We start from the raw sequence: 144,179 nt of genomic DNA, 5'->3' as shown, positions 1-144,179 counted from the left end.
GGTATAATAGCTTCTACCATCTTCTTCATATATCTTTTCTTTGTTATGAGGACATCTAGCAGCATAGTGACCAACTCTACCACATAGAAAACATTTGAAAGGTAGCTTATCTTTGAACCGTCCAGATCCCCGTTCAAGATTCTTGACAAAATTTACCTCATCTTCTTCCTCTGACACTTCAAATGCGGCCTCTGGTGGTACCTCTTGTCGCATTTCAAAAGCAGTTAAGATCCCGTGAAGCTGTGACATGGTAATTTTCCGCACATTCTCCTTTTCTTCTATGGCAGATACTTTAGAATCAAATTTAGTAGACAGAGATCTCAAAACCTTTTGAACTAAGACAACTTCCTCAAATTCTTCACCCAGATCCCTCATACAATTCACAATCTCATCCATACGCAGGAAATAATTAGCTACGCTTTCATTACTTCGCATCTTAAGAGTTTCATATCGGATTCTGAGAGTTTGAAGCTTTGCTATTTTTACCTGATCATCTCCTTCGTAGCTTGTAACGATTTTGTCCCATATTTCCTTAGCTGATTTGAGATGCATGATCTTCATAAATTCTGATTGAGTCAAAGTACTCAATAGGACAGTAACTACTTTGGCATTGAGCTCATATTGCTTTTTCTCTGCTGGATCTGTAGGAGTTGCTGATGGGAATTTGTATCCTCCTTCTACGATTCCCCAAACTTCTGCTCCAAGCGACTGTAGATATGCAGTGGTTCTTATCTTCCAGTAAGTAAAATTGTTCCCGTCAAAGACTGGTGGCCTGATGTGTGCCTCTCTTTCTGTATTAGCCATTTGATGGATCTTTTCCTTCAAGCGATCAAGCTTTCTCTGAAGGACCTGCTCCGATACCAATTGTTGGAAATAATACTGAGAGGGGGGGGTGAATCAGTATTATCAGATCAGATAAAACTTTTCAATTTCATACTCAGAAACATATACGCGACTTCAGTTAAGTGAACCCGCGTGTACACGCGACTATGTCTAAAGCAACTAGCGTATATGCAGAGATCTTATGATTCAGTTAATCTTATCTTCAGTAAATGCATCAGGATATTATTAAGCATATTAACAGTAAACAGGTGCAGTATAACAGAATAGATCATCACACAAAAGCCACACACATGAACACCATGATATAAGGTGGAAACCCAATGTGGGTGAAAACCACCTGCTGCAATTTGTCTCTTTCTTCTTTAATGAGAAACTTCTTTTACAATGTACTGGTGCAGTCCTTTACCAGCACGCAGGCTACAACCTGCAGAGGGCTACAACCCTCTCTCGTTTTCCAACTACTTTTGGAAGGGAGCTACAACCCCCTCAGCTCTTGTACTAGCTGATCCATTTACTAGTACGTAGGTGCTGACCCTACAACCTTCAGGGACCACGTTTCATACATTTTCATACTGGATCCAAGAGTACAAAGCAAACATTACCGCAATACAATCATCAACTTATACTTGCATCATAATTCATTAAACAACCCAATACCGAATCACTGAAACCCTGTCATCAAGAACACAGAACCCAAACCAGAATCTAGAACTCTGCAACAACCACCAGAATCAGCAGCAACCTGAAATATTAACACTTATCATGCATACGCTACTTCACTGTACCAAAACCGCGTGTATACGCGCTTTCTCCAAAGGCAACCCGCGTGCAGATCTAGAAATGATTACTTCTGCCTTTGCTGTCAGATCCGACCCTTGCCAAGCGTCCCGAACAGATAACCAGCAATACCAGATCTTCTCACTGCGTCAGACACCCACAATCCATACACCTTTGCCTAGTGATCTTCTCCTTATATAGCCTTAGGCCTTGTTCAATACCAAGAGCCAAAACCATAGAAACACAATACCATCAACCTCGAAACTAGGGATCAACACGTCCGTCGAGACATAATGGTCCGAAACCATAGGCACAACTTCCAAGGACTAACCGCCATGGACCAAAGGTACTTTTCCACATACACGCGCTTTTTCTGAAGCCAACCTGCGTGTACACGCGACTTGGTCTTAACAAACCTGCGTGTATGAACTTCCTTGGCAAGCTGTACTAGGATCTGTCTTCTGATTAAGTTGCCATCTCCTGTACCAACTTCTGAGCATCTGTACCAACCTCTGAGTGAGTTGCCATCAAGGACAACACTTGAATCATAATGCCAACAGAAGGAATGCGAGATTCCTAGAAGACAAGATAGAGGATGAAGCCCTAGAGAGAATGTGAAGGTCTGAAATATTGTTATATGTTACTCTCATGTGTGAATACCCTAAGAAGTCTAGGGTTACCTTAGGTCTGAAATTACAGCAAGTGCTACATGTTGTCTTGGAAAGGACAAAAGTCTAGAAGAGCCTTAATTCGCTTGGAGATATTATCTTGGAAGATTGTTTGGATGGCCTGGTTCTTGGTGGCAGCCCATGTCTTGGAAGCCTCCTTTGAAGTTGATTCTATAAGAAGAAAATTTATTTTTGGGTTTTCCCCTTAGAGGGGTTTTGCCCTGGCTTGGAACCTATATCTTGTGTTCATTGTGTATGGTTGTGATCTTCTTGTTTTGGCATTTTTTTTGTGATAAGAACATAAGAATATTAAAGAAGAAGAATAACTTAACATCACAAGTAAATCTCATGTATGGAAAAATTAATTAAATGTTGCCCTAATATAATTTTCCAACGTCCCCATGGGTCTAGTCTACAAAAAAAAAAATTGTGCTTTACTCTCATTTTCATCTCACTTTACATGAAAACACATATTTCACTAATCATCCCTTCATAAATTAACTTTACATAATGAAAATGGGAAATTAAATTAAATGCAAGGATAAAATGAAATTTCATTGAAGAGTACATGTTGCAATCAAATAAGGAATTACGTGACATTGTTTAGTGAACATGTAGTAATCTGAAGAATGAATGATTTTATGTGATGGTGTTTTCTCTATTCTTTCTTGTAAGATATCCTTTTTTATGCTTGATTAACATGAATTCATCTAAACCATATTTAATGCATCAAATATAATTTGCAGTTAGTTTAATGTTTTGTATATGACACTTCTTATAATTGATTTTATGATTTGGACAGTTTTAGATGAGATTTTTCAATACAAATAACAAATTACAATAGTAACAAAGGAGGAAGAGACATAGCGCCCAGTATGAATTGACAAGAAGACCATAACATGAGAATCAGATTCTCTATACATTTTGGTGCAAACTCAAAGAATTTAAACAAATTGGTCAATTTGGTTAGATTAATCTCATAAACCAAGTTGCCTTGCCTCCCCCACAAGCGTAACCCAACAATGAAGTGTAGTTCCATCCAAAAATTATTGATATCCATGCCTCTCCTAGGCCACCTACAAATGATGTTTAGAACTTAGAGCCTATCAACTTGCTTATAATATTATTCATTACCTTGTCGTACTTGTTCATGTTTGATCTTCCCCTATTCTAAATCAAGCAATCCCATCAATTGTTTCATTTTCCAAGTCTCTCCCAAAAAAACACATCCCTATAGTCACATAAGACAAAGGAAAGAAACACATGGCCAAGCTTGACTCAGGTTCCACTATCTCCACCTTTGTCACTAGGCCTTTCACAACTAAAGAAAAGGCAAAGGGAAAAATAGATATGTCATTCAAGGATTTGCATCCAAAGATATGGTGACTTTTATTTGTTTTATTTTCAAACATTTGATGTACATTATTTTGGACATGATGACACTTATTGACATAATTTTGGTAACATGGATATTATTATATATATTTTTGGAAGGCACGAGGTTTTGTGATGATGATAATACGAATTAATGTGATATATTTACTTGTTCATTATTTTATTTTTAAATGGGAGTTACAAGGTAAAAAGTAATATTTGATAGATAAAAGAAGTATAGTGAGACCCCAACTACTTATAATTATATCAAACTAAAACATTCATAATATATCATTTTTCTAAGAATACTTTGATAAATTACTAGATAAAATCAGTTAGAGGGAGTTCAACTAATAAACTGATTTATATTGGAAAGAAGGCATAGGGGAATTACAAATGGAGGAGCTATTTTTTTTGTTGTTGTAAAGGTACGCTACAACTTAAAAGATTATTTTGTTTCTCTATTTGTCCCTTCTTATTTTTCTAGGACCAAGTCTATCTTGTTGATAGTAGGGGACAACTTGAAAGGTAGTTAATAAAGATAGTTTGGTCAATCATTTTTTTATCATTCAAATTTTATTGTTTTGATTTAAATTTATGTTCATTCTATTCAAAAGTTTTGAATCATTTCAATGTTGATTAGTCAAATTTCTTGCAAAATTTAATAGTATTTAGTGATTACTTGAAGTGATGCAACAAATATTTTGTTATTTATTTCTTTGCAGCACCTAGTTTCTAATGTATGATTTGACGCATTGGCTTCTAAACCATTCTTCTTATCATAACCCTCATAGGGATTTGTAAGGACACATTTCAATTGAGACTCCGATTGGATTTTAATAATAAGATTGTTGGCTTCTTTAAAACTTGACACATTTTTCCATGAATTTATTATTGGTTTGCTCATTCATTTATGTGTATATATTTTTTTCCTTGTGCATTTTTCTTTTCTTTTTTAACCGCAAAAAGTATTTGTATTGTATAATTCTGTGTCTGGTTCACAACGAATCCATTAGGCATTACAGAGTTATTTCATCAAAATGTTCTAGTTTTTTTCTCCTTTCCAATAGGAATACATGATTTTCCTGAGGATAATGATTTAAGCAACAAAAAGAGGGGTTTTGTAGATGAATACCTTACAAAACTGCCCCAACAAAACACAAAATTCACAACACATAATGCTACTAATCGATTATGAAATCTTTCATGACATCTTGTCTGCATGCATGCATTTCCTCGAGGTTGCCACAAAGTCACTTGGGCCCCCCAATTTTCCATTTTTACATTTTTTTGTATCAATCAATTTAACTATTTTTTTTAATAAACTTCATCTGTCAATAGGGAATTATAAAAAGCCTAATTTGGTCATTAATCTTTAATTTGGCTATATTAAATTTACGCCTCATTAGCATGCTTGCTTGCTTCTCTATTGAAGTCTCTTAGGACATGGAAATATGCTTTGGATGGAATATCTTCCACAATTTTCTTGATTATTTTCATGATGTTTTCCATATATTTCTCCTTTGGGAGGGATCCTTCGACCAAATGATGCAGGATTAGGAGAGAATCTCCAATAACCGTGTTGAGAAAAACTAGGGAAAACAAAATTAAGGTTTCTTATAATGTTTTCTCTTGTTATATTGAAAATTATTGTGATATAATGTTAGTTCATCAACATCATTATTATTTTGTTTCCATCATCAAGACAATGCTAATAAAGAAGATCACAATTGTAAGAAGAACACCAGAAATAGGCTCCACCCTAGGGAAAACCCCTCCATAGGGGAAAACCCATAAACTTATCTTCTTATAGAAATTCAAGGAATACTTCCAAGACCTTTGATCAAGACAACTCACCAAGTGATATGCCAACCCCCCAAAGAACAATGCTTCTCTCTATAACTCGATGTGTTGCTCTTATTTAGCTTGAAATCTGAACAAAGATAAATTTCTTCCCATGTGTGCGACCTTGCCAACAAAGAATTGATGCCTAAGCCAAAGATAATAATCCTTCCTCTCCTCACTATCCTTCTTCTCTTTCTCACTCTGAATTGCCTCAGACTTCTTGAAGAGTCTAAGCTACTTGTTTGTCCCAAATGAGGTCGAATACCTCTCCTTTATATAGACTTTTGGTGGGGTTCAAGTGCCTCTTGTGGGGCCGACTTGATGGGTTGGCCGACCCATCACTTGGTAGCTTCTAGATCACATTTTACATTTTAAAATATTTCTTTTATATTGATTCAAAAGCCCTCCAAGGGAATTTACATCATGACCTGACTTTGGCCCTGTCAAAACCCTAGAGCACGTAATGGGTGCTAAACCTAAGACAAAATAATCAATGGGCAAGAAACCCATTCTTGAATAAATAATTTTCTTTTGCAAAAATACAATTTTCTTTTCTTTTTCTTTTGACAAGTATGTTGAATACATCAAGTAATGGTACATAGAAAATTATGAATACCAAAGCTAGTTACCATTTTCAACACTCCCTCTTAACTAGGGGGGTATTCATAATTGACAACAATAAGTACATAGACAGTAAAAACTTGAGGAGTTGTCATAAGAAGAGTCAGATTGGTAAGCTATATTAAGCATCAACATCATTGTAACTAACATTTTCATATGTCACATATGCAAGGCCTTTACTGACAAGCTCTATCGCTCTATAGATCATAGAACAATGCTAGGAGGCTTTGCGTGGGATGCCACACTACCTCTCAATGAACATACCCCACTTGGGTGCTCATAAGGTATGTCCCTTCATGACTATTCTTATCTTGGATTCCCAATCCTCAAAGAATATATTTCCTCTTCGCCCACTCTTGTCTTGGATAACCTGCCAGATCCTCAAAGAGTGTCGGTCATGAGACTACTACCTCCCTTGGAATCTCAATCCTCAAGAAGTATCGGTCTCATATGCTTACCCAATCCTCTGGATGCCATTCTCCCTTCATGGCCTTCACTAAGACTTACAATTGTTAGTCCTGTTCTAGTGCATGACACATGAAGTAGAGAACCATGTCCTCAACTCCCTCTTAACTAGGGAGGGGTGACCTACATGATCACTTTCACTAAAATAGAGAGGATATACCTATTACCTTCACATAGGGAATGCAACCAGAGATCCCTTTCAACTACTAGATACATCCATCAACAACAACTATATTTCCAAGATCATTATAGTAGCTACTCATAGCTCATCATCAATATATGTGAGGACTTCAATTTTCAAACATTGAGGAGATCTCTGCATCAACAACTTTATTGTTGGGACAAAGTCTACCATCACTTTCCATATCATCAATATACATCAACTGCAATCAATCATTATGGGGCTTGAACACGGCTCCCTCTGAACATCGGGAAAGTGATCTATCAAGACATGATTATTGAACCATTTGTAACATGTTACCATGAATGTCATTATGTACTATGCCAACTTCTTTGTACTAAGTGCCAAAATCACTTATCCAAGTCATCATCATCCTGAAACAAGTTTTCTTTTGGTATGCAGGGTCATATCATGTCTTTGTCATCATCATCATGGTATTTCTCCACTCATCATCAAAGTCTTCTTTAGTGGAACGTCATCACCATGTCTCAACCAGTCATCTAGCCTTTTACCAACTTCTTCTCATCTCCCATATGAGATATTTCATGTTGTAATTGAATTAATCAAGCTTCTAAGAAGCTCGCTACAAGATAGAAAACACACAATAGTGATGATACCATCATGGCCATTCTTCCTAAAAGAAATAACTCCATGTCATCACATAAGGGATCCTTAAATGATCCTATTACATCAATTTGCAACATGAATTTTATTCTTGCTAGATAATTGTTGTGACATGTGAACAACATATATACCATAAAATCTTTAAATACAATATGAAAACCATGATGTTGTGCATTCTACCAATGCAACTACATGTCCTACTCTAACTATACAAAATCATCATGATGAAGTCATTTTAGAAGAAGAAATCCCTATGATCTTCTTCTTTTTCCTTCTTATTCTTAGGTTCATTGACTTCTTGGACTACATGTGGTCCATCCTTCCTTTTTGTATCCTTCCTTTGATTGGGTTCCTTCACAAGTTTCAGGCAGTCCCTTACAAAGTGACCCAGCTCATTATACTCGAAGCATCTTACATTTGAGACATGAACCTTTTTCCTTGGATGATGAGATCTTTCAAACTTTCCTTTACCCAATGTTTTCATCCCTTTTGCATAAGCTTGAGAATTTACAAGAGGATTAGTTTCTTCTTTTTCCTTCCTTCGGGATTCTTCCATCACATAATGGGACCAAAGTTCATCGAAACCGGTTGTTTCCTTTCTTGAGTATATGCTAGTCACAAAGGAGTTTCATTCCGAAGGAAGTGCATTGAGAACACATGTTGTCATATTTGTATTAGTAATTGTTTCACCAAGAGCATGCAACTAATCTCTTAGTTAAGACATCTTCATAAGATGAGATGCAATGTATTCTTCAAAAGGAATTATTGCTTTATACAACCTTCTCCTTAGTGCAATCTTTTGACCTGAGATGATCACTAAATACATCTTATTCTATCTATCATAGATGTCCTTTGCCTTATTTAATCCTACCACAAAAGGGATAATGCTATCTTTAATTGACTCCACCAATATCCTTTGAGTCCTAATCCCACCTTTGAAATATAATTTCCATGCATCTATATTCTTCTTGTGTGGTACTATAACATTGCCTAGAACATCATCCATAACATCATTCTCAATGAGGATGAGATCTATCCTCTACCTCCACCCTTGGTAGTTAGAAGTCCCTTCAAGCTTGTTGCTTTCCTTGCAAAATGAAGACATCTTAGTTGGAAAAGTTTCAACACTTGAATGATGGCTAGGATGAACCAAATTTCCTTCCTCAAGTTATTCCAAATTCATTTCTTGATATGCCTCCGAGGTTATTGTAGATTCAAAGATAGTCTTTGTGGGAGATTATTTCTTCTCAAATTTTCTTTTGATTACTTCCAAACAACCCTTTTTAAGTAGGACTTTTCAAATGCAAGTATGCTCAAAACTTGTCTTTTGAATCTCTCTTGAATTGACAGGGATGATGAATATATACTCATAATTTGTCAGAACAACCTTTTTCCCAAACACTAGAGAATATGTATGAATCAAACAGTGAATAAATTTCTTACTTATATACTCAAAAATTTGATTCTTCTATTAGACCACTTGAAGGTCGGCTCTCTTGATTGATTGTTCGTGTTTTAGAGAACAAGTATATATATGTTTGGCGACTGCACTCTTGTGTCATAGTGTCTTGACTTCATAAAATCAAACTTGTAAGGAGTGTAGGGTAACTATGCAAGTTTGCAAGAATTACCTTGAATGTATATGAGATATACCCTTACAAAATGCTTTCAAAAATTGATCTAGGTTTTTACTGAGATAGAGAGGAATCTCGGTCTTCTTCTAGGTGACTATGATCAAGATTTTGGTCCTCGAATACATGTAGTAAGTCCAGAATGTGGAGTACTAAAAAGGTATGTTTTTGATGATCATTTTAGTGGCTTTTCAATAGAACTTGTAAACCTTTTTGCATCATGAACTTGGAAAACGATAAAGAATTATAACAAAACATGTGAGATTAATATGCAAGACTTAACCGCTGACAATTGTCATTCCCTCGTGCAAGAAGGGGTGAAAACGAGGAGTTGTTGTTCCAAAGGAAAGGACAAGGACGAGGTAACCGCTGTCCATTTGACGGGAGACCGAATGCAAACAAGGCTAAGCAGATCAAAGCAAATCGGCCCTGAAAAGGAGTTGAAGACACCAGCTCGGCGCAGGAGGGAAAAGAGATGATTAAGGATTAACGGTTCGACGAATTCTTCAGGATCCTTGATCTTGAGGGATCGTTGTTTTATCTATTTTTATACTTAGACATCTCCGCCGTCACCCATATAAAAGGGACAACATTGTTAGCTCGGAGGGAGTTCGACATGATTATTCTTTTATATAATTTCTGTTAAGATCAAAACTTTGATCATCGAGTCTCGATAAGAACTGGTTTATTGTAATTTTGTTTCATGCATTAATACAAACTTGGTGATTATTTCATCTCTGCGTCTCGATTAACCTCAAGCGGTGTACCCCTGGAGGCTAAGGGCCCGGCCCTGGAGGACACTTCCTCCTGTATTATTACGATTTGATTTCTGCGTGGTTTGCTTATCGTCATCATTTGGTAATCTGATATGCTTTATAAGTTTACATCACATGCTCTGTTAAGTTTAATTCATTAATATTTCTACGAACGAAACTATTGTATTGACTCTGCATCATATTACTGTTCCTTTCAGAGTTGATTGAATATTATTAGTCTTAACTGAATACTGTTACTATCTTATCACAGAGCTTTTGTGTTGTACATTCATGTTACAGGATTCATCTTGAAAGTTGTGTTCTTTACGATTGTTGGATTCAGAAGCAATGTTGTTCCATTTTGAAATGCAGTCGTATTCCTTTTAATTGGGACTGATGCTTAGATCAGATTACTAGCTACGTGTGTTGTGTGTATATGGTTTCCAAGCATTGTTCCATAACTTATCAGTAATCAGTGTTGTTCCATTAGTGTGTGCTGTTTGATCTGCCTTAAGAGTGAAAGATTGTTGTTTGATTACGATTAATGCATTTGAGTTAGTAGATTAAGTTTGATTACTACTTGTGAGACTTAGTTGTTTAGTTGTTGTTCCATTTAAGAATTGTTGTTCCATTACAGACTTGTTGTTCGATTTCTTATTTGTCGTTCCATTTTCTTATCTGTCGTTCCATTTACTAGCATTTGTTGTTTTGGTGTGGGAGACGATCTAAGGTTGTAGTGAGCCTCGGCATTTACTGTCTGGTTCCCAGATCCGTGGTCTGTTCTCTAATTTCCTTTCCATCAGTTTCCAAAGGGATGGGTTATCGCTACCGAACCCTTGACTGATAAGTTGCCTAGTTTTCTGAGTGTGTGATTTATTCTTCTGAAGTAGCTTAGTTGTAGACAAGCATCCATTTACTCTTGTATTTCTGAACGATGTACTACTAGCATTACTCTGACAAATGATAGCCTCAAACTGAGACACTCTTTGAAATAACAAAACGCTCCCGGATTGACATATTAATGTGAGGTAATTAGAGGTGAAAGAGACCCTTTTTATAGCTCTACATTTTGGCGCCGTTGTCGGGGAAAGAGTGTAGCCATTTGTCCTTTTTTGCATAGTAGTGTACGAACCTGCTAGGGAAGAGTTGGATTTTAAAAACGGAAGGTAAGAACCTACGTACGGAGCATGTAAAAGCCCTGCTCCTCTGTCTGCTTTCCTAACAGATTTGTTGTTGCTTTGTTTGAATAGAATTTAGTAGTTCATTTGAGTGCATGACTAAGCAGAAAAAACCAGAAAAAATATCAAACCTCCACCCAAGCCTGAAAAAGCTAAGGGGCCGGTGACCCTTGGCCGAACGACCTTCATAGACGAAATCTACAAGAAAGCAGAATCTCAGCCATCAGTAGGACCCAGGAAAATCATTTCTAAGCAGCCTACTAGTTCCCTTGAGGCCAAAGGATCACCATCTGTAGCCTTTGCTGAGGTGCATAGTCAAACTGAAGAGCAGGACTGATCCAGGTGGATATTGGTGGCCACCTACCAGGTCCACCTGGACCCCCACCATTGTCTTTCTCAGCATTTTCAGTTTCCTTAATTGTAGCACAGTTTACTATTTTTAGCAGTTTTTCGGGTCCTGAACTTCCGGAGCCTTTTTGAGGCCCTAAACGACGTTTTTTTGGAATTCTGGGGCGATCGAGCCCTGTGTTGCCCCCCAAAGTGGTAGTACTCGGATAGATCTTTCTAACGAGCTATCGTACGCATCAAACGAAGATTGTATGCCAAAGTTACGACCCCGGGAAATTGATGTACCAATTTACCCAAACGGGGCCCACAATTTGGCGTTTCATCTTCTAGGGTTAGGTTTCGGTATGTGAAGGGTTTTCCATTGTTTCTCAACAATAAATAGGCCTTCGAGCCTCATTGTAATACAGCTCAGAGGCATGTAGCCATCACATCTCTTCTCAGAGATAAGCTACCATCGCCCTAGCTAGTTTATTGCCATTTCTGTTTGTAAGCATATTTCAGTATTTTCCATTAATGAAATGAAGTATTATTTCCGCTGCATCTTTGTGTATATGGTTATCTCTGTAATTTGTTGCGTTCCTGTTTAAATCCGGATCAGTGGTATCAGAGCGGTCTGCTTTTTTCTCTGTTTTTCTTTGCATGTCCCCAACAAGGTCGGGATATAAGGAGTTAGGGCTTGAACTGGTTGAACCTTTGCAAGACCAGCCTCGCAAATCCCGACGGCCTCCCATGGCGGACGAGAAGAAAGACGAGGGGGCAGGAGATCCCATCAAAATCTTGCTCGAAGAAGCGCTCGAGCGACAACGGAACGCGATGATGGACAGCTTTGCGCAGATCCTTCAGCGGCTACCCAGAAGCGGCGCATCGGCTTCCAGTAGCTCCTCTGGAAATGCCACACCCTTTAAGGTACAAGTTAATTTTGAAATCCCCATATTCGAGGGTCAAATAGACGCCGATGCCGTAGATAAATGGTTAAATCTGCTAGAGGGTTATTTTTCTGTTCATGAATTTTCGAGTCGGGAAAAGATTGTTTTTGCTCTTCTCAAAGCAGCCCCCCACGTCAAGGACTGGTGGGAAACCTACTGCGAGCAGAAGGATGAAAGTACTGGCTCACTATTTTCAGCCGCCCCCACCTGGGATTCGTTCCGGGATGCCATCAAGGAGCAGTACTACCCTGTCGGAAGCTATGAGGATGAATACATAAAGTGGACCACGCTGCGGCAGGGAAGGGACCAAGACGTGCCGGAGTTCACCAATCTTTTCCATACCCTTCGCACAAAGTTGGGTATCAAGGATTCGGAGCAACATTTGATACTCAAATACCATGGCTGCCTGCACAAGTACATCCAGGAAGAAATACAGTTCTTAAACATCCCCTCGCTCGGCGCAGCATACCGGTATGCTGTCAAGGTCGAGCAAAAGTTTAAACAAAAGAAGCGAGACTTTGGATCTGCGAATCCAAAGCAGGGGAAAGGTGCCCCTAAACCACAGAACAAAGGACAAAGCCAAGGCGGGACAGCCCAAGACAACCAGCCGAAGCTGCAAGCAAAGAGCAACGCCGCGAAGCCGAGAAAGGACACTGGAAAATGGTGCGAGTTCCATAAGAGCTCCACTCACAACACAAGTGAGTGTCGGGCCAAGCAGTCACTGGTGGCTGAGCTAAAGGTTTCAGAATCAGATGCATGTTCCGACTCTGAGTCAGAACCCGATAAGGGGTATGAAAAAGGGAAGCAGATCATTGATGCGGATCCCAGCGCCACTGTTGCTACCGCAAAGATCCAGAAAAATGAACCCGAAGATCCAGAGGAGGAGGAGCGTCTCTTCCACTCCCAGATGTGGGTAAAGGGCTCCCCGATACAGTTCATTGTTGATAGCGGGAGTCAAAAGAACCTCATTTCGGCAGAGGTCGTGAAGCGGTTGGGCTTACCGACCACAGCACATCCACAACCATACACCATTGGGTGGCTTCACCAAGGGCGAGATCTTCGCGTGAGCCAGCAGTGTCGCCTTCCATACAACATCAAGCCCTTCACGGATGAGGTATTGTGTGACATTGCTCCCCTTGAAGTTTGTGATGTATTACTAGGACAACCATACTTGTGGAAGCGACATGCTGTGTATGAATCAAGGCCCCGTGCTGTTATTATTACATTGGGAAATAAGTTGTTCAGGATACCAGAGGTAGCACCACCTGCCGCCATCTCTTTGATTACTGCAAAACAATGCAGTAAGATCATTTCCAAAACCAGGAAATTTGTTTTCCTGATGATACGCCCTCAAGGGAAGAAGAAGACAGTGGCCGCGGCCTCCAAACGGGGTTCCTCTGCACGGCAGCTACAGATGGACAAGATTGTGGAGGAGTACGAAGACATCTTCACCTCCCCGGCAGGGGTTCCTCTGCACTGTCAAGTCAAGCACTCCATCGATCTGACCCCAGGTGCGCCGCTACCCAATGGACCAATTTATCGGCGCTCCGTTCTGGAGAACAATGAAATCAAGAGACAGATTCAGGAGCTCCTGCAGAAAGGTCACATCCGTCCGAGTTCTTCGCCCTGTGGGAGCCCGATAGTGTTGGTACAGAAGAAGGATGGGACGTGGAGACTCTGTATTGACTATCGGGCGCTGAACAAGATCACTGTCCGTAATAGGTACCCGATCCCGCGGATTGATGACCTCCTAGACCAACTAAAGGGGGCGAAATATTTCAGCAAGATCGATCTGAAGTCAGGATACCACCAGGTACCAATTGAACCCTCAGATGTGTGGAAGACTGCCTTCAAATCCAAGGAGGGCCTCTTCGAATGGTTGGTCATGCCTTTCGGATTGACGAATGCTCCTGCAACCTTTATGAGGCTAATGGATGACATCTTGCGGCCATTCACCAACTCCTTTGTAGTAGTATACTTGGATGACATTCTGATCTTCAGCCAGAGTTGGGAAGAGCACCTCCACCACATCCGACAGGTTCTCCAAACACTGCGGCAACACAAGCTATGTGCCAATTTGGAGAAATGCACTTTTGGCATGACCGAGGTTCAGTATCTGGGATACATCATTGATGAACAGGGGGTGCATGTCGATCCAGCCAAGGTCCAAGTCATTCGGGATTGGCCCTCTCCAACCACTCTAACAGAGCTCCGCAGCTTTCTAGGTCTTGCCAACTTCTACCGCAGGTTTGTGTTGGGATTTTCTCATATTTCTTGGCCCTTGAGTCAAGTCACCAAGGGCGGGGCGAAAGCAAAATTCTTTTGGTCTGAATCTCAACAGAAGTCATTCAGGGAGTTGAAGGATCGCCTCTGCACGGCACCAGTGCTCGCGTTACCAGATTTACAACAACCATTTGAGGTCGAGACAGATGCCTCTGACTATGCTATTGGGGCAGTCCTTACTCAACATGGACATCCAGTGGCATATCACAGTGAAACACTTTCAGACACAGTCCGGAAGTACCCCACTTATGATAAAGAGATGTATTCCATTGTACAGGCCTGCCGACAATGGAAGCATTACATTTTGGGGAAGGAAACGGTCATCCACACAGACCACCGACCTCTGCAGTTCATACAGACCCAAGGGAAATTGCAGAATGATCGCCATCAGAAGTGGTCTACATACCTGCAACAGTTTCACTTGAATATCAAGTATAAAAAGGGCAGCACCAATAATGTTGCAGATTGCCTCAGTCGACCACCGATCATGGCGCTAACCACCGTGCTCAACTCTTGCGGGCACGAGACTTCTAATTGGCCACTTCTCTCCAAAAGCGACCCAGAATTCGGCCACACATACCAGACACTCTTGGAGGGTCGGCAGGTTGCAGATTTTCACCTCCAGGATGCCCTATTATGCCACCTCGGTCACCTCTGTGTTCCTTCAAGCGAGCGTGCCAAGATGATTTGGGAAGCACACTACAGTCGGGCTGCTGGGCATTTCGGGGTCGAGAAAACAGTGGCAGTACTGCAAAACTATTTCTATTGGCCGAATCTTCAACAGGATGTTGGGAAGTACATCCGATCATGTACTGCCTGTGCCATTGCCAAACCGACCATTAAGAAGCAAGGCCTCTATACCCCGTTGCCTACCCCTAGTCGACCTTGGGAATCCATCTCCATGGATTACATGTCAGGCCTTCCTTCCACTAAGCATGGAAATGACTGTGTTTTTGTGGTCGTCGACAGGTTCTCAAAGATGGCCATTATGATGGCCTGCAAGAAGAATATCACAGCAGAAGCCACTGCTAAACTCTTCTTTGAACGAGTGTGGGTGCACTTTGGGATCCCACAGTCTGTCATCTCAGATCGGGACAGTCGGTTTCTCAGCACATTTTGGTCCAGTCTCTGGTCAATGCTGGACACCAAACTCACGAAGTCCACAGCCTTCCATCCTCAAACTGATGGCCAGACAGAGGTTGTCAATAGAATGATTGTGCACATTCTGCGCATGTATAACTCAAAGCATCCACGCACATGGGACGAGAGCCTCCCCTATGTTCAGCACAGCTACAACCGAGCTCTTCACAGCTCCACTGGCCATAGCCCTTTTCAGGTGGGTTTAGGATTCCAGCCACTATGCCCCATTGATGTGGCCATGCCACTTGCAGCTACTCACATGAATTCAGCTCATGTCCAGTCCGAAACAGATAAGGCCACCAGCTTCATTGAGCGCATCCAACATATTCGCCAGCAGGTCCATGACATTCTTGAGAAATCAAATGCCAAGTACAAGCAGCGACATGATCAACACCGGGTGCCACACAAGTTTCAGGTGGGCGACAAAGTCTGGTTGCATTTGCAAAAGGAACGCCTTACTGGAGCTTATCGGAAATTGAGACCACTTCGATATGGTCCTTACACCATTACTAAGGCTATGGGAGACAATGCATTTGAGCTCAGCATTCCCCCATTCCTTGGCCTGCACCCAGTGTTCAATGTGGACCGCCTTCGGCCATACTTTCCACCATTGCTAGACACATCCGACATTGCAGAACAGCTCAAACCCACAGAATTAAATCCAGATTGCATGGAACAAGCTGCAACTGATCGGATCATGGACACACAAATCAAGAACACTCGCCAACAGCATATCCAACTGTATCGAGTTGTCAAAGCAGGCCAACTCCTTCAGCAGGGCAAGTGGCTCACCAGGGAACAAGTTCAGCAGAGGTTTCCTCATCTCATGGAGGAGCTCAACGCAATGGGGACCATTGCTTCCTAAGGGGGGAGGAATGATCCAGGTGGATATTGGTGGCCACCTGCCAGGTCCACCTGGACCCCCACCATTGTCTTTCTCAGCATTTTCAGTTTCCTTAATTGTAGCACAGTTTACTATTTTTAGCAGTTTTTCGGGTCCTGAACTTCCGGAGCCATTTTGAGGCCCTAAACGACGTTTTTTTGGAATTCTGGGGCGACCGAGCCCTGTGTTGCCCCCCAAAGTGGTAGTACTCGGATAGATCTTTCTAACGAGCTATCGTACGCATCAAACGGAGATTGTATGCCAAAGTTACGACCCCGGGAAATTGATGTACCAATTTACCCAAACGGGGCCCACAATTTGGCGTTTCATCTTCTAGGGTTAGGTTTCGGTATGTGAAGGGTTTTCCATTGTTTCTCAACAATAAATAGGCCTTCGAGCCTCATTGTAATACAGCTCAGAGGCATGTAGCCATCACATCTCTTCTCAGAGATAAGCTACCATCGCCCTAGCTAGTTTATTGCCATTTCTGTTTGTAAGCATATTTCAGTATTTTCCATTAATGAAATGAAGTATTATTTCCGCTGCATCTTTGTGTATATGGTTATCTCTGTAATTTGTTGCGTTCCTGTTTAAATCCGGATCAAGGACTTTCAAGAAATTCAAAATTCTACTCCATAACTATTGCAGGAAGGGAATTTCAGCAATCTTTGTGAAGGAGAAGGAGAAACAGGGGAAACCGAGGAACCAAGATCTCCTATTGGAACAAATCAGCCATTAAATACCCCAGACAAGGGGAGTGCTGCAAAAATCATTGTTGAAGGAACCCAATCTCCTCAGACATCAGGCATTCTCAATATCCCAGATAGAGGAAGTGCTATTAAAACTATTCCTGTCAAAGCCATTCCCTCTCAACCTAGGAATACCCTCCTAGATATCCTAGAAGGTTATTGGCATATATTTGACCCCATGGCTCAAAATCAGCCAAACACTCAAACCTCTACATTACAATACCCTATAGTGGATTCTGCAACAAATGCGCCTATGAAAGCAATCCCTCTTCAACATATCCCTACATTTCATGGTCTCACATCGGAAGACCCGGATGCATTTTTATTTGAATTTGATGTGTTGTGCAGGGGATATGATTACACCACCGACCCCCAGAAACTGAAATTATTTCCCTATACATTAAAAGGGGCTGCTTTAAGATGGTTCATGGGATTAGGTGGTGGGGTTATAAATAACTAGGATCAAATGAAAGAATCTTTCCTAAAAAAATATCAGGATTATTGCAAGTATAGAGAACTAAAGGACAAAATATTCCAAATGACAGCTAGACCGAATGAAACATTAGAGGAGTATGTGGAACGTTTCCAGTACAATCTACAAAGATCTCCTTATGCATCACTACCTTTACCTGATAATGTGTTAAAAACTACATTGATGAGGGGCATGAAGGAACAATGGATCGAAACATTAAACATCATGGGAAAAGGGGATATTTATCAAGAGAATTTTGCTGACATTATTGATTTATGTATCAGGAGCTCGAGAGGTAGCACAAGAGTAAAAGCGGCAAAACATGATCGGTTTGTAAGAGATAATAAAATTTCAACAGAAGGAGTAACACGGGTAGAAATTGGAAATTTATTGGAAAATTTTAAAACTGATATCCTGGGGACACAAACTACACAACTTGATATTATGCAGGCTAAAGAGAATCAAATGGAGGCAGAACAGAATTTGGCGATCTTCTATCCCCGGTGCAGGAAAAAGCATAGTCACAAGGAATTTCCACTGGATACAGTCCAAACATGCGCCATTTGTACAAAAGATCACATTACGGAGAGTTGCCCCTCACTTCCTGGATTGAAAGCGGTATATAAGGAAGCGGAAGAAGAACCAAAATCGGTGTACTTGATCAACCAGCGCCGTCAGTGGCAGCCGAGACAATCTGGTATGTTTTCAGACCCAACTTCTTCTTTTCAGCTCCCACAATATAATGCTCAACAATATAATATGTGGCAAAGTCAATCCCAACCTCCATTTCCAAACTGGTCACCACAATCGTTTCCTTCTTCAAACTCGTGGCTGAATCAGGCAAGCCAATCTGGTTGGCCGAATTTCCCTTACCCTCCACCATATTGGCAAAGTAGCCCGTACCCTCCACAATGGACTCCCCCTACTTCACAAAGTTCAACCTGGCAGACAAACTGGCAGAGGCCGATGCATCAGCCAGTAGGAACTATTCCGCTCCCTCAACCTACACTGCTAGCCTTACAACAAAATCCCCAGTCTAATCTGAGACCACAACTCCCAGCCCAACCCAACCCCAATCCAAATAACAGACTGGTCCAATCTCTCCAAATTATAGAATCACCAGAAATAGGACCCGACCTGAGGGAGTGTATTGATCTTCAGTTAAGATCTGGACGTATTATTGAAACTGAGGGAGATAAAACAGTTCATATTGAAGATGAGCTACCAAGAGAACATTTGTTGCAACAAGAGGATGTGAATAAGCAGCAGATTCATAATCAAGCAACCACATCCTCTCCTCCGTTCCCAGAATGATTAGTCATACCTCGACCTTTACAATATCCTGATTTTGACATTCTGGGAGAATTACAAAATCTGTACATAAAAATTCTATTCCTCCAAGCCATTCAAGACATAGATCCTCTGAAAGATACACATGATCAAACAATAACTGTTACTTCTGTTGCAAATAGTAAAATTGTGGAAATTGAACCGGGAAAAACCTTAAACATTAATGCCAACCTCACACCTGAACAAGAAATGAAGCTCATCCAGTTGCTAACAAAATATAAAGAAGCATTTGCATGGGATTACCCTGATATGAAAGGAATTGACCCCCAGTTATGTACACACCACATTTATATAGAAAAGGATGCCAGACCTGTTCGTCAACCTCAAAGAAGACTTAATCCTCATCTAAAAGATGTGGTAAAAGCTAAACTTCAAAAACTTTTAGATGTCAATTTTATTTATCCTATCTCTGATAGTAAATGGGTCTCTCTGCTTGTGGTGGTACCAAAAAAGAATGGGAAATGGAGAATCTGTGTGGATTACAGGGAGTTAAATAAAGCAACACAAAAAGACCACTTTCCTCTCCCATTCATAGACCAAGTATTAGATACTCTAGCAGGAAAGAAATTCTTTTCTTTCCTGGATGGCTTCAGTGGATACAATCAGATTCAGATTGCCCCTAAAGACCAAGACAAAACTACTTTTACTTGTCCTTGGGGAACATTTGCCTATCGAGTTCTACCTTTTGGCTTATGTAATGCTCCTGCCACATTCCAAAGGGCTATCCTTAGTATTTTTGCAGATTTAATAAATGATGGACTTGAAGTATACATGGATGACTTTACACCATATGGAGATTATTTTGATCCAGCATTAGACACCCTAGAAAAAGTCCTACAACGCTGCATTGCTACCAGGCTTTGCTTAAGCCACGAAAAATGCTATATGATGATGACGGAAGGACTTATCCTAGGACACTATGTTTCAGCAGCTGGCATTTAGGTAGACCCGACCAAAATCCAAATACTTTTGCTTATTCCCACTCCTACTACTCAAACAGAGGTACGCAGTTTTCTTGGATTTTCTGCTTATTATAGGCGATTTATAGAACATTATTCGCACATTGCTACACCTCTGTATGCACTAACTGGTAACATTGATTTTCTTTGGACAAAAAAATGTGAACGTGTTTTCAAAGATCTGAAGAAGCTCGTATCCACAGCCCCAGTCCTTCGAGGACCAAATTGGGATTTGCCATTCCAGATATCATCTGATGCCTCAGACACAGCCATTGGAGCAGTCCTCGGGCAAGAAGAGGATAAAAAACCATATGCTATTTATTATATCAGCAAAAATTTATCCCCTGCTGAATTAAATTACACTGTTACTGAAAAAGAATTCCTAGCTATAATACATGCTATCAATAAGTTTAGACATTACATTACTGGATATCCTGTTATCTTGTATACAGATCATTCTGCCATAAAATATTTATCAAATAAGCCTGTCACAAACGACATAATAACTAGATGGCTGATTCTATTGCAGGAATTTGATATCACAATCAAGGATTGACCTGGCAAAGAAAACTCGGTAGCTGATTTTCTCTCAAGAATGCCAAAGCCAATCGATGCAACAACAGTTGAAGATCAATTTCCGGATGAGCATCTGTTTGTTGTTGTTGTTCAAACACCCTGGTATGCTAATGTTGCCAATTACCTTGTAGTAGGTAAATTACCAAAACACCTAACCCCTAATGAGCGCAAACAGATTGTTCAGAAGAGTGCTCGATTCTCGTGGATTGGGGGCTATTTGTTTCACACAGGGGCAGACATGCATATTAGGAGATGTGTTCGCGAAGATGAAATATTTGACATTTTAAAAGCCTGTCATGATGGACCATGTGGTGGACATTTCGCTGAGCGCAGAACTGGACATAAAGTGCTGCAGACAGGGTATTATTGGCCCACGATTTTCAAAGATGCAAAGAAATTTGTCCAAGCCTGTGACAGCTGCCAGCGAGCAGGACGTCCTGGTCAATCTGACGAGATGCCTCTGAAACCACAGTTAGTCATTGAACCATTCGAGCGATGGGCTCTTGATTTCGTTGGACCTATCAACCCATCATCAAATCAGAAAACATATATTTTGGTGGCAACAGAATATGTCACCAAATGGGTTGAAGCAGAAGCATTGCCTAGAGCTACAGAGGACTCTGTCATACAGTTCCTGTTCCATCTATTTGTACGTTATGGTCTTCCAAGAGAAATAATTACAGACAGTGGACCACAATTTGCTGGGAATAGATTAGCTGCAACACTCAACAATTATCACGTCCAACATAAAATCACTACTCCATACCACCCACAGGCGAATGGACAGGTAGAAAGCAACAATAAAATAATAGAAGCAATTTTAACAAAAACTATTGCATCCCATAGACGTGATTGGGCTGCCAGATTACCTGAAGCACTCTGGGCTTACAGAACAACATGGAGAAGCACCACTGGTTACTCACCTTATCAATTAGTGTTTGGAAAACAACCCATTTTCCCTATAGAATTCAAAATCCAAACATTACGGACAACACAAGAAGTTGGCTTAGATTTAAGCGAGGCACAGATTAATCGATTGCAACAGATCAATGAGTTGGACGAAATTAGGCTCTATGCACTTCAAAATACTGCCCTGATCCAACAGCAACGAGCTAAATGGCATGATGCTCTCATTAAAAACAAAGTCTTCCACGAGGGAGACTAGACTCTATTGTACGATTCCAGGTTTCAGGACTTCCCTGGGAAACTCCAGACTCGTTGGTTGGGACCATACGAAATCCAGAAGGTACATGATAATGGGACCCTTACTCTAATCACTATTGACGGTTCTGGATATGCCTTCAAGGTAAATGGCCACCGAGTTCGTCTCTATCGCAAACCACTCACTCGGGAGTCCTTCTGCCAGCAGCTACGCCGAGACACTGATATGGAGATTCTGGGAGAGGAAGAGAAGTCTTCCTCACTTATAATTCATTAAGGAATTCATTTCTTTTTACAATTTGTACATAAGTTCTTTTCTTTGAGTCGTTTTTTGTACATATGTTTGAACTAATGTTTTCCTGTCATTTTTGTTGTTCCTTTTTTTCAAAAGAACAACATTTTCGATTTTTGCCATTCCTTTTCCAAAGGAATGGCATTTGTGTGTTTCTGTTGTTCCTTTTCCAAAGGAACAACATTCTTGATTTTTTGTTGTTCCTTTTCCAAAGGAACAACATCCTTGATTTTCTGTTGTTCCTTTTCCAAAGGAACAACATCCTTGATTTTCTGTTGTTCCTTTTCCAAAGGAACGACATTTGCCTGTTCTGTTGTTCCTTTTCTAAAGGAACAACATTTCGATTTTTGTTGTTCCTTTTTTTCAAAAGGAACGGCATTTTCTGTGTGTTTGCTGTTCCTTTTCCAAAGCAACAACATATTTTTTATTTTGATGTTCCTTTTCCAAAGGAACCGCATATTTTGATTTTGTTGTTCCTTTTTCAAAAGGAACGGCATCTCCGTGTGTTTTTTGTGTTTGTTGTTCCTTCTCCAAAGGAACAGCATATTTTTTGATTTTGTTGTTCCTTTTTCAAAGGAACGGCATTGGAATGTTCTGCTGTTCCTTTTTCAAAGGAACGGCATTTGCACTTTCTGCTATTTTGAGGTCTCCTGTTGGACCTTTCTCCAAAGAACATCACTTGCATGTTTTTGCTCTCCTTATGAAGCAGCTTGTCCCTTTTGCTGATCTAAATTAAGGATGCTTATTGCTCCTGTTCTTTCAAGTCTTTTAGAATACAGCTATGCATTTATGCAATGGATACAAAATCTCAACATACTGAAATCTGCTAATCATAAATCGCTATCTTTATAAGGCTCTGCATTGGTAAGAGGACAAAAGGAAGGACACACTTATTTATCATCTTTTGTTGTCACTGTTCTACTAATTCTGCTATGGTTGTTCATCTTCATCATGACGACCCTTTTTCCTCTTTGATTGTTATTCAGGAATAAGAACAAAGGGTTTATATCTTCCTATTGAGATGTTAAGACTTCTTCCACCATTCCTACTCTTAAGGAGTGCTGAACCACCCCTTGTGTATAAAAAGGGAAGGTACTTGAAAAAAAAAAAAAAAGTAAAATATGACTTATAAAGTTGTCAAATGCAGGATATGGGGTCTCATCAAGAGCCAACTTACCATGATCATGAGGACGAACGCGAAGTGGCATTCCCACTATGGCCACCACACCAGGGATATGGTCCAAAAGGTATATCAAATAAACAAACCTTGGAACAGGAGGTCTCATCATGAGCCGGCCTGCCCACTTTTCGCTCCTTCCTCGTGAATGGCATTATGGTTAACTGGTTACCAAGCCAGCATAATGGCCTACATTTTGACATTACACTCCCTAACATATACACAAAGGATCATGGTTCCATGGGTGAAATAAACAACTCTGCCAAGGTTATGGACACCTGTCGGCAACAGAGCACTGTTAATGGTATCGAAGTCACATTATTTACACCAATAGGTGAGTTATGAATACCCTTTTGTTTCTTACACCTTGGTAATTGATCATATATCATTTCCCGAATTGTATATAGCGCATGCAAATCTATTATCACCAATCATGGCAGAAGTAATTGACAATGACCGCAGGAGATTTAGAAAGTACGACAAATGTCCTCTCCTCTCAGCCTCACATCATATCACAGCAGCCTCTTACGTAATACGCTATCCAAATTTACGCCTCGATTTCGGTAATTTGTTGTTTTTCTAAACATGGCATATTTTCATACGCTGTTCCTTTATGACTCTGTTTCCGATCGGGTGCTGCTCCTTTATTTGACGGCTGGGACATCCTATCACATTGCGGGGGGGAGGTTAACCTCATTATTCCCTGGATTACATGTCAACTCACTATTCGGGAAAGTTGTGTACTAGGGTATGGCACGGCTTAACGGCATGCTATTTTTATTTTTGTTACACGAATTGCTGTTCATAATCCATTTCTATTGTATACTCTGTTTTTTCCAAACAAGTCTTGCGTCTATTACCCTCTCTGTGTTTCAAACAGCACAAACAGTTGCTGTTCCATTGATTATCCACAGTGAAACCATGGGAGGAAGAGCGATCCGAAGGGAACCGCAGGTGTTGACAGTCTCTGCTACTGCCTGGGAAATCCTGGCAAGAGCAGGGTGGCTGACTTATCTCAACCGCTTGCAGGAGTCTAATGAGATAGCGGCAATTGAATTCCTACAGAATTTACAGGATGATTACTCCACAGTAAGGGGGAGACGGATAACAGTCACCGATGACATAATTGCAGAAGTCTCGGGACTACCAGCCACTGGACCTGTATGGACGTTAAAAAAGAGAGATTACAGAAGATTATAGAAATCTTCCAGGACGAGGGCCAGAGCTTGGCAATTAAAGGAAAGGGAATTCTGCCAGCAACGCTAGGAGAGCCCTGGGCAGAATTGGCAAGGACCGTGCAAAGCTACATCACTTGTGAGGGTAGAAAAGACGTGGTAAGACCACGACATCTTAAACTCTTAGCTGTTCTAAAACAGAAATGCCCTGTAAATTTACCTGCACTTTTGAATTCGTTACTTCATGACGTTGCACAGAGCTTAAAAAAGGCACAACATGTAGAGCCAGTTAGGGTTCCTACCCCAGAACAGCCAGAGCAGAACAATGAAGAAACACCCCAGAAGAAAGATCTAGGGACTAGTCATGGCCCAGGCCGCAGCAAACAGCCTGCTGTTCCTTCTAATGAAATTTTGGAAATTAAAGAATTGTGAAAGGAACAACAGAGATTATTGAGCATAATAGCCCAACTCCACCAGCGGATTAGGATCCTGAAAGCAAGGCAGAGGGTAAAAAAGACTGCAGGAAAGAAAAAGGTGACCACTCCAGCAAAACCCCGCAAGGCAAAAAGGCGGAGGATCAGAATTCGTCCTGCTGTTCAAAACCCTGTTGAAAATCCAGCTGTTGTTCCAAATGATGCTGAAGAACAGATTGTTGTTCCATTTGAAAAGGAATAGCAACAAACTGATATCCACGTTAAAATAGAAATGGATGATATGATGACCTGTGACAAGGAAATTCAGACGGAGGCACCACCCTCGGGGGTGATAAGGGTTCTGAACTCAAAGCAACGCAATAAGAAAGTTCAGGTAAAACTCCCGGCCTCCACTGCTGCATGGAGAAGAGATCCAAAAACAGTAGCCTTGCGCAAGTGGTTGAAGCAAGCTCAACAAGAAGCAGAAAAGCTTAGAGAGCAAACGGTCCCTCGCGAAAAGTATGAAGAGCTACAGCAGCAACTTAGGAACATCAATCAATCCGAAAGCCAGGCCTTTGAAGGTTGGCGGAATGAACAAGAGAAAGTTGCAAAGGTAACTCGTAGGCTAGATATTGTTATCAAGCAGATGGATACCTTGTGTTCTTTATACAATGACGTCTTAGCATGTAGGGCCCCTGCCAAAGATTATGCCCTGTTTTTACTGGAACGGTATTTGCAATTAAAAATAAAAGTTGTTAAAGCAGGTGCTCCCATACAAATTAACATTGTCAATGACTTTATAGACTGCTATAAACACTATGGGGTGAAAGTCCAGAGACTGCTGTGCGAATTTTATTTGCATAACCTTGTACTAGACCAGGAGACTGAACTGAACCCTGGCCCCTTTGTCGGAGACATCCAATTGCAGGCATTCATCTCATTCGGGGTTAATCAGATTAAATGGATCAAAGCCTATAATACTTTCCAGAGGAAAGAAAACGGCCTATATTTGTGGGTAAGGGCTGAGCCTAGGAACCCAATACAGTTGTGGAAAGCACATAGAAACCTCATGAAGACTCCGGGAGTCATTGAAACATTAGGACCCATGCATGAGGCACTCATTCAACAACGATTAGAATACTTTATTTCTATCAAAGACCTTGCCATTGATGCAGCTAAATTTCGGTATCAAATTTATAATCCGAATATCCAGCTCAGGGAACCGTTTAAGTATGAGAATTTTAAATTAGCTGCCAATCGTTTGCACCTTTATGGCGAAAGCATTCTGAGAGCAGGGCCATCCTGGTTAGGATATAGGTTCTGGAGTCCAATTATTTGGCACCCTGCACCCGGATACCAAGCCCTGTATGAGATGCCTGAGGGTCAAACAGGCCATTTCTTTGACTACCTAGTTACTCATCATGGTTGTAGGCCTCCGCATGAGATTCCTTCTCCAACCTATTCTCTCACTGCCTTGCATGTCAGCTACAACGTTTTCATGAGGGCATGAAACAGGGTAAGCAGGGGGGTGTGTGGAGTACTAAAAAGGTATGTTTTTTATTATCATTTCAGTGGCTTTTCAGTAGAACTTGTAAACCTTTTTGCATCATGAACTTCGAAAACGATAAAGAATTATAACAAAACATGTGAGATTAATATGCAATACTTAACCACTGACAATTGTCATTCCCTCGTGCAGGAAGGGGTGAAAACGAGGAGTTGTTGTTCCAAAGGAAAGGACAAGGACGAGGTAACCGCTGTCCCTTTGACGGGAGACCGAATGCAAACAAGGCTAAGCAGATCAAAGAAAATCGGCCTTGAAAAGGAGGTGAAGGCACCAGCTCGGCGCAAGAGGGAAAAGAGATGATTAAGGATTAACGGTTCGGTGAATCCCTCAGGATCCTTGATCCTGAGGGATCATTGCTTTATCTATTTTTATACTTAGACATCTCCGCCGTCACCCATATAAAAGGGACAGCATTGTTAGCTCGGAGGGAGTTCGACATGATTATGCTTTTATGTAATTTCTGTTAAGATCAAAACTTTGATCATCGAGTCTCGATAAGAACTGGTTTATTATAATTTTGTTTCATGCATTAATACAAACTTGGTGATTATTTCATCTCTGCGTCTAGATTAACCTCAAGCGGTGTACCCCTGGAGACTAAGGGCCCGGCCCTGGAGGACACTTGCTCCTGTATTATTACGATTTGATTTCTGCGTGGTTTGCTTATCGTCGTCATTTGGTAATCTGATATGCTTTATAAGTTTACATCACATGCTTTGTTAAGTTTAATTCATTAAGATTTCTACGAATGAAACTATTGTATTGACTCTGCATCATATTACTGTTCCTTTCAGAGTTGATTGAATATTATTAGTCTTAACTGAATATTGTTACTATCTTATCACAGAGCCTTTGTGCTGTACATTCATGTTATAGGATTCATCTTGAAAGTTGTGTTCTTTACGATTGTTGGATTCAGAAGCAATGCTGTTCCATTTTGAAATGCAGTCGTATTCTTTTTAATTGGGACTGATGCTTAGATCATATTACTAGCTACGTGTGATGTGTGTGTATATGGTTTTCAAGCGCTGTTCCATAACTTATCAGTAATCAGTGCTGTTCCATTAGTGTGTGCTGTTTGATCTGCCTTAAGAGTGAAATATTGTTGTTTGATTACAATTAATGCATTTGAGTTAGTAGATTAAGTTTGATTACTGCTTGTGAGACTTAGTTGTTTAGCTGTTGTTCCATTTAAGAATTGTTGTTCCATTACAGACTTGTTGTTCGATTTCTTATTTGCCGTTCCATTTTCTTATCTGTCGTTCCATTTACTAGCATTTGTTGTTTTGGTGTGGGAGACGATCTAAAGTTGTAGTGAGCCTCGGCATTTACTGTCTGGTTCCCAGATCCGTGGTCTGTTCTCTAATTTCCTTTCCATCAGTTTCCAAAGGGATGGGTTATCGCTACCGAACCCTTGACTGATAAGTTGCCTAGTTTTCTGAGTGTGTGATTTATTCTTCTGAAGTAGCTTAGTTGTAGACAAGCATCCGTTTACTCTTGTATTTCTGAACACTGTACTACTAGCATTACTCTGACAAATGATAGCCTCAAACCGAGACACTCTTTGAAATAACAAAACGCTCCCGGATTGACATACTAATGTGAGGTAATTAGAGGTGAAAGAGACCCTTTTTATAGCTCTACACAGAACTTTTTAGATTCTTCTCTGAGTGCCACAAGATTTTGAATCAATCCTTTTAGGGATTCTTCTATCATTTCTTTACAAGACGCTTGGTTCCTTTACAAAGTGACTTGATGGAGAGACTTGATACAATCTTTAATAATAAAAAATCACTTATCAATGAAAAATGCCCAGAATTTCTTAGGCTCGAAATTGAGAATACTTCAGAGAATTCAGCTTCATGTGATGGATAGAACAAATCTTTTGATTGATGCCAAGAACCTCACTTCTTTGTCCAAAGACTTCAGCCTTCTTAGGATTTGAGAGTAGGCTATTCGGACCCTTGCAAACAGTGGTATTGTTCTCCTCCAAACTTCAATGATTTTTGAATGCAAGTTTGTGGTTCTGAACTTGAGAATAGGGCTACATATAGTGCCCATAACTTTGATCCAATTAGCAATGAGTTTGATCTTGAGAAGATGGATTTCTTGACTATTCAGTCTCTTGAAAATAGGCTTAAGACACCTCTGCTTACTTTTGTATAGGATTGCTCTCTTATTACAGTGATAAGGTCTTGAATTTATGCCCAAAACTTGGATTTTACCTTATCTAGAATCTTGGCCTAGGAGAAAGTACTTCTTTACCAAACTTGAGACATCTTGTGACCTTCAATCTTTCCCTTATACAAATGACCTTAGCTTTGATACCATGTTGAGAAAAACTGGGGCCAACAAAATTAGGGTTTATTATAATGTTTTCTCTTGTTATATTGATAATTATTGTGATATAATGTTAGTTCATCATCATCATTATTATTTTGTTTTCATCATCAAGACAATGCCAATAAAGAAGATCACAATGAAAACAAGAAAACCAGAAATAGGCTCCATGCTAGGGAAAAACCCTTCCACAAGGGAAAAGCCAAAAACTTCTCTTCTTATAGAAATTCAAGGAAGACTTCCAAGACCTTTGATCAAGACAATTCAACAAATGATAGGCCAGCCACCCAAACAACAATGTTTCTCTCTATAAATCAGTCGGCTACTCTTCTCTAGCTTAAAATATGAACAAAGATAAATTTCTTCGCATATGTGCGAGCTTGTAAAACAAATAATTGATGCCCAAGCCAAACAAATAGACCTTCTTCCTTTCCTCGCTATCCTTCTCATCTTTCTCGCTCTAAATTTGCCTCAGATTTCTTGAAGAGTGTGAATTACTTGTTTTACCTCAGACTTCTAGAAGAGTACGAATTATTTGTGTGTCCTAAATGAGGTCAAATACCTCTCCTTTATATAGACTTTTGGCGGGGTTCAAGTGCTTCTTATGGGGCCGACCCATCACTTGGTAGCTTCTAAAATATATTTTACGTTGATTTAAGAGCCCTCTAAGGGACTTTACATCATGACCTTGAATTTGACCTTATCAAAACCTAGAGCACACAATGGGTGCTAAACCTAAGACAAAATAATCAATGGGCAATAAACCCATTATTGAATAAATAATTTTCTTTTGCAAAAATACAATTTTATTTTCTTTTTCTTTTAACAAGTACATTGAATACATCAAGTAATGGTGCATAGACAATTATGAAGACCGAAGCTAGTTACCATTTTCAACAAACCATAAGTGTATGCACCTAATGTTCTTTAGCTAACAAAAGTCCCTGGAAGAGACCGTATATCTCTGCTTAATTATTTGTCATATGACTAAGACCCCGTGAGTACCTGAACAATTTGTCCTCCTCAGAGCCATAGAGTACTCCTCCCCCTCCTGCCACCCCTCATACACATTTTTTTCTTTAATATATGTAAAAAAATTTAAAAATTTACATAACAAAAAATAGATTTCTAGATAAAGAAATCAAAATCGTTGTCTAGTTGTAGATTATTAAAGTTATAAGCCGAGGGTTACATTCCCACTTATCTCATCTAGCCTTGAGATATTTGAAAGTGTTACATGAGAAGTTTAGACCTTCTCATTGTTAACAGGCTATTATTTCATTTATATTTTATTGCCCTAGCAAGAGCACTTAAGGTCTGTAAGGACCTGATATATTTCCACACTTCCGTGTGACTCTTAACTTGGTTTAAAGATGTAGCTTTCTATGTTCTTACTCATTTATCATATTTAAAAGTGTAGGACAACAACTAATCTATCCCTACTCATGCATATACTAAATGGGTAACTCAAGAATAAATCTTTCCTTTGGTCTATGCAATTAATATCAGTTGTATGCACTAAAAGAACACTGTTATTTGAGTGATTAAGTAAAATATATCTTGTTAGTCTATGGTTTTTGAAGTATGTATTCTTGTATCAGATTTGGCTCTTCATCATTTATCTTCTAACCCTCTTCATGCATTGGTAATTCAAGCCTCGACTTGCTCCATCAATCATTTTCTCTTTAATAGGCATTGGTCTATCTAACATGTGTGTGTTGAGTTCCTTCTTAGATACGTCATTGGGATAGCCCCAATGGCTTTCTAGGAGCTGACCTAAAGTGTGGGAGGAATATATCGAGATGACATTGGGTACATCTCCTGTTTGTGCTTTCTATCCTAGCATCTTGATTAGGACCTCATCAAATCTACTAATTTGGGTGGTAACATTCTTTGGCACCGTTGTTGGGGATAGGTCAATTAGCATATCATTTTAATGACATTATATTGGTGAATTATTTTGTATTATACTTTGGTGAGATTTTTTGTTATTACTAACTTGGACAATCTCATTTGGAGCCTACATCAAATCAAAATACAACAAAAATGTACACTACAAGAGGTAATTCTCCTAAAAGAAGAAGAAGATATATTGGCAAATCCACATATTTGGAATTTGTATAATTGGTAAGTATTTCTTTGATTTGAAGAAATCATCATCATGTGTTTTTAAGGTATGGCTTCTAACAAGAAAGGGTTGTATGCTTAAGTATTTGTTCCTCTTAATATGCTTCAAGATATCCATATTTGCACTCTTTTTATTATGTTTGCCTTTGTTCCAAAATTTGGTGGAAATCCTTGGTTAGCTCCAAGTTACTTTGAATATTTTATGAATTATGTGGTGGATACTAGCATTTTCTATAAAGATAACTTGATGAAGCTATTTGCATTATCAATACTAGGGAAAGATGAGTGTGATTGGTATTGTAGTTTTAAGCCTAAAGAGATCAATTCATTCCTATATCTTATGAAGAAAGTTTAAAAAACGTTGGATCTATGACCATGATAAATTTAAATATGTATGTGTCTTTCTTGGTGTGTTGAGCAGAATTAGGGAAAGAATTAATGACGTAACGATGGAATATGATGAATATCCCTCAAACGATCTTCTTGTGGAAATAAATGAAAGAAAATGGGAATGCATTTTATTGTATGATTATATTGATGAAAAATATGGTGAGCCTCCCATGTTAAATATGAAGATTATCTACAGCAAGAAGCTCATCCCTCTTCTCCCTCCCTTGAGCCATTATTGCAAAATATTTTATATTTAGAGAATGAGGAAGAAAGGATGTCCCATGTTGAGGATGTCAAGGAAACTTATGATATGAATAATAAAGAAAATCTTATAGTGTTGTCTTAGGAATAAAACAATGATGAAAAGACTTCTCATGCTTTCATTGGAAATAAAGAGACATTCAAGAATGTGAAGATAACTTTGATGACAAGAGCACCCAATCAACCATCCTTTCCTCTCTACATGAAAGCAAGGGTTTGATATGCTACACTCCTTCCAAGCATTTGAGTTTTATGATACACCTTTTAGTGACTTAGAATAGGAGAATATAATGAATAAATCCTCACTTCATGAAGAGCATGGTGATGCTCTGCTCCATATTAAAAGACGAAAATGGAATATAAGTTGTTTTCACTTTCATGGGCATCCCATTTATGACATAGATAATGATGATATTTCCAAAGATAGAATTGTAGATTTTTGTTCATGTGGATAGAGAAACATTGATAAGGAATATGAAAACTACTCTATGGTACAGGAATAACCATATCAAACTACTAATGAACTCAATTTACAAGTGCAAGAAAAGTATTTCATGGCCAAATGATAACATAGTTTTTTTAGCCTTGGACATTCCTAATTCATGAGTCTCTTGTTGGTTTTAACCCTCTACAGTTAATTGTTGCAGATAGTTTCTTAAAAAAATTAGAAAAGATGCAATGGTGTGCATGCATGTGCACACAAAAACCAAAACCACGAAAATCATAATGATTTTTCAATATATACTCTCTTTATAGTGTTACAATACAATATGCATATCCTGTGGCACAATAAACCTCCAATCCATTGACTTTAGATTAGAATAAAATCATAGTTCATTCATTGAAATTACGAAACCACAAGTTAAACCTCCATGCACCACAAAATTGAAAACCATGTATTAAAAGCTACCAAAGATGGGCACAAAAAACCACCCGTTTTCTTCCAAGGTTGTTACGTGTGATCCCCTAGGTAAGGGGGAAATTACCCTATTTCTATGCCCAATGCAAAAAATGATGTGTGGGGTCAGTCGTGCAAAAAATATAGCACATACCCAACATCTCTTACATATAAAACATCTAATGCACTAGCCATTTCAATGTCAACTCTTTAGCTTGGTGAAGATCTAGAGAAAAAATGAAAAATTTGAAGTCATCTTCCAACCTTCGACCCTGAGTAGTTATGTTAATTGCCATGTTTTTTTATGATGGTTCATAGATTGTGAGCAACTTCAAGAATTTTCCAAGAATGGCATTGATTGGAGAGGAGAAAGATTGGGGGAATAGTTGAGAGACAACAAGGTTCTAAGTGGAATTACATCATTTGAAAAACACGTCAATAGGCATGATGTGTAGAAGGAGGAGAAACAATCCTCTTGTGGTTTTCTTTTGGAGTTGCCATCAAAGCCCCTGTTGTTTGACAATTTTATAAATGGCATTATTGAATTATCCTATGCTTGTGTTGAGAAACATGATGACTACATCAACCCCATCCATTGTGTGATTGAAGAAGATTGCAACAGTACAAGTAAATCTTGGTATGCCAATGGGATTTCCTCGCTCAATCATGATCCTACTTTGAATTTTGACCAAATGGTGAATAAAAGTCAAGCATATGTCTTCTCAAGGTTCAATATTCATTATTTTGGTTTGTGAGCAAGCACAAAAGTAAAATCTATGGTATGATTGTTAGTTTTTGTAGCATCAGATGTGTTCTAGCCACAAAATTTTGTGGAGAGGTTAGAATACATGAGATCTCCAAAACCCATAAATACTTTCTGGAAATTCTACCTAGAAATGACTTAATTAGATTATTGACCATTTTTTAAATATTTCCTAAATCTAAAATTAGGGAATATGGTTAATTGATAAACATTAATTAAGTCAAGGCGTCAATGATCTAAAAACTCACATGGATCAACTTGAAGATGATCCTAGCAATCAATTATGTTTTAATCTTTGTCGTTGGTGCTCCAACATAGGATTATAAGAGGAGGTCGATGTGGCGATGGAGAACACACTTGATCAATTCGATTTCTTGGCAGATCGATTTCTAGCGTAGCTGCAGTCAGTTGCCGGAGCGAGAGATAGAGATCGAAGCAGTGAGAGGGGCATAGACAGTGAAGTCAAAGGAAGGATTCCATATCATGTGAATACATTTGCAAAGAGGCTGACGTTGGGGCAGCGCAATAGTCTCTAGAGGCAGTTTCAATTATGTTGGGGAAAGACGAGTTTCAGTGCCAGAAGTTGGACAGGGGTTCTGGAGGACAAGAGAGACATTTTCCCATACAATAACAGTCCATATGACTTGAGGAGAGGCTGATTCAAACAGAGTGCAGAATGGATTGCGCTAGGGTGACACAATAGCTGGGTAGAACAAGTTTACTTGGAGCTGAGGTCAGAGCCCAGATTTTCCTGTGGGGTGAGGGAATTTCCTCACTAGTTTTTTTTCCAATATTTTCTCTGCAAGATTTCCAATATTCGACATCCATATTGTACTCAAATTTCTTCACTGCTGCTTAATAATAAAACCCTCAACTGTTGCACCAGTTTTCCCAAGTTAGGTTTTTCGGAGGACTTTTGTCCAAAAATAACTGTGTTATTTTATGTGTGTGTGCTAGTATTTATTCCGGCATTTATTCTTCTGCAATTTTATTTGTGTAGATTGCAGTGTGATTTATTCAGTATTTGTTGTAGAAAACAATAAATAAATTATTAAATAAAATTTAAAATTAGGAGAATAATTTCTAGTTGCTGGAATAGGATTCTGGTATTGGAATTTTCACATGGTATAAGAGCGTAATTGATTAATCAGAGAGCTTAGAGGCAAAGAGAGAAGGAATTTTGCTGCTCATTATGGGCAGCAGACCGAAATTCCCAAGGGCAACGTAGTTATTCTGCTAGGAGGCTGAATTACTTGTGGAGGTTCGAGTTTTCTGAGTGAGGGGCAAAAAAGTTCGATCTTTCCAGATTGAGAGATTCTAGAGGTAGAGGGAGCAACTCAAATTTTTTGTTGAGAATATCTCTAACTGGACGCAGTGGTTTTTGTATCAGTTTGCTAAAGTAGAGCTAGCATTGGGTGGAAGGAAGAAGAGTACACACATAGGGAAAAATTTCCTAAGGGAATCTCTAGTCTCAAGAAGTTTGATTTTTCCTTGCAGATCGACAATCGTTGTGAATAGACATTCTCACTCCATAAGGGAGTGTGAATAGTAGAGCAGCAATTGAGCAGAAGGAAAGAGGAAGTTTTCGACATTTTGTTGAGATGGCCACTGATGGGCTTCGTGATCAAGACATGTTGGACGGAGCTTCCAACTACGTCATCTGGAAGGCAAGGATGTCCTTCCTTCTAGATGAGTTTGGCCTGAAAACATATATTGATGCAGTGGTAGCAGTTCCCATGGATGCAGATCAGCTAAAGGAGTACAAGAAGGAGATGGCACAGGCAAAGAGGTTGATCCTAAATGGAGTGCAGGATCATGTTGTTTCACATATAGCTGGAAAAGGTACTGTCAAGTAGATGTGGGATTCTCTCACCACATTGTATCAGGGTACTTCCGAGCAGCAGAAGATGTACCTCGAGGAGAAGCTGAGGCTGATCCAGATGTAGAAGGGGGAAGGCATAGGCCCCTTCCTTACTAGGATTTAGAAGGCCTGAGACCAACTGTCAGTTGTTGGGGAAATGCCTCAACCTATAGAGCTTGTGAGGTTGGCACTCAAAAATGCCTCCGAGGAATGATAAGTCTTTATCCAAAGCATATTAGGTAGAGACAAGCTACCAAATTGGGACATGATGTGGGCTGACTTGTAGAGGAGGAATTGAAGCAAGCTCTTCTAAAGAGCTCCATCAGTGGAAACATCAGTAGTAGCGAACAAGAAGGAGGAGGAGAATGTGGCCCTCGCATATAAGGGTCCCAGTTAGGGACAAGGGGAGCAGAGGAAGAAGAAGAAGGACCTGTCAAAGGTCAAGTGCTTCAAGTGTGGTGAATTTGGTCACTACAATACCTAATGTCCTCTCAGAAAGAAGGAAAAAGAGGAGAAGCATGACCACGATGCAACACATACTGAGATTGATAGGATATCCTCTAGGTTGGAAGAAGAATTCACTATGATCATCGACATACCTCCAGGAGTGAGGTGGGGTGATTTGGAGTTGTAGCCTCAAAGCTCTATAGATGGGCAGGATCCTTGTGGATTCCACCCCATGGATCAATACTTGGCTACAAGGGCCCATAATATACAATAACAGGATGGATAAATGACAATTGATGCAGTTAGACGACAAAGTGATAGTTACAGAGACTAGTAGCAGTCAGATGCCGGGGAGCGCAGTGCAGAGTTGGAAGTAGTGCAGAGTCAGCAAGAACACAGATTCTTCAGTGACAATGAATATACTAGCAGCAGTCAGAGATTTGGGTGACAAATGCATTATACTGATCACAGTTGATTCAATATTTCAAATGTTTTTCAGTTGCAGATGTTGTAGAAGCAACAAAAACGGATGAAAGGGAGTTACAATGCAGATGTAGTGTTGGCAATAGTTCAACACAATCATCAATAGCACAAATGTAGTGTATATCAGAGTTGCACACTGGTTGGTGGGAAGTATGGCCAGACATCAACAACGTGACATGAGATGACGCTGAGACAGGGTGTTTCTACATGGTATGCAGTAGCACTAGAGCACATTCCTCGCTAAGAGGGAGTGTTAGTTTTTGTAGCATCAGACATGTTCTAGCCACAAAATTTTGTGGAGAGGCTAGAATACACGAGATATCCAAAACCCATAAATCATTTCTTGAAATTCCGCCTAGAAATGACTTAATTAGATTATTAAGCTTTTTTTTTTAATATTTCGTAGGTCTAAACTTAAGGAATATGCTTAATTAATCAATATTAATTAAATCAAGGAACTCACACAAATTGACTGCAAGATGATCATAGCCATCGATTATGTTTTAATCTTGCCTGTTGGTGCTCCAACATAGGATTATAAGAGAAGGTCGATGTGGTGATGGAGAACACACTTAAGCAGTTCGATTTCTTAGCAGATTGATTTCCAGAGTAGCAGCAGTTAGTTGCCGGAGTGAGAGCTAGAGATCTAAGTAGTGAAAAAGGGGCTAAGACAGTGAATCTGGAGGAAGGATTCCAGATTCAGTGAGTACATTTGCAGAGAGGCTGACGCTAGGGTAGTGCAATAGTCTCTAGAGGCAGTTTCGATTATGCTTGGGAAAGACGAGTTTCAGTGCTAGAAGTTGGATAGAGGTTCTGGAGGCCAGGGGAGACATTTTCCCAGACAGTAGCAGACCAGATGGCTTGATGAGAGGCTAATTCGAACTGAGTGTAGAAGGGACTCCGGTAGGGTGACACAGTAGCTGCATAGAGCCAGTTTGGACAACTCACTTGGAGCTGAGGCTAGAGCCAAGATTTGCCTGTGGGGTGAGGGAATTTCCTCACTATATTTTTGCCAGTATTTTCTCTGTAAGATTGCCAATATTCGACATCCAGATTTTAATCAAATTACTTCATTGTTGCTTAATAATAAAACCCTTAGATGTTGCACCAGTTTTCCCAAGTTGGGGTTTTTCGGGGACTTTTGTCCAGAAACAACTAGGTTATTTTATGTGTGTGTGCTAGCATTTCTTCCAGCGTTTATTCTTACGCAGTTTTATTTGTGTAGATTGCAGCGTGATTTATTCAGTATTTGTTGTAGCAAATAGTAAATAAAGTGTTAAATTAAATTAACAATTAGGAGAATAATTTTCAGTTACTAAAATAGGATTCTGGTATTGGAATTTTCACAATGATTAAACTTATCAAATGGTTAGATTGGAGTTATGATTTTACTTAACATGTCATGTATCCCTCGTTAGAGTATGGTAGGATGAATAATGTTTTTACGGTGAGCATTAGATCTACTTGTGCGCTTCATTTTAATCCACTTCAATTCATTTTATTTGAATAAAAAAACGATACTTGCATTGTTTGAATTTCCTAAAGTAGAGTTTATATTTCATTTCACACATGGATTTATTTTCCTTAGGACGATTGAAGGTATTTGTGTCTTTATCCCCTGCTTGTCTTTGATGTCTATCGTGAGAGATTTTTTTAGGTTATAGGTCTACGAATATTTTGGGACGATTGAAGGTATCTATGTCTTTATCCCCTGCTTGTATTTGATATCTATTTTGATAGATTGTTTTAGGTTACGGGTCTACAAATCTTTTGGGGTTCTCATGCATTCTAGGGAAGAACATGTGTCACACATTTGGAGCTACATGTTCTACCTTAGTGTGCCCTATATTTTTCACTTGAAAACAACACCATTGTAAGTCCAAATTGTGTCTATATGATGATATTGTTGTAATGTATTAGCCATAATGGGATGAATTATGTACAAGTGTTGGCTAGATGGTATCCTAGGTTCCCGTAGGTCGATGGTCATGGCTAGTCCTTTTAGTCCCATTATCATTTCCTTTAGGTCTATGGTACTTATGTACTGAAAACCCCTTGATAGCTGGTAATTCCCTATTTCACTGAGCATTTAACGTCCTAAGTAGGCTTGCAAAGGTATTGGGATGGATCTATTTGGACACATGATTTGTGGGAGCCCCTAGTTACTCACTTATTGTAGTTTCCATGTAAAAGGTGATTGCGTTTTGTAAGGTTTGTCATGCCCATGTTTAGCACACATATTTGTTCCATTGTGGACCACTTTTCCATATGTACCTAGCACACTTTGGACATGGTCCGATGGAGACGATTATTTACATATTCACCTTCTTTCAAAGTTTCCCAATGTAATGTCGTAGTCCACAAGGTGATTCACATTTCCTAATGCACTTGGCACCCTCTCCAGGGAAAGGAAGGCTCATTGCACTCATTAATGCCTCCTCTATGCATTCCATTTTGAAGTTTGTGGAACACCTTCTCCAGAATGTTATTTAAAATTCTATTTCATCATTAAATGAGGTTGACTTCTCTCCATTATACCCATGGGGGTTTATTGATGGCGTGGAAAGTTGTTTGAGTGACTTAAGGGTGGAATCACATGAAAGAGTGATGTGGCAAGGCTTATGGACCAAACTTAATGATGTGGAACATTGAGTATACAAACCTATATCAAGGAGTTGTCCACATTCCAAGGGGACATTAAGGTCCAAAAGGTGAATATTGGAGTCTAAGAGGTGAGCAATGGGGGAAATAAGGTGAATGTTAGAGCCTATTTTGCATAGGAATGCATCCAAGCTACGTTTCAAGAATTTTCAAGCCATTTTTCAAGGTGAATCTTGGACTAAACTCCAACAAATTGAGCTTCCTAATGCAGATGTCACCCTACTCTATGGGTTTCAAGCAATTTAAAAGGCCATTTTCAAAGGTGTTGACTTAGTCCCCATGGATTTTATGGATGATAAGTCACTTTTTTTTCCTCAATTTTTTTAGGGAGTCAAAGAAGGAGAGATGTTGAAGGCCTCTTTTAAAAATGCATGCCTCGTTCTCCTCCAAAGAGAAGTGTTATGTAGGTGAATTGGAGATCTTTTGATGCTAATAATTGGATATTTTTCGAAGCTAATAATTTCTTTTTTCGTGAACCATTAGTGTTGAACTTTGGAGCCTCTTATTTCTTGGTTGTATCTTTTATTTTGAAAGGCATTGTTGTGTTCATTCAAGACTACTACAAAAACTAGAAGATCAATCCATTGAAGGGCGTCTTTACCACTTGGAAGGAGGACATCCATGGTATTTTTCCTCACATGCTCCTTTGTTGGTTTGAGGTAGGTATCTAAAATTTTGTTATGCCATACCTTCAAGGTTCCTTCGCAAGGTTTTAGTTATATTTCAAACCATCATTGATCTTGTCAGTTGAAGGATTTCCCCTTAAGGGATCCCTTATAGCAGGGCTTGGTTTCATAATTTGGCTTGATTATCCAAGAGATTACTATGCCTTTAGGTTCTAGTCTCTTTACCTAATCCTCAAGCATTGAGCAACCAACTTCGATAGGGTCATTCATCTTGACCGAAAATTGCCTTAGTGGAGATGAGGAGCTTAAGCCCTAATCCTAAATACCATCTAAGTTACTCAAAAAAATATTTGTTTTATTGTTTTATAAAAGTAAAAAAACAAGAAAAAAACATAAACTAAAAATCCAAAAAGTATTTTTGTTTAAGCTCAAGCTTTAATTAATGTTTTAAGCTAAACATCCCAAAATTTGTGTTTAAATCCTTATCTAAAAATCCTTTCAAAAAAATCAACCTCATTTATTCTTAAAAGTCATGATTAACTTATTATTGAGGGTGATTAGAGGTTTTTCATTAGATTTGAAATCTATTACAACAATTTTTTCTCAAGTTTGACGAAACCATAATCTAGGGTTTGAAGGAAATGGTGATATCTAACTCGCTCTAATATCTTAATAATTTCTAAAGTGTTTTCATTGCAAATTTGTTTATTCGGGAGTGAATTTAACGTCTTAAATTGTTGCAATTGTTTATTATCGATTTAGAGATTTTTTGGGCAAGACCTAGGAGGATTGGCCTTTATTTTTGCAACTACAATTGTAGTGAGTCATTATAACTTATTTTGCTTGCTAATTTTATTGTGGCATTTTATTTCTTATGTGTTTTTATTGCCATAGCAAGACAAGTCAAGGTCTATAAGGTCCTAGTGTGTTTCCACACTTTGGGTGGCTCTTAAATTGGTTTAAATCTATAGTTCTTTTTTTTATGTTCCAACTCATTTATCAGATTTAAAAGTTGACGACATCAACTAGTTTGTCCCATTCCAAGAACGTAGTCAAAGCATAACTTAAGAACATGTCTTTTACTTAGTTTATGCAATTACTAATTAATCTTATGCACTAAAAGAGCATTATCATTTGAGTTATTAAGTGAAATTCTTCCTGCTAGTTCGTGCTTTCTAAAGTATTTATTCATATATCAGATTTAACTCTTCATCATTTATCTCCTAACCCTCTTCATACATTGGGAATTCAAGCTATAACTTGCACCATAAAACATTTTTATCTTAATAAGGAATTGGTCTATCTAACAAGTGCGTGTCAAGATTCTTCTAAGATACATCATCAAGATACCAATCATGGTTTCCTAGGGGTTGGATTGAAGCGTGGGGAGACTGTATTGAGGTAACAATGGGTACATCTCCTATTTGTGGTTACCATTTGAGCACCTTGATAAATATCTTATCAAGGTTTCTAATTTGGGCAATAATAAGACCTATAAAGAACATGGATACAGTGGTGGCAAAGCCTAAATCTAAGAAGATATCCTCAACAACCCTTGCAAGATCCTTAAAATTCTCCTTCTCATTACTTTCAAAAGAAACCTCCTTTGAGATGTTGAAGCCTATGCAATTAGGTGACAAGCACAAGTAGGTCATGGAATATGGAGATGAAGTAAAGTTGGAATTCCTATACAAGTTTGATCCCAATAGTGAATCCACTACGAAGACGCTAAAAGACATCCTCAAGCTAGATGGATGAATCCAAGCTACAATTTGAGCTTGAGGTAAAGGTCACATGGATTGAACTCTAGGAAAATTATGACCTAAATATCAATAGATACCATTGTGTTTCAAATTCCGTGGAAATTGAGTACAATGGAAAAATCAATGGAAATGTATTTATAGAAAAGTTTGAGCAACAAATTGTGAAAGAAACCATGGAGAAATGGTCAGAGGAGGGTTCTTTGAATGCTTATGATTAGTTGCTTATGGAGGAATTTGGGGTTGCTTTGTTGAGACTAATAAGGTGGAATGAAGGGAAGAAGATAGGTTATAAGAAGGGGATAGACTATGGAGCCCTAGGATATTGGGAGGAAAGAATTGGTGGCATAGTTAGGGTCTAATAAGTGGGTAAAGTATGTGTTCAGAGTAGGGGAAAAGCTTACCGAGAGGAAGAGGAAAGGGGTTGATGTGGGTAAAATTGTTCATGTTTCCATGTTAGGCAAGCGGGTTTGAAGGGTGAAATGATTGAGGTTTTGGATAATGGGGATAAGGATTTTGCTGAAATGGTAACTAAGATTTTCTAGGTGTGAATAGAAAGTCTTTGTGGTTTTCAAGGAGGTTGCTAATTTGGGGTCTATTGAAGAGGAAGATTGTTTGAATAACTTTAAAGATATAACAATTTGAAGCGGCTATTGAAATATAAAGGGAGACGGTAGATACAAAAAGGTTGTAAAGGAGGTAGAATTTACAAATATGGAGGAGAACTCTGAATACAAGACTTTAAAATGCTAATACCATAAAGCACTAAAGAGGATGTTGGGTTTGTCTCTAAGCAAAGAAAATGCTAACATCACAAAAAAAAAATATTGTATTTGTTTCCAAGCAAAGAATTTAGACCATTTATTATATTTGACATGTAAGGTAGGTGTATTATAAGATTTCCATCGAATTGAAATAACTCAACAACATAATAATATGTGGAAATTTTATTTTTAAATTTTTGAAAAATAACCTCTAAACCAAATTTATTTAATCATATCAATACATTCAACCAATCATAAAATGATAATGCCATATTTTAATATGTTTATTTTTAAAATATTTAATTCAATATATATATAGAATGATAATGGATGGTTGATATATGTACTAGATTTTGATTTTGGCAAGGTAATACAATCTTAGCTTATATATATATATATATATGTATATATATATATATATATATATACATATATATATATATAAGCTAAGATTGTATTACCTTGCCAAAATCAAAATCTAGTACATATATCAACCATCCATTATCATTCTACTTTACAACATATGACCTCAACCGACCCAATGGGAAACCAGGTGTTTTTGACTATTTGTCTATAGAGTAACTAGTCCAAAATTGTAGGAACTTTTACAATCCTCAATCTAACATAAGAGTCTACAAAAACATCAAACCATACTATAGAAACATCAAGCCATAAGAAACAAATAATAAACATGTGACAGCTAAGAATTAGAGAATGTCACTTGATCCAGGTCTCTTGCACTAGAGCTAGGCAAAGCAGAAGGGGTAGCAATGCATGAAATGTGGCGCTCAATCTAAGGCAGATGATTGTCCATCCCTCCCATATGGAACCTCATGTTCCTCTATTCTCTCTCCACGTCCTCAAGGTTAGTAAATATATTATACTGGTCTATCTATTTTTCCATAAGAATTCTTCCAATTAGGGTTTTCATCATAAAGAAATAGGCCTTGGAGATATTGCTTTTTTAGCCTCTGGTATTTTTTTTTTTTTCCTCTGGAAAAATCCGTAAAGTTTTCATTAATATATGAAAAGATTACATATGTAGATGCTATAGCATATGCCATAATCGCTGTGGATCTGTACAAAGTTACAAAAATTACATATATTCCTGTCTGATATAAACATTTTGAGCTCTGTTTATCTATCAAAAGTTTTGTTGCTTGTCAGCAACCTTCAGTCTGTTCAATATTAGAAAGAGTAATCTATGCATAAAGCAGTGTTCAGTGATGTTGCTGCCGAGTCAAAAATATTAGGAGTGTGGTAGACCCGCTGTAGGATAACCCGGGTCTATATATGGCCTATGATAAAATTTCTGTTCTTGCTGATCCAAAAATTTTGTGATCTCCCATGTTCCACGTTCCATCAGCGCGGCCTCCTTTGACAGCTTGTCAGCTGCCATATTATGCTCCCTGTAAATGTGAGCAACAGAGATATGGTTAAATGCCTCTTTGAGTTGCCGAACTTCATCAAATATGGCTCTGAGTGTGTGCAAGTGGCATATTGAGATCTCATTGAACCAGTTAATGATAATCTGTGAGTCCCCAAAAATGTTAATACTAGTGCATTGATGACTAATAGCAAAGTGAAGGAGATGGCGTAATGTGATTAGTTCCGCAAAATTGTTGGTGCCAGCCCCCAGACCCGCTTTGATATGATATGAGAGAATTGTGGATTTGTGCAGAATGAATCCACCCCCGCAGCTTTGGGCATTTGCAGCACCATCGAAAAAAGCCCAAGGAGTACTCTGGTCAATGATGGGAGGGGGATTTGGTCGACGAGTCTTTGGGGGAGGCGGCTCAGGCAGTTCTCTATAAGCAGAAATGATGCTGGCTTCAATGAGCGGTCAGACAGGTGGCTTATCGTCAAAGATCACATGGTTCCTCACTTTCCATATGATCCAGTTAACAACTATAGGGAGATTTGCTTCTTTCTTTCCCTTGTGCCGATTACCCCAGTCAATCCAAGCACTGATAGCATCGGGCCCGTTCCATTCTCCGGTATGATTGGTGTATGGTTTTATATTGCTCCAAACCTGCTGTACAGAATTGCAGGTTAGAAATAGATGCACAGTAGATTCGGACTCAGCCTTACAAAGCGCGCATCTGGTCGGACCATAATGAGATCGTCGCATGAGGAAGTCACCTGTAGGTACCTTGTTCCAGAGGACACACCATGTAAATAATTTTGAGCGAGGGGAGGCCGAGAGTTTCCATATATAATGCCACCATTTGTCAAGTACCTTAGGCTTCTTATGAATGATAAGATGCAGGTAACCTTCCTTCGGGGAGTACATTCCGCTGTCCGCCCGATACCAGATCAGTTCGTCTGGGCCCTCAGTGATCCTAATGTGAGATTCTGTCAATGCCGCACAGTAATCTTGCCACATTATGTGCCATCGCAGGGGAATATTTAATTGAAATGCAGACTGCTAGGCCTGGTGAAATATATCTGATCGATTCTGGTCTGCTATCTGCGCAATAGTCATAGTGCCCTGAGAAGATAGGTAGTCCACCAAATCCTGTGGGAGCAGGTGTCTACCTCCACAACCGCTCCAGGGGTCAAGTCCAATTCGAGCCCTGTCTCCACTTTTGATTCTCCAAACTATGTTATCCCTGATGAGTGGAAGGGCATGGAGAAGAGCTTTCCAGATAGATGAGATTCCAACTTTGTTCCAGCTGGGCTGTCTGAGCCAATCCATGGTGTTTCGGGGCCAGATATATTTGTGATATACAATAGAAGTCTAAAGGCTATGTGTAGTCATCAGGGCCCATCCCATCTTGGCCGCCAAAGTACATGCGAAGGTGGGTAGGTCCTTTAGCCCCCACCCACCCCATTTCTTTGGGAGGGCAATCGAATTCCATCCTACCCAGGCAAATGTGCGCTTTTCTTGTTTTCCAGCCCAAAGATATCTGTTGCAGAGCCTCTGTAGTTTAGATAAAATATTGCGGGGTATCCAGGCAAGCGCCATCCAAAATACTGGTGTAGCCTCCAGAACAGATTTGATCAATGTTAGTCTGCCTGCCCTGGACAGATAACGAAAGCTCCAGCATGTGATCCTTTTCTCAATCTTTGCAACCAGCCAAACCCAGTCCACGATCTTTTGAGAGGTGGGTTTAATCCAGTATCCCAGGTATTTGAGCCCTCTATCCAGGGGTTGGGTAGAGAAAGGAAAGGCTTGACAAGCAGCAAAAGATTCATTAACTGTGGTGCCAACCAGAGTGATGGAAGATTTTGCCTGATTTATCTCCATTCCTGTAGCATGTGCAAATAATTTTAAAATTCTGTTGAACGTGGAGGTATCTTGTATGCTGCCATCTAGCATAATAAGCACATCATCAACGAATAACAGATGGGTAAGATAACAATCCTCGGATATTTTGAGTCCCTTGATGGCTCCCTCCCTTTTTGCAGAGATAATCAGACGGCTCAGAGCTTCCATTACCAGAATGAAGAGAAGAGGTGACAGAGGGCAGCCTTGTCGAAGACCTCTTTCGGAATGAAAGAAATGAGAGGCAGCCCCATTGATAAGGATGCTGAAGGTAGGGGAAGTAACACAAGCCATAATCCAGTTGATAAAGGGGAGGGGGAAACCCAGATGTATGAGGATCATTTTAATGTAGAGCCAACTTACACGATCAAAGGCCTTTGAGAGATCAATCTTGAGGAGAATACTTTTAAGCCGCTTTGTCCAGATGGAGTGAATTGCTTCCTGGGCAGATCCAATTGCTTCATGGATTTGTCTATCTTCAAGGAAAGCAAACTGCTGAGGGGCGATATGATTTGACAGAATGGGCCGAATCCTATTGGCGATGATTTTTGATATGATTTTGTAGAGGACATTACAGAGAGATATGGGCCTGAAATCATCGAAAGATGAAGGGGAATCAGCTTTAGGGATGAGGGCAATGAAGGTGGAATTTATAGCATGGTATATCTGACCTGTAGTTCGGCTTTCCTCCACTACCTTCAGAATGTCTTCCCCAATGATCTCAAAGAAAGCAGAATAAAATTCAATGGTCCATCCGTCAGGTCCAGGGCTCTTCTCCTTCTGAAACCATTTGATGGTATGTTCCAGCTCTTCCATTGTGACAGGGTCAGTGAGCGGGTCACTATCCTCCTCATTTACAAATCTAGGGAAATGTGAAGCCACCCTGATGATTTCCGCCAGATTTGTGCCCGCTGGACTTTTGTATATGCCTCTAAAGTGAGAGGTACCTAAGTGTGAGAGCTTATTGAAGGTGTCCGCCAATCCTCCATCAGGTTGGGGGATATTCCATATAGTATTTGCCAACTTCCTTCCCTTTGCATAATTGTGGAAGAATCTAGAATTCTCATCCCCAGCTTTGAGCCAGATTGCCCTGCTTCGAAGTCTAAGCGATTCCTCCCTGAGCTTTAGAATGTGATTCTTTTGGTTTCCTAATTCGATGAATCGAGCCTTGTCCTCCATAGATCCGAATGCCAGATTCCTGTCATCCTAGAGAGCTTTGAGTTCTTCTTCCATTCTAATAAGATGTTCATCCTCTCTCTTCTTCTTCTCTTTTGCCCACTCTATAACAAGGTGCTTGAGTTCTGTCAAATTTTTAACAAAACCCCTTGCCATCGATGCTTCCCGATTTATAGGGTGGGATTTCCAAAAGTCCGACACTAAATTAGTGAAGCTTTGGTCCTGAAGCCATAAGTGATTGAATTTGAATGGTGCTTTTGGCTTGGGTAGGGGTCCCATAATTTCCAATATGATAGGAGAGTGATCGGAGATCCCTCCTTGTCCTACCCATTGCTTGTATTTGTGGAGATGGTGGATCAGGGGTTCCTTCATCAGAAAACGATCAAGCCTACGGGCAAGTGCTGCAGGTCCAATCCTTCTATTTCTCCAAGTTGGGAGAACCTTCATCATAGGGATGTCAATAAAGTCTTTTTGCTCCAGGAGGGTTTTCATGAATTCCGAGATGGGATCAATCTGTGCCCGAGTTCCCCAAGATTCTCTGTATCCCATTGAAAAATTTAGGTCACCTCCCAAGATAATGCGATCATGAGCCATCAGTCTTCTGCTGAGGAGCTGTCTCCAAAAGGTTTCCCTCTGCTGGCAAGGCCCGTATACATTGACAATGCGCAGGTGTTGCCCCAGCTCAGCGGAAAAGATATCAACTCCCATGAAACCTGGACCCCCCCAAGATGAGTCCAATCTGATGGTTTTTGGGTTGATGCCAATAGCCAAGCCCCCTGATCTGCCATTTGCATCCAAGGCAATGTAGATCCAACGAGACGAGATGTGGTTGAGAATGAGAGAGATGTTCTCGGCTGATCCCAGGGTTTCTTGCAGGAGGATGATATCAGGATTTTTGACCTCAAAAAGTCGTTTAATGGCAAGTTTTTTGGGGGAACTAGCCAAACCCCTGCAATTGAAAGAGAGACACTTCATGAGGGACCCCGCTTTGGGGGTTTTGTAGCTCTAAGGACCCCGTCGATGGTGGATTGTCGCCCAGAGGCAACTTCCGCGCCTGCTCGTTTGATGGCTTTGTTGAGATCTGATTTTCTGCCTCGAGTGGAGATGGATCCCATACCCGGAGCGATAATACCCAGCCCAATCTGAGAATCGGAGTGTTCCACATGAGATGTCCGAGGGCGAAGGGAGTAGGGGTGGGGGGGAAAATTTCGGGGGGATGAATCGGATGGAGGGGAGGGGGATCGGATCAATGAGGGCGAGACAGTGGAAGTAACCAGGGGAGGGGGAGGAGGGATAGGGCAATGCACCATAGAACATGTTACAGAGATTTGGGGCTCAGATGATTGCACATAAGAGGAGGGGGTGCAGGGCGGAGATTTGCTATGCATCCTAGGACCAGCTACTGAGTTTAAAAATTCAATAGACTGATCAAAAGAGATAGGAATAGAGATAGGATTAGTACCCGATGCCAGTGCTGCTGCCGCTGCCGCTCGAGCCCGAGTCATGGGAGGAGAGGGCACGTCCATCATGCTCTGCACCGGATCCACGCGATCTTTTGAAGGTTCAGCTTGCTTCAGATCCGATTGGGGGGTGAGAGGAGAGTTCCTTCTGGATGGGATAGGCGAGACCTTTGGAGAGCTGTCCTGACTGTTATTCAGTGGGCATTCCTTGTATAGGTGTCCCACTTGATGGCATCGGTTGCAGCGGAAAGGGACGCCCTCATAATCCAGAATCTGGGAGCGCCTATACTTTCCCAATTTGAGAGTAATTTTCTCTTCCAATCCTTCTCTGGTGTCCAGATGCACCAGAATCCGCGCCATCGACTTCTTTCCAGAGTCCTTATAGGATCGATCGTGATCCAGGTATGTACCCAAGGCATTACCAATTTTGGTAAATGCTTCATCTCTCCAATATTGCAGTGGTAAACCAGGTAACCTAACCCATAGAGGCCCTGCAGCAATTTGTTCTCGCTTGGGATCAAAGAGCGGGGTCCAACGCTTCAATAGAACAGGAGCAGATTCTATATGCCAAAATTTCTCAAGGACAACATCCGTGTGTCCCTCGAGTGCGAAGTGTAGGGAGAACCATCCCCTTTGCAGAACCTCGACTTCTGGCATCGGAGAGAAACAGCCTTCCCATATTTCCTTCACCCATCGTTTCAATCGCTCCACCGTGTATGTGCGCCCTCGCACATGACCCACCAACACCGTGCGAGCAATCATCAAGGTTTCTTCGAAATCCATCGGGCTGCCGAAATCGACCGTGATGTCTTTTGTGGTTGCCCTAACACACTTGGACTTCCGTTTCTTTGAGCGGGGAGCAGATGGGTGGTCGACCAACGGATTTGTAACCTTATTCTGGGGAGGAGGGTTTGGTGGATTTACATTTGCTGAGGGGGTACTGAAGAATCCAGATGTTTTTACCCCAGAGATCGGATTAGGGATTTGTACAAACACGCCTTGATTCTTATGGGTTTTGGTCGATACAGGCTGCTGGGGTGCGGAAGGGCTGACCTTAGTCGATTCAGGCTGCAGGGGAGAGATAGGGCCCAAAAGCAGAGAATCAGATGAAAGGGTGGAAAGAATGTGTGCAGTACCAGGGGAGAGTGGCGGAGCTTCCAAGCCGAAGTCAGATGATGAGGGAGCCGGTAGTGAAACTACCGGAAAAAAGTCCAGAGCTCGAGACCCATCCGCGGGAGGTGGAGCGAAACCCGGCGCAGATAGACTAGGGTTTTGAAAAATTTGCTGTTCCTCCAACGGGTCCTCGGTGTAGTCCACGAGGTCCGTTATCCATTGACCCTCCTTGTCGGAAGATTCCAGTTCGTCTGTCGATTTCCGCGGCTGATCTGTCGTCATGTCGCTGTCCTGATTCCCAGACCGTTAACCAACTGCGATCCTGTGGCTGCGTTCCTGCGGCTTAACCCAATCCTCGCCGAAAGGCCGTTTGCGCCATCAGAGCCATTCAGCCTCTGGTATGCCCAAGATCTGAAATCAATTGACAAAATTACTTAATTCAGAGTAGGAGAAAGAGTGTCTATCTTGGATTACCATATTTTCCAGTTATGAATTTCACTACAAATATCATTAGTGACAGCCGAATGAAAGGATTCAACAACCACTTGGGCCTTAAGGTGGCCAAGGCTATGACCTTGGGCCCCTCGACCACCCTCGATCCTCTCCTACTCCTCATTTGTTGTCTCTGCATGAGGAAAAACAAACACAGGACAGTCCAATAGTGACCAAACAACAACACACGACAGGTGAGGCGTTGGTGTTCAACACCCAACCAGGTTTAAGACACAAAGTGTCTAAGCAAACTAACCCAATTATAGTCAATAGTATAGAACCAACTCCAAACCACAGAACAAGCAAGAAAGCAGTAACCAACCTCCACTACCAATAATTTTTCCAAGAGCACAAGACCAATCCTAGAGCACCTACCAATGACCCAAGAAATTGAATTAAGCCAAACCGCCCGCGGAATACCACTATTGAAGCTAGGAAACAAAATCAGAATAACAAACTTGTCATTGTATAGAAAAGTAACTACAATATAAAGAGGCCTAAGAGGTTTACAAATTACCAGGATGGCGCATGGCACCAAATGTTGTGTGCAAGGTAGAATTTGTTGGAAATACTGAGAGGGGGGCGAATCAATATTTCTTACGATGTTAAAATTTGCTAGTTAAAAATTCGTTTACAAGTGAGAAGCACTGGCCATGCCACGATACAAGAATTAAAAAACAAAAGGAACTTGAATAATTTTGCTCAAAATATAATAATGAGGACATCAATCCTCCTTTAAAAATTTAGGTTGCAACTTGTCAAATAAGGACACCTGTCCATTTTATAAACCAAGGCACCAACCTGGCAATGAGGACACTAATCCTCTTTAATAAGTCTAAGCACCAACTTGGTGAAAATTGAGGACACCAATCCCCTTTAGGCTCCAACCTGTTCAATCAGATCAATTGGACTTCAAAGGCTCTCAAAAGTTTATTCTAATATGAGCTCCAAAACAAATTTAAAATAAGTATTAAAGATTGCTCCAAAATTTCTACAAGTCATGCATCAAATTCTACTCCACAACTTCTTTAAGATAGGCATCAAAGTATGCTCCAGTAGTGGTTGTCACAAGGTCGAATACATGTCTGTTATATGGATGAAAAAATGGGTTGAACTAAGTCTTAAACAAGGGCCAAATCGAGTCTTACATAGAGGCCAAGCTTGAGGCCAATACAAGGCTGAGATTCCTGAGGCAGAGGCCAAACCTGAGGCCATTATAAGGCCCAAAATTCTTGAGATAGAGACAAGGCCAAGTTTTTAGGGCTACCACAGAGTTGTCTTATATCCAAAAACTTGCTTCAAAAACTAGAAAATACCCTTCAATTTAGTTGCTATACTCCTTGCTCCTTGTTCCATATGTTCATGAGGTATGAACCTCTTTTCTTTTCTTCTCCACGGATCCAAATTACTTCTTAATGCTTGACTAAATTCCTTGGCCGAGTGAGAGAGAGGATGACCTATTTATAGGCCGCGTTGTACCTCAAATAAGGCTCACTTAACACAAGTAGGGCTGACTTGTCTATGGGACGGTTGATTTGTCAGGGGTCAATGAATTCGATTTTTCCCTTGAAAAAACCATATATCCTCAATGGAGAGGAGTTTTGGGGCGGACCACACCTCGTTGGAAAGGTTTTGAGACGATCTTTAAGCCTGTAAGATTATCTTCTTCAGTTAGCTAACCTTTGACATCAATAACAACCATTTTTTCAGTAAGATTTATGTTATCCAAGGACCTAGATGATAATATTTTTAAAAACTTTTAAACATAAGAAAAAAAATTTATTTAAAGGGGAAAAAATAATTAATAATATAAAATTAAATATATAATGGTGAAATGTCTAAGAATTTGCTTTCATACTTACAATATTAATAATGAAATTAATTATTTTTATTTAATTAATAAAATATAAAGAGACGCGACTATGTCTAAATCAAATTTATGTCAAATTTCCAAATTATTTCAATTTTGTTTTTGTTAGAAAATTATATATTATAGAGCAATGGAACACATAATTTATTTCAGAAATATAAACACATAAAACAAGAGAGACACAAATATATGTGGTTCACCCAGTTTGTGCTATGTCCACGGAGAAATAGGCAGTCCTTCCTTTTATGTATCCAACAAACTGAAGAGATACAACCTACAACAGATCCGTTGTAATTATCTCTTCGCTCTCACACAATCTCCTCTCTCTTTCTCCCTCATAATACATATCTACATAGATGCAATACAATTCGCTCATATATAGCGAGGGGTTGCCTTCTAGGGCAAAAAACCCTAAATTAAACATAACTTCTACCGTCAGATCTTTGCCTAATGAACAACCCAGATTGACTACAAAATTACAACATTTTACAAGGAAAATTTACATCTATTTTTAGCTTTGGGGGTGCTGCCGCCGATCCCCCGCCAAGGGGGGGCTCCCAAAGATCGCAGTCGCCCCCCTGGACCCCCCTTGCAGCGTACATTTTATAGGCGGCGTTGTCGCCACATTACGAACTGGGGTCCAATGTGGCGATACCTCTAAATAAAGAAGATAATCAGGCTCCACACCCAACAATCTCCCACTTGGAGATTGATTATAGCAACTCCACCGCTTCTTCATTCGCTGGATAATGACTCCAATTTGGACCTGGTTGTTTCTCTTCTTCTTCATCATAATTGAAGACCAACTGAAACTGAGCAGAATCTCAATTTCTCCACGGTTACAACTTTTGTTAACATATCTGCAGGATTTTGGCTAGTGTGTATCTTTTCCAGCTTCAACTTTCCATCTTCCAAGCTGACCGTATGAAATGGTACTTGAGTTGTATATGTTTAGTCTTGGAACGAAATGCAGAGTTCTTTGCAAGATGTATGGCACTTTGGTTGTCATTGTATAACCTGCCCAACTCCTCCTTCTTACCCAATTCATCCAGAAACCTTTGTAACCAAATCATTTCTTTACTAGTCTCTGTAGCAGCAACATGCTCTGCTTCCGTTGTTGAGAGTGCAACAACAATTTGCAGTTTTGAGACCCAGCTGACAGTTGTTCCACCTATAGTGAACACATACTCCTCTTGTTATCTCTATCACCCGCCATATCTGCATCAACATATCCCTGTAGAGCAATGTTTGAACCACCAAAGCATAATGCTTGATTTGTGGTACCTCTCAAATACCTGAGAATCCACTTCACTGCATCCAATGTTCTTTTCCTGGATTGTTCATGTACCTACTTACAACTCCCACTGCATGTGCAATATCAGGCCTTGTACAGACCATCACATACATTAAGCTTCCAACTGTTGATGCATATGGAACTTTAGACATATAATCCATTTCTTCCTGAGTCTTGGGACACATTTCCTTACTTAGTTTGAAATGGCTAGCCAAAGGTATACTAACTGGTTTTACATTCTACATATTAAACCTTTTCAACACCTTTTATATGTACTCACTCTGAGACAATGTTAATTTGCGATTCTCTCTGTCTCTAGTTATTCTCATACCAAGGATTTGTTTTGTAGCATCCATATCCTTCATTGCAAATGAGTTTGCCAATTTTCTTTTGAGCACATTTATTTCCTGCATGTTGGAACCTGCAACATGCATTTCATCTACATACAATAACAATATAATATAGTTGCCATCATTTTGCCTTTGAGATAAACACAATGATTAGAGTGACATATAGTATAACCTTGTTTAGACATAAACTTGTCAAATTTTAGATACCACTGCCTTGGAGCCTGTTTTAAGCCATACAAGCTCTTCTTCAACCTGCACACTAGTTTCTCCTTCCCTTTTACCTCATATCCTTGTGGTTGTTGCATATATATCTCTTCCTCCAAATCCCCATGGAGAAAGGTTGTCTTTACATCTAACTGCTCAAGATGCAAATCTTCAGCTACTACTAGACTTAAAATAGTTATGATTGAAGTCATTTTAACAACGGGAGAAAATATCTCATCAAAATCTATACCATTTTTCTGTGCAAACCCATTCCCCACAAGTCTAGCTTTATACTTCTTCTGCCTCCATATTCTTCCTTCAACCTATAAACCCATTTATTTTGCAATGTTTTTTTACTTGTAGGCAACCTGACTAATTCCCAAGTCTAGTTATGTGCTAAGGAGTCCATCTCTTCTTTCATGGCTTGCTCCCACTTCTTCCTGGTTTCTTCCTGCACTGCTTCTTCATAACATTTTGGTTCACCAGAATCAATCAACAATACATAATATAATGAAGGAGAGTATCGTTCAGGGGGTCTACTTATCCTGGTATATATTCTAACACCACTTTTAGGTGTTTGAGGTGCTTGTTGCTGTTGTGGTTGTTGTTGTTGTTCTAGCTGTTGATCGTTATGATTTTCAGGCACCTTCACTTTTTCTGTGATCTCATCAAGCACAATGTATTCTTTGTTTTCTTTTTCTTGTTTATTTTCCTACATTTGATCCTTATACAAAACCTTTTCATTGAATATGACATCTATGCTTCTAACGATTTTGTGTTTTTCATAATCATAAAAGCGATAATCAAAATCATTAACACCATATCCAATAAAAGTACATTTCTTTGATTTTTCCTCAAGTTTTGTTCTATTTTATTTATTAATGTGGACAAAGGCTTCACAACCAAAAGTCTTTAAAAATGAGTAGTTTATCTTTTTACCTGTCCATGCCTCCTCTGGAATACCACCATCCAAGGAACTTGAAGGCCCTCTGTTTATTAGATAAACAATAATATCTACAACATTTGCCCAAAATTGTAAAGGCAATCCTGCATGCAATCTCATGCACCTTGCACGCTCCATGATTGTCATGTTCATCCTTTCTGACACACCATTTTCTTGTGGTGTTCCTAGAACTGTCTTCTCTCTACGAATTCTATTTTATGAACAATATCTATCAAACTCTTTGCTGCAAAATTCACCTCCATTGTCTGATCTGAGACACTTCAACCTTTTTCTTGTCTTATTTTCAACCAAAGCTTTCCATTTCTCGAAAGTATCAAATACATCAGATTTATTTCGAATACAATAAATCCAGGTTTTTATGGTTTCATCATCAATAAAAGTAACATAATAATGAGAGCCACCGAGAGATGATACCTGAGTAGGTCCCCATACATCTATATGCATGAGCTCTAATTTTTCGTTCTTCTTTTCTTTCCCAACTCTGAGGAATATGACTCTCTTCTGTTTTCCATAAACACAATTCTCACAGATTTTAAGTTAACATGCTTCAAACTTGACAACAAATTTCTTGAGTGAAGAATCTACATCCCCTTCTCATTCATGTTCCCAAGCCTATGATGCCACAATGTCGTATCTTCCCTTGTAGATGTTAAAGCATTAACATAATTAGAAATACCATTACATAAATACAATGTACCAACCTTTTCTCCTTTTGCTATTACCAGGGCTCCTTTAGTGACCTTCCAGGTTTTATCTGTAAAAGTAGTCACACAACCTTCACCTCCCAACTGCCTTGTTGAAATCTATTTTTTCTTTAGATCTGGAACATGCCTTACCTCTTTCAACAACCATTGATTTCCATTCTGTTGTTTTATGAAAACTATACCCATTCCAATGATTTTACAGGGTTTATCATCACCCAATCGAACCTGTCCAAAATCTCCTTGAACATAATCATGAAATTGTTTCCTATCAGGTGTGGCATGGAACGAAGCCCTTGAATCTACCACCCAGGCATCAATAATATTTTCTATTGAAAGAATCAAAGCATCTTGCAACACATAACCTGTCACATTCACTTCATGATTGTTTTCTTGTTGTGTGTCTCCTTCTTTTCCCTTCCGAAACTTGCAGTCTTTCTTTAGGTGTCCTTTCTTCCCGCATTTCCAGCACACAATCTTCGATCTGGACTTGGATCTGCCTTTCCTCGACTTACTACGATATCCTGGGCTCTTTCCTCTTTCCATTTTTCTTCCCCTTGTTTCTACAATCAAAGCATTACCTGATGTCTCACCGGAACTTTTCTGTCGCATTTCTTTGTTAAGGATTGCAATGACAACATCATCAAACTTTAAAGTACTAGATCCAGAGGCAGAGTTACTAATGGCCATAACTAAACCATTCCAACTTTCTGGTAATAAGCATAGAAATAACAAAGCCCTAACTTCATCATCAAAAGTTACCCCTACAGAACTTAACTGACTGGTAACGGTATTAAATTCATTTAAATGATCAGCAACAGATCCACCTTCAGACATCTTCATATTAAATAAATGCTTCATAAGAAATAGCTTATTTGAGGCCGAGGGTTTTTCATACAGTTTGGCCAATGCCGACATTAAACCCTATGTTTTCGTTTCCTTTGAAATGTTAAAGGCTATCGACGCCGCTAGGCATAGCCGTATTGTTCCAAGTGCCTTTTTGTCGAGAATATCCCATTCTGTGTTTGTCATACTCGTCGGATTCTTTGTCTTTCCGCTCAATGGTAGGTACAGATCTTTCTGATACAGATAATCTTCCATCTGCATCTTCCATAGCTGGTAGCTTTGGATGTTAAATTTTTCGACCCTAAACCTACCATCTTCCGCCATTTCTCCCACTCGAACTAGGAACTCTTCCCTCCTGCAAGTTTATCAACCAAATAGACCTTCGGCTCTGCTACTAGTTGTTTGAAAATTATATATTACAGAGTAACGAAACACATAATTTATTTCAGAAATATAAACACAAAAAACACATAAAACAAGAGAGACACAAATATACGTGGTTCACCTAGTTTGCGCTACATCCACGGAGAAACAACCAGTCCTTCCTTTCATATTATCCAACAAACTGAAGAGATACAACCTACAACAGATGCGCTGTAATTCCCTCTTCGCTTTCACACAATCTCCTCTCTCTTTCTCACTCAGAATACAAATCTACATAGACACAATACAATTCCCTCATATATAGCAAGGGGTTGCCTTCTAGGGCAAAAAAACCCTAAATTAAACATAACTTCTACCGTCAGATCTCTGCCTAATGAACGACCCAGATTGACTACGAAATTAAAACATTTTACAAGGCAATTTTACATCTATTTTTAGCTTTGGGGGCGCTGCCCTCGATCCCCCACCAGGGGGTGGGGGGGGGGGCGCTCCCAAAGATCACAACCGCCTCCCCTGGACCCCCCTTGCAGCGTACATCGAAATTAAATCAAGTGATTATTATTATACAAGATGTATGTATAAGTTCTTTGTACACATAGTTACAATTTGGGATTTTCACTTACTATTTAATAAAGATTGAAATGTTTAGAAAGCATATTCACAATTTGAGAGTCTCACTATACTTATCTGTCTAACCTTGTTATAGTAGGCCAAGTCTTGTGAAGAATTTAAAGATCTACCTTCCCATAAACTAAGTGATTTCTCCTTTCCCTAAGGAGGGTTCCAAGGAGCACGTGTACTCCCTACCTTGACATGATGCCAACTCATACGAAAGGGGGTTGCGGCTCCCATTATACTTGGTGCATTGCATGCACCACCGTCACCTCATCAATCATGACACAAAGCCGACATAAGATTAAACATCATTTGAATATTGCAGGTGGCATAGGGAGGTACAAGCGGACTCAGTAGGAGAATTCTATTAGATTGACTGAGTTAGAGAAAAAAATCGACAATATAGACCGCACACTAACCATACTAGCTAAGAGATCAACCAACATTTCCTTCTCCTTGAATTAGGGCAGTGACAAACCACTGCAGATGCTTGAAAATTTTGCGTAAAATTTATTATGATTCACTAGTTTTTTACTTATAGCATTAGTAGTCTTTTTTATATATAGATACATCTAACTTATTTTTATCAATTTATATTTAAAAGATCCTATAATTAAACAAAATCTTAACAACCTCAAAATTCTAAACTTATATTAATTTTTAATCAATACAATTTTCATTTAACATAATACAAAACACATTATTTCCAAAAGACATTTCTACATTACTCTTATTATCTAAAAAACAAACAAAACAACAACAACCAAGTGATTTCTCCTTTAACAATTATGATTATTGATGCAATGTTGTATCAAGGGTAAGTGATTTCTCCTTTAACAATTATGATCAAAATTCCTTTAATACTGATGCAAGGGTGCTTAACTTATCCAATTTAATTTACAATAAAGATGAAGCTTTAAAATAAGTCCAAATTCTGGAAATAGAATTTCATAACAAAAGTTGTAAACAGTAAAAAATAACTAAACTCTGAACGACGTTTCTATCGAATTTGAAAGATCTCTACCGATAATTTGAGTGCCTTTATCCCACCCGGTAACTATACCAATTTCATCACATTTTGTTTAAATTTGGCACTTTCAGCCACCGTACAGAGCAGAGGTACGGGGGTGCTTAGACCTTGCCGCAGCTGAGGGCCTTTGGAACTATACAGAATTTATTATGTATAGGTCGCACATTGCAGGAAAAATCAGTTTCAGTCATAGCAGCGGAAGAATTACATGAAGCGAGGTATTATAAATCCGCGAACTCTTACCTCTATAATCCCTCTGTTAATTTTCTTCCACTGTCGCTGCTATATTTTTGACCTATATAGTGTGATGTAAGTGTTTTTCCATTTTAAAACTTCTGATCCTTGCTATTCTTCGAAACAGTAACTAGAAATAGTGTGATTTAAGTTAGAAACAGCAACCAGACTCGAGACCACGATCAAAATTGGCAGCTCGTTGTTCAATTTCCTTGCAAGAAGAAAACCTAATTGAAATCGTCTACATATTGTTACCGGGTCAACAATGTGACATATTTGATTCAGAGGGATAAGTAGAAGAGCCAATGTCAATTTACAAAGCTTATGGACTATACAAAATCGGTGCAAATTTAACCTCAAAATGAAGTTCTGTTTTTATGGCGGTAAGCATAACTTAAAAGATGAGCACAAATCAGAGAATTAAGTAAAATGAGTGACTTCTTTGGGTATTGAAATGATATATTTATATTGGGATCCTAATACATTTCACAGTAAACTAGGTAGCATGGTGACACACATCTATCTAGACGGTATCAACACTCTCCACCATTGGAGGATTGTTACGATGTCTACATATAAACTGCTTCAGTGTTAGCTAGTAGTACCAATGTGAAGAGAAAATTTATGTTGGTTATTTGTACTTTTCTGTTAGTTAACAGGGTTTCATGTAAAATCTAGTTATCCAGATGCAAAAGACAAAGAATCTCAAGTGGGATGATTAACTATAAAATGGCTTTTAGCCACTGGAGTAAGGGTCTTTTGGTGAATGCGTTACTATGGATAGGCTGTCACGAGCAATGTCTATACCGCCCTTGGTTTTGGGCCCGAGAAGGCTGTCCGTATCATCCTAGGAAAGTTCCGGTCTCTATGTTTTTAGTTTGTTCAAGCGTTGTTACTAGTGCTGGACCTTTTTGCGGCTGTTGGTACTCAAGAATCTGCTATCAGATTCACCGTTGAATATTGGTGAGATTACTGTTGTTATTACTGAACTCACTGAATTACTGTTGTCAGTGCAGAATTTATTGATGTTACTACTGAATTTATTGCTACTGCTGGTTTTTCTTCTTGTCGTTTATTGCTGTTAGTGCCCAATTAGTTTAAAATTTCATATTTGCTTCCAACTTTCAGAATTCTGATGCGAGTCTCTTTCAGTTTGAAGATCAGATTTCAAGTTAGGCTTGTCACTTTCTTGAACTTGTAGGTGGACAGCAACAAAGGCTTCATTCTCAGCTGCTCACGGGCAAGATAACTAGAAGTCAGAAATTGTATTATCGGTTGAATAAGCCGTAAGGACTCCCTTGGATGGGATAAGGGGCACCATGGAACAAATGAATAGAGCTCTATGTACGTTGATTGTGGCAATAGATAGAAGCAGGTGGGGTGATGAGAATACGTGAAGAAGAAGGTTGGTGAATACCCGAAGGTTAGAGCAGGGATGTGAATTGACATGATAATAATTGAAACACTTTTGCAGGGAACGTTAATGGGAGGAGTGTCTATCACAATAGTTATGGCAATCAATATAATCTAGAAGGAAATTGCATCGAGCAACAATTGCTAGAGAGAATTTCATTCCCAAATTTGATGGGGCAGTGAAGAGGCTGAACCGAGGGCTTGGATAGGCAAGATATCATGTTTCCTTTGATTAAATTCCATGAAATATTATTAGCACATCCAATTTGGCACCCTATACCTAAAAGGACCTGCATTTGGTTGGTGGCAAAAAAACTCAAATGGGATGAAGGCAAACATTTGGAAATAATTATTTGGATGACTTTTTAACTACATTTTTGTTAGTCAAGGTTGTCATTGATGTCAATATGGCATTGTTTGTGATGGCAAATTCTTGTGATCCGTGATGTTGCCCTAAGATGCCCATTGATCATAATGCCCTAGTGATGAAAGTTCTTATGAAGATACCATAACCTCATGTATATTATGATATCCTTGCTCTTGATAAAGAATCCCTAAAAGCCATGATGATGTCCTTACTCTAAATAAAGGAGTCTAAGATGCCCATGATGAAGGAAATACATAAAAGATTGATGTATAATCTTTAAGTGCCAATTATGTGCCTAATATACAAGCCCTTGCCCTAACATTATGATGTCCTTACCCTTGATGGATGCTGCACTATTGGAGGATTATAATTGATGACATACTTGATGACATATATTATCGTGTGACTTTAAACAATAACCCATTGTCGGAGTAATAAACTTTGGAAACCTTTTAACCAAAGTTCACAAATGAAAATATAACACAACACATATAATAAAACCCTATCGGAGAAATATCATATTGGCATTTTTATTGTGTGTCACCACTCAAAACCTCCGATCTTCGATATGCGATATCATATAACCTCCAATTTGCTCTGATTTCCAATATGCGGACCCGACTTGATTTAAGTTAACGATTTAATTATCAAATCGCATCCGCCACTTTATCGAAACTTTTGAAATGGCACCTCCGATAAGACCTAATCTCCGATTGCCGATATGGTTGCAGATCCGATTGGCTTTATCATAACATTTTTAATATAATATCACGTTCGCTGCATCAAAACTTTCCTATATCGCAAGTTTTGCAAGCTGTGTCATGTTAAAGCTTCCGATACCCAAACCTCTGATACCCATCCACGCCTGCCACTGATGACACTTGATTTGTTGACGTCGAGCAGACCTATACCCTATATCTCATGTCGGCCTCCCTTCAAGGGTCATGTCCCTTCATTTTCATAGCAAAATGCATATAAATATAACCGTAAACCTTCATTTCAAATCATCATTTCGGTCAAGCAATTTCAGAGATATCTACAAGAGGTTGAGGAGCAGGAAATATTATTTTGGGCAAATTCTTTTGAGGACAATATTGTGTTAAGGGGTCAGATTTCTTGCACAGAACCACAGGCATACTCGGCAAGCTTAAGCTATAGGCAGCAGAACTCGGACAAGACTTGGACAGGCATTATAGAATAGGGTTATACCCTCGGACCCCACCACAACTCGGACAATGCTCAAATGCTCGGACCTGTAGTGATATCTCAACAAGCTCGAACTTGTAGCAACACCTAGAAGACTCAGACCAGTTCCCTGTGGAAGAACCTTTATACCTTAGATTACGAATTTGGTGGCTTAGTCTTGTTGGAGAACTTGGTGCTGGACAATGACTAGAATTTGGAGCAGTCATCCATTTGTAGAAGCTTGGTGTTTGAAGACCTTGAAGATAAATTAATCTCAGAACAGTTTTTCCAGCTCGGATTAAGGGAAGACAATCAACGATAGGAGCTCGGACTATAGAAAAGACCTGGTCTAAGGTTGACACAGTGAGAACAAGGATCTGGTGAACTATTGGACAAGTGAAGTGATCCTTGCAAACCTTTTTATCTTTGAACTATCTTAGAGCAGCCTTTAAGCAACAGTATTGAAGACCTTGAGGTATAATTTTAGAATAGTATATTGGGCATATTTTGGAGCAGTCCTTAAGAAGACTCTTGGCGAAAACATCTTAAAGAAAATTTGAAGAAGTCTTGGGGATCTTCTTGATTAATATATCTTAAGCCATCTTGAAGCTTCTAAAAGACCTGGTGCAGAATTTGGCAATTCGTTGAAGACACCTTGAGGCATCATTGAAGATAGTTTGGAGTTTGCTTGACACATCACCAAGCATTATTGAAGACTCTTTGAAGTTTGGAGGGAAGATTTATTGAGGACAGTGGTTGGCAGGCAAGACAACTGGAGCATTGAAGAACTTTGTGAAGCAACATATTGAAGATTCTTGGAGGCATCCTTGGAGATCATGATGCATCGTTGATGTCATCATGAGGTGACCTTAGAGATCTTTGTTTGGGTACGATGAAGAGTAGTGGTGACACCTTCTAAGAAGATAAGGTTGTCATTGATGAAGTAATTTGAAGGAAGCATTGCTGAAGATAGTCGGGGCCTGTTGAAGAAGATATTGGGAGCCGTGAACAATAAATAAACACATCTTGACGAAGTGAAGTTGAGGGTTGGAGCCTCATTAAGACAAGGTTGGTGCCTTGGAAGATAGGGTTGGAGCCCTAGAGGATAGGAGTCCTCAAGAGGACCAGGTTGGAGCCTGTACCAAAGATAGGGTTGGAGCCCTAGAGGTCGGTGCCTCAAAGTGACAAGGTTGGAACCTTGGGAAGTCCAAGTCAGTGCTTGGCAAACTATAGGTTGGAGCCAGGGAGATTGAAGATTGGTGTCTTCATCCAAGGTTGGGGCTCTACACATTATTGTATTGAATTTATTGTAAAGAAGAGATTAATAAAAGTATTTATAGTTATTGTTCATTTTGTGTTCTAATTATAAGTGATCTAACTGGTAAAAATAACAATTGAAAATAAATACTGATTCACCCCTCCTCTCGGTGTTCCCAACAATTTTATTACAACTTTGAGGCCAAATCCAAGAATATCACTTTTTAGCCCTTAAAATTTTTGAAGCAAGGCACTGTGACCTACTATAAAGTATTCTCCCAAGCCAACTTGCTTATAGGAAATGTTTTTTCTTGACATGTAGTTGCCATATATATTGATGGGTTGAAAAAGAGTCCATCTATGGATATGCCATACTCTAAAACCTACTATGCTTGAGGAGGCTGTCCACCAAGTGTATATATATATATATATATATAGGCTAGGCAAGTGGGACCACCTATGAGGGATTTGAATTGGTGACCTATTGCAAGGATTGTCTTAGCAGTGTACCCATTCACTATCAATCCAAAGCCCTGTGGGTAACAGGTAGAGGCTTGTTAAGAGGTTGCTAGAAGCCACTTTTTAGCAAGAACTTTTTCAAAAACCCCCAAACAAGGGACAAGTGAAGGGAATTTAAAGACCTAGCTTCCCTATTATCACCACTGTTGGACAATCCAAGGGTAAAATGGCTGGCCTGCTATCATTAATGATCTACACACAAAGGGGCTATTTGTTAACTGCAAAGAAAAATAGACCGAAGGACACCTGTGCATCATGCAAGACTCTTTGGAAGATCCACTTGATTGAGATTTTGGAAGAAGAATAGTTGAAGGTGTATAAACATGGAGCTAGAGTGAATAATAGAGGATGAGGAAGAAATTATTGATATAGATGCAAAGACTAACAATATATTCAAACATTTTCCCTTGTTTCCATGTTCGGAATAACCTAATATTAGATTGAGGATAAGGAGCTAGGTCCATATTGGTCGTTGTTCCTCCCTATGGGCATCCAAAGTTATTTTAGGACAAGATAGAAAGAATAATGCAGGGATTATTGGATATATGGGTGACACAAGGTTTAGCTTTCATCTTTGACAATGTTTAATAAGGAAGAAGGATGTCTCCTTTTGTATGTGTATCGACGATGGGGATTTTTTTTTTGGTCGGGGGGTGGGGGGATTGAAACAATTATAGATTGTGTTGAAAAAGAGTTGCAGCTACACTGGACAAGTTGGTAGTATAAAGCTTAATAAGTTGGACTAAAACTTGTAGTTCATTCCTCCTCCCAATGAACTATAGGGATATTAGGTAAACTTTCCTACAAAGACTTTTTCTATCATAGTCTGAAGAACAAGGATACATTCTTACAAATTGATTACATAATAGTATGCATAAGAAATACATGGTTATTTTTTGCGAACGACTATTCCTCCCTTTAACAAGGAAGATTCCAAAGTTAACTGGTGGCCTAAGAGGATATTCGATTTCGCCTCATATTTGCTATGATCCCTTCTAGATTTCCTTTGTAAGATACCCTCATTGATTCTATTTGCTAGTTAGTGCTACATTTGAATACTCTTGGATAATACATGGTTGACATATGATATGGTGATAAGCATATTTGGTTTCTCTCGATTATAAATTTGTCACATCACACTTCAGTCATTTTCAACTATCTAATACACATGCATATGATTGACTCATAAGTTATAACTCTCGGGACTTGTGTCATTTGAAGCGACCAATTAAGTAATTTGAACACTTCAAACTTTTTTTTAACATCAAAGAGAAATTGGTTATTGGCTACTTGATTTTATAATCAATTTTAAGTAACTGACACTCACATTTCTACAACAAATTTAGCTCAATTAACATTTAGGGATTTCCCCCTAGATTAGGATAACTTTTTCCACAGTCCGAAGTGTGGGGCAAGGCCACTGAGGTGATAGTGGGTGGCTTGCCTGAGAGTTTGCCTCTAGTCTTTCTTGTTGAGATTAGGGGTTTTCCTCCTAGGTAAGGGTTTGGGTTGTAATAGGATGTAATATGTAATGTTGCTGAATCAATATCTCCATGGAACCTCATAATGTGCTCATCCCAATTTGGATCAGGAAGATCATTTGGTAACCTAGGATACCCAAGTAATCCAATGGACTAAAAGCATCAACATTCAAATTTTCTTGGAGTGATGCCATGTTTCTTCTTGAAATCTTCAAAATGAAAAGTTGATATGAAATTTTCAAAAAAGAAAACATCTTGCCTCATTTCTAGATCAATGGAGCCATCAGGTGACTTCAAACGACTTCAAATCTAGTGGATGTCCTCTACAACAACAAGTTCAAATTTTCTATAATAGGGCTTTGCCTTCGTGGAGTTGCCAAGTGAGAGTAAGATCTTCAAAGAATTTCCTCATCAAATCACCAAAGGCAAACTTTTGAATATTGGGAACTGGACTTTATCTTGAGCAATGATGCTAATTTGTTACTTCTTATGCTTGCACCCAAAAATCTTTAAGCCTTTGAACAAAGTGCAACCCTAGAGGCATTTAGGAAGGTTGTTCACTATCACCACAACAACTCTTCTTTTTACTTTAGGCTATCTCTCCTTTAGCACAAGGGGGAAAATCCTACAAAAGATGTTTATAATTTTCTTTAGATTTTAAGGAATGGTGGATTGCCAAGACTGGTATCTACCCAATTCTTGCAATGGAGTCAAGATCGATAATCGAGAGGGTCGGAATAGTATGGAAGGAGGCACAATTAGGCTATTATAAGCATGTGTTAATTGATGACATGGATCTACTTCAATATGCAAAAAATTAAAGGAGGGCCCTTTTGAAGATGCTCAGATTGTTGCTTAAAGCAAAGAACATGTGCTGAACAACGAACCTATGTGTCTCCTTGAAAGATGTTGCATTGTGTTTAGAAGTAGGATATTGAAGCTACAAGCTCTTAAAATCCCTAGAAGACACATTATGTTGATGTTGAAGGAAATGTAACTAGGTTCGGTCTTCATAAATGTACTTTTGACATTTGTATTTATTCAAGAAAAGAAATATTATTTTTATAATATATGTCAATGAGTTTCTTGCTCATGGAAGTAGGTCTAGCACATGTCAAAGTGCTATAGGTGAGTCAAAAAGTCAAAAGAATTATGTTGAGGACCTTAAGGGTATGTTACATTATGTATATTTATGTATAAAAGTCAAAGAAGACACCTCCAAGCAAATTCAAGTATCCTCCAAGCAAAGAAATCATCAAAAGAAGTAATGGCACCATTAAAAGCACCTATTGAAACAAAGAAAATCAAGTCGGCCTTCAAGTTAGCCTAAAGGAGGGACAAACCTCTATATATAGAGGCTGTCCACTCCCTCAAAAGACAACACATTCCTCTCTGAAATCTGCGAAGGTACAAGGCAAGAAAAGGGTAACAAGAGGACAAGAAAAGGGTCTCCAAGGCAGCGAAGAAAGGAAGAAGAAAACCGAAGTGTTAAAGGGCTAGTTACAGCCACACGTGCGAGGAAAGGAGAGTTGTCTCTACGGTTATGACAGCTGTAACTTACAGTTTACCATATCTCATTGTTTAGGGTTCAAACTAGGCCTACAAGGCCTCTCTCTCAAGCGTGGAAGAAGGGTATGCAAGCGAAGGGAGTAAGAGAAGTCTAACAGAGTTCTTGTGAGGGTATTCCCTCACACGTGCGAAGAACTAGGGCTGCATGTTACTGCTCTAAGTCTGCAATCTTTGTGAAAGAGAAGAAGGCTCGGTTGGGAGGCAACAAGGTCATCTTCTCAAGTTAGGAAGGCTCCATCTCAAGCGAAGGAAGAAAAGGTCAATGTTCATCCTAGAGCATACAATCTAAGGTCTCTACAGTTGCCAGAAGAAGTGCCGAAGGGAGGAAGACAAAGTGCTGGAAGGAGAAGGACGAAGTGTTGCAAGAGGAAGTAATCTTGAAAGGACTTGACTTGTGCTTGGAGGATCTTCTTATCAAGGGTCTAGGGTTTGGCATTGATCAATAGAAGCTTCAATAAGAGAAATTCATGAAAGGGTTTTCCTCTCAAGAGAAGAGAGGTTTTGGCCCTGGCAGAGAGCCAATATCTTGTGTTCTTGTTCTTATGTTTTGGTAGCAGTTTGATGAAGTACACACACATGCATTAATAATAATAAGAAGAATATTAAGCTAACAAGAAAAAGTAAAAAGATTCCACAAATTGTTATCAAGTAACGAAGAATCACACTACACTTATTTGCCGTAGATTCTTCAACATGGTATCAGAGCTAAGGTGACACATTGAGGAAAGGGCAACTCAAGAACACTCATCAAGGAAAGTCATCTACAAGGTTGAAGCATCAAGCCAAATCTACTCAAGGAAAAGAAGGCTTATCACCTATCATTCATCAAGGAAGACTACGTAGCAAGAAGAAGAGCCTTACATAAAGGCAAATACAAAGAAGAGCAGATTGAAGCAGAACCTACATCAAGCTACAAGTCATCAAGCAAATCTCATCATCAAGCAAGTCCACTTGGAGAAGGCAACTTGAAGAACGTCAAGATCCTAGGAAGGCAAGCCATCAAGTCTTTATGCAGAAAGCAAATCCACTACATCTCAAAATCTATCAATTAAGTATATGTCCCCTTTTGAATATACATCAATGTCTTTTTGCAAGGAAAGCAGCAAATTGGTAGGTACCAATAACTTTCTTGCATGGAAGAAGAGGATTGATTTACTTCTCAAGGAGAATGATCTCCTAGAACATGTCAAAGGGAATATCTCTATCCCTGCTAAGGAACAAGCTCAAGCCTTAGCTAAGGACAATAAGGATGAGACAAGAGCTCAAAGGATTCTAATAGAATCAATCAAAGACTCTCTCATTCCTTATGTCTCCAAATTTGAAACATAAAAAGAAATTTATGATAGGCTAGTAGAGCTATTCTCGGTATCCACAACCGGAGAAGTAATATTTCTAAGGAATGAATTGTACAAAATGAAGATAACAAAGGAAGGAATATCTCCCTACTTCATGAAAATCTCTGAAATGAGAGATCAACTTCAAGAGCTTGGGGAAGTCATGTTTGATAGAGAGATGACAACTATAGTACTCAATGCTCTACTTGAGGATTGGGACAACTTCACATCAAGCATATATGCTAAGAAGGAAACAACCACTCTCAGTGAAATGTGGTCTCTATGCAGGATAGAGGAAACCAAACTTAAAGCAAAGGAAGATGTGGGATCAAAGGAGCAATCATTTGCTACCATGGCCAAAAGAAAGGGTAAATTTGGCAAATTTGGTCCATGAAGAACAAACAACAAAGACATGTCCAAAATCCAATGTGGACACTACAAAAGGAATTGTCCTAAGCCTAAGAAGGACAACAACAACAAAAGGAAAAGGGAAGAAGCTCATGTGACTCAGGAAATGAAAGAAGAAAAGAAGCAAAAGAAAAAAGATCCGCTAGATCTCTACTATGACTAAGACAAACTATTTACTTCAAGTCTTCTTTCAAGGTTTTGTGTAGGATAGGAGCATGTAGGAATAAAATAAAATTGCATGACTAGAAACATCTTCTAGAATCTAGGAGCATGAAGTACATAGAGCTCTAGATACTCATGAGGATGTAGCATTTATAATGAGAATAAAAATGCATGGGTAGAAATATCTTCTAAAATATAGGAGCATGGTAGATATAGCTCAAGATATTCATATAGAAGGAGCATACCTAGTATAGGACCTCATCCATGATAAAAGAAGATTGATCATGATTAAGAATCTTAGAAGACCTCCATCATCAAAAGAAAAGAAACATTTGCAAGGAAAGGGTCTTTACGATCCTATAATGGAATCTTCAAAAGAAGGTTCATGAACCAACGCAGATGTCTCATCGGGAATCCCATTCACGGGATTCAAGAAAAGGATGATATGCAGGCAAGCTAAGATGAAGCAAGAAGGGCCACACCAAGGACAACCAAATGAAGCTAAGATGATCAAAGGAGAATCAAGATGAGGTATGTATGCATCAAAGTTTAGTCATGTTATCTTTTGTGTATTATTGAGTCATGGGAATAGTTCTATAAACATGATCAAGTATGAAAGAATCTCTTTCACTAAGGACATGCTCGAAGGCATGTACTACATTGCAATGAAGGTCAACAAAAGAATATGCTCACATAAGGAGTATAAGATTGTTGACTAAGAAGCAAGAAGAAATGCTGACTAGTCCAGGAAGCAAGCAATGAAGAAATGCTCTCACAAGAAGCATAAGATGGTTGACCCATCTATCTAAGAAGAAGCAAATGAAGAAAGAGATCAAGCATGTGAAGAACACCATGATCACCGAGAATCACTATCTGACAAGATACTTTGAAGATATCTCCCAAAAGAAGGTAGGACAACTCTGACAAAGAAAGGAAGGACCCTTGACACCTATGAAGGCCTTGGAGATATAAAAGATGTAGATAACTGATTCTACTCTACAAAGATGTCGTGATGAAGAAGCCATCCAACAAAAGAAAAAGCAATGTTGAAAGAAATATCAGGATGAAGTCATGATGGGTTACTAGGTTGAAGCATGTAAACAAGCAAGTACAACGAAGCATCCATGAGAAGAGTATTCTGAAGCATGGACAAATGACAAAGGAGTAGCTAGATGACAAGAAAACTTGATGTATGGAAAGAAAGACACTTTCCACGAAGGAAGCAATGACATGACAAACTAGGAAGGAAAGTGATCGATGGATGGTGCTCTACCTAGAAGAAGTTTGAACAAAGACTTCATGACATCAAAGAAAGGAAGGATATCAAGCAGCTGAAGGACCCACGAAGAAGAAGTTGCTGATGAATGAAAGAGTCCCTAGTTAAGAGGGAGCTCTAACAAGTCCCTGATCAAAAGGGAGTTTTGGATCACCCTTGATTACAAAGGAGTGACATTTGTGTTTTTCCATCTCATGGGTCATGCACTAGACCAGGACTAACAACCACAAGTCTAGATGAAGGCCATGAGTGGAAATGTAGACACAAGATAGACACAACATTTTTGTCTTCGCTTGGGAAGAAAGAATGGGAGGATTAGGTAATCATCTGACATCCGATACTCTTTGAGGATGTGTAGGGCATCCAAGACAAGAGTAGGCAAGAGGACTGATATTCTTTGAGGCTGGGAACCCAAGATGAGAATAGTCCTAGAAGGTCATACTCAGAGAACACCCGGGTGGGTATTTACCTTGAGAGACAATGATGAAGGTGTCTATAAATCATTGGTCTCACCAGCATTGTAGCTCATGATCTCATGAAGAGATGGAGTTGTTAGTCAAGGCCTTGCACTATGACAATGCTGGCTAATATGATGCTATAACAGATGGATTGCAAATCCGGTTTCTCTTATGTGAATTCTTCAGAGATTGATAATAGCTAAACACCTTGTAATGTTGTATGAATACCTCCCTAGTTAAGAGGAAGTGTTGAAGGAAATGTAACTAGGTTTGGTCTTCATAAATGTACTTTTGACATTTGTATTTATTCAAGAAAAGAAATATTATTTTTATAATATATGTCAATGAGTTTCTTGCTTATTGGAGTAGGTCTAGCACATGTCAAAGTGCTATAGGTGAGTCAAAGAGTCAAAAGAATTATGTTGAAGACCTTAAGGCACCATTAAAAGACATCATCAAAAGAGGCAATGGCACCATTAAAAGCACCTATTGCAGCAAAGAAAATCAAGTCGGCCTAAAGGAGGGACAAACCTCTATATATAGAGTCCACTCCCTCAAAAGACAACGCATTCCTCTCTGAAACCTGCGAAGGTACAAGGCAAGAAAAGGGTAACAAGAGGACAAGAAAATGATGCAGCCCAGGCCTCTCCCAGGCCACAACTACCAGGATCTTCCTATCATAAGCATATGAAAGCTTGTTTCCAGCATTATAATCTCATGATTTATAACAGCGCTCTTAAAAGACACATATAGAAATTGTAATCTCATGAATTATAATAGCGCTCTTATAAGACACATATTGAAATTAGACTTGAACATACGGTGCTATAAAACCACACATGGTTCTCTCCTGAACTCTTAAAAGAAAACATTGTCATGCGCATTACCATAGATAGCTTTGATAACGGATTACCATAGATAGGCTTTAATATATATCTCCACACTATACGCTATACCATACAGCGTTCCTTCGCAATCTACATGTACTTGCTACATAGAATGATTCCCCGGCGCAACCGTGAATATATATATATGAGACAGTCATAAAACCCGTGACCGAGGCTATATATGTATATGTGACAGTCGAACAGTTTCACAAAACTCTGTTATGCCATTAATTTTCCACCGCAAGCTACCACTAACCACAGGGGATTTTAACATATGATACGCACCCTTTAATTCATTGCCAGATCCGCTAGTAAGTTCTCGACCTCCAAAACGACGGCTCATGTATCTATGTAGCACTGACTCGCACCGGTTCATAATACATGTCTCGGCAGATACATGGCCATGCACCCTCCAATCGCGCAGATAATTAAGAGCATGCCTCTGCTCGCGCAGATATCACTCCGGGGAGGCCGATACAATTAAGAGATGCTTTCATTTGCTCTGGCAGTTCCAATGTGCAGCGATGGCAGAGGTATATGCCTTCACCGTGCCGCTGTCACGATATGTGCCGCTGGACAGAAAACTTTGAAACCCGCATGTAAGCCAAGGAATAGTTCAACAATCCTTCAACGATTAAGATACAGGATTATAGCGCATAGGAAATTAAAACCCATTAGTCACAGTCCATAATTTCTGAATCATAACAATAACGCCGAGTGCCTCAAGTCAAATAATACGTGGAGAATTTAAAATCTAACGTTGTCCGCCTCAGAGTTAAACATATATCAAAGGAAATTCAATGATGCCATATCTCAGAATTCACTAACCACAATCATGTCCATGCAAATCATACTTATATTCACATAAAACAAATATTCACAAGAGGTTTACATTCATGGCCAGATATACAGATCTATGGCCCTTTTACAACTGCCCGAAGGCTCCCAAGGAGAACTTCTCACACTCACTCCTCACACTTCTCTGCCCAATGCCTTGGAGGCTTCTTAATTTATTAACTTAGCATGCTCTAAAAATCCTAACTAAAGCTCATGCAATGCATACATATGGTAAAAGCGTCTTTTTAGCTTTATTCTGTCTTTTTCCTATTCTAAAATAGAAAAGCTATCCTTATCACTTAAAGTCCATATCCACTCCTTTATGCCTAAAAGCTCTCCTAGTTTTATTTGAGAATATCTAATTAACTAATGCATGACCCCTATGTCTATTATTTACAATAATTTCCTTTTAGGCTGGATGCTCCCGCATCAGAAAAGGGTCTCCAAGGCAGCGAAGAAAGGAAGAAGAAAACTGAAGTGTTAAAAGGTTAGCTACAGCCACACGTGCGAGGAAAGGAGAGCTGTCTTTGTGGTTATGACAATTGTAACTTATGGTTTACCATATCTCATTATTTAGGGTTCAAACTAGGCCTACAAGGCTTCTCTCTCAAGCGTGGAAGAAGGGTATGCAAGCGAAGGGAGTAAGAGAAGTCTAATAGAGTTCTTGTGAGGGTATTCCCTCACACGTGCGAAGAACTAGGGCTGAATTACTGCTGCTCTAAGTTTGCAATCTTTGTGAAAGAGAAGAAGGTTCGGTTGGGAGGCAACAAGTTCATCTTCTCAAGTTAGGAAGGCTCCATCTCAAGCGAAGGAAGAAAAGGTCAATGTTCATCCTAGAGCATACATTCTAAGGTCTCTACAGTTGTCGAAAGAAGTGTTGAAGGGAGGAAGACAAAGTGCTGGAAGGAGAAGGACGAAGTGTTGCAAGAGCAAGTAATCTTGAAAGGACTTGACTTGTGCTTGGAGGATCTTCTTATCAAGGGTCTAGGGTTTGGCATTGATCAGTAGAAGATTCAATAAGAGAAATTCAAGAAAGGGTTTTCCTCTTAAGAGAAGAGAGGTTTTGGCCTTGGCAGAGAGCCAATATCTTGTGTTCTTGTTCTTATGTTTTGGTAGCAATTTGATGAAGTACACACACATGCATTAATAATAATAAGAAGAAGATTAAGCTAACAACAAAAAGTAAAAAGACTCCACAAATTGTTATCAAGTAACGACGAATCACACTACACTTATTTGCCCTAGATTCTTCAACAGTTGATGTTAAGGTATGACCTATGTTGTAAATATTTTATTTGGACGCTCATTATTGGAATCTATACCTTGCACATCAAGACAAGAAGGAAAATGGATCATTGTCATGCTTTTGAAGAAAGCACACTTTGATGAAGGAAGTTCGTTTGGTTATTACCTTCACTTATAACAAGCTTACAGTGAAAAAGAGGTTGAGTCCCTCTTCAAGTTTGGAGACCAAAATCATCTTGAGAAAAATGAGTCATGTGCAGAACTTGATGTGTCCTTATTATGATGAAGCATAGGTTACTTGGGTTGAAAGGGTCAAGATCAATGTTTAGCCGAGAATACTTGGCTGCTAGAATATCACTGCTAGTAATGCTGAAGTAGTAACCAAGTATGCTGTGGGTCTGTCATATTTCTCTCTTGATGAAGACATCTCATTGGAAGATCCTTGATCTTGATACATTTGCTTAGTCTGATATTAATATGGAATATCCTTGATTGTTTGCTGAGGCATTGGGACTCTATGGTTTTTGGATATTTGGATATGGAAAGGAGAATTTGCACATTACAAAGTCTGTTGGACTTGCAAGAGGTGTAAAATGAAAATCGTTCATCTTAGGAGACTAAAAGTCTTGGACGTAAAAATACTAGGGTTTGTAGATAAAACCCTAGATTTGTATTAAAATTTCCGCTGAAAGAGGAAACCCTAGCTCATGCAAGGAAGGATTGACATCATATTGATGATGAGGATGAGGTTGATAAGTTTGCAAGATGGATGCAAGAAGGCCAAGATCAAGAGGGAGCTAACATTTCCCTATAATCCTCAAAAGATAAGTACTTTATATCTCTCTTCCTTGATTATTATTGTTAATGTTATTTTTACTATTAGTTAGCCTCTTGTCTTTATTTCTTTTGCTAGGTTATAATTGTTCTTCCATGGCCTCCTAGTGAGGATTGCAGGTACATAGTGAAGGCTACCAAGGCTCTAGTAGCAGATGGAAGAAGTGGAAGAACGAAGCAAAGCTTGTGACAAGAGGACTTTCCCAGAATCAATGATTTGTGTTAAGAGATACTGTACTAGGTGAGATCCGAGCTTAGAGGGAGCATCTAGATCAACAAGTTTGAAGTATACCTTGATGGTGTCGAAGGGAAGTCAGTGGTGATTTCCAAATAGATCTACAAGATCTAGCATGCATCAGATGGCAACATAGAGCAATATTTGAGAGTTTTCCCAGAAAGAGGGAGAGAATCATGAAAAAACATTTGCTCTAGTTGATAGGTACACTTCTATTAGAATTATTGTTGCTTCTGTTATGGAATTACATGAGATGGATGTAGAGGTCATTTTTGAAGAAGAAGTGTACATGGGACCACCTCAAGGCTTTAAGAGTCATGAAAGCATCTCTTGATTGCAAAAAGAAGAATGTACCACGGACTTGGATTGATGGATCAAGGTTGATTCTATATGTTTTGTTTCTGACAAAAGCATAAGTACTCACGTGTCAGAGGGAGTAGTTGTGGTAGAAAGATTTGCTTCCATAACAAAGAGAGTAGTCAGGGAGCCTTGTTTTGGCTTCAGATGGAGTTGACATCTGAGTTTGAGATGATGGATTGTCATTGAGATTGTCAGGCTAGATAGCTGATATGCTAGAAAACAACAGTGGCAGAGGGAGTAGCCATGATTGCCACAACAAGATTTTTTTCAGAAAGAGCACTCAGTTAGAGTAACCGAAAAGTAGCCGATCAACATATGGTCAAGGCAAGACATGTGGCTCAACATATGTTGAAGTACCATCATGATACAGTTGGTTATGGCACTACCAACTATGGTTTGAGATATGACATATTGATCACTAAAGTTGCATTTGAAGATTTTTTGAAGACTCCATGTGGTACATTTCATAGCATTCCAACACTTTTAGATCATTCAAAGTTCTAGATTTCATCAAGGCTTTTTATCCCCTTCTCTCTTCTCTCTCTTCATTTTGTACTCAGATTCTGTAGCTCTGTGGGGATATTGTAAACATGATGCTAGCATGATGAATAAAGCCATGTAAAAGGCCTAGGTAGCTTGGGACTTTACTATCAAGTGAGTCCACTCTAGGGAGTTTTTTTCACTTAACTAATTATTCATGTTTTTCAACACTGAATAACTAGTTGAGTTTTTTCTCCCAGATATACCCCAAAGTTGGAGTGCGGCTTGATGGTAGAGCCTTGGGTGAGTCCTAGTGTCTAGAGTCAATGTCTATTACCATGCCAGATCATTTGTAAAATTTCGCGGAATTTGCTTAGGTTCAGGGGCCGTTTTTTAATTATTAAAAATTTCTTGCAGGACAAGATTTTTAGTAATTTTTTTTATGTAAATTGTAATTAGTGATCTCTAGAGAAGTTGTAGGAAGTATGGTTAATCAAAATTAGACCTCTACACCTCAACTTTCTACTAAGACACACTTTGGGAGTCATAAAATGTGTTTTTACTCCCCAAAACCCACTTTTCCTAAGTCTAAGGGAAAATGTGGCAATAAAATAGCCTAGAAAATAAAAAATGGAGAAAATAATAAATTATTCCTCTTGACAAGTGAGGTGGAAATGACTTGGAAATTAATTTCAAGTCAAAGACAAGTCAAAGGCAAGTGGATGGATGATTTGGCACCCACATGAATTGTGGCACATGGGAAAATCAATTGGTGGGCTAGATTGGGGTATGATTTACCAAAATAGCAGCTCGAATCTTTTGGAGGAGATTAACACATGGTGGAGATATTATCAAAGATTTAATGTGAGGCTTTTATGGGAGTATGTCTCCACTATTATCTACCCATCCATACACTTGTACGCATCAAGCTCTCCCTCACAACTACACGTAGAAATAGAGGCACCTATGCACAACAATCCGAACCTCCACGCATGGTAGTTCATTGGCATCTTGAGGAGGTGTCATACTATGGTTTAGTTAGTTGAGATAGGAGTGGGAGTGTGTCTCCCCTCTTCCCGTTCGAGCTCACACATGGAATTCGACTTGCTTGGTTCTCACACTTGGAGTTAGATTTCTCTTTGAGATTGTCACCATTTTTCACTTGTCATTGGTTCTCACATTGAGATTATCTCCTATTTCCCTATTTAAAGTAGCCTTGGGCTCCTCATTGTATCATTCTTAGACGAGCTATTGGGCTAGCGAAGCTCTGGCAAAATTTGTACTCACTACTTTCATATGCTAATAAAAGTCAAGACTTTGGGGGTTCACTCCTGATGTGATGTTGTTCTTCTACCTTTGAGGTAATATTGTCCATTTGTGCTTTTCATTCTCCACATTACCTGAATTCGAAATTATGAGCTCATTTGCCGTATTTGTGGATTAATTTATGCAAGTTATCTTGCATTGATTATTGGCCTAGAGAGATGCTATAGATTGAAAAGCAATAGAGTGTTCTTGGTTGAACATCTAGCCTCTTCTTTCATTGCTCAATCTAGTCCCTTGTGATGCTAATATTTCCTTTAAGTGTGTAGAAGTTATTTTGTGTTGGAAAGAAGCTTGAGCGTGGGGTAAGTTATTGGTTGAATGAACTCACTCTCAAAGCGAAGGTTGTAAGAACTCACATCAAGCAAGTTTGCTCTCAAAGGCTTATCAAGCGAATTTGAAAGGGAGTTTTTCTACCATAGCTCTCTAATACTATCAATTTAAATTTTACTTGTCAAATCTTATGCACTATCATTGACTTGATCTAACTTTAAGAGCTTGTGAAGGATTTACTCCTTGCTTGTGCAAAGGGAGGAATGCGAGTTCCTTTTTGTTGCATGCAAGTTGTATTTTACTTGTATATTCTTCTCGTGTAACTTGTATTCATTTATTGATCCAATTTTCTTGTGCTCTCATGGCTTGCGCATTTATAGTGGAGCTTTGAAGGTGTGTTAGAGGCATCACTCGAAGGGATTTGTAGGTGGAATACTTAAGGTCTAAAGAAATATCATTGGAGCCTTCTCATCTACCAAACCTCTATCTCATTAATACTCTTGCCTTCTCTCATTTGCGCAAGGATTCCTCTTGAAGATTGAAAAGCGAGCTATTAAATTAGATCTCCTTGGGGAATGCGAGTTACCTCTTTGAGGAACTCTTGAGTTGTAACCTTGTATAAGTTGTAATTTCTCTTTTCTTATGTTTTGTACTTGATCTTGAGGAGTAATTTGTGTTGAAAAATGTAAGTAGTGTTAGTCTTCATAATTGTATTTGAGTCATGATGTAATGCATTTGTCAAAAGAAAGAAAAATAATTTCTATTGTAAAAGAAATTGACTTATTAAAGCATGGGTTTCATGCTAAGTTGCACGAAACGGGGAAACGGGTACGAGTTTCCGAAACGGGAAGCGATACGAAACGCGACCTCCCCAAATTTTGGAAACGGGGAAACGCGAATATATATATATATATATATATATATATATTTAAATATATATATATATATATGTGTGTGTGTGTGTGTGTGTGCAATCATAAAGCATAAATGATACATTATAATTTATTACGCTTAAACATTAAGATTTAATTTACATCACATTTACTCATGAATGATCACATAATGAAAATAAAAATATCGGAATATCCAAAAGCAACCTTTATTAGATATCCAAATCTCAAAATCAGCCTTTATTTATATTAATATATGAGGCTGCAAGTACAATAAAGACTATAAGGCTGCAAGAGAGAGATCCAAATCAGGATTTTCTGCATCCACATCCCATTCTTTAGAAGGACCACTGTTGTATTGGGAGTCTCCTCCTACATAGTCGAACGACCTTAGTGCTCTTGATTAAATACACGTTTCATACCCTAGTACCCTACATGATTTTGATTATTGGGAGTTTCCCCTGCATAGAGGGCTTGGTTCTCTTGATTAAATAGAAGTTCCATACCCTAGTACATGATAAAATCCAATGGAAACATTGCAACCCCCTCAATCCTGAAATCCTGAAAAACAAATAAGTCTGCTGGATTTTGAGTGAGATCTAAAATTCTACTTTCTCCATATGAAATCCAATGAGGGCGAAACCACTCTCAAACATCCTGAGTCATTTCATGGTAATGTTAAAAATTTAAGTAAAAGGATGAAAATGAAAAATAAAGGAGAATATCACTTTTACTTTAAGAATTTAACATTACCATGAACTGCATGTCAACACTAGGGCAAAAATTCACTTTTATAACTTTAGACACACATCTAGAACATCCTGGAAACCCTAAAAAAATTTAGAAACAAATTAAAAAAAAAATTAAAAAACAAATGTTTTTTTTGGGGAAACGTGGCCCGTACGGCCTGGAAACGCGTTTTCGGCCGTACGGCCACGTTTCCGTTTTGGGAAACGTGGCCGTATGGCCGGAAACGCGTTTCCAGGCCGTACGGTACGGGGAAACGCGTTTCGTTTCGTTTCCCCTGGCGAAACGCCCCCTAGGGCCACGTTTCCTGCAACTTAGGTTTCATGCTTGGGTCAATGATTAATAGGTCAAAGCCTCCATTGTAGGCTTCTGGGGTTTGTATCAAGAGTCCTTGTCCTTGTCAATATGTAAAAGACCCTTCTTGGGTTCTATGAGTCAAGAAAGAAATTTATCTTAGTGTCAAATAAGTCATTTAGGCCTCCTCCACCAAGTCGGCCTAATTAGGAGGCAAAACTATATAAAGGCAGCAACTCGACCTCAGTTGGAGTACTTCACAAGCAAGTTCGATCTGCAGTAGCTGGAGAAGAAAAGAGGGTGCAAATTCAAGGAAGGAGGAGAAACCCCCTAGTGAAGAAGAGGAAACCATAACGAAGAAGTTTGGAGACCTTTTTCTCTCTCGTGCGATTCACACGTGCGAAATTCTGGAGCTGCAGGAGGGCCGAAGTTGCAGGACTACAATAGGGCCGAAATTCTAGATTGTTGCTTCGTTGAAGCTGCTAGACAAGAAGAGACTACTGAAGTTTGCATAATCATCTTGGAAGGCTGACTTGGTGGAGGAGGAAGGTCTTTTGGTCCAGTCTAAGGTCTTGGATTGTCTCACATTTGATTTGAATCTGTTAGTGGAAGAGTTTGATTGGGTTTTCCCGTATAGAGGGGTTTTAGCCCCGACTGAGTGCCTATATGTTGTGTCGCTGATCTTCATGTTTTGATTTGATGATTGCTTGATGAAAAGAAGATAAAAGAAGAACATAAAGAGAAGATAATAAGACTACAAGAATATCACAAGTAATTATCAATATAAGAAAATCTTTCTGCCTTTCTGATTTTCTAACAATTTGCTCCTTTGAGCTTCTTGTAAACTCTCCTCAAGCCTTGAAGTTCCTCATCTCTCTATAAGGGGGGTTCTTCTCTAAATTAATAAAAACAAATCTTGTGTCTTGTGGGAGCTTGGGGATTTCCCCTTGGCATCCCAATCTCCTGATTTAGAAGGAAGAAGTATTGGTGGTTGGTCTTTTGCTTTGCATTTTCAATTTATCCTTTCACTCTTGCAAGTAGCCTAGATTCATTTTTATTTCACTCATTTACTTGCTCAAGTTCCTCACTCTATTGGGCTATTTTTAGACTTGCAATTTGTGCTTTATATTGCTCATTTAATCATTGCAAATCTGATTTACTTTCAGCTAATATAATTCATTTAATTGCTGATTATAGTGTTTTTTCATTGCTCATTTCATAGCTATCATTTGAAGTTCATTTTTCATGCAACTATAGGAATTCTTTGAATGTGAATGAACATCTTTGGTTAACTTGAAAGGGCTGTCTTTGGGGGTAAGGTGTCCGGGTCCTGGGTAAGACATCCTGTAAGTCCCGGGTCCTACTGATAGCGTCCTGGAGCGTGGTTGGTCTAGTGGATCGGACTAGACCCCGAAGTGGCTCTGCTAACCCCTCAATATACATATAGACCCTCCGTGCCGTGGATAGGTCTGGCACCATCACAGAGACCCTCAAGAAATCTGCAATGTAGGTCTCTGGGCTCCCTTTCTGTTTGAGCCTTGTTAGCTCAACAAAATGCTGCTCTGGATCCCTCCGATCAAATCGCTCCATCAATCTCCTGGTAAACTCCGCATATGTCGTCACTTTAGAGTGCCCGAGAGTAACCATCCCGTGAAACCGCCAATCCTGGGCTTCACCATCCAAATGCAATGTTGCCACTTTGATGGCCTCTGCCTCCGACATCTGGTTAAGTTGGAAATAAATGTCCAGCTTTTCCACCCAAGACTTTGCCGAACTGTTTGATGAACCATCAAACGTAGGCAAGTGGAATCTACTAGCTGCACGGTGGGTGTCACCATCATGGAAATGTCGGTACCCTCTGTGATGGTCGCGGGGTCTACTATCCCGCTGGAGCTGAACAAAATCTCTGAATGAGAGGGCTTCCCTGAACTCCTACCCATAGGCTTGGTATTCTGCAAAATAATCGCCCATATGTCCGGGCTCTGCCTCCTGCTGGGCTATGGCCCCCGTGTCTGCTCCTAAGAAAGTGGGCATGGTAGAGCGTGTAGGGGCATGTGAGGCCACTTGCTGCGCTGTATCACGCTGCTTCGGCAAATGGTGCGATGCGCCTGATCCCTCACCAACCTGAAAAACCCGTGGGCTCTCACACTGTCTAGCCTCTATTGCTGTGAATCTCTGCCCCATCACCTCAATCTGTCTCGACAGATCTTGCACTGATTTGAGGAGCATATCTGCAAATCTCTTTCCGTCTTCATCTGCCATCTGATCCTTCTGCTCTGCATCCACCACAGGCTCCTCCTGTTCTGTGTCCACCACCAGAACACAGTCTCCCTCTCCGTAGGTATTCTCCAACCTACGCTCACTGTCTCTATATTTCCTACCTCTGTAACAGATGTAGGGTTTTTCCCCTGATGTCATAGATTGCTAGCTCCACAGGCTGAGCCAGATCTATGCTTTGATACCACTGTAATATCCCTAACCCGGAATATCCCTCAAACCCCAGCAAAACTCCAACCAAATATGTGCAAATGATATAATAACCTAGAAATGACAAAATATCAGTGGTACAACATATAATAATGTAAACAGGAAATATAAGCAGATACTCAAGAAATGCAGCGAGAAATGCTAAGCCATTTTATTATACTGAGCAATAAAATGAGTACAAGGGGTGATCAGATAGGTGGCACCTCGACTTGCACAAGGCAAGTGAAAAAATACTCTCAGAATAACAAAGAATGGCCTCTCTGCGTGGATGTTGCTGTTGTGCTGCTGCTGCTGCTAGAAAACAAATGATGATTTGGGGCTGCTCCCCTCCTCGGAAAATGCTGAAACTCTGGAATCGGGCTCTACTCCAAAAACCCAAAAAAACCCAGAAAGCTTTCCTGGAATAGCCGACCCCCGAAAATCGCCCCCTTGGGGATCTGCGCAGTCCCTCAATGCTCTGCGCTGCCACTGAAGAAACCCCTCCAGAACCCTGCCTGAAACTCTGCCAAAATCCTCCAAGATGCAAGGGTTGGTCCCCTGCTCAATCACCCAGCATAAATCCTCCTGCAAAAACCCCAATCCAACACTGCTGCCAGAAAGAACTGCGTCCCTCTCCCAGTGCTGCGCAGGCCTCCAAAACGCTGCTGAAACTGCTACTGGAATGCTGATAAAACTACTGCTGAAATGCCAAAGGAAATACCTTGCCCGAGCAGGCACTCGAAGTCCCCCGGGGCTAAGGGTGAGATCTCCGAACGGAGACACTCAATGCACTAAACAGTGCTGCAGACTAGCTAAACAGCCAGCGTGCTCAGAAGTCGAAACGACTAGCTCAAAATGCACATAACTGAATGATCCAAAATGAGGGGGCTCCTCTCTATTTTATAGCCTCTGCCTCTCACAATCCCTAGGCTCACCTCCTCCTGCGTGCTTCTCCTCTTGCCACGTGTTCTTCCCTCCTGTGCAGTCTCTCCATGTGTCTGCGTGGGCTCCATTTCTGCGTCCCCCTTTGGCCCCCTTGGCTCCCCTTTAAGTCACAACGTTGTGCTACCTAGGAAGTGACTTTTTATTCTAAAGTGAGTTATGTCCCCCTTCCTCACTTTTTATTTACAAATAACTATAGATGGCAAAAATTGAACAAAATCGAATATTCCAATTAGCCATGGCTAATTAGGAATATTACACTTTGTTTTGAAAGCAGTGTTCCATGCATCTTGTTCTGCTACTCTGACCTGATGATAGTCACTACGCAAGTCCAACTTGGAAAAGTAAACTGCTTCTTTCAGCTGATCTAATAGATCATCAATGCGAGGAAGAGGATAACGATTCTTGATTTTTATTTTATTCAGTGCTCTGTAATCAATGCACATCCTCCACGAACCATCTTTCTTTCTCACCAACACTATTGGAGATCCGCATGGTGATGTGCTTGGTCCTATGAACCCTTTATCGAGCAGCTCTTGTACCTGCTTCTTGATCTCTGCATTCTCTAAAGCGGATAACCTGTACATTCCGATGTTAGGCGATGGAGCATCTTGCTGCAAATGAATATCATGTACTATTTCCCTTTTGGATGGCAGACCTTTAGGTTCTTGAAATATGATATCATATTCTGAAACAACTTTTTCTAAATCAGCTTTCTGTTTAGCATCATAGCGCTCAAATACATTGGTTTTACTAGGGTTCTTTTCCTTTACAAACATTAGTAAAAATTGCTTGCATGAATTTACAATTCTTTTCATTGCCTTGAGTTTATGAGAGTGTAATTATTTTTGAGTTTGTGAGCTCTTACGATATATTTTATTCCATCTTTGGTGAGTTGATACTTATTTTCAGCGATATAGAAAATGGCTTTTCTATCATACAAGTAAGGACTTCTTAAAACAATACCACATATATTCAAGGGAACTATATCTAACTCAACCTCATCTACAAATGTTGACCCAAATACATACCTAAGTTTACATTGTTTAGTCACTTGTAGCTTTGCTTTATCACATACCCAACCTAATGGATATGGCTTCTTGTGAGGTGTGGTCAGTAATCCCAACTTCTTTACAATTGCTTCAGAAATCAAGTTTACTTGTGATCCACTATCAAACAAAGTATCAATCTTTTGATGCTTGGAAATAACTCTAATATGAAAAAGCTCATGTCTTTTCCTCTCATTTTCTTCATTATCAATAGATTGTGCAGAATTATTAGTAGATGCTTAAGAATTTTTACCTTTTATACCTGTAGCTGTGACTGTTGTTTCATCACCTGAGTCTGACCCCAAATCTTTCTAAATAGCAGCAACAATCTTCTTCTTCTTGCCATCAAACTTCTTGGGTTTCAGCTCTAGATGCAAAGACCAGCAATGTGCATCATCATGTCCATCCTTCTTGCAGTGAGTGCATGAAGGTTTGTCTTTCTGTACAACGTTTGCCTTCCTCTCTTTCCATTTTTGCTTCTTCTTTTCCTTGTTCTTGCTTGCAGTGGGTTTTGATGATCCCCTAATCTCTGGGTTCACATTCTTGCCTCTAACCTCTAGATGTGAAGCTTGAACGGATACCTCATCTAGGTTAGTGGGGTTAAACATGAGAATGGTGTGCTTCAAATAGCTATGCAAACCACCTATATACTTCAACAAAGTTTCAGGTGACTCTAGAGAAATGCCTAGAATTAAAGCTCTTTTTCTAAATTCTTGGGTATAGCTTTGTACACTTTGGCCCTTTAATTGGCAAAGAGTTTGCCAACTCATCATCGCTTGTTGCATATAAGCTAGTGGATAGAATTGTTTTTTAATGGCAGAAACAAATTCATTCTAGGTAGAAAGAATTTTACCATGCTTCTTCAAATCAGCTTGTGTCCTGCCTTCCCACCACACTAGGGCAGTTCCTCCAAGGCGAAGGCTAGCCAGCTGAATTTTACTCCTTTCTGAATCAATGTTCTGCACCCTGCAATACACATCAATATGTCTAATCCAGTTATCTAGCTTTTCTGCATTTAATTCTCCATCATAGATTGGCAAATCAAATTTTACATCTAATTTAATCAAAGATGTTTTCTTCTTTTTATTTTCAGGGCTAGAAGGAGGTGTTGATGGAGGAGGCTCTTCCCCTTTCCCTTTGCCTTCTGAATGGGCAAATAGAAGAGGTTCCTCTACTCCTTTGCCTTGTTCGGGTGTTGAGGTGCTTTCACCTCGATCCTTCTTAAATTCCTGATACATTTCTTCCACCATGGCTCTCATGGTCATGAAACTGTCCATGAATTGAGATTCTGATTCCAATGGGACTTCTCCGGCCATTCTCCTCTGAGCGTAGACTCTTCCAATCTCTGGATTAGTCTCAACAAGCTCTCCTTCTCCTAGTTTGAGCTTTGACCTAGTTAGCATTCAACAATCCAGCACAAGCTTGTCTAACCTTAGCAAACCTAAAGCTTTGATACCACTTGATCTGAAAATGAAGATCTTAGATTACTTTTAAGGTATTACAGACTCATGTGTATGGATTAGCCTATATTACTTAGTGCAACGGATCGATAAGATTGCGAATAATATAGACAATTGAGCAGTTAGAGAAGCATAATATTCAACAATCCAGCACAAGCTTGTCTAACCTTAGCAAACCTAAAGCTCTGATACCACTTGATCTGAAAATGAAGATCTTAGATTACTTTTAAGGTATTACAGACTCATGTGCATGGATTAGCCTATATTACTTAGTGCAATGGATCGATAAGATTGCGAATAATATAGACAATTGAGCAGTTAGAGAAGCATAATAGACAAACACACATAAACACAACAAGTTTAATGTGGAGTTCACCCAAAACTCTTGGGCTACGTCTCCTGGTCCAGCCTTCAGTGATGACCTCTCTATTATGTTTTCAAGAGCAGAGTTTTACAAAATGTGAGCTCAAATTGAGTCTCAACACACAGATACAAACAACAGGAGTTTTCTTGAATCCCTCAAGCCTCTCTGAGTACACAGACTCTTTCTTTCACTCTCTGTCTCTGTTTTCTCTCTGTCTCAGTACTGCTTCCCCTCTGTCTCTGTCAGTCTATGGCTTTAAAGCCAATCAACGCTGTCTGTTCGTTTCCCCTTCTCGGGCTCTCTAGCTCCTGGCCTCTGTCCGCTCGAATCCCCTTCTGAGCGTTAGCAATCATGGCATAACGTCTTCAGGGAAGGTGGCCACCTGTTCTGCAACGGAAGGGACCATCGGGCCTTTGAAATCCCCAAAAATAGCGTTTTCTGTTTACACAAAGAAACACTGTAAAACACGGGAAAAATCCGCCAAATCACTGTTCATCGGACTTCAAATATTATGAATTCCACCCTATATTCCATCGGGTCCGCCTTTAAATCGCTATCACATATCCACCGTTGATCTGCGTGATCCTGATCCAATGGCTGAGATTCATTTCGGGCGGCAAAGGCGTACGGAGATTACCCGCCCAAAAAGGCGGTTTTCTCACGCCACGTGTCGGCCAGTGGATGGGATCGGGTGGAGCCCGTCCAATACCACTTACCGCCTAAGGCCTGCCCGAAATCTTGCCCATTACGGAACTCAAAACATATATATCTGCATGTATATCCCTTTCGGGTCCGGATTCATCGCTTTATTCGCATTTCCTTTGCATTTCGTTTATTTAACGAAAATGCGAAATACAAAGGAAAATGCCGTTTTTCGGATCTCAAATTATATAAAATATCATCTATAACTCCATCGGGTCCGGCTATCGCAAGCCATATGTATATCGGCCCTGCTCCGTTGTACTGCTCCGATGCGATATTGCGATGCGATTAATCGCAATCGCATATCGCATAGACCCCGGGCCGTTTGGTAAGTGCTCTTTGTATTTGCCGATTGCGATGTTGCGAGTTAGCCTAGGTCGTCGATCTGCGTGCTTGATCGACGGTCCTCGTTGACCTGCACTGATCGCGACCGCAACTGTCACATGGTCACCTCTGATAGCCTCCGCCTGTTATCGCCGATTGCGATATGCCAATCGGATTTGGACCGTTGATCGATCAGATCCGACGGCTCCTGTGCAAAGTTGCTTAAACTGCCAATACTCCGTTTTTCCACTATTTCTTCATGTTTTTTCACTCCCGATAGTGTAATATGCCATTTCTAAGAGTTCTTCTTTTGTGATAGTTTTGATGTTTAGAAGACTTTGAAGAATTAGAGGGTTTTCTAGGATCCATTTTGGATCACGATCTTTCTAAGAAATTTCTTCAACTTGCAAATAAATTGGAGATCAGATCTTGTCTTCAAAATCCACAAAAATCACCTGCAATCTTCAGATCTGTTCCTGCACAAACAAAAGCTAGAAAACCCCAAAACATGTATATACAAAAATATGAAATACCCAAAACCCCAATGAATTAAAAAAATTGAAATTTACAAATCTACAATAATATTCTACAGATCTAGCAGATCTGCAGATCAAAGCCCTCTATTAGCCAGATTTAAACGATTTTGCACAAATTTATAAATAAACTAGAAATTTTAAAGAGGCATAAGCCCAAGAAAAAACCCTACAAATAAAATATTTTATAAGATGACTTCAGAAATTAAAAACAGTAGGCTCTTTAGATTCTGTAATTTGAGAGTCAGTTGGTCTAGCTGAGGACTTCCCCAAATGCCCAAATCCTGAATGATAACTTCTGCACACTAAGATCTGATTGTTAGACTAATAGAGATTCAAAATGATCATAAAATAATAGAGATTACGTGCAAAGCCTCCATGAGGTGAGAAAATTTCTGTTGAACCTGGTCCTTGATGAACCACTTGCCCTGGTGAAGGAGTTGGCCTACTTTGACAACTCGATATAGCTGGATCCTCTGCTGGTGAGTGTTCTTGATCTCTGTGTCCATGATCATGTCAGTTGTGGCCTATTCGATGCAGCTTGGGTTGAGCTCTGTTGGTGTCAGCGGCTCAACAATGTCGAATGTGTCCAACAATGGCGGAAAGTATGGTCGCAGTTGGTCCATATTGAATATTGGTTGTAGGCCAAGGAATGGTGAAACACTGAGCTCGAAGGCATTGTCCCCTACGTCCTTGGTGATGGTGTACGACCCATATTTGAGCGGGCGTAGTTTGCGGTGAGGCCTAGCGAGGCACTCCTTCTGCAAATGTAACCAAACATTGTCGCCCACCTGGAACCTGTGTGGCACTCGACGTTGATCATGACGTTGCTTGTACTTAGCATTGAATTTGTCCAATATGTCATGGATTGACTGGCGAATGTGTTGAATGCGCTCAATGAAGCTGTTAGCCTTGTCAGCTTCGACTTGGACATGAGCCGAATCTACCTTAGTAGCTGCAAATGGTATGACCACATCAATGGGACATAGTGGTTAGAATCCCAATCCCACCTGAAAGGGGCTGTGGCCAGTTGAGCTATGGAGAGCTCTGTTGTAACTGTGCTGGACATAGGGGAGGCTTTCATCCCATGTGCGTGGATGCTTCGAGTTGTACATGCATAGAATGTGCACGATCATCTTGTTGACGATCTCTGTTTGGCCATCAGTTTGGGGGTGGAAGGTTGTGGACTTAGTGATCTTGGTATCCAACATCGACTAGAGGCTTGACCAAAATGTACTTAGGAACTTGTTGTCCCAATCTAAGATAATGGACTGTGGGATCCCAAAGTGTACCCACACTTGTTCAAAGAAGAGCTTAACAGTCGCTTCTGCTATGATACTCTTCTTGCAAGTCGCCAGAATGGCCATCTTAGAGAATCTGTCCACGACCACGAAACCGCAGTCATTGCCATGCTTAGTAGAAGGAAAGCCCAACATGTAATCCATGGAGATGGATTCCCAAGGTCGACTAGGAGTAGGTAGAGGAGTATATAGGTTTTGCTTCTTGATGGTCGGTTTGGCAATGGCGTAGGCAGTGTAGGATCTGATGTACTTCCCAACATCTTGTTGAAGGTTCAGCAAATAAAAATACTTCCGCAACATTGTTTTCTCGACCCCGAAATGTCTAACGACCAACTGTAGTGCGCCTCCCAAATCATCTTGGCATGCTCACTTGGAGGAACACAGGGGTGCCCCAGGTGGCATAACAATGCGTCCTAGAGGTGAAAATTTGGAACTTGCTTGCCTTCTAGAAGCGTCTGGTATGTGTTGCCGAATTCTGGATTGCTCTTGTAAAGATGCAGCTAACCCAAAGTCTTGTGTCCACAAGAGTTGAGCATAGTGGTCAGCGTCATGACTAATGGTCGACTGAGGCAGCTTGTAGCATTATTGGTGCTGCCCTTCTTGTACTTAATGTTCAAATGGAATTGTTGCAGGTATGTGGACCATTTATGATGGTGATCGTTTTGCAACTTTCTTTGTGTCTATATGAACTATAGGGGCCAGTGGTCTGTGTGGATCACCATTTCCTTCCCCAGAATGTAATGCTTACATTGTCAACAGACCTACACAATGGAATACATCTCTTTGTCATAGTTGGGATACTTTCGGATTGTGTCTGAAAGTGTCTCACTGTGATATGCCACTGAATGCCCCTACTTAGTAAGAACTGCATCAATAGCATAGTGAGAGGCATCTGTCTCAATCTCAAATGGTTGCTGCAGGTCTGGTAATGTAAGCGCTGGTGCAGAGCAAAGGCGATGCTTCAACTCGACATATGCCTTCTGTTGGGATTCAAACCAAAAAGAACTTTTCTTTCACTCCACCCTTGGTGACTTGGCTCAAAAGCCAAGTGATATGAGAGAACCCCAACAGGAATTTGCGGGAGAAATTGGCAAGACCCAGAAAGATGCAGAGCTCTGTTAGAGTGGCTGGGGCTGGCCAATCCCGAATAACTTGTAGCTTGGTTGGGTCCACATGCACACCCCGCTCATCAATGATGTACCCCAAATATTGAACTTGGGTCATACCAAAGGTGCATTTCTCCAAATTGGCACACAATTTGTGTTGTCGCAGGGTTTGGAGGACCTGTCGAATATGGTGGATGTAATATTCCTAATTAGCCATGGTTAATTAGAATATTCGATTTTGCTCAATTTTGCCTTCTATAATTATTTGTAAATAAAAAGGTGAGGAAAAGGGGACATAACTCACTTTTAGAATAAAAGTCACTTTCTAGTAGCACAACGTTGTGACTTAGCCAAGGGGGTCAAAGGATCACGCAGAGATCGGGCCCACGCAAACACTTGGAGGGACTGTGCAGATGGAAAGGGAACACGTGGCAAGAGGGGATTACGCTGGAGGAGGTGAGCCTTGGGATTGGGAGAGGCCAATGCTATAAAGGAGAGAGGAGCCCCCTCATTTTGTCATTCGATTATGAGCATTTGAGCTAGTCACTTCGACTTGGAGCACGCTGGCTGTTTAGCTTGTTTGCAGCACTGTTTAGTGCACTGAGTGTCTCCGTTCGGAGATCTCACCCTTAGCCCCGTGGGACTTCGAGTGCCTACTCGGGCAAGGTATTTCTAGCAGTCTTTTTGCAGTAGTTTGATCTTTGTCATTGAGGTGGAGCTGAGCATTGGAAGACTGCGCAGTCTTGAGAGAGAGGGACGCAGTTCTTCTGGGAGCAGTTCCGGATTGAGGATTTGTGGAGGAGTTGAGCTGGGATATTGAGCAAGGGATCAACTCTTGCATATTGGAGTGGTTTGGCAGAGTTTCAGGCAGTATTTTGGAGGATTCTACTCAGTGGCAGCGCAGGGCCTTGAGGGATTGCGTGATTCCCCAAGGGGGCGATTTTCGGGGGTTGGCCATTTCAGAAAAGCTTTCTGGGTTTTTCTGAGTAGGGGCGGATTCCAGAGTTTCAACATTTTCTGAGGAGGGGAACAACCCCAAATCCTCATTTGATTTCCAGCAGTAGCAGCAGCACGACAGTTTTCCAGCAGCATCCACGCAGAGGCCATTCCTTTGTTATTCTGAGTGTATTTCTTCACTTGCCTGGTGCAAGTCGAGGTGCCATCCTTCTGATCACCTCCTGTACTCATTCCATTACTCAGTATAATAAAATGGCTTAGCATTTCTCTCTGCATTTCTCGAGTATCTGCCTATATTTCTTGTTTATATAGTTATATGTTACACCACTGTTATTTTTATCATTTTGAGTTTCCCGGTCATTATATTATTTGTGCGTATTTGGTTGGAGTTTACTGGGGTTTTGGGGAAAATCTCTGAAACGGGATATTACAGTGGAGGTGCTCTTCCCAACTCTGGCTGAAGATCAGGATGTTGTCCAAGTACATTACCACGAATGAGTTGGTGAAGGGCCGCAAGATGTCATCCATCAACCTCGTGAAGGTTGCGGGGGCATTTGTCAACCGAAAAGGCATGACCAACCATTCGAAAATGCCCTCCCTGGATTTGAACGCAGTCTTTCACACATCGGAGGGTTTGATTGGTGCCTAGTGATAACCGGACTTCAAGTCAATCTTGTTGAAATATTTGGCCCCCTTGAGCTTTCCAGAAGGTCATCAATTTGTGGGATTGGATACCTATTCTGGACAGTGATATTATTTGGCGCCCGATAGTCAATACAGAGTCTCTAGGTCCCATCCTTCTTCTGTACCAACACGATCGGGCTCCCACATGGTGATGAACTTGGCCTGATGTGCCGTTTCTGCGACAAATCCTGAATCTACTCCCTGATTTCATCGTTCTCCAGAATAGAGCGTCGATAGATCGGCCCGTTGGGTAGTAGCGCGCTCAGGCTCAGATCGATGGAGTGCTTACCTGATAGTGTAGGGGTACCCTTGTGGGTGAGGTGAAGATGTCCCTCTACTCCTCCGTGACCTTGTCTATTTGCTGCTGCCATGCGGAGGAGCCTTGTCTGGAGGCCACGGTTGTGGTTACAACCTTCTTCTTGCCTTGAGGGCAAATCATAAGGAAGACAAATTTTCCGGTCTGGGAAATGATCTTACCGCATTGCTTCTCAGAGATCAAAGAGATGGCGGTAGGCGGTGCTACCTCCGATATCCTATATAACTTATTGCCCAAAGAAATAATAACAGTTCGAGGCCTAGACTCATACACAACATGGCGCTTCCATAAGTATGGTGGGCCTAATAATACATCACAAACTTCAAGAGGAGCAACATAACACAGTACCTCATCTGTGAAGGGTTTGATGTTGTAGGGAAGGTGACACTGCTGGCTGACGCGGAGATCTTGTCCTTGGTGAAGCCACCCGATGGTGTACGACTGCGGGTGTGGTGTGGTCGGTAGGCCCAACTGCTTCACGACCTCTGCTGAAATGAGGTTCTTTTGGCTTCTGCTGTTGACAATGAACTGCAACGAAGAACCCTTCACCCACATTTGTGAGTGGAAGAGCCGCTCCCCCTCCTTTGGATCTTCGGGCTCAATCTTCTAGAGCTTGGTGGTGGCAACAGTGGCACTGGGATCTACATCAATAATCTGCTTCCCTTTGTCGGGTTTTGACTCAGAGTCAGAACATGCATCTGATTCGGAAGCTTTCAGCTTGGCCACCAGTGACTGCTTGCCTTGACACTCACTTTTGTTGTGAGTGGGGTTCTTATGGAACTCACACCATTTCCCTATGCCCTTCTTTGTCTTTGTGGTGTTGTTCTTTGCTTGCGGCTTCGATAGGTTGTCTTGGGTCGCCCCACCTTGGCTTTGTTTTGCAGTGTGGGAGCGCCTTTCCCTTGCTTCAGATTTGCAGATCCAAAGTCTCGTTTCTTCTGTTTAAATTTCTGCTCGATCTTGACAGCGTATTGAAAGGTGACGCCAAGCGAGGAGATGTCTATGAACTCCATCTCGCCCTGGATGTACTTGTGTAGACAACCACAGTACTTGAGTACCAATGCCGCTCATAATCCTTGATATCCAACTTCGTGCAAAGGGTATGAAAAATATTTGTGAACTCCAACACGTCTTGGTCCCTTCCCTGCCACAATGTGGTCCACTTTATGTATTTATCTTCATAGCTCCCGATAGGGTAATATTGTTCCTTGATGGCGTCTTAGAAAGAATTCCAAGTGGGTGCGGCTGAAAACAATGAGGGTTCCCTCTCGTCCTTCTGTTCACAGTAGGTTTCCCACCAGTCCTTGACATGGGGGGCGACTTTGAGGAGTGCAAAAGTAATCTTTTCTTGATTGGAAAAGTCATGAACCGAAAAATATCCTTCCAACAGATTTAACCATCTATCTACAACATCTGCATCTATCTGGCCTTCAAATATGGGAATGTCAAAGTTGACTTGTACCTTAAAGGGAGTGGCGCCTCCAGAGTGGCTGCTGGATGAAGATGCGTCGTCTGTGGGTAGCCATTGAAGGATCTGGGCAAAGTTATCCATCATCGCGTTCCTCTATCGCTCAAGGGCTTCCTTGAGCAATATTTTGAAAGGATCTCTTTCTCCCTCGTCTTTCTTTTCTTCCGCCATGGGAGGCCGTCGGGGTTTGCGAGGCTGGTCTTGCAAAGGTTCAACCAGTTTGAGCCCTAACTCCTTATACCTTGACCTTGTTAGGGACATGCAAAGAAAAACAGAAAAATAGCAGACACTCTGATACTACTGATCTAGATTTACATAGGAACACAACAGAATACAAATACAAACATGAACACCGAGATGCAGTAGAAATAAAACTTCATTTCATTAATATCAAAGAACTGAAATGTGCTTACATACAGAATGGAAATAAACTAGCTCGGACGATGGTAACTTATCTCTGAGAAGAGATGTGGCGGTTACATGTCTTTGAACTATGTTACAATGAGGCTCAAGGGCCTTTTTATCACTGAACAACAAGGGAAAACCCTAAACAACCAAAACCCTAACCCCACTAGATGAAACGCCAAGAGTTTGTTGGCCTTGTTAGGGTTAGTTGGGCATCCAACTTCCCAGGGTCGTAACTTGGTCATATGATCTCTGTTTGGCACATACGATACCTCGTTGGAAAGATCTCTCCAGGTACTATAGGATTTGTCGTAGGTCCTTGCTTATGGCTATGGGCCTACTGCAGACCTCAAAAAAACGCTGTTTAGGGGGTCAAAACAACTCCGAAAGTTTAGGACCCGAAAAACTGTTAAAAATAGTAAATGCTGCTATAATTAAGGAAACAGGTGAAACTGAATGGAGGTCTAGGTGGAATAGGCGGGTGGCCACCAATATCCACTTGGATCAACAGTGGCTAGATCTTATGTGCAGTAGGGTTTCAAAAGATTCTGGTAGGGCAGATAAGTAGAAATCCATTAGGCATGGAGTCATATGAAAATCTTGAGCTCAGGCATATAACAAACAAATTTCAGAGGCAAGATATATAATATTATTCTAGATTTCGATTGCTGTGAGATGATAGTAGAAGGGGGAGAAACAACCCATTAAGACAAAGCACCAGTTAAATGAATTTCATGCTTAACTTTAGTTGAAATTGGTGATATTTTAATGCATGATAAAGAGCGTCAAAAGATGAATTCCTTAAGCATATACTTTCATTCAAATACAATGAAGAGTTACATTCAATGGAAAAACAAAGAAGACATAAACCAATAAGACTGACTATTGGAATATCATAACAAGAATCTCTGAAACAACTGAGTGCCTTCTGCCTTAGATTATTCAAACTTGAGTACAGACAGTAAGGGTCTCTTTCTCAAAGTCCCAACCCTTGATTCATTTTCATAAACCTCTTTATAGAAACACTACATAGGTTTCAGATCCACAAACTGTGGAAAGTCTTAATTACACTAATTATCAAGATCCAAAAGAAATGGATCTGAAAAACTTCTTCACCCATCTTTAGTTTGCTGCTTGAAATAATCAAGCAGGAGATAATATCTAATCCCCAAGTCAAATTTGATGAGATGGGCTTCAGTTGTTGACTTGACATTTTTATAGGAAACAAATTTTCGAAAAATATGGAAAAATAGGCCTCAAAGATACATTTGAATTTCTCAAACCATGATAGCTGTTAGAAAACTGAGGGAGGTTTTTGTTAATTGGTCTGTTCCCTCCCAAAACCTCTTTTTGGTTTTCCAAAATTCATCTCCAATCTGTTTGGAAACTGCGTTTTAATACAATGACTAAAACAGGAAAATTTTTGTAGGCATTGGAAAACAATTTTGCAGCGCCAGTAAAAAAACGAAAACTACAATGCTTCTGGTTACGAAACTTGGTGTGAACATTGTTTAATATTTGAAATGATCATAAATGACCACAAACCTCAAAAGATTATTCTTCTCAAAAAATTTGATGTGCCTTATAGCTCATAGTTACTTAACCTGGCTTAACATAGTTTTCCCTTCATATGGCAAAGCAACTGAAATGAATAAAGACAAAGTCAATTCCTGCAAACAATTTTGAATTTTCTGAGAATGTAAATAAGGTGCTAACAGCTTGTTCCAATGGGGATGCTGTCCTCCCTGTGAGGCAGCAAAGGACTCGAGGACCAGTTTCCTAATCCATTGGGTTGCTCCCAACTCGAAGCCTGCAACCTGTACCTGTAACCTGCTCACTCTGCAACTGCAAACTGGACAATGCTGAAAAAGATATTCGCAACTGCGAACTTATTCACCACACTTACCCACTCTAACCTGTTGAAAGTTGAAACATCTGCCCAATCAAGTGATGCGGAATTTCTAGTGTAACCACGAAATAAGATGGCTACTCACTGGAATTCTGCTCACACCTTCCTTGAGCAGACAAAAAACAATAGGAAATGGCAACTCAATCTCCAGCTGAAACTGGTAACCTTGTTCCAAAAATACTGCAAGCTTCACATTCTCTGATGATTGCAACATGTTAACAAAAGAATCTTCAAAAACATGAAAAACTACCCTTTCTCCCTTTCTTGAAAATCAGCAAAAGGACAAGGATCTTTTTCATTCTGTTGACCTTTCTCAAATGGAAATGCAGTAACATGTTCACCTTTCACATCATACACAACAAGGAGAGGCATTTGTACACTCTTGGAATATTCAAATGGAAAGGCCACATCATATGTAATGAGGTATCAAAAATTAACCTTTCATGTGATTCATCAAGAATGTCATTTTGGTTCTTGAAAATTTCTGAATCTATCAATTCAAAGGATGCAACATCGTGAACTAATTCAGTGTCATCCAAGGGGTCTAAAACATCTTGCTCTTCTTCAGTATTTCCTTGTAACTCTAGGTAGCTACCCTCATAAATGGTTTCACTGCTTAGATTTTTCACACGTAATTTCAAAAGTCTGATTTTTACCAATTTCTTCATGAGACAAAATCTCAGAAAACGAATGAGCTGAAAAACAAACTGATTGGGTATCCTCATCCCTTTCCTGATCATTTGAAATCTGAAAATACTGCTGAATGTCCTTATGAACCATAAGAGAAAGGACCTGCTGTATATTATCATGGCTGTTTACAAAACTAAGGTTATGATTTGCTTGATTTTCAGCCAAGGGAAAAAATACTGTTTGCTGGAAGTTTGTCTGAGTTTCATGGCAGCTAGCCTCTACTTTTTGTTCTTGATGTTGGAAAGAATTCTCATACAATGCTTCTAGAATCTCTTCGTCCATAAACTCAACGTCACCATAATTTTTTTCTAAATTGTTCAATGAAACTTTCAACATGTGCACGACAGTTTTTTACCAACAGCAAGGAAGGATAATGTAAATGTTGAATGAAAATCTTCAAGCAAATACAAGCTACCCAGTGACAACTTTTCATACCAAGGTTTTGCATTTTCCTTTGAAGAAACCATACATATTTTCATCAAAGAATCCTCATGCAATTTAACTCCAAGCTTTCGTACATGCATATGAAATTTAATCAAATGAAGAGCAACATCATCATCGTTCTGATCTCTAAATTTTGGGAAATATGATTGCCAATCTTTGCACGGAATGCGATTTGGAAAACTGGGGATATGTGCACGGTTCATCAGAGCATACCTTGTCATCTTGGTTAATTAGGCCACTGGATCTGCAATTATGCTCTGGATTCATCGGAAAGTGGAGTCACCATTGATGTTTCGAGCTCTGGATCGTTTGACAATGGAGTCGCCAGGTGAATGATGTACAACTTAATGGTGTCTGACCGTTGTTCACTGTCAATGGTCAGATCTGGATCTTCGTTGTTCTCCCAGGGAAAATTTGACAACGACACCAAGATGTTATCACTCAAAAATGTCCTGGCTATAAGATGAAATCTCCAAGGTAACCTTCAAACCAAGCTTGTAGATTGGAGGCTAGCCCCTCCAATCCAGAGAGGGCTCTCTCTGACAACTCAATCTTCCAATGTCACTTTAAAGACTGGTTGTGTATTTCAATAGTGGCTAGATCTTATGTGCAGTAGGGTTTCAAAAGATGGTGGTAGGGCAGAGAAGTAGAAACCCTTTAGGCATGGAGTCATATGAAAATCTTGAGCTCAGGCATATAACAAACAAATTTTAGAGGCAAGATACATAATATTCTTCAAGATTTCAATTGTTGTGAGATGATAGTAGAAGGGGGAGAAACAACCCATTAAGATAGAGCAACGGTAAATGAATTCCATGCTTAACTTTAGTTGGAATTGGTGATATTTGAATGCATGATAACGAGCATCAAAAGATGAATTCCTTAAGCATATACTTTCATTCAAATACAATGAAGAGTTATATTCAATGGCAAAACAAAGAAGGAGACATAAACCAAGAAGTCTGACTATTGGAATATCATAACGAAAATCTCTGAAACAGCTAAGTGCCTTCTGCCTTAGATTAATCAAAACTTGAGTACAAACAGTAAGGATTTCTTCTCAAAGTCCCAACCCTTCATTCATTTTCATAAACATCTTTATAGAAATACTACACAGGTTTCAGATCCACAAACTGTGGAAAGTCTTAATTACAATAATTATCAAGATCCAAAAGAAATGGATCTGAAAAACCTCTTCACCCATCTTTAGGTTGCTGCTTGAAATAATGAAGGAGGAGATAATATCTAATCTCCAAGTTGAATTTGATGAGATGGCCTTCAGTTGTTGACTTTGGCATTTTTATAGGAAACAAAATTTCGAAAAATATGGAAAAATAGGCCTCAAAGATATATCTGAATCTCTCAAACCATGATAGTTGTTAGAAAATTGAGGGAGGTTTTTGTTAATTGGTTTGTTCCCTCGAAAAACCTCTTTTGTTTTTCCAAGTTTCATCTCCATCTGTTTGGAAACTGCATTTTAAAACAGTGACTAAAACAAGAAAAATTTTGTAGGCGCTGGAAAATGATTTTGCAATGCCAGTGAAAAACGAAAACTACAATGCTTCTGGTTACAAAACTTGGTGTGAACAGTGTTTAATATTTGAAATGATCATTAATGACCACAAACCTCAAAAGATTACTCTTCTAAAAAAAATTAATATGCCTTACAGCTCATAGTTACTTAACCTGGCTTAACATAGTTTTCCCTTCATATGGCAAAGTAACTGAAATAAATAAAGACAAAGTCAACTCCTGCAAACAAATTTGAATTTTCTGAGAATGTAAACAAGGTGCTAACAGTTTGAAGAAAAAATTACTTTCTATTTCTTGTTTGGAAGATAAAGGGGATAGAATTGCTTTTGTAGATGGAAAAGTTATGGTGTGGAGTAAGGGTTCTAGGAATGATAATGCAAAAATCATTGTGATTTGTGAGGGAAGGCTCTACAGATTACTTACTCCTCTCTCTCAAGCCTTGGTTCACCTTGAAATCAATCCATGTGAACTTTGGCATAGAAGGTTTGGACACCTTCATTACAAAATCTTACCATCCTTAAACACTATGGTAAATGGCATCCCTGAACTGAAGGAAGAACATGAAGGAATTTGCAAGGGATGTGCACTAGAAGCAGTGCTTCAAGATCTAAGGAAATCTTGGATCTCATTCACTCTGATGTTTGTGGTCCTATGGCTACAAAATCTCTTGGAGGTCATCTATACTATGTGACTTTCATTGATGACCACTCAAGAAAGACTTGGATTTATTTACTTAAGTCCAAGGATGAAGTATTTGATAAATTTCAAGAATTCAAAGCAGAAGTGGAGAATCTTACAAAAAGGAAGATAAAAGTACTAAGATCTGACAATGGAGGGGAATACACATCAAAATAACTCATAGCTTTCTGTAAGGAGGCTGGAATTAAGAGGGAGCTGATAGTTCCATATAATCCAGAACATAATGGAGTAGCAGAAAGGAAGAATCGTATAATTGAAGAATGCATTAGGGCAATGTTACATGATCAAGACTTATCTCAATTCCTATGGGGTGAAGCATCCAAAATAATAGTCTATATTCAAAATCGAAGTCCTCATAAGATACTTGACAACATAACTCCTGAAGAAGCGTTTACCGGAAGAAAACCTAGTGTAGATCATCTTCAAATATTTGGCTGCCCTATCTACATTCACATTCCAAAAGATAAAAGGAAGAAATTGGATCCTACAAGCATGAAGGGCATATTTGTTGGCTACAGTACCTCATCAAAGGCATATAGGATCTACATCAAGGAAGGTCACCGAATTTAAGTAGAGATGTGATTTTTGATGAAAACATTACCTAGAAGAAGTCTAAAGATCTCCCGATTGATTCCGATGATGAAGAACTACCTATATTTGAAGAATGCCCAAGGGAAGAAGAATATACTATATCTAATCATGAAGAAGAAGGTCCCAGTGAACCTGTGCAACAAGTCATAATCCCTGAAACTTGTAAGAGACCCGCTTGGTTAACATCAACTCTTCAAGAAGCAAAAGGACATGTTGAAGCTAAAGGAACATTCAGGGAAAGTTAAAAGCCTAAAAGATATTCAGGGTATGTAGCCTATATAACAAAAATGGTTGAAGCAGGGCCATCCTCTTTTGAAGAAGCTGTCAAACATCAAGAATTGAAAGATGTCATGAAAGAAGAATACCAGTCTATAATGAAAAATGGAGTTTGGGAAACCGTTCCTAGGCCAAATGACAAATTGTTGTAACTTCCAAATGGCTCTACAAGATTAAGCACGCAGTAGATGGAAGCATTGACAAGTACAAAGCAGGGTTTGTGGCTAGGGGTTTCTCTCAACAAGAAGGCATCAATTATGAAGAAACATTTGCACCTACAACACGATACACAACTATAAGGTTGTTGGTCTCCTTGGCAACAACTATGGGATGGAACATCCATCAAATGGATGTGAAGACAACTTTCATGAATGGCACCATTGATGAAGAAGTATTTATTGAACAACCCTTGGGATTTGAAGTACATAATAGAGAAACTCATGTCTGTAGGTTAAAGAAGGCACTTTATGGCCTCAAGCAAACCCAAAGGGCTTGGTATGCTAGGATAGATACATATCTACAAAGAATGGGGTTTTCAAAGAATTCTGCAGATCCAAATCTTTATATCAAAGTAGTGGAGGGTGAATCAGTGATCATTCTTCTATATGTGGTTGACCTTCTCATAATAGGTGTGGAAAGTTGGTAGCAAAATTCAATATGAAGGATCTAGGGCTTATGCACTATTACTTAGGGTTGGAAGTTTGGCAAAAACATGGTGAAGTATATCTAGGTCAAGGAAAGTATGAAATCAAGATGCTACAAAGGTTTGACATGATGGATAGCAAACCAATGACAACCCCCATGGCCACAAATCTGAAGAGGTTCAGAGGTTCAGAATCAAGCCCTGTGGATCCTACAAGTTATAGACAATTGGTTGGCTCTTTGATGTATCTTGTAAACACACGTCCAAATATTTGTTTTGCAGTGAATATTCTAAGTCATTTCAAATGGAGCCTAGACATGACCACTAGATAGCAACATAACACATGTTGAGATATCTGAGAGGAACAATACATTACTCCTTGAAGTATGACTAAAAGGACAATATCCAACTAATGGGATATACTGTTTCAGATTTGGGAGGCAGTGAGTTAGATGGAAGAAGCACTACCAGAGGATGTTTTAGCTTGGGATCCTCTATTGATGTATCTTGTGAACACACGTCCAAATATTTGTTTTGCAGTGAATATTCTAAGTCAGTTTCAAATGGAGCCTAGACATGACCGCTAGATAGCAACATAGCACATGTTGAGATATCTGAGAGGAACAATACATTACTGCCTGAAGTATGACTAAAAGAACGATATCCAACTAATGGGATATATTGATTCAGATTGGGGAGGCAGTGAGTTAGATGGAAGAAGCACTACCAGAGGATGTTTTAGCTTGGGATCCTCTATGATCTCATGGATGAGTAGAAAGCAAGAATTGGTTGCGTTAAGTGGTGCTAATGCCGAATACATTGCGACATGTGAAGTTAGTGGAGAAGCTATCTGGTTGAGGAAGTTGTTATCCAATTTGTTTGAAGGACCGATGGACCCTACAGTTTTACATTGTGACAACACAAGTTGCATAAGGTTGTCTGAAGACCCCATATTCCATGCAAAGACGAAGCACATAAATAATAAGTATAATTACATACAAAAATTGGTCCAAGATGGGGTGGTGTAGCTATAGTATATCTCCACTGATGAGCAGGTCGCTGATATTTTGACAAAATCTTTTCGTAATAAGAAGCTTGTGTATTTGAGAAACAAGCTTGTATTGGTTGATATCTCCTCCCTAGTTGAGAGGGAGAGATAGACACATCATTCTTGTCTTCACATTATGAAGAAAGAATGGAGGATTGGGTAAGCATCTGAATTCTGATACTCTTTGAGGATGAGGTAGGGCATCCAATAGGTAAGAGTAGTCGAAGAGGAAATTCCTTGAGGATGTGTTAATCTAAGACAGGAATGGTCCTAAAAGGACATACCTTGTGAACATCCGGATGGGGTATGTGCCATGAGAGACAATGATAATGGTGTCTATTAGTCATTGTCTCCCCAACATTATGCTCTAATTTTGTGGAGAGATAGAGCTTTAGTCAAGGCCTTGCTATATGACAATGTTGGTTGGTATGATGAGATGCAATGATATAAGCTGAAAAGATAGCTTATGAGATGGCTTACCAATCCGACTCTTCTTATGAGATCTCTTCAGTATGAGAATGTCCTTGTACCATTATGAATACCTCCCTAGTTAAGAGGGAGTGTTGAAATATGTAACTAGGTTCGGTCTTCATATGTACTCTTGATTCTTGTATATTGTAAAATGAAAAGAAAATTATTATTATTATTATTATTATTTATAGCATGGGTTTCATGCTCAAGGTCAATTTATTTTAGGTCAAAGCACCCATTGAGTGCTTCTAGGTTTTGTCATAGAGTCAAGAAGTCAAAGAGTCATTGTCATATGTAAAAGACCCCATTGGGCATCTTGTAACATGTCAAAAGAATTATTTTTGAGTCAAAAGTGTCAAATTACCCCTCCAAGACCAAGTCGGCTTGGCAGTGGAGAAGTCGACCTAATTAGGGCAGTTCGTACTCTTGGAAGGGCTATATATAAGAGACCATTCGACCTCATTTGATCACTCACTCATTCACTCATCAAGGAAGCGAAGGACAAGAAGAAGAAGGCAAGCGAAGGACTAGAAGGAAGAAGGAAGTTGAATTTTTTGATTTTTACACACTCTCTCTCACACATGCAAAGGAAGGCTAGGGTTTCTGCAACATCAAGGCTGAAGTTTTCAAGTTGCAAGGGAAGGGTCGAAATTGGTAGAAGAGAAGTTAATTTGGTCTCCTACAAGTCCTAGAATAGGAAGCAACCTGATTGAAGGAAAGAAGCCTTAGAAGCCCTTAAATTCTCCCACATGTGCAAAAATTGTAGCGATTGCAAGGGCCGAAAATTTCAGACCTGTTGTGAGGGCCGAAATTCTAAAGTTGGGGATCGAAGTTCTGCAATTGGAAGAGATTTGACTTGGTTTGACTTGGTAAGAAGCAACACATCCTCCAAAAGGTTTGACTTGGTCTTGGAAGGGTCTTGGTCTAACGGTCTTGGAATTCATCATTTGAAGAATCTATAAGAAGAGGAGATTTTTGTGGGTTTTCCTCTCTAGGAGAGGTTTTGGCCGTGGTTAGTAGCCTACATCTTGTGTCTTTTTGCACTATTGATCTTCATGTTTTGGTATCTATTTGATGATAAGAACAACATAATAATAAGAGAAGAAGAAGGTAATAATCAAGAAAAGTAAAAGAACATCACAGACAATTATCAAGTCTAAAAGAAATCACTTCAATTGTAGCCTTATTGATTTCTCAATAGTAGGGGCATAAGACATTGGATAAAAAGAATGTATGCTTTCCTATCAACTGATGCTTGTGGTGAGCAAGATTAAAACTAGGGAAACATTAGTCATTGGAGAATAAGATTTGCTCAAGATATGTCTGGAGGTGGAGCCGGATGAGAAGTAATAAATCTGTGATTGCGAATATGAGAATATAAGACTTACCTTACAAATATAGATTCCATTAATTTAGAGAAACTCAACTTACATTATGAAACTTAACATATCTTTAAATGAGGAACAATGTCCTTTAAATAGAGATTAAAAAACTCATATATGCACCTGCTTCCTTAAATAAGCAACTATTCTCTAGAGATTCGTACATGAGAGTTACATTCGTTGTTGACCACCAAAATGGTAGCTATGTAGAAAAATATGATACTAAGGGACAAACATGCCACTAATGAATGAATATGCTACTAAAGGAAGTATGGCAGTACAATATATAACATTACAATGCTTGTACCATACCACAAGCAAAATTATTTCTAGAGTCTTGGACTAAAGTGCCCATCATATATTATGCATTTAATGCTTTAAGTATGAGATTTTATTGGAAAGGCATTCGAACCATGAAGGATCTATGTAACACCCTAAGCAGGGATTCGATACCATGAGAGGAAATCAGGCAAAAATTTAAGATTTCCAACTCTAACAATATTGCCATTGGAAAACCCCAAGAGATTAGACAAGATTTCCTTAGTTTCAATTCGGGCCTAATTTAAATATTAAGATTGTAAAGGGTTGGAGTTGGAATTTCTGTAAGCATATTACAGGGTATTGTGGCTTTCAATGTTATAAGTTATAACTAGATGATAAAAAAAGCTCCCATAGAAAACAAGCTTAAGAGATACCGGGGCTTAGACTTAAGTGTGTTGAAGAATCTAGGGCAATTAGGTATAGTAGGATTCTTCGTTACTTGATAACAATTTGTGGAGTCTTTTTACTTTTTCTTGTTAGCTTAATCTTCTTCTTCTTCTTATTAATGCATGTGAATGTACTTATCAAACTGCTACCAAAACATAAGAACAAGAACACAAGATGTTGGCTCTCTGCTAAGGCCAAAACCTCTCTTCTCTTGGAAGGAAACCCCTTCGGTAAGTTTTCTCTTATTGAAAATTCTTTCTTGATCAATGCCAAACCCTAGACCCTTGACTAGAAGATCCTCCAAGCATAAGTCAAGTCCTTCCTTTTCTCTGCACTATGTTCCCCGACACTTTGTCTACCTCCTTCTGGCACTTTGTTCCCTGACACTTCGTCCTTCTTCCGACACTTCGTTCTTCCTTCTACTGTAAGTAGATCTTCTAGGAGAGATACTTTTACTTAGTGATATCCTTCACCTAAGGATACTCATTCCTTCTCTAGATCATCCGAGTTCTTTCTTGATGTATGGTGGTAGGCTGAGTGTGACAACACTGCAACCCTAATCTTCGCACGTGTGAGAGTTCTTGCTGTAGTTATAGGGCTCCCTCTAACTTCGCTTGAGGTCCTTCTCTCTTCGCTTGGATAGGAGGCCTAGTAAGCCTAGTTTGAAGCCCAAACAATGATGGATGAGCAACCTTAATGTTGCTGCTGTAGTGACCGCAGTCAACCCTTTTATTTCTCGCACGTGTGGCTGTAGCTTACCCTAAAACAATCCTTAATACTTTGGTTATATTTCCTTTATCTTTCCTCCTCCTTCGCTGCTCTAGAGGCTCCCTTAAACTTGACTTTTCCACCCTTTACTTGGCTGCACTTGCTCGCTTATTTCAGAGATGATCTTCGCTATCTTTGGAGGAGTGGACAACCTCTATATATAGAGGATTGTCCCTCCTTTAGGCTGACTTGACTTTCATTGCTACAATAGGTGCTTTTAATTGTGCCATTGCTTCTTTTGATGGTGTCTTTGCTAGGAGGAGACTTGACTTTGCTTGGAGGTGTCTTCTTTGACTCTTATACATAAATATACATAATGTAACATGCCCTTAAGGTCTTCAACATAATTCTTTTGACTCTTTGACTTTCCTATAGCACTTTGACATGTGCTAGACCTACTTCAATGAGCAAGAAACTCATTGACATATATTATAAAAATAATATTTCTTTTCTTGAATAAATACAAATATCAAAAGTACATTTATGAAGACCGAACCTAGTTACATTTCCTTCAACACTCCCTCTTAACTAGGGAGGTATTCATACAACATTACAAGGTGTTTGGATATTATCAATCTTTGAAGAATTCACATAAGAGAAACCGGATTAGCAATCCATTTGTTATAGCATCATATCAATCAACATTGTCATAGTGCAAGGCCTTGACTAACAACTTCATCTCTTCATGAGATCATGAGCTACAATGTTGGCGAGACCAATGATTTATAGACACCTTCATCATTGTCTCTCAAGGTACATACCCACCTGGGTGTTCACTAAGTATGACCTTCTAGGACTATTCTTATCTTGGGTTCCCAACCCTCAAAGAATATCAGTCCTCTTGCCTACTCTTGTCTTAGATGCCCTACACATCCTCAAAGAGTATCGGATGCCAGATGATTACCCAATCCTCCCATTCTTTCTTCCCAAGTGAAGAAAAGAATGTTGTGTCTATCTTGTGTCTACATTTCCATTCATGGCCTTCATCTAGACTTACGGCTGTTAGTCCTGGTCTAGTGCATGACCCATGAGATGGAAAAACACAAATGTCACTCCTTTGTAATCAAGGGTGATCCAAAACTCCCTCTTGATTAGGGACTTGTCAGAGCTCCCTCTTAACTAGGGACTCTTTCATTCATCAACAACTTCTTCTTTGGGGTCCTTCAGTTTCTTCATTTGCTTCTTCTTAGATAGATAGGTCAACCATCTTATGCTACCTGTGAGAGCATTCCTTTATTGCTTGCTTCCTGGACTCGTCAGCATTTCTTCTTGCTTCTTAGTCAACAATCTTATACTCCTTATGTGAGCATATTCTTTTGTTGACCTTCATTGCAATGTAGTACATGCCTTCGAGCATGTCCTTGGTGAAAGAGATTCTTTCATACTTGATCATGTTGTAGAACTATTCCCATGACTCAATAATATACAAATGATAACATGACTTAAACTTTGATGCATACATACCTCATCTTGATTCTCCTTTGATCATCTTAGCTTCATTTGGTTGTCCTTGGTGTGGCCCTTCTTGCTTCATCTTAGATTGCCTGCATATCATCCTTTTCTTGAATCCCATGAATGAGATTCCTAATGAGACATCTGCTTTGGTTTATGAACCTTCTTTTGAAGATTCCATCATAGGATCTTAAAGACCCTTGCCTTGCAAATGTTTCCTTTCTTTTGATGATGGAGGTCTTCTAAGATTCTTAATCATGATCAATCTTCTTTTATCATGGATGAGGTCCTATACTAGGTATGCTCCTTCTACATGAATATCTTGAGCTATGTTCATCATGCTCCTATATTCTAGAAGATATTTCTAACCATGCACTTTGTTTTTATTATAAGTGCTACTTCTTCTTGAGTATCTAGAACTCTATGTACTACATGCTTCTAGATTCTAGAAGATGTTTCTAGCCATGCAATTTTATTTATTCCTACATGCTCCTATCCTACTCAAAACCTTGAAAGAAGACTTGAAGTAAATAGTTTGACTTAGTCATAGTAGAGATTCGAAGGATCTTCCTTCTTTTGCTTATTTTCTTCTTCTTTCACCTCTTGAGTCATGTGAGCTTCTTCCCTCTTTCTTTTGTTGTTGTTGTCCTTCTTAAGCTTAGGACAATTCCTTTTGTAATGTCCATATTTTTGGCATCCACAACATTGGATTTTGGACATGTCTTTGTTGTTTGTTCTTTGTGGACCAAATTTGCCAAATTTCCCTCTTTTCTTGGCTATGGTAGCAAATGCTTGCTCCTTTGATCTCACATCTTCCTTTGCTTTAAGTCTGGTTTCCTCTGTCTAGCATAGAGACCACATTTCATTGAGAGTGGTTGCTTCCTTCTTGGCATATATGCTTGATGTGAAGTTGCCCCAATCCTCAGGTAGATCATTGAGTATTACAGTTGTCATTTCTCTGTCAGACATGACTTCCCCAAGCTCTTGAAGTTAATCTCTCATTTTAGATATTTTCATGAAGTAGGGAGCTATTCCTTCCTTTGTTATCTTCATCTTGTACAATTTCTTAGAGATTTTACTTCTTTGGCTGTGGATACTGAGAATAACTCTATTAGCTTATCATAAATTTCTTTTGATGTTTCAAATTTGGAGAGATAAGGAATGAGAGAGTCTTTGATTGATTCTATTAGAATCCTTTGTGCTCTTGTCTCATCCTTATTGTACTTAGCTAAGGCTTGAGTTTGTTCCTTAGTAGGGATAGTGATATTCCCTTTGATATGTTCTAGAAGTTCATTCTCCTTGAGAAGTAGATTAGTCCTCTTCTTCCATGCAAGAAAGTTATTGGTACCTACCAATTTGTTGCTTTCCTTGCAAAAAGACATTGATGTATATTCAGAAGGGGACATATACTTACTTTATAGATTTTGAGATGTAATGGATTTGCTTCCTCCTTGAAGATTTGATGGCATGACTTCCTAGGATCTTGATGTTTTTCAAGTTGCCTTCTGCAAGTGGACTTGCTTGATGATGAGATTTGCTAGATGACTTGTAGCTTGATGTAGGTCCTGCTTTGATCCGTTCTTCTTTGTAGGTGCCTTTATATAAAAATCTTCTTCTTGCTATGTAGTCTTCCTTGATGAGTGGTAGGTGATAGGTCTTCCTTTCGTTGAGGTGATTTTGCGTGATGCTTCAATCTTGTGGATGAATTTTCTTGATGAGTGTTCTTGAGTTGCCCTTTCCTTGATGTGTCACCTTAGCTTCGATACCATGTTGAAGAATCTAGGGCAATTAGGTATAGTAGGATTCTTCGTTACTTTATAACAATTTGTGGAGTCTTTTTACTTTTTCTTGTTAGCTTAGTCTTCTTCTTCTTCTTCTTCTTATTAATGCATGTGAGTGTAATTCATCAAACTGCTACCAAAACATAGGAACAAGAACACAAGATGTTGGCTCTTTGCCAGGGCCAGAACGTCTCTTCTCTTGAGAGGAAAACCCTTCGGTAAGTGTTCTCTTATTGAAGCTTCTTTCTTGTTCAATGCCAAACCTAGACCCTTGACTAGAAGATCCTCCAAGCACAAGTCAAGTCCTTCCTTTTCTCTGCACTATGTTCCCCGACACTTTGTCTACCTCCTTCCGGCACTTTGTTCCCCGACACTTCGTCCTTCTTCTGGCACTTCGTTCTTCCTTCTACTGTAAGTAGATCTTCTAGGAGAGATACTTTTACTTAGTGATATCATTCACCTAAGGATACTCATTCCTTCTCTAGATCATCCGAGTTATTTCTTGATGTATGGTGGTAGGCTGAGTGTGACAACACTGCAACCCTAATCTTTGCATGTGTGAGAGTTCTTGCTATAGTTATAGGGCTCCCTCTAACTTCGCTTGAGGTCCTTCTCTCTTCGCTTGGATAGGAGGCCTAGTAAGCCTAGTTTGAAGCCCAAACAATGATGGATGAGCAACCTTAATGTTGTTGCTGTAGTGACCGCAGTCAGCCCTTCTATTTCTCGCACGTGTGGCTGCAGCTTACCCTAAAACAATCCTTAATACTTCGGTTATCTTTCCTCCTTCTTCGCTGCTCTAGAGGCTCCCTTAAACTTGACTTTTCCACCCTTTATTTGGCTGCACTTGCTCGCTTATTTCAGAGATGATCTTTGGAGGAGTGGACAACCTCTATATATAGAGGACTGTCCCTCCTTTAGGCCGACTTGTAGGCCGACTTGACTTTCATTGCTGCAATAGGTGCTTTTAATGGTGCCATTGCTTCTTTTGATGGTGTCTTTGCTAGGAGGAGACTTGACTTTGCTTGGAGGTGTCTTCTTTGACTCTTATACATAAATATACATAATGTAACATGCCCTTTAGGTCTTCAACATAATCCTATAGCACTTTGACTTGTGCTAGACCTACTTCAATGAGCAAGAAACTCATTGACATATATTATAAAAATAATATTTCTTTTCTTGAGTAAATTCAAATATCAAAAGTACATTTATGAAGACCAAACCTAGTTACATTTCCTTCAATAAAGTGCTCACTAAATTCTAATATTTAAATTGTGAAGGGTTGGATTTGGAATTGCTGTAACCTATTACAAGGCTATGTGGTTTCCAATTTTTTGAGTCATAATTGGATGATGAAAAGAGCTCCCAAAGGAAATAATCTTAAGAGCTAGTAGGACTTAAACTTAATTGCTCACCTTGGTTGTTTGGCCTACAAAAGCTTTAGTAAACACGTGTTTAATAAGGCATTCTTTTCATGGTCATTATCCTCCAAGGGCTAGCAATGGGTTCTTGACTAGCCAAGATGGGCATAATCCACTTCCTATTGTATGCAATAGAAGAGACGTTTATGCACCTACTTTGGAGATGCCTAAAAGCCAAGGCACTTTTTACATAATTGACTTCTTAAAGGTCTTATCAGACCTCCCTATAATATAGAAAGAGGTGTTTTTAGGGGGATTATTTCTGTTGGATTGCAAAGTATCAATGTACATTGCACCTTTAAAATCAAAATTCTCTCCTCCTTTTGGAAGGAGTGAAACTTTGCACTGTGGATTGCTTGGCAAGAACTTGCTCAAGGTTGCTTGGGAGTGGGCACAGAAGCATTAAGTGGGAGCGGAAGCGGGAGCGGGGAGGGACATTTTCAAAAGCTCCTAGGTTGGGAGTGAATCGGGAGCAAATTTTTATATAATATATAGTTTATATATTTTGATGCGTATATGTCAACAAAAACATGTAGAATGATGAATTAGATATAGAAAACATAAAAACATGGATTAAACCATATAAAATCAATCATCTAGAATTTATAATCTTCATCAATCACATGTCCACAAGTTACAAGTTCTCATTTATATAGCATGTAAGGGTGCACATAACCAAAATAGCATCGAGTGAAACCAATCTCTGAATCGAAAATACATCAACAAATAAGCTCTAGATGGCCTCTAGCATCCAAAAAAATCATGTTGCAACAAATACCTACATATCATCAAAATCATTGCTTATCTTGCGATCTTTGTCATTAATATCACCTTCTAAGCAACTAACATAAGATATAAAGTCAAGTCAAGATTTTGTTTGAATGATGGGTACATTTTTAGTAGGGTCATGATAGAGGAGTTCGACAACCAATGTTACTAACATCAAGGTACATAAAGGGCTTGGTGCTCTTGATTAAATACGAGTTCCATACCCTAGTGCATGACAAAATCCAATGGAAACATTGCAATCCCCCAATCATGAAATCCTGAAAAACTGATAAGTCTGTTGGATTTTGAGTGAGATCTAAAATTCTACTTTTTCCATATGAAATCCAATGAGGTCGAAACCACTCTCAAACATCCTGAATCATTTCATGGTAATGTTAAAATTTTAAGTAAAAGGATGAAACTGAAAGTTAAAGGAGAATGCCACTTTTACTTCTTAACATTACCATGAATTACATATCAATACTAGGGCCATAGGATTGAATATTAAGTTGCCCTACTCAACGACTCTTGTTTCTTTGATTTTTTTTTGCGTTTGGAACATCTTTGTGATTTTTTTTTTTTGCAAAAAAGCCAAGGAGCGACTTTTTTTTTTTTGCGGGAGCGCGCTTAGGAATTCGCTCCCTGTGGGAGCAAATTTCAAGAATGCGCTCTCAGGTCATTCTCAATTCGCTCCCGCTTGGAGTGTGCTTCAGGAGCGGGTTTTGGGGGGGGTGCTCCCCCGCAACCTTGAACTTGCTTTTGAAATATTTGGGCTCTACTAGTTGTGTTTCCATTGTCTCCAATTGTGCTTTGTAGATTGAAAAGTTAAGTATAAAGAGTGGAAGTGGAGCTAGACAACTTGTGGAGCGTATAGGCTATAGCCTCTTGGGGCAATGCACCATGCACACTTACTTGGGTTGTGCTAGATGAAGACATTGAATGGAGGAAATGTAGTTCTAATCAATGTTTTACAACTCCGACTCCGACTCCGACTCGGCCGAGGATCGACTCCGACTCCGACTCCGACTCGGTAATGACTCGGCCGGCTCGATTTCAATGACTCGGTCGTTGTAAAAAATACATTAAATATTTATTTTTTTTATAAAAAAACATAATTTTAAATATTTTAAACATAATTTTAAAGATTTTCATTCATGTTTCCAAACACACAGCATTATAATATAGATGGAAGACAACATATGATCAAAGTAGGCTCATGAACCAATCCATTATATCAAAATGGTACCCAATGGCAAATTGGCAATACATAATCAACTGTCATACATGATCAAAGACTCAAAACAAAATACAAATAACCAAGGAAGCTAGAAATGGCCTCTACAACAAAAGTAAACTGTGATGGTGACCAGACTCCAATACTAGTACTACTGGCTAGTAGCTACTGCCAGAGGAGCCAAGATCATCTCGACCAATCTCTGGATCATCATCATCAGAGTCAGACAAGGGGCCCCATGCCTCCTCCTCATCATCATCGTCTCCAACTGCAACTGTAGAAGTGGTGCCAGTACCACTAGCAGGCTGTGCAACAGATGCAAGCTGAGATAGAGTAGATATGCGGCTGCGCTTCTGTCGTGGCTGAGCAGAGGAAGCACCTACAACTGGAGTCCTACTCCTCGGAGTCCTTGCTGGCTGTGAGACTGAGGCTGGTGGATCGGGATCTGCATTCAACTGAACAGGCTGAAGTTGATGTTCTAGACCCAGTTCAAGTTCATCAAGATCCTCATCAGGATCGAACTCTGGTGCACGACTCTCCACTACCCAATCTGATGTTGGATCAATGTCTTCCAACACAATGGGATCTGAATCAGGTCTTTTGTTCAGCAATTGGTTCCGTCTGAGCCGAAGGTTGTATTGGACAAAAACTAGATCATTCAACCGTTTTTGCTCCAAACGGTTTCTCTTCTTTGTGTGAATCCTCTCAAAGACAGACCAATTGCGCTCACACCCAGATGCACTGCAAGTTTGACTCAAAATACGAATTGCAAACTTTTGCAATTGAGGGCACTGGCCACCAAAGGCCTCCCACCATTGTGCTGCAAAAAACATAGGAGTGTAATGAATTATGAGTTAGATGAAGGCTGAAGCTCAACAAAATTACAAATTATATCTAACTTTCAAATTATAAATGATTTAACAAACTTTAGTCTTTAATAAAAAAAGTAAAACTGTAAAACCATTAAGAAATTGAAAATTGAAATTTTTGTTTACCTGGCTCATCTGCTTCTCTTGCAATCTTTGCTAGGTTCTTCCCAAAGGTACCTGTTGCATTGCTGAAGGATGTGACCTGTTGATGTATCTGCAGCTGATCAGACTCCGATGGGATCATGCGTTCAATGCAATCAACCAGTCCATCTCTGACCTCCCCCCTCAAAGCTCCTGACTCCTTAGCTCTATAATGATACCGTGGGTTCAAAAAATACCCAGCTGCATGTATAGGGCGATGGAGTTGATTGTTCCATCTTTCATCAATGATTGCCCAAATGGGCCCATACTTTGCCACTCTATCCTTGTATGCTGTCTTTATTTGCTCCTTTGCTTGATCCATAGCCTCATAAATGAAGCCCATAGCCAACCTTTCCCCATCCACCAACCGCAACACCTTAACTAGTGGCTCAACAAGCTTCACAATCTCTGCTGCCTTTCTCCAAAAAGTTTCGTCATGGACTTTCCTTTTCAATTCTCTGCCTTCTGGTTTGTTAGACCAATTGGTTTGATTCCATTCATCACTGGAAAACATCTTTTGCAAGTTTCTATGTTGGGAAAGCATAGATTGCAATGTCAAAAAATGTGTAGCAAATCTAGTGATGGCAGGCCTAATAATATCCTTGCCTCCAGTGTGTTTCCTCATGAGACTCAAAACCAGTGTATGATTGTAGATAAATTTTGTTATGCTTTTGGCATTATCTACAGTGTTTCTGACCCAATCTAGTTTTCCAATATCCTCAAGCATGAGGTCTATGCAATGTGCAGCGCATGGGGTCCAAAAGATGGTCTTGTGTTTTTCCTCTAACAGTTTACCAGCAAGAACATAGTTAGAGGCATTGTCTATGATGATTTGAACAACATTAGCCACCCCCACCTCCTCAATAACCTCATCCAATAGCTGAAACAACAAGTGGCCATCTTTTACCTTATCAGATGCATCAACTGATTTTAATAACATGGTTCCCTGTGGGCAGAAGACAAGAAAGTTTATGATGGTACGGTTTCTTTGATCAGTCCATCCATCTGACATGATGGTACACCCTGTTCTTGCCCATGAGTCCCTGAACTCTTGCAAATATTCATTAATGGATTGAATTTCTTTCTGCAAACGAAACCCCTTAGCTCTTGCATAGTAGGGCCTTTGAAGCCTTTTCCAGCAGCATGTATGGCATCAAACATAGGCTCATAATATGGTGAACGAGCAGCATTAAAGGGGATATCAGCATCATACCACCATCTAGCTATGTAGTCACAAGCAGTCTCCCTCAATTCTTTCTTCCAATGGTCATCTAAAGTGGGCTGAATTTGACCTTTACTAACTTCAGGACCATGTGCATCTGATGGAGAGGAGGGAGTGAAATAACTTTTGATAGTCACATCACCCTTCATTCTACCCTTTCCCTTATCTTGAACAGAACCAAAAGAGGGAGGAACATAACGGAAAGGGTTGGATGCCTCAATTTGAGGGATAGAGGAAGAACCCTCAAAATCATAGTGGGGGTTGGTAGCCATCATTCTTTGTATCTCCCTCTTCCTCCCAATCTCAGCCTGTATCTCTTGTTGCCTAGCCTTATCTTCTTTAAATTTTTCAAAGCTGGCCAACAAATTCTTTCTAATCTCCTCAATTTCATCAGAGGGACATGCGGTAATTTGGCCTTTAATCCCTGCCAAGTGTTGTTTCAGCCTATGAATCCCCCCAGGACCTGCCTTAATTTTCCTATGGCAAAACTTGCAACACATCTGACTATCAACCATTTCAACATATGCCCAAGCAGGATCTTTTGCTCTAGGTGCCATTTTTTGACTAGGAAAACAATTTGAAAATGAAAAAAAAAATAAAAATTGATTCAATGTTCATTTATTTGACAAAAAACACTCTCTAAGCTTTCTTGATATGCACCTAAAATTTACTAAGCAAAAACAGATTTCTAGAGGTGGAAAAAAATACCTCCAGGCACAAACTGCCTCCTCAAGCTTGCTCCAAAAATCAGCTCCTCAATGCTGCTCCAAATGGCTGCCCAAGAAGCTCCTCACTCCAGCTACAATGCTCCTCCAAGACTCCTCACTGCTGCTCCAAAACAAGCTCAAGAACTGCTCACTAATTCTCAAAGAAGACTCTCACTCAAATGCAATGTTGCACACATCGCGATCGGGATTTAATCGGCGCCGGGAAAAAATCGGAAAAATCGTTAAAATCGGGAAAAAATCGGAAAAAATCGTTTGGCACAAAAATATTCATTTTTTTTCATTTTTTTTCAATTTTTTTAATATCTAAACCATCTACAACATAAAATAAATACATTGACACATAAATATGATAAAAAAACTAATATATAAGATGTTCAATATCATTTCTAGCGCTAAAATCACACATAACATTGAATCATGTCCTGAATAGTAAGTCCTGAGTCCCAAGTCCAACTCAGCCTCAAAATATCAACAAAAAATATGATAATGTATCTCATCATGTCATAATGTCATATACAATAAAATGAAAGTCTAATCCTATTGATTTCCTCTGCCCCTCTTGCGAGAATATGGCACAGCTTTCTCTTTCCCTCTAGATGTAGAAGCTGGTGCCTGTGGTGGTGGAAATGGCAGTGGAGTCTGACGTGCTCTAGAAGCTGAAGAACTAGTAGTAGCAGCTACAAGAGGCTGAGGTGGACGGAGACCACGTCCTCTACTGGTGGTAGTGGTAGCCCGGGTAGCCCGGGTAGGCGGTGTCACCTCCTCCTCCTGCTCCTCCAACTCCTCCTCCTCCTGCTCCTGCTCCTGCTCCTGCTCCTCCTCCTCCTCCTCCTCCTCCCCCTCATCCTGCACTAACCAATCCTCAGTGGGATCCATGAGAGGCCTCTCGGTCTCAACCCTCCATTCAGCAGTGGTGTCAATCCCATCCAATGAGATGGCTTCCGTATCAGGTGTCTTCTCTAGTTGTTTCACCCACAATCGAAGATTGTAGTAGACATAGACCATGTCATTAAGTCTATGGGACTCCAACCTGTACAAAGTTCATGAAATAATAAATTAATAATTAATATTATAAAAAAAATATTGTTTAAAACTTTAATGAATTCAAAAATTTATTTGGAAATTTGCAATATTTTAAATGTTTAAGTGTTAACCTATTGCGCTTCTTGTTGTGTATTTTTTCAAATACACTCCAATTGCGCTCACATCCCGAGGAGCTGCATGTTTGGCTGAGGATGCGCACGGCAAGATTTTGCAAAAGGGGTACTCTGCCACCATACATCTTCCACCATGCGTCTACAACAAAATTACAAAGAAAATTTTAAATAAACATAAGAAAAAAATGGAATTTGAAGAAACAATGAAATTTGAAACAAAGTTACAAAGTACATACTACAAACTAAAAAATACCTGGGATTTTAACCGTCCTATCATTGATAGCCATCTCAAAGCCAAATGTGCCACCTGACAACTTATATTGCTCAATTTGTCTAGAGACCTCCATACGTTCTTCTGGAGTTTTCACCATCTTCTGGACACAGGTTAATAATCCTTCCACGACCTCAACATCAAAATTAAACCCACATGCATAAGAAAATGCAGGGTTCAGGAAAAGGCCAGCAGCATGAATGGGACGATGGAGTGTGTTGTTCCATCGCTCATCAATGACCTTCCATAGAAGGAGTTGTCTCTGGAACCCATCATCTCCCTTGTCATCATAGTAGGACCGAATGGCTTCTTTGGCCCTATCCATGGCTTCATACAAATAGCCCATTGCGGGCTTCTCACCATCTACCAACCGAAGAACCTTTACCAAAGGTTCTGTGACAGCGCACACCTCCTGCACTCCCGCCCAGAAGTCTTCTTGGTATGAAACAAGTCTGCAGACGGCCTCTCCTTCTGGTTTGCGGCTCATTGGCGAAGAACGCCACTCCTCTGAAACAAACATTCTCTTCAAATCCCACATAGAATTCAAGAGGGATTGAAGAGATATGAAACTCGTCGCAAACCGTGTAATGGCGGGGCGCACCAACTCTTTGTTGTTGGTGCATTTTCTCATCAAGCTAAGCACAGATGTGTGATTGTAAATAAATTTTGTGATGGTTTTTGATGAGTCAACAGCCTCTTTGACAAAGGGAATTTTCCCTATGTCCTCTAACATCAAATCAATACAATGGGCAGCACAAGGTGTCCAAAATAAAGTAGGATGCCTGTCCATAAGCAATCTACCAGCAGCAACATAATTTGCAGCGTTGTCCGTTATGACTTGGACAACATTTTCTGCACCCACCTCCAAAATAAACACATCCAGCAAATCACATAAATTTTTTGCATCTTTGATTTGATGAGTTGCATCAACAGATTTGATAAACATAGTCCCCAAGGGACAACTAACCAAGAAGTTTATAAGGGTTCTCCCCTTTTGGTCAGTCCAACCATCTGACATAACAGTGCATCCTGTTTGTGCCCATGATGCCCTAAAATCCTCCAATCTTTGGGTGCAGTCACGCTTTTCATCTTGAAGAAGCCGGCCTCTGAAATCATGAAGAGAAGGGAGTTTGTACCCCGGGCCAACACTGGCAACAGCATCAAGAGTAGGTTGGAAAAATGGATTATTCCTTATAATGCTGAAAGGAATATCACTCCAGAGGAGAAATTTTGTCATCAACTTGTCAGCTTTTTCTTTTTTCAGTTCTTTTCATCATTGAACCGATAGTTGGTTGTGAACCAGGTGTGGTTCGAGGAACAAAATATGATGATGCAGCAAACGGATTGACTGACGCTGCAGTAGAACCTGTGCCACTTGGCCCACTTCCTTCAACTGACCTTCTTAGTTGCCTTTTGAGTTCTTCTTTGGCGTCTCTAGTGTGCTCTAATTCTCCCAATGCTCTCATGGCTTTTTGGATAATTTCAGCATTTGTCTTTAGACAGGGCCCCACATCACGTCCAGGGATTTGTGCAAGGTGGAACTTCAACCTGTACACCCCCCCGAATATTTCCTTTCCACACAACTTGCAAATCAAGTTTTGTCTATCATTCGGAGTTTTAGGGTCACCATATTCCCAGAAAGGATCCAATTTCCTTGGCATGTTTGTTTTTGAATTTTGAATTTGCAAACCTATGGAAAAATAAGGATTAGGAAATAGGAATTTAGGATTACATAAATGATAATAGTAAATAGTAAATACAAATTACAATTTAGCATTTGCAAAATTACAAGCTAATTATTTCCAAAATCCCAATTTGAATTTCTAAACCCAAAAAACAATGAAAAATAAAAAAAAATAAACAATGTTTAAAGAAAATGAGAAAATAAAAATCAAAAATTGGTTCTCATAGTCATAACAAATAACCCATCCCAAATCAATGAAAAATTTCTAAAAATTCTTTAAAAACAATGAAAAACAAAGTTTTTAGAGAACCAAAACAAAAAAAAATTAATCTACATACCTGGTTTATGGACAAATTCGCGATCTTGGCTTGGATTCCTCCTAAAATCGGCTCCCACAAGCGACGGCAACCCTCTCCCTCCCTTCTTCTCCTTCTCCTCCTTCTCCTCCGCGGCGGACTGCTGAATGAATAAACAAAAAATCGATTTTACATATAAAACCCCCGCTGCCCGCGCCTCCCGCGATTTTTTCCTTAAAAATCGCGATTTTTTCGAAAAAATCGCGATTTTTTAAAAAATCGCGATTTTTTCGATAAAAATCGTTAAAAAAAATTTCCGCCGATTTTTTGGATAAAAATCGCGATTTGAATCGGCATTTTGAAAAAATCGCGATTTTCCGATTTTATCGCGATTAAATCGCGATGTGTGCAACACTGCTCAAATGCATAAGACTGCTGTGAGTGAATGAGAGCATTTGGCTGTCTTAAATAGGGTTTGGGAGGGGGAAATGGACCCCAAAAGCACTTAACAATTTACCATTACCCTTTGGAATCCATAAACTGATTTTAACTTTACCAAAAATCACAAAAAAAGTGAATAAATTTCATGTTTTACGCTGCCCAGCCGTCGTTTCATTGACTCGGCCGAGTCAATACGGACCCGGCCGAGTTGACCGAGTCAACTATGACTCGGCCGAGTCATTGGATGACTCGGCCGAGTCATAGTTGACTCGGTCAACCGAGCCGGGTTGTTGGCCGGGTCATAAAAATTTGTGTTGGCTCGGTTCGAAACGGCCGTTTCCGGGTTGAATCGGCCGGGTTGTAAAACAATGGTTCTAATAATTTCCAGTAGAGGCCATGTGGAAGAGGTAGAGGAAAGACCTTGTTTATTGGTTTGGAGTCCTTTATGGGTCAAGCTATGGTACCAACCTTTGTTGCACAATGACAAGTACTTAACACTAAATCTAGCTATTTTGGAGATTGCGAAGTTGGAGCCTTGGAGGGTGTTTATGAGGGTGATGGATGGGGTGCTTTTATTTTATAGCCATCGACAAAAGATTATGCAGTGGTAATGATAGGCACAAATAAGATTTGACAAATGTTTGAATGACCTTTGCATGTTAGTGCATCTATTGGTTATGCATCCTTGTCTTGATAATACCTCCTAAAGTATTGTGTTTGTTCTACCAGCGTTTGTTGCACTCTGACAGGTACTTGACATTAAATCTAGCTATCTCGGAGATTCGGAAGTTGGAGGGGGTTTATGAGGGTGATGGATGGGATGCTTTTATTGCATAACTACCAACCAAAGAAGTATGGGGTGGTAATGATAGGTACAAATATGATTTGTTAGTGTTTGAATGATCTTTGCACGTTAGTGCATCTACTGGTTATGCACCCTTGTCATGGTAATAATCCTAAAGTATTGTGTTTGCTCTATCAAGATATGGGGCCTTTAGTTTTATATCTTAAATTGTTGATTTTTGGATTTTTTAAGGAGTAAATAATTTATAAATTTATAACACTATTTATGTCAATTATTCCTCAATGAGAACATTATCTTGGAAGTTTAGCTTATGGTGTGCTTTTTATTACCCATTTTCCTTGTAAATTAATTGTAATTTGTTGATTTATTCGCCCAAAAAAATATGTTTTTCAATTAAAAAGTATATTTAGAATTAAGAATTTCTACTTATATGATGTTGCGGGGCTTGTCAAGCTTGTCAACTTTTGGCAGAGATGTAAAATTTTGAAATTTGCTAGACATGATGCATTAGAAGCTGTAGATGGGCTTGCATGATGGAAATATGGGGTCATACATCTGCATGGATGTATGTACATGTTGAGATAGTGATTTTTTTTTAATACTAGCGTGAATCGTTGTCATGTAAGTGACACAATAAGTATTAAGTAGGTCTTGTTGTGTCGTAGAATTGGGTGTGTAATTTGAGGGTTTACACAGAACGAGTGTTCCCCCTTTGAGGGTTGAAAATTTAATTATCTTATGTAAAAAATATTGTAGTGCATGGTCCCTCACACTTAGACACCATGGCTAAAATATTAGAGGGCGGAAATTTTTTTTAATCCCCTCAAGTGTCAATTAATTAATTTTTTTGGCAAAAAGTAAATTAATCCAAAGCCATAAAATTAATTAATTAGAGTCAAATTTAGAGTCTTAGAGAAATTAAATTCTCGAAAGTGAAAAAATTCGTAGGTATCAAAGAAATTAATTTTTGGAAGTCCCCCACAAAGGGATTATTGGAAATTTCAAGAAAAATTGGACCCTTGGACCTTGGTGGTTAAGTCAAAGTCAATTGTTTGAGGAAATTAGCTCAAAATAATTATTGTTGAGCTAATAAAAAATGGGTTAAATTAGAAATTCCAAAATTCCTCAAAAATCAATATTTCAACGATGGAGATTAAAAGATGATAAGATATTTTTCGACTGCTGAGGTTATTTTGATAGAGATCAAACCAACTAGCTTTTATTTTTCCACTTGGAGGATTTATTTATAAATTGAGAGTCATTTGTGTCTCAAGCATCTAGTTTTGGCTTGTATAACTCTGCAAAGCTGATGTAAATTACTATATCACTGGAAACATTGGAATAATCATAATAAAGACTTTGGGGTGCAGTTCATGGTGTCTCTTATCTGATGATTTGTGGTACGTGTTGGGTATGAGCATTCCTATATTGTGCTTTATAAATATTTTAATCGTTATTTCATTGTAGGTGATAGGAACATTCTATTGGTAAGCTGTGGGCTTATCTTAGGTGATTCGATTCACTGGGTGTTTTAACGATTTGTTCTTCAAAAATATATAGTGTTTGCAGGTTCCCCAACCCTTGGATTCCAAGTTCACAAACTTTGGATAGAGGTTGACTATGTTTGGACTCTAATTATTTTTATGGTGTTCTAACTTCGCTAAGGCTGTGATTTATTATTTATCTTTCGAAATACATTTAGCCACTACTAAAGATTTACAAAATTCCAAAATTTTTTCAAGCATTTTACATGTATATTTTTAAAATATAATTAGTGTAATACACTTGTAAATTATTTTATTGTTCTAATCTTGGTTTTGCAGCGGGGGTTTTTGGGGTTTGAATTGATTTTGAATTTTTTGTATATATTGGGGTTTTGGGTATTTTCATTTTCATTTGTGTAGGTGACATAAAGTGAGAAGAGTTGGATTAGAACTAGATCTAGGCCCTTGAGGGTAAGACCTAACCTCTATATTTTTTTGCAGGGCCAACATCAAGGAATTTTGCAGTGAAATTGAGCAATATTGAAGATTTGAAGCAAATAAATTTGTTTGGCAAGGGTTTTGGTATTTTTAGGCCTCCTAGGCCTAGCGTGGCCCCTTCTAGCCTCAGCATCAGCCTCTCTTGGCCTTGCGTCATCCTCTTCTCCCTTTGCATCAAGGTTTTAAGCCTCCCAGTGGCTGGCCGCAAGACCTAAGGGGCCTCAACCTCCCCTTTTGGACCCTGCGTCAAGCCTTTGAGGCCTTTTCCGGCTTGATCATGGCCTCTAGGCCACTCGACCTCCCCTCGGCCCTCCTTCCATCTCAGACCTCCTCCACAACCTCTCCTCCTCCCTCCGCTATCCCTTCTCCCCCTCGCTCAGCCCTTCGTCTTCTCTTTTCGGCCCTCCCTCCTCTCCTTTCCCCTCCGTCCTCCAAGCCGCAGCCCCGAAGGGCTTGCGGAAGGCCTTCTAAGGCCCTCATCCCCTCAACCAAAGGCCTATTTGGCCTCCTCCCCTTAACGTAGGCCTATCTAGGCCCTTTCTCCCCTCAACATTAGCCCTTTAGGGCTTAGCATTGCCCTCCCTTGGCCCTAATTTGCCCTCTTTTCCATCGCTGTGAATAAGTTTGATTTTGGGACTGAATACTTGGTGTGTTTTGTAGAGAATTGGCTCAAAATTTGTGTTTTCAGGTGGCATAATTATTGGAAAAATTTTGGCATTTTGGGCAAGTGAGCTTCAAGGCCTTGGGCCTAGGGTTTGACCTCTAAACCCTCATCATTGCACTGTTTCATTACAGCTGTCATAAACTTCTCATAACAGTGACATAATACTCATGAAAGTGCCCTAAAATTAACTCAAAATTTGCCTAACATATTAAGGAATCAATTGCATGATTTGGGCATTTGTCACCAAGCTTTTTATATGTTTATTTGCTGACTGTCATAAGTGAAATCAGATCTGATATATTCTGAAGCTACATCATAAAAGGTGCTTGTTAGTTCATATTTTTACTTGGCAAGTCATTAGGCAAGTCATTGGTCATATTTGGTTTACTACATGCTTGTCATCTCTTAGATCTAGAGCGATTTACTTACTGCTGTCTTAAAGCTAATTAGTGCTCATCTCATTAATGTTACAAAGTGCTATTGTGAAGAAGATTATCTTAGCATTGATTATTTGAGGGCTAACATTTTTTTGTTTACTTGTAAGCTCATCCATAGTCTCTGAGGAATCGTTAATTTTGCACTAAGTAACCACTCACACATCATAACTCTAATCTTGTTGAATTGTTTAAGTTACTTTGAGCATTGAAGTTTCATTGATCTAATTGGCTTAAGCATCTAATTGAACATTGCTAAGGAATCATTGATAATTGTTAAACACATTGTGTTGTCTATCTTAAGCATTGGCATATTGAGAATTAATTAAGCATCTCTCAACTTTGGGCATTAAGATGTAATTGACGTTTTGGTTGAAGCATTATTGAGAAATTTGTTGGGTAATTGCTCTAGGTTGAGTTCATAATCTTGTGTTCTTTCACAATCTTAAGAAGGTTTGGTGATTTTATTGTCTATCTTAAGCAATTGACATCTTAAGTTTTGTTGACCGTTATTCTAATTGAGCATCTTTCAATATTGGAATTGTCTAGACTCTAAAGAGCATGATCTTTGCGTCATTGTTGGAATAAGATTGTTGATAACCATCATTTGAATATCTTGAGTAATTAAGTATCTTGTGGATTTGACATTGGCACTTAATAATTGACATACTCTTGGTAGTAAGATTGTCTTTCCATTTATTTGATAAATACTCTTGTCATTGAAGATTAATCATAACTTTAAGTACTTAAACATTAAGCCAATCTTAAACCAAGAATTCACTCATAACTTTTGCATAAGCATCCTAGGCCTAGTTGCACTAATAATTTACCTGCAAGCATAAGCTTGGTTGATAGACTTCTAGGGCTACCCTTTCTCACTTAGCTTGAGGGATTCAACACCTTTTTAGTGGTTAACACAGTGACCTTACAGTCTCTGCAGCGCTGGAGGCACTGGGTGGTTGGAACACAGGGGGAGGTATCGTTAATCAAGCCTCTGGTTGCTTCCCATTGGCTTCCATCCCACAATCTACTCCAAAGATTGGTTTCAAAACAGTTAAGAGGGGTTCCATTTAGACTAGGCATATAACTTAAAAGTAACCAAGATCCTTGCATCACACTTAGATCTTAGGACTTGCATCTCATATAAGTTAGTAAAGCATTCAAGCAACAGTTGTCCATCCAGTTACTTGGTCTTAATTTAATAACAAGCAAGAGTTTTGACTCCATAAGACATTGGTCTCATATTTAAATCTAATCTAATCCTTAAGATCTTGCTAAATTTAACTGAGTAGCTAGGCCACTCAATTGTGTCTCCCAAGCTTGTTGGTTGCCAACTTGCCTTCCACCTTCACATTTCCATAGGGATTACCCCCCATAGCATACTGTTGGGAGACAACTAGAATAGAGTGGGCGGGGATTAGAGTGACAGCCCCTGACTTGAGCCGTTGTTGCGGTGCCTATACAATCTGAGCGACAACAGATCCTTTAGGCCTTTTAGAATAGAACTTCCGTATGTGCTCTCTACAACCTCTAAAGCCTTAACGCAGAGCAATTTTAAAGTAAGGTCACATTATATTTTTCCCTAGAAAAGTACAAACTATGAAAATTGATCTACTTGATGTGCCGTACAATATTATATAGGTGAACTTTCTAAATATTCAATATTTGGCATGAAAACTAAAAATCTTGATAATATAGATTTAATTTTTCAAGTTGATATTTTTTGGGCTAAAATTTAGAATTAGAAATTTCTACCTATGCCATGTTGCAAGTCCTGTCAAACTAATTGATTTCTGCGAGTGGTGCATTTTTTGGGGTTATATGCTTTTTCCAAAGAAAATCTCATGGGTTAACCCCTGGGCATTTCCCTATATTTTGCGGATGGTACCCGGTGTAAATCTGTTTGTGCTGATTACAGGGCCTGACTCAGTAAAGATCATTGAGTGAGGCTTGCAATAGAGGCAACTAGCTTTGGGGATTGATCTGGAGACCTCATAGATGTAGCTCAAGGCACTCAACCACTCGATCTAGTTCTCTGAGCTTTTTTTGAGGATATATATTAAGAGAAAGATGACAGTTTGAATACTCACTCCCAATCAGTGGCTAATAATTCACATGCAGACCTTCCAGAACGAAAGATGGGATTGCATGGATGAATGCACATACATACACAAGTAAAGTTGAAATTTCAACCCTTGCAATCAAAGTCCTTATGCCCAAAGCTTAGTCTTTATTGACAGATAAAACACTGAAGTTATCTTTTCACTGTGTGAGGGTCCCATCCTTACTCCCCTAGTTAGTGGAATAGATTGTTAATGTATTGGGGGCCATCTCTATGAAACAAAGCCCCTCGTGATAGTAGAGTGTAAAATCAATATTATAAATGGCCTCATTAAAGAAAGTCCACTAGTTAGTTAGTGGTCGAGGCCTCATTAATGGAGGTCCACTAGATGGTTAGGGCTTTGCAATTAGAAACTTTATATTGCGGTAGAAGGTTAGAGCTGTAAAGTGAATATTTTTGTACTTGGAGCTCTGCTCGTGTTGGAGCTTGGACAGGCAATTGAACATTTAATCCAGTTCTGAATATCAACAAAAGTTTGTTTACTGCTGTTATTTTCCAATTCTAGTTCTGTTTATTTGCTTTCTGCTGCTATATTCCATCTGTTTTGCTCTAAATATTCTGTTTCAGCTAACAAACAAGGAACACCACAGAGTGCATGTCCGTTCTTTTCTCTCTAAAGACTGTATTGGTATTTCTGGAGCCAGACTGTCACCTTTCTTTTAACGCCTGATAAATCAATAAATTACCTGGTTGTTTGGGAGCAGAATGATCTTCCATTTTTTTGACAAAGCTGTTGCTATAGTATTTCATCTTGTTACTCTGAAGATCCAATACGACAAACATTTTTGTACTGTACAGAGTCCGTCCATTTCACTCATGAGAATCTAGGTCCAGTCCTATATTTTAGTGAATTGCATCCTACTATTCATTGTTTTCTAATTAAAGTTTGCAATATTGCAAACTGGAATAAGATGTCAGTCTGTGAACAAAACTGGGTCTTGTGCAGGTCTCAGTTTCCATTGCCAATATCAACCTTCCGTATCTTGCTTGTTTCTGTATGGGAGAAGGCATCTTTCTTCATTGTCAAATGAAATTCTTCCAGATGTTAATACAGATCAATTAGTTTGCTGTGGACAGCAATATGGTGCTTGTGTTGACAGAGAAAGCATGCAAAACTGGGTAACTCAGGTTGGAAATATTCTAAGCAAAAGTAAATGGGGTCCTGAAGTGGAGCAAGCACTCGAGCAGATCAGCTATAATATTCATCCAGTATTTGTGGCAGAGGTGTTGAGAAGGCAGAATAATATAGATGCGGCAGTGAATTATTTTAGGTGGGCACAACGGCAAAATAATTTCAAAGAAAGTCCAGAATATTATGAAGCAATCCTCTTAATTCTGGCTAATAATAGACAAACCAAAAAGTTGCAGAACATACTCAAAGATATGAATACAGATGGAATTGAACCATCAAATACTACTTGTGCAGCGGTTGTACAAAGCTATATCAAAGCTAGATTGCTGAGAGAAGCTGTTGATATAGTACATACAATGAAAGAGATGAAATTTCAGCATGCATTTTCTTCATATCCAATTCTCGTTGGTGCTCTTGTAGAGGCTCATGAGTCAAGCATGGCTATTTCTATGCTCACAGAAATGCAGGAGGTAGGGTATGAAGTAGATATCCAAGTGTTTACAAAAGTAGTTGGCACATTTGCCATGGAAGATAAGTTTGATGCTGCTTTATCATTGTTAGAACAAATTAGAAGTCATTCCAATGATGCAGATATTATATTATATAATGTCTGCATAGATTGTTTTGGCAAAGTAGGAAAATTAGATATGGCCTGGCAGTTCTTCCGTGAAATGAAGGTGCAAAACCTTGTACCAGATGATGTGACATACACAACTATGATTGGTGCACTTTGCAAGGCAAATAGATTGGATGAAGCAATAGAGTTATTTGAGGACATGGAACTTACAAGAAAGGTTCCATGTGCTTTTGCATATAACACATTGATTATGGGCTTTGGAGTTGCTGGGAAGTTCAATGAAGCATATGCATTACTAGACAGAATGAGGGATAAAGGATGCATTCCGAATATTATAGCCTATAATTCTTTGCTGACATGTTTTGCAAGGGAAGGCAGAGCAGATGAGGCCTGTAGGCTTTTCAATGTGATGAGGAAAGATGCAGGACCTAATTTTTCTACTTACAATATTGTTGTTGGCATTCTTTGCAAGAAAGGAAAGTTAGAGGAAGTTTATAAAATCTTGGATGAAATGGAACAGGCAGGTCTATTTCCAAATTCAGTGACTGTGAATATAATTTTTGATGGACTTTCTAAGGCTTTCAAACTGGATGAAGCCTGCAACTTTTTGAATGGTATGAGAGCAAAAGGATGGAATCCGGATGAAGTAACATACTGTTCTTTAATTGATGCATTAAGCAGGGAAGGGAAGGTTGATGAATCTTACAGGCTGTTTGAAAAGATGCTAGATGAAGGTCTCACACCCAATGCTTTTATATACACATCATTAATAAAGAATTTTTTTATGTGGGGTAGGCCACATGATGGACATGAGATCTACAACGACATGCTTCAAAGAGGTTGCAGTCCAGATCTTACTCTATATAATGTATACATGGAATGCATCCTTAGAGCTGGGGAAATTGACAAGGTCCATGGCATATTTATGGAAATGAAGGAACATGGCTGTGTTCCAGATGCTTGTTCCTACTCTATTCTCATGCGTGGTCTCATAAAGAAAGGTGATACACATGAGGTATATAACCTTTTTTGTGCTATGAAGAAACAAGGTTGTGAACCCAATGCATTCACATTCAACATTGCGATTGACTGTTCTTGCAAGTCAGGGAAAGTGCTTGATGGATACAAACTCTTTGAGGAAATGAGAGCTAAGGATCATTTCCCCCCTGTACATACTTGTGTAATGCTCATTAATGGACTTGCAAAGGCAAATAGATTGGATGAGGCATATGCTGTTTTCCAAGCAGCAAAATCAAACAAAATGTTCTTTCATGGGGTTATTTATAGTAAACTTATTAATGGCCTTCAAAAGGTAGGCAGAATAGATGAGATGTATTTGGTTATGAAGGAAATGGCACAGGAAGGTTTAACCCCAGAGATCCATACTTGGAATTGTCTGCTCAATTATCTGGTCAAGTCAAATGAGATAAACAAGGCATTAGAATGTTTTCAGTACATGAAAGACTTGAAGTGCACTGTGAATGTGGTGACTTATAGTATTCTTCTTAAAGGTCTATGTAGGTCAAGGAACTTCAATAATGCTTTTGTGTTTTGGCAAGAAATGCAGAGTCTGGGTCATACCCCTAATATCATTACATATACTTCGATGATTTCTGGTTTATCTAAGGCTGGGAAGGTAGATGAAGCATTTTATCTCTTCGAAGAGTTCAAAGCAAGAGGTGGTAGGCCTGATTCTGCCTGTTATAATGGCCTTATGACGGGGTTGAGCAATGCAAATAGAGGAATGGAAGCATATGAAATATTTGAGGAAGCACGTAGGAAAGGATGTAAACTAAATGATAGGATTTGTGTAATACTTATTGATGCACTTCATAGGTCTGAAAAGATTGAGCAAGCTGCTATTGTGGGCACTTTATTAAGGGAAGGCACAAAATCTCAAACTAATGTAAAATACAAGTCAAATAGATCACACAAAGTGTACAAATAAATATTTTTCCGTTATGAAGTTGCATTAAAATTGATGGTCTACTTTCTCATTATTACTTTTTAACCTTTGAAGTTCACCCTTTCTTAGTCTTTACAAGTTCTTAGTAAATTTCCAACTTGTCATGCTACCCATTTTCATTAGTGTTGCCATTCTTTCATCCTGGTCTAACAATTATGGTTTTGACATATTTATAGAAGTTTATGAGATTTGGGTTAGAGTAGCAATTTTGTTCCTTCTCTAGGTGATCCACCAAAAGAAAGTTTCCTGCTTCCACAAAATTAATTTACGAAGCATTAAGTTTCTTTAAAGAAGAAATTTTGTAAGCTTAGTAAAACTGAACATCGTTGTCTCAAAAGAAGACAAAGATAAAATAGGAAATTGGTAAGTTAAAAATTTGGCCTGTATATAAGCATATTTCTACAAACTATTTATTGTGCAACTCAAGACAAACTGCTATTGCCTCATCTACATAGTAAATTCTGGCTGCCTTAGTGCTATGCTAGGTCCTTGAGGGTTGCGATTTGTTCACAATGTTGATGCCTCTCCTAGGATGTTTTGCACTTAACTCACATGTAATCTTAGATATTTGTTTAGAAGATGTTTTTCTTAGAAAGCTCTGTTGTAGCCTTTTCCCCTAAAGTTTCTTCAATTTGATTAGTTACTTTGTCTGCTTGTCCATTATTTTCTTGGTGCAAGTCCGTAGTATTTATCCTAGTTCTAGGATTAAGCAAGCTTATCCATCAAATATTGTGAACTCACTTGCTCTTTCCTTGGTATTTCCTCTCTACTCTTAATTGATAAATTTCGTGCTTCATTTACAATATTTGTTTTGGTAGAGGTGTCTGTGAGCTCAGGACTATTAATTTTCCATTGTTCTATGCTTAACACAATCACTTATGTCAATTCTTCTTCAATTAGCAATCAATTATCTAATCCAGTAACAATAAGCAATTATAGATAGAACAATGAATTCAATGCACAATCGAAGACAACCAAGAGCAATAATAGGAGACAGAAGATTTGGTCAGAGACCATGGAAAAAACCCCACAAGGGGGAAAACCCTTTTCAAATTCTTCTTCTGTTAGATTGTCATCATATGTTCAACAGAGAGATACAATGTTCCAATTCATCAACAAAAGAGTCAAAGTAAAACTTTCACTGTCCAAGAGACCAACCAACCAATGTACAAAAGATGAGCCCCAAAGTCAAATTTGGTCAACAAGTCAAATTTGAAAATTCTTAGTTCTATCTAAGTCAAATTTGAAAATTCTGTCAAAGTCATCAACAACAAATGATGCCCAAACCAATCCACAAGTCAACGGTCAATGATCCAATTGAGCTCGATCAAAAGTTTAACAACTCATCCTTCTTTATTGCTCAAACCACAGTCAAAACAATCCTCAAAGGTTTGGTCAAAGGAGAGAAAGTTTGTGGTCAAAATGTGGTCAACTTTAGTCAAAGGCTGCGGTTGGAGAAAGTCTAATTGTTGAGAAAAGTTTGGTCCTTTTCCCAAAGAATTCAGCCTCCCAAAATCGATTTTTTCCAAGTTAAACCAAGTCAAAACCTCAAGTCAAAGCTGGTCAACGATTGGTCAAACTATACCAAACAAAAAGTCAACGCATAAATAAAAAATAACCTCCTCTTTGCACACGTGAGCTCAGACCTCCAAATGCAGATATGTACGAACCAAATAAGAGGAGAGAGAAAATGTTATAATGCTCCAAAGTGTTGTAACATGAGGTCTACTTATATGAGACTTGGGAGGTCGAATTAACTTGCCCAGGCTGACTTGAACTTTTGTGCACATGTGGGTTTCACCTTAAAAATTAAATTTTTCCTTGAACAAATTAAATTATTCCAAGGGCTAGGAGGGGTCTTTCTTGATGAGGAGAACCATCCAAAAGAGGGAATTTGTCCTTGAGCTGCCAAATTAACAAGGACTCACTTGCACTACATTTTATCAAGAGCTAGGTTCAATGTAGATAGCAACACACATGCATAATGTCTAGTAAACGAGCTTGCCTGTATAAATTAGTAGTTACCTATACTCGTTTTTATACAAATTTTTATACATTGTTGCTAGTTAAGGTCAAATTGGTTTAATGTAAGGGTAGGTTAAAGTGTGATTTTAGTGTGCTTTCATACTTCACTAATTAAATAGTCACAATCATGTCTTACATGAGTGGTTTTATAGTTCAAGATTGATATTAACAACCCCTGATTCTTAGCTTAACCGCCAATTGGTCTAAGATCTGCATTTAAAGAGCATGTAGGGTCACTTGCTGATAATCAATTGTGAGAGATGTTCACATAAATTGTCCTTTTTACATTAACCAATTGCTTCAAGTGGTTAGGTTCGTTAGAGCCGTGGATTGTTTACATTTTTGAGGGTTTTAACCATGTAAAAGTTGGTGTATTGGTATTTTATTTATGTGTGTTTGACTTATGTTGTTCAACCTTGTAGATATACCCTGTTTTTCAAACTTGGTATCCAAGCTTTTTTCAAGATTTGTGGTCGTTGTTGAGTAAGATCCTAAACTAGTCTCATTGCATGCAACAAAGGCATATTTTCTATAGTTTTTGAGCATTTTTGCTACCAATAGAATCAATCCATTATGTTTGGAAGGGTGTTTCCAATTAGAAACATCTTTTGTTTTGTTCGAAGAAGCTTTTGTTTACCCAAGATATGGTCACTTCTCATGTGATTCAAGAAAGACAATAACATTTTTATAAAGTTTGTGTTAAATATTCCCTGCGTCTCTTCTTGGTTCTCTTTTGGCAAAAAATTGAGTTTCTCTAGTACAATGTTACGTACGATCTTTGGCTTTGCATCTTGAGGAATCTTAGTAAGTCAAAAACAAATTTGAGTAAGATTGCTAAAATTGTTTCCCTTTCTTGCAAACAAAACATATACTTCTAGAATTGTTCTAATACCCATGCTTTTTTTTGGTTGTATTTTTGGCCTCTTGGTTTTTTTGTGCTTGTGTATTTGATTTGTGCTTGCAGTAATTGTTTGAAGATTGGGATCATGTATTCTTGGGACTTATGCTTGGCCTTTGGTGGTTGAATGTTGAGTCCTTCCGTTGTATTATTCCCCTCCTTTTTGTGCTCTTGAACAATTTTTTCATAGGTTGTCCTTTATAACCTTCAAAAGAGCTTACTTGGCCCATTCACATCAGCATCCTTTTATACTACTCTCCACCTTCCTAGGAATTGTTACAAAGGGGAGTCTTCCTATCACATGGACCTTAGAGACCATGCCGCTGGTGGTCCATTCACACTTTGAAGGTCTCAAACCATTTCATGTAATGGATTTAGTTCACTAAACAATTTTCTAAAAGTTTAATCAAATTTTGAACAATTCAACATGTTATTTTTCTTGCATGTGGATTGAGGCACCAATTGGAGCTTGCCACATGGAACCTTTGCCATAGGAGACTTGGTACATCAATTGCCAAGCATCAGTTATAGGGATGCACCATGCCGCCTTGTGACATATTATTGCCACATCAATGTATCATGTCATTAGTGCCATGTCACTACTTTGCCATGTGTTACTTGCGACATCAACGTTCTGCAATCATAATGCAATGAACTTGCCATGTCAACATTCTGCCTTAGCAACAATGTAGTGAACTTGCCACATCAACATTCTGCCATAACAACAATGCAATGAACTTGCCACTTGGCTCTTCCAAACCTACCATATGTCACTTTGGCTAACCCCACTCCATTGGCGATTTGGGATTTGACAATTATTTTCAAACATGTATATCTCTATTACAAGAAATACATTTGGAGTGACTTTTTTTTGTGACTAATATTTTGTTGGAAAATATAACTAGTTTTAGTCGTCATAATTGTTATTGTACTCATGTCATTATGTGTATTTCATGTAACCAATAAAATAAGAAAGAAAATTATTATTTTTCAAGCATGGCTTTCATGCTCCATTTGATTGGTCAATTAGGTCGAGCATACATTTTATGCTTCTAGGATTTTTCAAGTCAAGAAAAGTATGTGTTATGAGTCAAAAGAGTCATTGTCATATGTAAAAGACCCATTTGGGCAATCTGTATCAAGAAAGAAACATTATTTTTGAGTTTATAAAGTCAATTTGGACTCCCAAGGCCAAGTCGGCCTTGTCAATGAAAGTTGGCCTAGAAGAGGCCTATTCGATGCCTTGAGAGGGTATAACAAAGAAGAGACTTTTACTCATTTGGATACCAATTACAATCAAGTTCGATCTGCACCAAGATAAGAAGGAAAACAAGAGCGAAGGACAAGAAGACAAGAAGAAAGACTAAGCAAAGGAAGGGGACCAAAATTATGATGATTTCTGCTCACACGTACGAAAGATTGGGGTTTATGTACGAGTTGCAGGGCCGAGAATTGCAGGCCGAGTTGCAGACCTGATTTGGAGAGCCAAAACTTTGATTGAAGCAGATTTTGAAGAGGTTGACCTTCATTGGCTTTGGTAGACTTTGTCTTGTTTAAGGAAATCTTTTGGAGGGATGACTTGGTGCTTGGTGGAAGTCTTGGTCTTGGTTATTGCATCTTGAAAATCTCATTTTGAACTGATTCAATAAAAAGAGAAGAATTTTACTAGGTTTTCCCCTTTGAGGGGTTTTGGCTTGACTTGGAGCCTATATCTTATGTTTTGATGTTCTTGTGATCTTCATGTACTTTATGTTTTGGTAATTTCTTGATGAAATAAGATATATAAAGTAATAAAATACCAACATAATCTCTCAAGTAATTATCAAGTAAGAGGAATCAACATATACCTTGATTTCTCAACATGGTATCAGAGCTAAGGTGAAGGAAAGAATAAGTTGAAGATCACTTTGTTGGCACTCTCTCTTGAAGAAAGATTTATCTTGAAGGAAGATATTCTTGAAGCAATGGCAAGTTATATGAAGAATGGTTACAAAACTATTAGAAGTCTCTTGAATTCTATCAAAGGATGTGTATTCAAGCTCATCTCCAAGCTATCTAAAGCTGTCATGGATGGAAGTTTCTTCTCTGCTCTCTCAGGTACTTTTGAAAATGATAATGTATGGGTGATCGATAGTGGAGCATCAAAACATATGACAAGTGATTATGGACAACTACAAACTCTATCCATTAGAGAAATTTTGAGGTCTAAAATGGTCATCCTAAGGAATATTATAAAATAGTAGTGGAAATAATAAAATAAGATTAGATTACATCATCAAATTTTAGAGGGAAAAAAGGAAAAAAAAACTATTTTTTCAACTCATATTTTCAACCTATCTCCTTGCGATTTTACTCAAATTTAGAGTGCGAAATTTAATTCTTTATCCAAGGAGTACCCATGTTGCATACTTTTGATGGACCTTGCTACATGAAAAATAAGAAATATATGAAAAATCGTGATTGCAATCACATTTTTCATGTATTTCTCATTTTTCGTGTAACATGGTCCACCAAAAGTATGCAACATGGGTACTCATTGGACGAGGAATTCAATTCCAATTCCAACGAGTGCTCCTACTCAAAATTTGAGTAAAACTGTAGGGAGACAAGTTAAAAATACGAGTTGAAAAAGTAGTTTTTTTTATTTTTTAACCTTCTTACTTTACTCCAAAAACGGTGAATCATCCCCCATGGTTGACATCTTCATCTTGAATCATATTGGTGCTTATAAAGTTGATTTTGGTTGTACATTTTTGCTTTAGGCCCATTTTAGACCTCAAAATTTCTCTAATGAAAGGGAACCTCCTCTCATTCAGTTGAACTTGGAGACAAGAAGACCTATTCAATCAAAGGAATTGGATCTACCTCTTTGGAATTGGGAAATGGTGGAAGAATTCATCTCAATAATATACTTTATGTTCCGGGTTTGAAGAAAAAATTGCTTTCTATTTCTTGCCTAGAAGATAAAGGTGATAGAATTGCTCTTATTGATGGTAAAGTTCTTATATGGGCTAAGGGTTTTAGTATTGATAAAGCTTAGGTTATTGGGATTCATGAGGGGAGGTTGTATAAGTTTCTTACACCTCTACCTAAAGCTCTTGTACACTTGCATATTAGTCCTCCTGAACTTTGGCATAGAAGGTATGGTCACCTTCACTATAAGATATTGCCATCTTTGAGTCAAATGGTTAATGGCATCCCTGAATTGAAAGAAGAGCATGAAGGAGTCTGCAAGGGATGTGCTCTAGGAAAGAATGTGAAGAAACCTTTTGCAAGTAGTGATACAAGATCCAAGGAGATATTGGATCTCATTCATTCCGATGTTTGTGGACCTATGGCAGAAAAGTCTCTTGGAGGTCATCAATATTATGTGACATTCATTGATGATCACTCTAGAAAGACTTAGATATATCTCCTCAAGTCTAAAGATGATTTTTTTGAGAAATTTCAAGAGTTCAAAGCAAAAGTAGAGATTTTGACAAAGAGAAAGATAAAGACCCTAAGATCTGACAATGGTGGAGAATATACTTCCAAGGAACTTGTAGCATTTTGCAAGGAAGCAGGAATTAAGAGGGAGTTAATAGTTCCCTATAATCCTCAACAGAATGGTGTGGTTGAAAGGAAGAACAAATCAATTGAAGAATGTGTTAGAGCCATGCTACATGACCAAGACCTACCCAAGTTCCTATGGGGAGAAGCAATTGTAACAACAATGTATATACACAAATCGAAGCCCTCATAAGAGTCTTAATAATATGACTCCAAAAGAAGCATTTTTAGGAAGGAAACCAAATGTTGATGATCTCTGAATATTTGGGTATCTAGTATACATTCATATTTGAAGGATAAAAGGAAGAAATTGGACCCCACAAGGATGAAGGGTATCTTTGTTGGGTATGGTAATTCAAGTAAAGTTTATAGAGTCTACATTAAGGAAGACCATCGTATTGAAGTAAGCAGAGATGTCATCTTCGATGAGAACATTGCATTCAAGAAGTCCAAAGAAATTCTTATTGACCCCAATGAAGAAGAAGTCCCCGTCTTCGAAGAAATTCTAGATCATGATGATAATCAAGGAATTAGCCATGAAGATGTTGAAGGACCAAGTGAGCCTATGCAACAAGTCATCATTCCAGAAACTCGTAAGAGGCCAACTTGGTTAAGAACAACTCTTCAAGAAGTTGAAGGACATGCTGTAGCAAAGGGAACCTTCAGATAAAGCAATAATCCTAAAAGGTATTCAGGATATGCAACTTACATGACAAACCTCATTGAAGCGGAACCCTCCACTTATGAAAAGGCAGCCGAAAATCTAGAATCGAGGAATGCAATGCAGGAAGAATACCACTCTATAACGAAGAATGGTGTCTGGGAAATTGTTCCCAAACCTAGTGACAAATCTGTTGTTACTTCCAAATGGATATACAAAATAAAACATGTAGTTGATGGGAGCATTGAAAAATATAAGGCTAGGTTTGTAGCTAGAGGCTTATCTCGAAGAGAAGGGGTTGATTATGAAGAAACATTTGCTCCTACTGCCAAATATAAAACTATTAGATCATTGATCTATCTAATTGCCACTATAGGATTGAACATTCATCAAATGAATGTTAAGGCAATCTTTCTAAATTGAACAATAGATGAAGTGTACATTGAGCAACCTTAAGGATTCAAAGTGAACCACAAAGAAACTCATGTCTGTAGATTGAAGAAGGCTCTATATGGCTTGAAGCAAGCACCTAGAGCTTAGTATGTAAGGATGAATGCCTATTTATTAAGGCTTGGTTTCGTCAAGAGTTATGCAAATTCCAATCTCTACGTCAAGGTAGTTAAGGAAGAACCTGTGATTATATTGCTATATGTGGATGACTTACTTGTTACAAGTGTAGAGAATCATAATCAAGAATGTAAGAAGTAGATGGAAGCTGAATTTGATATGAAGGAACTTGGGCTTATGCACTACTATTTGGGATTAGAGGTTTGGAAAAGACCTGGAGAGGTCTATCTTGGTCAAGGGAAGTATGTGATCAAGATTTTGTAGAAATTTGGTATGATGGATAACAAACCAATGACAACTCCAATGATCACCAATTTGAAGAAGTTGAGGAGTTCAAAATCTAGCTCAGTTGATCCTACATGTTACTGACAATTGATTGGCTCTTTGATGTATCTCGTAGACACTAGACCTGACATATGCTTTGCAGTAAATATCCTCAATCATTTTTAGATGGAGCCAAGACATGATCATTGATAGCAGCCAAACATATCTTAAGATATCTTCGTGGGACGATCCATCACTTCCTAAAATATGATGGCAATGAGATCTGACTATTAAGCTATATAGACTTTGATTGGGGTGGCAGTGAGATAGATGGAAGAAACCCTACCGTTGGATGTTTTAGCTTGGGATCCTCTATGATCTCATGGATGGGCAAGGAGAAAGATTATGTTGCTTTGAGTAGTGCTGAAGTTGAGTATGTTGCAACAAGTGATGTTGCTAGAGACGTTGTTTGGCTTAGAAAGGTACTATCATATTTGTTTGAAGGACCATTGTACCCTACCATTATACATAGTGACAATCAGAGTTGTATTGGGTTGACTGAGGACCGTGTGTTTCATGCTAGAAAAAAGCACATTAATAATAAGTATCACTACATCCGAAGTTTGGTGCAGGATGGGGTTGTGAAGCTGCAATACATCTCCACATACGAACATGTAGCTTACATATTGACAAAGTCTCTCCCAAATAGGATGTTGGAGTATTTGAGAAACAAGCTTGGCCTTGTTGATATCTCTTCCCTAGTTGAGAGGGAGTGAGATGGGACACTATATTCTCCAAGGTGTCATGCATTAAGTTGGGACTAACAACTGTACATCTAGTGAAGGCACTGGAAAGGAGAATGAAGGATTGGGAAATCATCTGAGACCAATGCTTCACGAGGATTGGGAATCCAAGATAAGAGTAGTCGAAGAGGACAAATATTCTTTGAGGATTGGGAATCCAAGATAAGAATAGTCCTAGAAGGACATACTCGATGAACATCCAGATGGGGTATGTGCATTGAGAGGCATTTGTGATGTCTATATGTATGCCTCCCAACATTGTGCTCTAATCTTGTGGAGAATTAGAGCTTATTAGTCAAGGCCTTGCAATAATGATGTTTGAAAATGTTGGATATGATGTTGATGCTTAAATGATGGCTTACCAATCTGACTCTTCTTATGATAACTTTTCAACTTGAGAAATGTCCATGTACCAGGTGGACAATTATGAATACCTCCCTAGTTAAGAGGGAGTGTTGGAAAATGTAACTAGTTTCGGTCTTCATAATTGCCATTATACTCATGTCATTATGTATATTTTATGTAACAAATAAAAGAAGAAAGAAAATTATTGATTTTCAAGAATGGGTTTCATGTTCCATTTGATTGGTCAATTAGGTCAAGCATACATTTTATGCTTCTAGGTTTTGTCAAGTCAACAAAAATATGTGTCATGAGTCAAAAGAGTCACTGTCATATGTAAAAGACCCATTTGGGTAATTTGTATCAAGAAAGAAACATTGTTTTTGAGTTTATAAAGTCAATTTGGACTCCCAAGACCAAGTCGACCCTGCCAGTGAAAGGCAACCTAGAAGAGGCCTATTCGTCCCCTTAAGAAGGGCATAAAAAGGAAGAGACTTCGACTCATTTGGATACCAATTACAATCAAGTTCGATTTGCACCAAGACAAGAAGGAAAATAAGAGCGAAGGACAAGAAGACAAGAAGAAAGACTAGGCGAAGGAAGGAGATCGAAATTTTGACTTTTCTACTCACAAGTGCGAAAAGATTAGGGTTTCTATGCGAGTTGCAAGGCAAAGAATTGCAAGTTGAGTTGCAAACCTGATTTGGAGAGCCAAAACTTTGATTGAAGTAGATTTTGAAGAGGTTGGCCTTCGTTGACTTTGGTAGACTTTGCCTTGTTTGGAGGAAATCTTTTGGAGGGTTGATTTGGTGCTTGGTGGAAGTCTTGGTCTTGGTTATTAGGTCTTGAAAATCTAATTTTGAACTGATTCTATAAGAAGAGAAGAATTTTACTGGGTTTTCCCCTTGGAGGGGTTTGCCATGACTTGGAGCCTATATCTTGTGTTTTATTATTCTTGTGATCTTCATGTACTTTATGTTTTGGTAATTCCTTAATGAAAGAAGATATATAAAGTAATGAAAGGCCAACATAATCTCACAAGTAATTATCAAATAAGAGGAATCTACATATACCTTGATTTCTTAACACATTTCATGCTCTACGCAATGGTGTGGTCCATTGCTTCAAATTTCATCGTCTTAAGCATGTTGCATTATATTTTTTACAAAATTGCTTTCGGTCCTTTTTTTAAACTTTTAAGAAGCATAAATTCTACATTCAAGGACCCTTTTGGGTGGCATTTTTGTTCAAAGTCCTTATTTTTACAAAATATTTCTATTTTGGTTAGTTTCTTTTGTTAAATTCATCTTACTTATAGTTTGTGATATGGCTAGTTCAAGTGTGATTCTATTTACAAGTAAGAATGGTTTCTCTTGGAAATATAGTATCAAGGATTTGTTGAGAAATAAGGGACTTTATTGAGTCACCTTGGGAACAAAATTTGTCCTCGTTGATGCATTGAAGAGAGTCAAATGGGACAACAAAAATGATTAAATATGTAGATTCATAGGGATATCAATCTTAAACAAATTGGAGTTTCATCTTCAAGGGATTAAAATTCCTAATACAACTTTGATATAGTTAGAAACCATGGTTGGTAAACACAACTAAATTCAAGCTTATCAACTAAAAAATTAGTTGAATTCCCTGTATCCTAATGATTTTAGTCACATTGAAAATTTTCTTTCAAAGTTGAAGTCACTTAGGCTCTTACTTCTAGATTGTCAAATTAAGAAAGACAACGATCAACTAATTTTGGCTAGTCTTTCAAAAATTAGAAATTCCTATTCCATTTTTGTATCCACCTTTCACTCTACTAGAGAGGCCTTTCCTTATCAAGGCACTGCTTACATAATGCTTTCTTTTGAAACATTTTATGATTCTCTAGTTCGATTAAAAAATAAGCTCTTGTACCTTGGATTGATAAGTATTGCAGGTCCCTCTAATGAATCCTTAGTGGCACAATAAACATAAGGCCTCAAGCATCTTAAGAAGTAACGTCCTATCCACAACAAAGAAGATAAAGCTGCCAGACCCCCTGTACCTTATCTTGATCTTGAAGTTTATGTAGGAGCTCAACCAAAAGGATGCAAGTCTAACAAGAATTGCAATTTTTGTGAATGAGATAGTGGTGAAGAGTCATATTGTTTCAAAAAAATGGAGGAAGTCATCAAAGCAATCATGAAGAATAACAACCTCCAATTGGATAATTCTTATTCGCATTCCTCGAAAGGAAATGTTCTTTTTGTTGTTGGTTTTTCTTTCCATGCATCAAATTCTAATTCTTTAAATGAGAGGATTCTTGATTTAGGAGCTTCTTATCATATTATTAAGGATAAATCTATTTTTTTGTTTTTTGTATGCTTAAATCAATTTGAAGATGGACTTGGCCGGTGGTTCCGAAACATCGACTAAAATCCTTAAATATGTGGATCTTCCTCTTGTAATCAACAATCCCAACCACATAAATCAAAAAACTATAACCAAACACATATTTGTTGGTGATGATATATATTTAAGTGTTGTATGATCTTGATGGTTCAACTTGTTGATGGTTTCTTTAATGATGTACAATATTTTCTTAGTCTCCCATGTTAGCTTCTTTCTATCTAACAAATCACTTATATGGTAAAGGTAAAACCATGGAGTTTTTGCCTCACTAGGTTGTAATAAAGAACTTAAAGGATCCTTAATATATAGTAACATCATGAATGGTTAATGATATTAATAGCTTGTACATATTTGGCAACTTTGTGTCACCTTCTCTTCATTTAGTTTTTATTGCTCATAGCAATGACATGGCCAAACTTTTATGATTAGTTATTTTTTTCACGGTAATTGGTGAATCAATTACTTTAGAGGATTGTTTTGGGCAAGATCTAGGATCGTATCTCAATGAATGCCACTATTCACCTCAATATCAAGATATTCATTTTTTCTTGCCCCTTAGGGCTGATAGGAATTACTCGTCAATATTTTCAACTTGCTCAATTTTTTGTGACATAGGCTAACATGTTTCCCAAGGATAAAATCCAGGTGGAGGAGGAATTAAACCTGCTAGCTAACACTCAAGCTATTGTCTTTTGATTTTCTATGATTAGTTTGGCCACCTAAATTGTTTCTCATTTCAACAACTATGTCGACATTGTTGAAAATTGGCTGCCGAGGGAACAATTTACCCATTTGGGAGGTGAAACAAACCCTAAGGAGACTCCACTTGCCCTTGGAAAAAAAAAATTTGCACATGGAGACGTGGGTCCAAGACAACTCAAAAGGTACAAGTCAACCTAAAGGAGAAATTCAACTCCCAAGACCTCATATAAATACACCTCACCGGGCATCACTTGGAGGCATCACATCACACATCATTTCTTCTTTCGTTGGTTCGATCTAATATGAAATTACAGGATTTGAGTTCACATGTGCAAAGGAGAGAGAGGGTTACTGATTTGACAACATTGACTTTTCTGTTTTTTGCATCTTTGACCAACGCTGACTTTGGGAGATTTGTCTTGGTTTGGCGGATTTTTAGATCTTTTCTGGAAGGTCGAATTCAGGGAGAAGAAGACGAAATATTTTGGGCACTTTGACCATATTTGGCTGCAGATATGAGGCTAGGGTTTCTGCGGGTCAAACTGTTGACTTTGACCAATTTGTGGGCAAAATTCTTGGATTGCTTTAACTGGGTTTCACTGATCAGAAGAGGCTGAATTCTTTGCATCTTTGACTGGAATTTTTTTGACACTTTGACCATTGACTATTGACTGGTTAGGATTGCGTTGACTTTGACTTTGATAACATTGAAAATTGCAAAATTGATATTCGACCAGATTTGACTCTTTGTCTCATCTTTGATTGAATATTGGATTGGTTGAATTGAAAGTCAAGGCTTTGAATTTGACTATTGTTGTTGAATGTATTTGGGCTATGTATCTCTGCTAAACATTTGATGAACATTTAATAGAAGAAGAATCTGGTTGGGTTTTCCCCCTTGTGGGGTTTTTCTGTGGTCTTTGACCTAAATATCCGTGTCTCATTGATCTTTACTGTCTTATATTGTGCATATTGTTTATTGTTCTATCTACAATTGCTTATTGTCATTGGGTGATTGAAATCTAATTGGAAAAGTGATTGCTACTGAAAGAAGAAATTTGTTAAAAGTGATTGTTACAACATAGAACATTGAAAAATTAACAAGCATAATATGGTCATTGTCTTTCTCTCATTTCTTGTAGGGATGATGTTTATTCATCTTGTGTTCTTGGTAAACATCAATGATACATTTTTTATAGATGTGCCTCTATAATGTGTGCATAGTGATTTTTGTGGTTCACTTCCTTTTGCTTCTTTCTCTAGGATTAAGCAATTTCTAACCTTCATTGATGACTTCTTTGGACATACTATGTTTACTTCTTAAAACTCAAGAATAAAGTTTTTGACATATTTTTGACCATTAAGGCCCTTGTAGAAAAAACAATTTAGACATTGGTTTAAAGAGCTAAGAACAAGTAATGGGGGATAATATGTCAACGTAATGTTTAGTACTTACTACATTGCATAGTGTATTTAGACACAACACACTATTCCATACACAGCACAATAAAATGGTGTTGTTGAGAGAAAAAATCTTATCTTAAATGAAATGGCTTATTGTATGCTCCAATATAGGGAACTCAATCCTTGTTCTTGCATAGAAGCCACTAATTGTGCAAATTATGAAGTTAATTGTACTCCCATTAGGGATTTATAAAATACAACACCCAAATAAATATGGAGTAACTAAAACCATTTGTAAGACAATTTCACATGTTTGTCAATAAAGCATTGGTGCACTTTCTTGATGAGAAAGGAAAACCTTGCAACCTAAAAGTGATAAGTTCATTTTTATTGGCTATATAAATAATGTAAAAGGTTGTCAAATTCTTGTACCTTATACCACATAAATCATGATCAAAATATATGCTAAATTTGAAGAAAGCCTCTTGGCTTACATCCTTGACCTAATATTTGAAGCCATCTTCGACCTATGAGCTACAGTCAATGCATGTACCAAATCCTTGTACTCCTACGCAAAATTTTTCTTCTTCTAACCTTGTTGCTTTTACTCTGGGTCATTCTTCTTTTTTGTATACGAACATCAAGGATGGAAATAGTGCTTTAGTGTCATCTTCTAAATGAGTCCATTGAACTCAAACTTAAAGCAACTCCACAATTTTCTTGTTGTAGAACAACGAAAGCTATTGATGATTTAGTTGATGATCCTTTTAATTAACATCAAAGACATTCACAATTCTAGTGAGCCTCTTCTCCTTTGGCTCAAGTTTTAGAGACTCTAGAGCTAGAAACATTCAAGGAAGCTTATGGCCATCTAGACTAGGATGAAACCACAAATGAAGGATTTCAATTCATGATGTTGAATGTACTTGGAATCTAATCCCTCTTCTGAAAGGAAGAAAACTTGTTTGATGCAAATGGGTTTACAAAACTAAGTTTGCTATAGATGATTTAGTGATAAACACAAGGTCCAATTAGTTGCTAAATGATTTTAACATCATGAATGTATTAACTACACTAAAACCTTTGCTCTTGTTGCCAAATGAATTCCATCCACCTCAATTTTTCCCTACAACACCATATCAATGGGAGGTTCATCGAATGGATGACAAATCCACCTTCTTGCATGGGGAACTACAAGAATAATTTATATGGAACAACACTTGGATTTGTTTAGAGCGATTTCCTTAAGAAATATTTGTATGGCCTCAAGAAAGCTTTGAGTTAGTATTTTTATGAAAAAATGAACTAGTTCCTTCTTGAATTTGGCTTTTTAGATGCCACTCTAACCTTATTGTCTATATCAAGTTAGTCGGTGACCATATTCTCTTGTACTTTATTTTGATGACTGTATACTTGCTTGTAGTGACCCCAAACTTCTAACTTATGTGAAATCTAACATTAAGAATGAATTTTAAAGATAGACTTAGGATACTTGCACTATTTTCTTAGCCTCAAAGTTTTGCAAACTTGTGTTGACAGATGGAAAAATTCCTCCTGCAACAAGTATTGGCCCAATTGAGGTCCCAATTAGACCCCTTCTCGGTTGATGTGGCTATATACTCTTCAGAACAAAGGCCTGGTTGCCTACATTAATCTAACTTCAAAAATATATACATAAAAACCAATTAAAAGAAAATTAATATAATATAATTGTCCTAGATACTTACAAGTAAATATAAACAACTATACCATTATGTTGTGTATGAATGGATCTGCTTGAATAATCTTAACAGTAGGGAATGAGGAAATCACCCAATTGTAGCATTTATAGAAATTACTACAAATGTTTCAATGAGTGAAAACCCTGATTGGAATATGGGTCCAGTCAAGCACTTAAATAGATTTTTGGGCTCTTCTTTAAAGAGCTTATGAAAAGCTGATTATATTTTTTGTGCTTTTTAATTTTATTTGCATATAATAAAATTAATCTAAATGATAGAAAATAAATATATCTCGATAATGAGAGCAAGATTGATAAACTATCTTTTTTGAATATCAGAAATGAATGTCGATTCACTCATATTAAACAAATAACAAATTTGTGTTAATAAAATAACTCAACACTGCATATACTTGACCATTTCAAAAGAAAGGACATAAGCACATTTTAACATTCAACAAGTATCAATATAAAGAAAACCCATAGAGGAAAATACCATCAATGTCTTTTAAATAATTAGAAAATCATACAATACTCAGATCACATCATTAGAAAAATATCAATACTTGATGGGTCCTAAAATTCTAAATGTAAAAGATTGATTATAAAACAAGAGTCTTAAAGTGCAACAATTTCAAATCCTATTGGGACTGTGATTTGAGAAGAAAGATCCCACAATAATATCAATTCTTTCTGCTTGGTTTAGCCTCCTCTAACTCTCCTACAACTCCTATTTTATAATTACAGAGTTCAATAAAGGTTTGTTTTTTGACAACTTCCAGAAAATTTGATTTCTGATTTCTTCGGATTTTGAATAATCCTCTTTTTTCCCATCTGCAATTTCAATCCCTAAATCATGAGCTCCAAGTGGTAACAATCTTCTACAAATTATGCATAAAACATTTACAAAATCTTTATTAAAAATATATTAGAATTGAAAACAAAAAATCTCAATCCAAAACAATCAAAATTGATTATTAAAAGAAAACTTGCTTCCTATAAATTAACAACAAATCCCCAAATCTAAGCCAAATCATTTTGTTCTGTTACAATTTTGATAGATAGATAATGAATCATTGAGATTATAGTAAGAGAAAGTTTCAACATCCAATTTTATTCTTAAAAAATAACCTAGAAAACCAATTTTAATAAAAAAACATAACCCTTTTTCTATTGAATTTCTGGGCAATTTAGATTGAAGATTTTTTTAAATAAATGATTCTAGATTATTGTCATCGATTTCCTCTTTCCAATTAGCTATCCTAGGCTTGATTTTGTGCCCTGTAACTTGAGATATTTGCTCCGGAAGTTGGAGTCCTGTAGCAGTGCTGTAGCAATGCATGGACAAATTTGTAAAATTGTTAGTACAAATTGTTAAATGGTTAAGAAAAATCCCACATGCATGGGAGAAATCGACTTCTTGGTGTTTATATTGTTTAACGAATTCAATGGTTTGTATGGAGTGTGGCATGTGTGAAGCATGTATGGTATGGAGGTTTATATATATATATATATATATATATATAATGTAAATAAAAAAAACCATGTTTAATTGAATGGTCGAGAGGTATGGTATGGAGGTTGAAAATATATATATATATATATAGAGAGAGAGAGAGAGAGGGGTTAATATATATATATATAAAACCATGTTGGAAAATGATAACTGTATGGAGGTTGAAATATATATATATATATATATATATAGAGAGAGATAGAGAGAGAGAGAGAGAGAGAGAGAGAGAGGTTGATATAGATAACTGTTTCATTTTAGTGTGTCATCATTTGTTGTTACCCCAAAAACCACCCTTTTATTTTGAGAAAAATAAAGGTCCCTCATATAAAATTTTGGAAACATCATCTGCTTTGCATTTGGATTCCTATTTTTAGTGATTTTTCAATTTTTTATTTTGTCATTTTCGAGATGTCCATCATCTTCGTCGCGTCAATATGTTTCTAACAATATAAAATTTATCGAATTTTGACTTTCGGATCAAAAAATAAACCTTTTTGAAATTTTGATTTTCAATTATTTTATATTTGATTTTTAATTATTTTATATATATTTATTTTATTTTTATATTAGTCAGAGGTCATGATGATTTAATTCAAACTTCATTTATTTTTTCCCGATTGTAAATTATCATTTTCCAACATGGTATATATATATATATATATATATATATATATATATGATAATTTACAATCGGGAAAAAATAAATGAAGTTTGAATTAAATCATCATGACCTTTGACTAATATAAAAATAAAATAAATATATATAAAATAATTAAAAATCAAATATAAAATAATTGAAAATCAAAATTTCAAACAAGTTTATTTTTTGATCCGAAAGTCAAAATTCGATAAATTTTATATTGTTAGAAACATATTGACGCGACGAAGATGATGGACATCTCGAAAATGACAAAATAAAAAATTGAAAAATCACTAAAAATAGGAATCCAAATGCAAAGCAGATGATGTTTCCAAAATTTTATATGAGGGACCTTTATTTTTCTCAAAATAAAAGGGTGGTTTTTGGGGTAACAACAAATGATGACACACTAAAATGAAACAGTTATCTCTGATAAAAAATATTGGGATTTTCTGATTTAACTTTTTAATCTTGATTCGACATTTTCACTTATTAGTTTTAAGGGTACAACTCTTAATATCTAAAAATGATTAGAGATTCATTCAGTGATACTCTTTACTTATCATAACATGTCAAAAGAGCATAAATATGGAGTCCATTACTTATACTAACACAACGCTTCTAATCAGTCGTGAAATCAAACAATGGCTTAAATCTTTATT

The 144,179-nt window shown here is 38.8% G+C and overlaps 2 protein-coding genes across 2 annotated transcripts; one reads left to right on the top strand and one right to left on the bottom strand.

The window, feature by feature from the left end:
* Positions 1–57,542: 57,542 nt before the first annotated feature.
* On the top strand, positions 57,543–126,051 carry LOC149229120 (uncharacterized). The gene is made up of 2 exons (XM_089378476.1): positions 57,543–57,799; positions 123,307–126,051. The coding sequence occupies exons 1-2, from the start codon at positions 57,790–57,792 to the stop codon at positions 126,015–126,017; spliced, it is 2,721 nt and encodes a 906-aa protein (XP_089234602.1). The 5' UTR covers positions 57,543–57,789; the 3' UTR covers positions 126,018–126,051.
* LOC149229121 (uncharacterized) lies at positions 112,852–114,785 on the bottom strand. The gene is made up of 3 exons (XM_089375779.1): positions 113,915–114,785; positions 113,659–113,800; positions 112,852–113,534 (listed from the first exon to the last, which is right to left on the bottom strand). Exons 1-3 carry the CDS (start codon positions 114,720–114,722, stop codon positions 113,042–113,044), a joined length of 1,443 nt encoding a protein of 480 aa, XP_089231905.1. The 5' UTR covers positions 114,723–114,785; the 3' UTR covers positions 112,852–113,041.
* Positions 126,052–144,179: the final 18,128 nt, after the last annotated feature.

The sequence above is a fragment of the Pinus tabuliformis genome, chromosome J (genome assembly GCF_031772625.1).
Source record: "Pinus tabuliformis cultivar Carrire ecotype Pingquan chromosome J, CPIR1, whole genome shotgun sequence".
NCBI classification, from domain to species: domain Eukaryota; kingdom Viridiplantae; phylum Streptophyta; class Pinopsida; order Pinales; family Pinaceae; genus Pinus; species Pinus tabuliformis.
The sequence above is the reverse complement of the archived record's forward strand: the minus strand, read 5'-3'. Positions and strand labels throughout refer to the sequence as shown.

Coding starts and splice junctions, on each gene's coding strand:
- LOC149229121 (XM_089375779.1), bottom strand. CDS start 114,722: ATGGACAGGCATCCTACTTTATTTTGGACACCTTGTGCTGCCCATTGT. Junction 113,801..113,914: donor TAGGACGGTTAAAATCCCAG/GTATTTTTTAGT, acceptor ATTTTGTTGTAG/ACGCATGGTGGAAGATGTAT. Junction 113,535..113,658: donor CACAACAAGAAGCGCAATAG/GTTAACACTTAA, acceptor AACTTTGTACAG/GTTGGAGTCCCATAGACTTA.